This window comes from Stegodyphus dumicola, chromosome 8 (assembly GCF_044657685.1).
Source record: "Stegodyphus dumicola isolate Sdum_Otavi_A_Nest chromosome 8, ASM4465768v1".
In the NCBI taxonomy this organism is placed as follows: Eukaryota; Metazoa; Arthropoda; class Arachnida; order Araneae; family Eresidae; genus Stegodyphus; species Stegodyphus dumicola.
In genome coordinates this window covers 32,504,129-32,648,307 of record NC_140775.1, presented here as the reverse complement: position 1 = coordinate 32,648,307, position 144,179 = coordinate 32,504,129, and the positions used below count along the sequence as shown (strand labels likewise).

At 33.5% G+C, this 144,179-nt stretch overlaps 5 protein-coding genes and 1 long non-coding RNA gene across 7 annotated transcripts; 3 read left to right on the top strand and 3 right to left on the bottom strand.

The window, feature by feature from the left end:
- The first annotated feature begins 23,919 nt into the window (after nt 1–23,919).
- Nucleotides 23,920–25,524, top strand: LOC146995702 (uncharacterized). Its single transcript, XM_085822922.1, has 4 exons — nt 23,920–24,302; nt 24,410–24,736; nt 24,834–25,130; nt 25,223–25,524. Exons 1-4 carry the CDS (start codon nt 24,069–24,071, stop codon nt 25,469–25,471), a joined length of 1,107 nt encoding a protein of 368 aa, XP_085679048.1. The 5' UTR covers nt 23,920–24,068; the 3' UTR covers nt 25,472–25,524.
- Nucleotides 25,461–26,491, top strand: LOC146995701 (uncharacterized). The gene is made up of 3 exons (XM_085822924.1): nt 25,461–25,634; nt 25,741–26,032; nt 26,134–26,491. Exons 1-3 carry the CDS (start codon nt 25,554–25,556, stop codon nt 26,421–26,423), a joined length of 663 nt encoding a protein of 220 aa, XP_085679050.1. The 5' UTR covers nt 25,461–25,553; the 3' UTR covers nt 26,424–26,491.
- Nucleotides 26,492–33,218: 6,727 nt separating this feature from the next.
- LOC146995700 (uncharacterized) lies at nt 33,219–39,155 on the bottom strand. 2 transcript variants are annotated; one of them, XM_085821719.1, is made up of 3 exons: nt 34,447–39,155; nt 34,198–34,326; nt 33,219–34,090 (listed from the first exon to the last, which is right to left on the bottom strand). In XM_085821719.1, the coding sequence occupies exons 2-3, from the start codon at nt 34,297–34,299 to the stop codon at nt 33,272–33,274; spliced, it is 921 nt and encodes a 306-aa protein (XP_085677845.1). In that variant the 5' UTR covers nt 34,300–34,326; nt 34,447–39,155; the 3' UTR covers nt 33,219–33,271. The 2 variants fall into 2 exon arrangements, with proteins under 2 accessions (XP_085677845.1, XP_085677844.1); XM_085821718.1 differs by having other exon boundaries at nt 34,198–39,155.
- A 440-nt stretch (nt 39,156–39,595) lies between these two features.
- LOC118180204 (uncharacterized) lies at nt 39,596–102,930 on the bottom strand. The gene is made up of 10 exons (XM_085821717.1): nt 102,567–102,930; nt 82,865–82,956; nt 82,337–82,505; nt 69,494–69,605; nt 68,171–68,313; nt 64,272–64,410; nt 52,256–52,397; nt 49,836–49,941; nt 47,285–47,383; nt 39,596–42,916 (listed from the first exon to the last, which is right to left on the bottom strand). The coding sequence occupies exons 1-10, from the start codon at nt 102,751–102,753 to the stop codon at nt 39,750–39,752; spliced, it is 4,356 nt and encodes a 1,451-aa protein (XP_085677843.1). The 5' UTR covers nt 102,754–102,930; the 3' UTR covers nt 39,596–39,749.
- A 13,140-nt stretch (nt 102,931–116,070) lies between these two features.
- LOC118196628 (uncharacterized) lies at nt 116,071–143,552 on the top strand. The gene is made up of 2 exons (XM_085821716.1): nt 116,071–116,222; nt 131,074–143,552. Exons 1-2 carry the CDS (start codon nt 116,190–116,192, stop codon nt 131,584–131,586), a joined length of 546 nt encoding a protein of 181 aa, XP_085677842.1. The 5' UTR covers nt 116,071–116,189; the 3' UTR covers nt 131,587–143,552.
- LOC146995699 (uncharacterized) lies at nt 117,398–123,873 on the bottom strand. The gene is made up of 3 exons (XR_015042529.1): nt 123,776–123,873; nt 123,042–123,088; nt 117,398–117,689 (listed from the first exon to the last, which is right to left on the bottom strand). It is a non-coding gene; the product is annotated as an uncharacterized LOC146995699 (long non-coding RNA).
- Nucleotides 143,553–144,179: the final 627 nt, after the last annotated feature.

Here is a 144,179-nt window from a genome sequence, read left to right as displayed (position 1 = left end):
GTTTCCCTACATTTTGCACTTTCTTTCACGGGTTTCCCCTAATTTAGGGATTTGGCAGAGTGCCAAATTCTGTTTTCTCGAATATCTGCGGAACGGCACTGAGTTGGATTTCGAAACGCATATCCCCGTATTCGAAAAAAATCAACGAATCCATCGATACCGGTCCCATCTTCGTACGACAATTATCGGCGGAGTTATTAATTAAAAACTGCCAAAACGTTATTTCATTTTTCGGAGTGGCAACTGTTTCGGAATTAGCTGAGATAAAATTGCTTTTTCCAAAGCGCCGGGGGGGGGGGGAACAGCTGGATTTTCTTCGAGCGTAGTGTTGGCGGAAAGTCACGTGCTAATTTCTTTTTTTTTTCAAATATCTATGGAACGGCGCTGAGTTGGAATTCGAGACAGGTATTGCGGGATTGCAAAAAATTCTCTTAATCCATTGATACCATTTTCATCTTCGTAGGACTTTAATCAGCTGAGATATTAATTAAAAACTGTAAAAACGCTGATTTTCCTGCTCATTTTTGCGATTGCAACAGTTTCTTCAATCACCGGAGGTAAAAATCAAGGTTATATTTTGACGTTGAATAAAGCACGCGATTGCATGTTATCACACTGTACTTTGAAAATATTTCGTTAATGTAGGCATTTTTTAATAAACAGCTGCTTTGTGATGATTTTTTTTTTATTTCAGGTTAGGGTAATTGCCACGATATGTTATTGCCACGTTAATTCTTTTATTGATATTTAGTAAAGGTTGCTATATTACATTAAATTTAAATGATGACGTTATTGAAGTTGTACAACTTTAATCAGCTGAGATATTAAAAAATTTGAAAACGCTATTTTTTTAAAATGTGTTGTTATTTTTTTGAATAATAAATTTGATTTTTTGGAATATTATACTTTTTCATGGTTTTACGTACGTGCACTTAATTTAAATATGATTTTTGAATTTAAATGATATTTTTCGCAGCAATAATAATTTAATTCACTTTAATAGCTTTAAATTAAATTTCTGTTCCTTTGAAATGGTATACGAGAAGTTTTCTTATTATAAATAATTATTAATTATTAATTGTATTAATATATATATATTGATGCAATTTTGTGTGTGATCATATTAAAGTTTATAAAATAAAAATAGTTTTAGTAACGAATCTACTGTTTGAATAATAAATGCGAAAATTTTCGCGTTTACACTTTCTACAACGGCCTATTTAGCGGCTGAGCGGTAAAGTCACTGAACACTGGTAGTTAGGTCAAGTTTCGAATCCCGGCGAACGGGCTGGCTGCATGGGTGTTTTCGTGATTTTCTGGTGGTGTATAGTGTATGCAGCATCTTCTGGATGCACATATGAATAAAGCGGGCGCAGCCCGAGCAAAACAGTTGAACTCTGGTAGTTTGCTCTAACTTTCTAATACAGGCGAACGGCTTGGCAGCATGAGTATTTTCGTGATTTTCTGCATGTGTAACGTGTATGCAGTATCTTATGAATGCATATGTTAATAAGGCGGGCGCAGCCCAGGTAAAACAGTTGAACACTGGTAGTTTGGTCTAACTTTCTAATACAGGCGAACGGCTTGGCAGCATGAGTATTTTCGTGATTTTCTGCATGTGCAACGTGTATGCAGTATCTTATGAATGCATATGTTACTAAGGCGGGCGGAGCCCAGATCTCCTGTATGCATAAGAGAATAAAGCGGGCGCGGCCCGCGCAAAACCGCTGAACACTGGTAGTTCGGTCCAATTTTCGAATCCAGACGAACAGGCCGGCACCATGGGTGTTCACGTTATTTTACGCATTTGAAATGTGTATGCAGTATCTTATGGATTCATTTATGAATAAGACAGACGCAGCCCGCACAAAACCGTTGAACACTGGTAGTTTGGTCAAACTTTCGAATACCAGCGAATGGGCTGCCTGCATGAATATTTTCGTGATTTTCCACATGTGTAACTTTTATGAAATATCTTGTGGATGCATACGTGAATAAAGCGGGCGGAGAACACTGGTAGTTCGGACCAAATTTCGAATCCAATCGTACGGGCTGCCTCCATGGGTTTTTTTCGTGATTTTCCGCATGTATATAGTATATTCAGTATCTTCTGGATGCATACATGAATAAAGAGGGCGCAGCCCGCTAAAAACCGCTGAACACTGGTAGTTCGGTCCAACTTTCGAATCCCAGCGAGCAGGCAGGTTACACGGGTGTTTTTGTGGTTTTACACATCTGTATCGTGTATGCAGTGTCTTCTAGATACATAAATGAATAAAGCGGGCGCAGCCCGCCCAAGAAAGCTGAACACTGGTAGTTCGCTCCAGCTTACGAGTCCCGGAGAGCAGGCTGTTGCGTGGGTGTTTTCATGATTTTCCGCATGTGTATCGTGTATGCAGTGTCTTCTGGATACATATGTGCATAAAGCGGGCGCTTCCCGCCCAAAATCGATGAACACTGGTAGTTCGGTCCAACTTTCGAATCCCGGCGAGCAGGCAGGCTACACGGGTGTTTTTGTGATTTTACGCATGTGTATCGTGTATGCAATGTCTTCTGTATGCATAAGTGAATAAAGCGGGCGCAGCCCGAGCAAGAAAACTAAACACTGGTAGTTCGGTCCAACTTACGAGTTCCGGCGAGCAGGCTGGCTGCATGAGTGGTAACCGCTGGACACTGTTAGTTCGTTCCAACTTTCGAATCCCGAAAATTTGCGGGCTGGCTGCATGGGTGGTTTCGTGATTTTACGCATGTGTATCGTGTATGCAGTATATTCTCAATGCAAACTTTAATAAAGCGGGTGAAGACAGCGCGAAACCGCTGGACACTGGTAGTTCGTTTCAAATTTCCAATACCCGCTAAATTACATTAGAAACTCTTATACACAGGAACAATAAATAGCGGGCTTCAGCCCGCTCAGCTGGCGGGCTTGCCCGCTAGTTATTATTATTTTATGCAGCGCATCAGATGCTGTTTCTCCCTCCTGCGTCGTCTAAATGTGCTGAAATACTAATCATTTGCATATCCCAACTTCTTCCTTTCATGTGATTTTTGACGTTCGTCAGATCAATCCTTCCTGGTGTAGCAATTTAATGGCCAGCAGTGTATATTTAGATTATTTTTAGGGTGTTTTTATAAATTGAACAACAAAACACGTAGCAAATGTTGATAAATATCATAACTTAAATGAAACTCATTTTTTATATTCATGAATCAACGTTAAATACTTAACAGCTAAATTAACGATTCACTACATCCCTTCCCGAAACTATGAAATTCCCCTCTCCTCAGACAGAGAACCCCTGGCTTAAATCACAGAAACAGTGTTTAAATTAGTAAACATTTTTTAATGAGATTACTTAATAAGTAAATATCGAATAATATTTGAAACAACAGTAATCAGGTTCCAAGGGGAAAAAAAGATGATAGATAATAATAGAGATTATTAACTAAGTAGCAGAAAAATATTTAATGAATTTACTTCAAATTCTACTAAAAATGTTATTTTTGAAGGGACTGATATTTTTCCAAACTAACAGGTGTTTGAAGCTAGAGTACCCTGATCAAATGGATTGAAATTCAGAATGTGTAATTATTCTACAACCAAATGTTACTTTTACAGAAAAATAAAAGACACACCTTATTTTTTTCGTAAAGACTTGCGTACATAATATGACTTCGATAACCTATACAAAGACATACACTCAGTACTGTATTTTACATTTTCTGCATTATTACATATTTATTATTCTGTATGTTGCTTTTTTCACGCACATATTTTTTACTAAAATGCATAAAAATAATTACAAATTCATTACTAATAGACAATTTTTCATTTCAATATCTGATTCTTTTTTTTTTTCATTGGAAGACTAAAAAACCTGCATTATGAGAATACACTGTACACTGGTACAAAAAAAAAAAAAAAAGTCTTATATCTCCCGTTCTTACTGCCGACAATTGACGAAATTCAAATTGCGTTTTTAACATCTAGAAAGTGTGACGTAGGATATATACAGTGAAACCTCGAGATATGAGCAGCTCTACATACGAGAAATTCGAGATATGAGGAAAACACGAGCAAAAAATTCTTCTCTAAATACAAGCCTTGATTCGAGCAACGAGCCAGGCTGTTGGTATGCGTGCAGCGTTTTCCAATCTGGCTCGACTCGGGGAATCCCCTTGTCAGATCACTCAGTGTTCTTTAATCTACATGTTTTTGCACTTGAGAGTTAATTGTTTTTTACTTTTAATGTGAAAATAATTATTTCACAATGCCTCCCAAGACGATTGTTGCCTCAGACAGTACTGCAAAAAAAAGGAAGGAAGCCATGACCATTGAAATTAAGAAAGAAACCATACATAACCATAAGCGTGGTATAAGACTGACGGAATTGGCGAAGACTAATGACCGTTCGACATTGACAAGCTGTACTATTCTGAAGAAGGAGGAAGAAATTAAGAAACTTGATGTGGCCAAAGGAGTTACCGTTACATCCAAAAGTTCTAGAAGATATTAAGAAGCTGTTGTTGGTGTGGATTAACGAGAAGCTGATCAAAGGCACTTCGGTGTTGGAAGCTATCATTTGCGCTGTACTTGAACCTTCTCCGAAAATCACCAGGTATGTCGATTGAAGGTGAGATGGCAATGAGATTTTTTGTGGTTGCGGAATGGATTAACAGAATTTCCATTATTTTCAATCGGGAAATTTGTTTCTAGATACGAAACATTCGCTATACGAGCTCAATACTGGAACAATTCAAACTCGCATCTCGAGGTTCCACTAGATTTATATATAGCAGTGTTCTAACATAGGTATTTTGACATAAAATCGGCCTTTTTCTGAAATAGCATACCAATATTTTTCCATATTTTGATTCTACAACTGAAATTATGCCTAGATATTAAATATTATAATTTTTAGTGAGAAATTTAAAAATTTATCTTGCCGCATTTTTTTCAGTTTGCCTAAAGAATAATTCACAAGGCGAACTTCTTAATTTATGGCAACTTATTTTCCTGTCTTTTTTTTTTTTTTTTTTTTTTTTTTTTTTTTTTTCATTGTACACGAGCGGAAAAAAAATCATCGTTCATTCTTTCAAATTATTTTAACAAAGTGCATAAACCACATTTGGCAATATTATTCCTTTTCGTCCGCAATTTTTTGTTTTAACTTTGTTAACTGCGTTTTCAATGTACGTTTTTTTCGCTAATACCTCCTTTAGTGACATTTTAATTAGCAAAAGTCAATAAACAAATAAAGAGCTTCAAAAAGGTACAATGAGCTTCAAAAAGGAGGAGGGTACTTACCCTTTTGTTTCTACAGAAATTCAATCTCGAAGTATCCTATATAATTCTTCATTTTACAAACCGAAAGTAATATGACAGTCTCAAAACTTCATTAGCTGTTCCGGCTCTGATCGGCCACAAAACTTGTATTAACGTATTCTATTTCCTGTCGATAGCTGTATATCATAATAAAATAACTCCGCACACATTACACAGTTTAAATACCTTTATTTTCCATAGCGACACTCAGGCGATAGGTTCCATCTTACAGCGTAACATATGAATCGCAACTTCCAATGCACCACAAAATCAAGTTTCTCACAGACTACATTTCAGTGCCAATTCCGGCGGCGCATGCCATTAGCCAACATTCCGCTCTGGCGCCAAGCATTTCTCAGCTAATATAAAACACTATGCAAAGCATATTTTGCTTCCTTTAAATAAAACGAAGACGAACCTAAATCAAATTCATGCTTTGTTCCGTAAATTAAAATAAAAAAAAGCTAACACTGTAGCCTTTACATTTAAAACCATTTGAGGGAAAGAAAACAAGCATAATGCTAACTCAGAACACACACATTCGCCGATACCGGAGTACATATATACATACTCGGCCAACCCGCCGATCTTGACGTCATCGGCCAATCAGCGGCAACTACGTTAGCTTACCGCCGATTAACCTCCGATCAAAATTTGCATAAGGAAAACTAAAGTCAACAAACCACCCTGTTTTCCTCATGCAAAAAACAAAAACGAAACTTACACAGAATTACAGAAGCTCATAATTCAATTCTATTATACGAAAGCACTTATTGTCTTTAAACACTGAAAACATCTAAACAAAACTTCCTTAAATTAACAGCAGTCGCCGCTTTTGTAAATAAGTCCGCAATATTTAATTTACTGGTGATAAATTCAAAGTCAAAACCAGGGCCGGCGAAAGCGGGCCTGCAAGGCCTTTTTTGCAGGCGGGCGCCGACCAGCCGACCGACACTGAGCTATATTTTTAATGCAAAAGAATTTGCACTTACCAGGGAAGAAAAATAAATGTACCTTAAATGCTACACAGAACAGGGACTATGGGCGCTTGCGTCCCCCACCTTTCTTTTTTACAGAAATATTTGCAGGGGCATTGTTATTTGGTTAACTTTCGCCATGAGCTGGTATCTGTTTTGTTTTCGGTGCTATTGTGCACAAATGGGTTGAAGTAAGACTTGGCTGGTGTTTGGGAAGAGAGAAGTTTCCGGGTCATTGTACACGAAGTACTTGGCAAGCATCTAAGTTTGACCCATCACAGGTCAAACTTTTCCTTGCCCTTTGTTAGAAAGATGCTAATTCTTCACCAACTGCTCGAAAACGTTATCATAAAGGTTATTGTTTTAGTTTCTTATTAGCTTCATTTTTGTTTTACTTTTTATCTTTGTTTAACAGATGTTATGATTTATTTTAAAAGAAAGATTTTTAGATATTTAATAATTAGAATTGAATTAATTTTAAGTGTTTTCTCACCGTGCTTTCTATTACCTCCTTTTTCTTTTTTTTTTTTTTTTTTTTTTTTTTTTTTTTTTTTTTTTTCTTACCGTGCAGTTGAGGTTTAGCTATGCACCGGAGGATTAAATCACACCACATGAGTTTCCCCTCGGGTCTCATCACATAAGACTGAAAAACTTCTCACTAAATTTTCCATTTTTTTTTTTTTTTTTTTTTTTTCCTTTTTTTTTCAAAACCAGTACTTTAAAGTCCAGGATTGGCGACGCTGCTTCATTATCCTTTATACATTGACTTGCAATTATAAACTCCTGCTGAAAATTGATTTAATATCTTTATTTAACAGATGTTATGATTTATTTTAAAAGAAAGATTAGATATTTAATATTATAATTGAATTTTAAAATTTAAATTTCAATGTGAAATTTTGATTATATGGAAACATAGAAGAAATCATCCGATGCGCAAAATCCTAAATGCAAGGCTGAAAATAATGCTCTCTTCAGAAGCAGGCAGACGCATTGCATCATTTCATAAAGGAGACGAAGACTACTGCGGACGTAAATGATGTTCATATTTAATCAGAAGGAGAATCGTCTACAAAAGAATACACATCATTCAGCCAAAGAACATCAACTACATTGGATGAAGTTATTGAAAGGACTGATGAAACTCTAATGGAAGAGAATGATGATCCAAGTATGGAATTAAATGAATATTTAAAGATTATCCAGATAATTCGATGGAAGAGGCTGGCATAAATGAAAATTCCTTGCTTTATATTGATTTTGATGATCCTGTAAAGTGGCCAACTCTTAGCAATAAAGAGAGAATGATTTGTCTGAAATGGGGCCTATTCAAAGGAAAGGTTTAATGTATCCGAAAAGTAATAATGGACGTAAATTTAGTGATACATATTACAACAGAAAAATGGAAAACGGAGAATTAGTTCCCCTTACATGGCTACTATATTCCATAAATATAAATTCTGTTTTTTGCTTCTGTTGCAAGATATTTGCATCGATTGACAGTAGTATCCTCCTAAAAGGCTACAATGATTGAATAAATGTATCTAAAGCCCAGAAAAGGCATGAGACTAGTTGAGCACATATGAAAAATTTCTTAAAAGGGAAAGAGCTTGAGAAAAATTAAAAAACTAAAGCAGCAATTGATTCCCAAATACAAGAGATGTACGAAAATGAAAGAAAAAAAGGGGGTGGAATTTAGTTAAATGTATTAGGAAGCTTATCTGATGTGCTGTACCAAAAAGACAACGGAAACTTGTTAAAATTAGTGGATTTGTTTGCAAAGTTCGATCTAGTTATGGAACTTCACGTAGATAGAGTATTATGACCTAAAGGTAGCAACAGTTCATTATCTAAGCAAAGATAGTCAAAATGAAATGCTGCAAATTATTGACAATAGTCTAAGAGAAAATCTTACTATCTCTTCGAAAAGCGAAGGATTAATCTACAATTTTAGATTGTACTCCCGATATTAGTAAAACTGAACAGATGAGTCTTGTCATACATTTTTCTACTGCAGTGATGGAGTGGTAGAAATCAAGGAGTATTCTTAGGCTTTCTTAAAGTTGATGATTCAGTAGGTAACGGCCTATGTGAGACAGTAATATAAATGTTGAAAATGTGGAACATTTTCCTTGATGCTGTGGGAGGCCAGGAATATGACTACTGAGCAAATAATGAAAGAGAAGAAAATAGGTCTTTAAAACAACAGCTTAAAAATAAATCTTAATGCTTTTTATGTTTCTGGTGCCGCTCATAGCTTAAATTTAATGATTAACGATGCAGCAAAGGTTGCAGATACAGATAGTTTGTAGAGTTCCTCACTTTGTAATTCTAAGTTACAGTTGGAAGTGAAGAATATTAAAAACTGATAAGCGAATAATCGCTTGAATTCGTGAGACAGGAAACAAGAAGATAGAAGGGTAAAGTAACCCTTTATTATTCTAACTAAAGTTTAACAAAACTCCGTCTTGGAGTGTACAATAAAGCCGACACTTGGGCTTGAACTTATTAAACTAAGAATTAAACTAAACTAATCTTAACTAAAGAGATATAGCCGAAGCTATCAAGATTCTAACAGAGTTGGCCCCTTAACGTTAATAGACTGCGAAGCTATTAAGGGCCTTAAGTACGGCCGAGCGTGATAATAGCTTACGAGAGAGTAGCTTAAAAAGGCGGACGCGTGCAGAAAGAATGACTGGTATCTCTCTCTCTAAGACCTAACAACTTCGCGGTTAAATACCGCTCTTCCTCATTATGTATTCAGACGTGATTCTAAAACTACGTTCTGGCCGGAAGTAGTAAGTTGAAGTTAAGAATCGATAGGAAAAGAACTTTAACTGTTAATAAAATTAACATAATCCTTACAAGTTTTTTTCGACAATTTAAGAATTATGCAATTTATTTTTTTCTTCTGGCGATGGGCAGTTCTTTCTTTTAAAAAAACATTTTCTGTTTAACCTCAAAGCCCCTCTCAAACACTCGATGGGAAAGCAAAATTGAAGCCATTCTATCTTTAAGATATCAACTAGGAGAAATCTATGACGCTCATTTAGAAATATCTGAAGGTGAATGGTTTTCAAAAGAAGTGCAACATGCAGCACAAAGTCTGTGTCCCAAAATCAAGGATTATAAATTTATTTGCTCCTTGATACTTTGCCACGATTTGCGTAACAGAATTAATCCTGGCAGCAAACAATTGCAAGCAAAGGATTTGAATGTTACTCTAGCCTTAAAGATAGTGAGATAAAAGCATTCATTGAAGAATATAGTAGTGACATCAATTACAAAAGTATTCTCGCGAAAGCCAAAGAACTTAGTGAAGAAGCGGATGGCGAGCAATAGTTTAAAACTGTTGAAGAAGTCGGACGAAAGAAAAAGAAATGTCACTTCGATTACGAACATTCTGATGAAAACCCTTAATCTCCATAGAAGAGAAGTTTAGGGAAAATGTCTTTTTTAGAATTTTGGATATTGTTTGGGTATCATTAAATGAAAGGTTTTATGCAATGGAAAAATCACTGAGATAATTTTAGTTTCCTGGGTAATTTATCAGAAATTGATAATGCAAATTTGAAAATAAAATGCAGTAAATTAGAAAACTTGTTACAGTGTGGTGACAATAAAGATATTAACACAGACCTTTATGACGAAATAGTAGCTTTGAAAGATATTTTTACAACCAGTACGAATGACACATTCGATATTCTGAACTTAATTGTGTCAAATAATTTGTGCTTCCCGAACTTGAAGATCATACTGAGAATACTACTTAGCATTCCTGTTAGTGTTCCTAGTAGCAAAAGATCATTCTCCAAATTAAAATTGATCAAGACATGTTTATGGTGAAAAATATCGCAAGAAAGACTCATAAATTTAGCTTGATTGCCACTGAAAATGAAATCTGTTAAGAGATAAGATGCAAAAGAAATTATAGAAAAGTTTGTAAATATGATAAGCAGAAAAATAAATTATTCTCGTTAAATTGTTAAACAAATTTCAACAAATGCTTTCTTCAAAACATCCTTCTCCTATAGAGAAATTTAAAAAAAAGTCGGGGGCGAGGACTTCAGCTATTTTGCAGGCGGGCGCCGGATAACCTTGCGCCGGCGCTGGTCAAAACACTCCATCATTTACTAATCTTCTAATAAAGTGGTATTTTATGTCTATGTGCTTAGTTCGGCGATTTTCTATTGGCGATCTAGAAAAATCAATGGCAGATTTGTTACCGAAAAATAGTTCACATTCTCTTAAATTAAACTTTAAAATTTCATCTTGTAAGGCATTTTTCGTCCACATTAATTCCTTCGCTGCCTCCGATAAGGCAATATACTCCGCTTCCATGGTTTATAAACTTACACATTTTTGTTTAACAGTTTTCCAGATTACCGGTGCTTCATCTAAATATAATATAAATCCTCCCATGGACACGCGGTCATCTCTATTACTTGCATAATCAGCATCTGAATAATAATATAAATTTAGATGTTTAAACCTCGATAAGTTTAACTTACATAATTTAGTACTATTGAAATAACCAAGCAATTTCAACAATGCTTCCCAATGCCTAATTCCAGAATTTTCCTGAAATTGTGATAAGATATTCACTGCATATGTAATATCAGGCCTTGTCCTGTTAGCTACAAAAACTAAACATCCCAACAGATTTCTAAAAGGTAATGTACGCATTTCCGCACTTGCAGATGGACAATCTAATTTTGCAAGAATAATGCCTTTGGCTATGGGAAGTGAAATTAATGGTACCTGGAAATGTTTAAATTTTTCAAAAATTTCTTTGATATATTTTTGCTGATGTATAAAAACCCCATTCTCGTTCTCTAAGAATTCAATTCCAAGTTACGTTTTAGTTTTGCCTGATAATTTAAGATAAAAAAAACTTACTCAGCTGTGAAATTACCTTATCTATACTATATTCATCTTTACTAAAAATCACAATATCATCTACATATAACAAGAGAATTACATTTGAACTCTTATAAACACAATTACACCATTGTATTTTCTTAAAATGTAGATTTTCCAAAGTACTTTCAAAATCACAAAACCATTCACGGCCGCTTTGATGTAGACCGTAAATGGCCTTGTGTAATAAACACATTTTATTTTCCTCTTCAATAAATTCCTCTGGTTGGGTCATATATATTTTCTCATTTAGGTTTGCATGTAAACATGCATTGTTTACATCTAACTGATAATTAGTCCATCCATATAAACATACCAGTATAGTGAAAAATATTATGTTTGAATAATTTACTGCAGGACTGTAAACGTCATCAAAATCTTCACCTCTTTTCTGCCTGAATCCCTGTGCTACTAAACGTGCTTTGCATCTAACCACTTCATTCTTTTCATTTCTTTTTAGAGTATAGACCCATTTGTTTCTTAACATAATTTTATTTTCTGGCTTTTCGACTAATTCCCAAATCTTTCTTTTCTTCGTTGTGTCAATTTCTTCTTTCATTGCTTATCCAATTCTTCGGCATTTACTGATTTTCGTGCTTCTTTAAAATTTTGTGGGATATCAATTTCTACGGAATTTGCCTCTTCAGACACGGAGCTAGTCTCCTGTTCTACAAAATTAACTTTCCCCGAGGATTCGTTTTTCTACTAAAATCAAACTTATCTTTTTCAAATTTACTATTTCTTGCCGCACAATACTTTTCAATATCATTATAGGATTTAAAACGGGTGTCTGTTCCCTCTACATAATAATATAATATATGTCTCGTCTTTTAACTTCTTTTCTTTGCCAGTTTAAGTCTGATACTTCTTTTCGGGGTAGATATGTCATCTGACAACTTTATTTCTTCTCTAGAAGTTTCCTGTTCTTCATCTGATTCTGCTAATAGCTGATTCCTCTAGTCTTTTAAACTTAGTTTTTGATTTCTGGTCCAGGATGCCACTTGCTGCGTTCAGTTTTTCATCAAACTTCACATTACAGGTTTCTATTAATCTGCATTCTTCTGGTAGCCATATCCTATAACCCCTAGTTTCCTTTACATATCCTACCATGATTCCTTCTTTGCACCTCATTTGTAATGTATTTCTAATCTGTTTTGGCACGCCAACATAGACTTTACAACCAAATACTTTAAAATAAACAGCACTGGGTTTTCTATTAGGAACATTTCATAAGGGGTTTGGTTGTTTATATGACATACTCTGTTCCACGTATGTACGAAACAGCCAAGAGCTTCTGCCCACCATTCTTTTCCCATCATTAAGCATAGCTTTAACTGCGTTCGGTTAAAACGTTCACACACACCGTTCTCTTCTGGGGTGTACGCGTTTTTGCGTTCAACATTAATTCCATTTTCGGATAAGTACCCTTTGAATTGCCTGTTACAGAATTCCCCACCGTTATCGGTGCGCATACTTATTAATTTTCTATTCGTCAGTCTTTCCATTTGCCTTTGATAATTCTTAAAGTTGTAAAACGATTCATTTTTATTTTTCATACAATACACTGTTACTAACCTATTATAGTCATCCACAATAGCAAGTAAATATTTACTCCTACCCTTAGATGGAACTGGGAGTGGGCCACAAACGTCTAAATAAACCAAGTGCAATGGTTTATCCGATCTCTTCGGAACAGTTTTAAAAGTTATTCTACTAGATTTAGCAATAATATATGGTTCACACTTCTCCATTGGTTTTTCAATTTCTGGTAACCGTTTCATGCTTTGATTCTTACTAGTATTCTTAATATAATCAAAATTTACATGGCAAAATCTCCGATGCCATAGAGTCGCATCGTCTACTTTATTTAACTTTCCAATTTCTGTACCGTAACCAGCTTCCTTTTTATGTTACATATCTAAATGGTTTTACGTAATAAAGTCCGTCATATCGTTTAGCGTAGCATAATCTATCCCAATTATTAAAGTATATCCACATCTTCCCTTTTGAAATCACAAAATGAGCACCTGCCTTTTCTAATCTATCTCCGGGTAGTAAATTTCTCCTTATATTTGGATTATTATAACACATTATCTAACTCAATCCAATTTACTCGATTGCCTACTTTTACTGCAAATTTGAAGGTACACTTTACTTTCACAATTTCCTACAGCTAAAGACATGCGTATATCATTCATTTCTTCAAAATTTATCATTAAATTTCTATTCTTACAGAAATGAGTTGTAGCTGCAGTATCTACAACCCAATTAAATTTACCTGCGTTACCTCCTTTATCTGTAGTTGTTACATAGTTTTCTACTAATGTTAATTCTTTATCTTTAAACTGTCCATTTTTATCATTTATTTTAAACTTCTGATTTTAACTTACATTTTCTTTACATTGAGCGATTACGTGTCCAAATTTATGACGTCTGAAACAAGGTCCTAAGTAGTAAGCGCAGGTAACCGGGCGGCGGAAGTGACGTCACAGAAAAGGGGCGTGGCCTCAGCCATTTTGAATTTCTCCGGAAGTGACGACACCAGCGCCATCTTGTATCACGTGATGGAATGACGTAATCATGTTGAGTTTCGTTTTGATTCTGTGGCAACGATCTTTTCAACGTTTATTTTTTGTGGCAACGACACTATTTTTTATGTTTGTGGCAATGGTCGCTTAAACCACGTGACGTCAACTTTATTATTTTCATTATTTACCAATTTTTTTCTTTATTATTTTAGTTATTTAATCTTTTTTATTCATTATTTTTTAATTATGTTTCATTATTTATTATGAATCATCCTTTTTAATTATTTAATCCGTCATTATTTTTAATTAGTTTTAATTGACTCCATAATATTTTCATCCATTTTTAATGAATTTTAAAATAAAGCCTGTTTTGACATTCATATTTCAAAAATTTGAATGGCAAACTTCTTGTTGATGTGAATTAATGATGTTTAACTTAATAATTAATATCTTATAACGTAATGATTTGCTGGATTTTTCATTGCTTAATACTGCATGCATCTTTTACTATTTGTCTATTATTAAATAAATTTACAGTGTATATTTAATCAGATGTTCTTTCATAAGAATTTTTTATAGCATGATATGGTGCTCATTGGGGTAGATTGCATAGTTATGATCTCACTTTATTTTCAGGGAATTTTATAATATATTTTTGGATATGCTACAAGATTTCTCGACTAATCTTTGGAATATGGTAACAGGTAGTTTGGCGACATTTTGGTAAGGCGATAAAGGTTACTAGCTAGGACTTTAGCAGTGTACGTGGATAAAGTCAAGAGTGTGCGCCATGCCATTTTTGTGCAATTCTGGGATGTTTTTTTAAGTGAAAATAGGCCGATGTGTACATGGATACCGTGCATGTGCAATTCTTAAAAACGCGGCAAGCAGTGTGCGATTCTGCACTTTCTCCCAATTTCGCACCTAATCTTCGTCATGATTAAGCACTTTTGTTCCATAAAAGTTCAAATATAAGCGTAATTAAATGTTGAGTAAAAAAAAATGGCATCCAAAACAAAACTAGTAGGTTGCTGTAGCGGGGTTGGTCGCCAAAGTTTCGCCAAGTTACCATAATCCAAAGATTAACCGATTTCTCGTATAATGTTCATGCTTTAAAACATCTTTAAAATAAAACTTTTTTTCTCATATACAGTCAAAAGTCATTAATCCGGACTCGTCGGGACTTCGGCGATTCCGGATTATCGATTTTTCCGGATTATAGATCATCAGTTTAAATCTCAAAAGATGGCATGCAGGAATTCTAAAATTAAAAATATGAAACCTTAATTTTTGAAATAAAGAACAATTATAATCTAAAGGGTATCAAAATTTACAAAAAAAAAAAGCTTTATATTTATTTGTTTACTTTATTAAACATTTCTTTCAATGTTTCAAGTTGTTTTAAGTTGCTTCGTTTTATGTGATAATACTTTCTCTTTACTTCTATAAACAGACACAATTTCTTGTTCAGTTACAAAGTTCCGCTGTTCAAGTCCCGTTAATTGTTGTGTCGAGAATACCGACTAACTTGCCAATCGAAATTTTTTCGTTTTCACTAACCTCTCTGTCACATTCTTCATGTCTTTATCCATTTTTTGCAGCAATTTCACTTTTTGTTTGATGGACATCGAAACATACTTTCGTTTTGTACGATTCTTTGGGAGCTCCAGAATCGGAAATTCTATTTGACATAATCGAAAGTTCAAGTTTACTTTTATAAAATTGCTCTTACAGTCTGCAAAAAATAATAATCCGGATCCAATTCGAAGATTAAGGAACAACGCAATCATCAACATTAACTGAAATAGATAATTAGATAATTTTAGATTATGCCGTCCGTTATACATAAAACGTGCACGCAAAAACATATGCACGCTTGCGCACACGCATATGCACATTGGTAAAAGGTCTTACGCGCACGCGTAAACGCCTATGCGCATGTGTCAACGTGGCGCATGCTCAGAAAGTTTTTAGCTTTGAGGTCCGGATTATAGATCATTCTGGATTATGGGTGTCCAAATTAACGACTTTTGACTGTATTTCCCAAAATGTTCACTTGTACGTTTATAATTAAAAAGTACCGGTACTTACGTATTATCGCAACCAGGTCAAAATTCGCATAAATTGCGAAATTTGGCAACCCTACTTACGGCAACCCTACATGTTATACGTAGTTTTGTAAAAAGAGCATGTGGAGATTCACAAAATTTTCCTGCATTTTCGTGCAAATTTTTGTAATTTATGAGAAAATAGCAGTGTACATGGATAAAGTGAAGAGTGTGCGTAATGCCATTTTTGTGCAATTTTGGGATGTTTTTTTAAGTAAAAATAATCAGTGTTAATCAGTGCTAAAATCAAGTTTTAGTTAAAAAAGTTTTAATCAGTGCTAAAAGCAATAGCCAAAAGATTTCCGCCGAAAAAATAATTCTGCAACTTATTCAAATTCGAAACCGGAAGGGTTTAATTGCTACTTTATATTTTAAAAGAAAATAATATAAAAAATAGATGATATATTGTAATATCAGTGAGTCGTAGAAACTTATTCAAGTTTGAAGTTTATTTTTGTGGACCTCACATCAGAGTCTACAATAATAATGTTCCATTATTAATATTTAAAAAATTCAAATGACAACTTATTGCAGATGTGAAATGATAATTTCAACTGGCTAATCAGTATCTTATACTATCGTAATGACTCTCAGGATTTTTCATTGCTTAATATTGTGATTTTTAATGAGATGTATTAAGAGTGTATTTTTAATCAGATTTTCTTTCATACAAATTTTTTGGAGCATGATATGATGCTCATTGGGATTGATTGCATAGTTATGATCTTGCTTTTTTAAGAGAATTTGAAATATATTTTTGAATATTCTGTGTAATGTTTTTGCTATAAAACATCTTTAGAATGAACCTTTTTTTCAATATGTAAACTAAACTTCAGATATACTTTTAATATATTAATGTATTAATAAGATTTATGTATTTCACTTAATGTCCACATGTGTATTTATTATTAAAAAGCATCTTAGGATCTCTGATTGAATCTTGAAAAATCTTTATGGGAATGAAGAAAAGAGAGTTCATTTTGCTTCAATATCATTGCACCGAAAAATAATTATAAAGCAATATTTTATTATATTAGAATTAATGAATTGATATTAAATTTATTATGAAATACTATATATGTTTGTTTAGTATTCAAGCAGTATAAATCAGTCTTCATAATTTAAGCAATATAAAATCATCTCAGAGCCTTAACATATTTTTTCTTTTTATTACAAAATGAAAACATCTCATGTTTAGTTCATTACATATGTTATATTTTCATTGATATTAACATACCGTATAATTTTTATAAATAATTTTGTGTCCATTTTATTTCTGTATAAAAGTTCAGATATGTTTCAGTTTATTTAAATCAGCTCTGCTATATTTACAATATCACTCGAATCTTATTTTTATTTTCTGTTTGATAAATCTGTAGAACAGTATTTAGTATTTAAATATTCATCATTACGATGTAACATAGTACGTAATTATTCCTAAAATTCGAAATATTAGTTGTAAAAATTAATTTAACTTGACTTGAGTTTGAAATAAAACGCTGCGTACTACATAAATGAATCAGTCGGCTGCGTCTACCGAGGAACGATCGCCTTCGATTGTGACGTCACAAATCGGTGGAGCAGGCCTGTAGATATCTAGTTGGCCTTGGTTGCAGCCTGTCGAAACCGCTTCACGCTTTCTACATCCGCCGTTGCGAACGTATACAATCTTCACAGCCAATCAGCATTCCGCTAACAATATCTATCTTATTTCAGCCAATCAGCGTATTGCTTTCTTATACATCGTCTATATATTCGCTCGCTTTGATGATTGCAATCACTCTGATTCTTGCTGAGTGAACGTCATTTTGACTCTGCCATTTTCCTGCGCCATTTCGTTTTCGTTTTCTTGTACACGATGTCTGCCAAGCGAGTTTATTCTGCATCTAATGTAAGTATTTTTCGCCTGTGTCTGATTTTTTAAATTACTATATTTTCAAAACGAATTTTTATTAATGTGTTATTTATTCTAATTTTTTAATTGTTAGGTGTTATATGAGGATTCCGATTGTCCTTTCCACGATTCGGATGACGATGTAACAGGGTTGCCACGCTACCGGGAAAAGTCAGGGAATTCGAAAATTGACCAAAATATTCAGGGAAAAGTCAGGGAATTTAAGTATTTTTGTCAAAATCTGGAAAAGTCAGGGAAGTTCATACAACGATCCTGCCAAAAAAAGCGATTTTTGCGCCGACGTCGGAAGAGATAACTTTTTTGGCGAATTACGTATAACGTGAGCGTCATTCGGGTAGCTGGCATAGAGCCAATTTTCGCAGCTCCAATTTGATTGTCTTTTAGGAAGGCAAAGCAACTTTCCCGCAACTTTTGGTTTCCAATATTCCCGAGAATCGCATGTGCAGTGCATGAACTAAAGAAAGTACCTGTTCTCGTATAAAACAAAATGGGTTTAATCCTAGTATACGGTACCATGGAGGTTAGAATCAAATAATATGTATTGTAAAGAAGGAAAACCTCACTGCAACAGACGTGGCTCCGTTCCATCATAGAGGGAAACAGCTGTGCATGTCTGATATATCTGTTGCCAAAGCTCGAAACCGGTGTCGAAGTTCAAAGGTCACGTTATCAAGAGTTCATAAAATGAATATCGTTTAAAATTTCTTTAACGACTTGCGCTAAAAAGACGTGCCATGCACGTCGAGATGCTTTTGTCTCAAACCGTGAGCGATGTGAACACCACGTCGATAAGCATTTATCGCAAAAATGAAAATAACGTGGTGCACACGTCGCCTAACAACGAGATTGTTTATTTCTCGAGTTACAGCTCTGGATTGCACTCGCAGATGCGGAGCGGCGTAAATGAGACACTTTACCGCTTGTTATATTGTAGCGCACGGCACCGCAACCGTGAAGTTTAGTCTTAGCGCAAGTGGTTAAACTCTAAAGGAAAAGAAAATATTTTTTGGCGCAAGTAAATTAATTCATGGATTAGTTATTTTCAGAGGGGAAAAACTACGAAAATCCGTTTTTAAAATTATTGCGTGGATTTTTCTCAATAATTTAAAAAACGGATTTTCGTAGTTTTCTTTTTGTCAAAAAGCGTTTCTTCTTAACACGTGTTTCTCAATTTCCTGTACACATCGCGGAGAGGGAAATTCTGGCCGCCAGGTTCCGTCGCCAAATCCCTTGGCAAATTTTTCCTCCGCATTCTAACGGCGTAATAGCATTTTACTTGTATGGAACCTTTTCTTCTTTACATAGACGTTCTTTGGTTAGAATAATAATGAGATTTGGCGACATCATGATGAGCAGTAAACGAGTCATTCATTTTGTTCTTGGCGACAATTTTCAAAATCATGGCCGTGGCCGTATCATATACTAGGATTTTATCACAAAATCTCTCTCTTTTTCTTTTTTAATAAATACCTTGTCATTTTGCAGTAAAATAAAAAAATAGTAATCAATCATCTAGGATAACCATGTAATACAAATATATTCGCTAAAATATCGTCGATTATTCTAATTCAATTTTTAAGTAATTATTTTTATGTTATTCATATAATTTAATGTTGCTTCTTCCCTCTAAATTTATTTATTAGTAGTAAATAATATTTCCAAATTTCAGGAAATTTTCTCTGGCATAATCCAGAAATTAATTATAGCAGTATGATGACATACCATCACGAAATTTAATGCACATATTTTTTCATTATGTATTTTGCGTAATAAATATAAAATACCTCAATTTATTAAAATAGATTTCTTTCTTCCGTTTAGCTGCAGAATGTCTGAAAAAAAAAAAAAAAAAAAAAAAGCCTTATTTTGTTCCAGATTGGGAAGATTCTAATCTCAATCTTCAGTGGAGAAAACAACAACTATTATAATTATATTTGTGTTTTCAAGTGTTAAGGTGCCTTTTAAGAACATACCTCACGCAAATTAAATTTACCTAAAATCTAACCTAACTATTTAGCATTGCGTTGTTATTTATAAGGACCGGATTAGCCTCGTGTTGAACTGCTGATGATCATGAGTAATAATTAAATAAAACATACATTTGTTATCCAATGTATATATCTTAAATTTTATTAAGTGGAAAACTAAACAAAATTATCAAACAAAGTATACCAAGAATAATTAAGAATAAATGTCCTCTGGGATTTATTGAATAATTAAGTGAATTTGCTACACAATACAAGTAATACCATAATTAATTTACCTCTTAGCACAGCCAACGTACATTACGCGGATAGACTGGAATTTTCTTGAAACACACCTGGAAAACTTGGAAAAGTCAGGGAATTTCATTCTCCTGTTTGAGTGGCAACCCTGATGTAAGTTTAAATTATTTTACACGTATTTCCTGAATGTATTTTTCTACGTAATATTTTATTTTGAACGTATTCACTTTTCTTTTGCTAGTTAATAGATGAAGTGGATCAAATCTTTATGGAAAATCCTATGGATCTACCCTTGTATTATCAAGTGGGTTCCGGATTTGAGGTAAATTTTAGTTTCGTTATGATTTGATTAGAATATTTTTTCTAGTACTAGAAATGAATGTATTTATTTTTATTTTATTTATTTTTAGACTTCTTCCTCGTCAACTCGTGGGCCTGTATACATGGCTGGTTCCGATGAACGTTCGGTGTGTATTTTTCTTTTATCATAATGTCTTTTTGAAAATGTTTGATTATTACCGAGACCTTAATTTTTATTTTTACTTTTCAGCTCGATGAGGCGATAGTGCTTACTGAAAAGTCTCGTCGACGCAACCATAAATATCAAGCCGAGGAAATTACTTTCAGAGCCAGTGTGGACATTGAACGGTTGCCTCTGAATGTGCAAGGAGTCCCGATGGTTCGAATTCCTGACACCTTCCGGGAGTTGTTCGAGCAGCTGATTCGCCGGACAACAGCTGATCTAAGCCCATCAGACATCATCCGGTTCTGCATTCAAGCTGAAGGGTTGGATAAGCCTATCAGCACTTCCTTAATGGCAGTTTCGACTCTCACAGTGGAAAAGATTTTGGCTGCTGTCATGAAAGTGCTACAATCCAAAGACAAAATCGAGCTAGACACAGGATTTGCAGTTGATGTGATCACCATCAGACGACCTGTGGGCGCCGGTGGTAATAGGAAAGTGATCAATATCTCCCTGGACAGACTGAGAAAACAGTCAATTTTGTCCATACCCTACGATGAGGAAGGATTGTGTTGCGCTAAAGCAATTGTGTATGCTTTGGCACATCTGAATGAGGACAAAGCTGCTATTAAGGCCATGAAAGATCGTCGTCGACCAGCCCTCGTGAAGCGAGCAAGAGAGCTCCATATGGCTGCGAATGTTCCTTTAGGCCCCTGCACGTTTGCGGAGACAGCCATATTTGAAGATCACCTGCACGTCCAAATTGCCGTCTTTTCTTCGGAAAACTTGAACAGAGTAAGTCATTATTTTTATCTCAAGATATTTCTGTTTTTTAAATGTTCATACCTACAAATATTTTTTCTATATGTTTTCATATCGTAACTTGATTTTAGTTCTTTTATAATTTGTGGCTATATGATAAAAATTTATTTGGGTACATGAATAATTTTAAAAAAAAATACTTTTTAAAATTACTTTTAAAAAATATCTGTTTTCAACGCACTGAAAAATTAAATTACTAGCAGAGTTTATGATCATTTCGCTGTTTCCATAGAGAAAAGTTTTCGTTTAGAAGTTAAAAAAAAATTATAGACAAAATTAATAAATTTTTATTTTTAGATTACTTTAAATTGTTAGATTAACTTAATTATGTAAGCAATTCGTTTCCACGTTAAAAAAAGTTAACTTGAAATACTGAATACATAGTAAATTTTCTAGATTGTGTTACATTTTTTAGATTATTTTTATGTATGAAATTTATTTAGATGCTAAAAACATAACTTGAAAAATTTTTAGATTAATTTTACATTTAACATAAAATTTATATTTTATGCATGCATTTCTTTAGACGCTAAAAATATGTCTTATAAAAAATGCATGGTGAATTTTTATAAAAAATGCATGGTGAATTTTTGAATTACTCTAAATTTTAAGATTATATTTTATGCGTATTCACGCATAGAATCCATGAATGTATGCAGTTCGCTTCGATGTTAAAAAAAAACCTTGTAAAAATTAATTAGATTTTAGTTTACTTAAAATTGTTAGATTAATTTCTTATTTTATGTATGCAATTCGTTAAAACTTTCACTTTTAAAAGTTTTTATTTTTAGAATACTTTAACTTTTTAGATTTTATTTACATGTATGCACAAAGGCAATTTGTTTCTATGTTAAAAATATAATTTGCAAAATGTTAACATTTAGGCATATATTTCTGATCATTTAAATGTTAAAACTTTAACTTGTAAAACTGAATGCATGGCGAATTTTTTAGATTGCGTTAAATTTTATGTATAAATGCATGCATGTATGCGTTTCGCTTCGATGTTAAAAATATGATTTGTAAAAAAAAAAAAAAAATGCATGAAGAATTTTTTATTTTTAGATTCATTTTATGCATGCACACAATTCATTAAGATGTTAAAACTTTAAACTATAAAAAATGAATTCACGATGAAATTTCTTTGTTTTACTTTAACATATATGCATGTAATTACTTTCGATGTTAAATGCATTAGGAATTTTTAGATCGCTTTATGTATGCAATTAAATGTTAAAAGCTGGTTTTACTTTAATTTTTTGGAATTCAAGAGTTTTTTTTTTTTTTTTTTTTTTTTTTGTCTTGCTGTATCTTAGGTGGTCTACAAAGGAAGAGAGAGGGCACAACGGATCAATTTGTGGCTTCACGATGGACATTATGATGTATTAAGTCCCTGAAAGGGTTTTTCGATAGCAACCATTATTGCACAGCATGTGGAAAGCCGTATGATCATCCGGAAAGCCATAGATGTGCCAATGCGTGCCCTATATGCCTAAGGACTGATTGCTTTCCAGGCGTATCCCAACGATGCCAGGATTGTGACCGTCTCTGCCGATCCGATGCCTGTTATGCAGCACACAAAGCCCTCACTGGAAACCAAGAGTTTTCACTTTGCGATAGAGTAAGTGTTTTGAAAATATATCTTAATGACCAAAGTTATTTATCATATAATTTTCTCAAAATTGTTATGTTAAAAACATTATTGTCGTTACAGGCATACCAGTGCAGGGACTGCTGCCAAGTGATCCGGAGGCTGCATTGCTGTAAAGAGTTGCATAAGTGCGGTACCACCAAATGTCCGTCTTGCGGCCAGTTTGTCGTGGCTGCTGAGCACCGTTGTTATTTGCGACGTGTTGCTCCGAAGAAGTCTGATGACAAGTTCATCTTTTTTGACTTTGAAACGGACCAATCTTCGGGGGAGCATCTCGTAAATTTTGCGGTGGCTCAGTATGCCGACGGCACTGAAAAGGTGTTCCCGGGTTACGAGCATGCCAAGATTTCTGCGCCTGGCTGTTCACCCCACAACACAAGGGCTTCACCGCCGTGGCACACAACATGAAAGGGTAAGTTAAAAATACCATAGTTTGCATGCTTTAATTATGACTATGCTTTCAATATTATTCATGATATTTTTTTACTTACAGGTTCGATGGGCAGTTCCTGGCCTGGCTCCTGGAGCAAGGCACAGCGCCGGAGGTGATCCCAAACGGGTCTATGATCATGAGTGTAAGACACCCCAGTCTCAACATTCGGGTCATAGACTCGTTAAACCTTTTACCGATGGCGTTGGCCAAGCTACCGGGATGCTTCGGTCTCACCGAATTAAAGAAAGGATACTTCCCTCATCTCTTTAACTCGAGGGAAAACCAGAGTTATGTCGGATCGCTGCCTGAAGCCCGGTACTACAGCCCGGATACCATGAGCACTTCAGCCCGACAAGCATTTCTGTCTTGGCATGAGGAACACAAGGGGTATGTGTTCAATTTTCAAGACAAGATGCTGGCATATTGCAGGTATGTTTTTTCCTTTTTTCTTGCTTTAATTTTATATTTTATGTTTCGTATATTTAACATTTTCTTTTTATATTCATAGATCGGACGTGGATATTCTTCACCGCTGTTGTCTGGAGTTTCGAGCCCAGTTTTTGGATGTGGCGGGTGTGGATCCATTCCAGTAAGTTATTTTCTCATTCTGTTCTAATCATGTTTACAATTATGTTATGTTTAGTGTCTCATACCATCCTTTTAATTTCTTTTCAGATATGTGACCATTGCGTCAGCCTGTATGGCAACGTATCGGAGTGGCCACATTCAGCCCAACACGATTGCCATGGTGCCCACACACGGCTACGTCAACTCAACGAATTACAGCCCTGATTCGATCCGGTGGTTAGACTTTGTTGCTGCTTCGGAAGGCATTGCCATTCAACACGCTTTGAACGGAGCCGGAGAGCACAGAATCGCCGGAGTCTCGGTAGACGGTTTCTGCCAAGCAACACAAACCGTCTATCAGTTTCAGGTATGTAAAAAGTAAATTATTTTTCTATATGATTCTTTTTAATGATTTTACACTTCTAATGTTTAATTTACATGTTGAATACTAATAAAGTATTCGTGTTTTTTTAGGGCTGTTTCTTCCATGGGTGTAGTTCGTGCTATGACGGGGATACCATCCACCCCTTAAAAGGAGTTTCCATGGCAACGTTGCGAGAGAAAACGGAAGAGACCACACGAAAGCTTCGCACCCAGGGTTTCCACGTCATAGAAATGTGGGAGCATGAGTTTCAGAGAGAAAAAGAGGAAAATCCGGATCTCCAAGCTTTCCTGGAGCAACACCATCTGAGGGACCGGCTTAATCCTCGAGAGTCATTTTTCGGAGGACGGACCAATGCCCTCAAATTGTTCCACGAGGGAGACGCTAAATATGTGGATTTCACATCCCTCTATCCATGGGTTCGTACTTTTTTTATTATTTTAAAACCTTTTCATGGATGATGTGTTTTTTCTGATTTTTATGTATGTTTTTTTGACTTTTTGTTTTATTTCACAGGTGAACAAATATTGCGTCTATCCTGTAGGACATCCAACAATCATTACGGAAAGCTTTGGGGATATAGAAAATTACTTTGGACTTATCCAGTGCCGTGTGATTCCTCCTCGGAACCTCTATCTCCCGGTACTGCCCTATCGGTGTAGGAAGAAGCTCATGTTCCCCCTGTGTCGGACTTGTGCCTTTCTACAGTCTCAGTCTTCCTGTACCCACACAGACGATGAAAGAGCTCTTGTCGGAACGTGGGTATCGGAAGAAGTCAAGCTGGCGATAAAGAAAGGTTACCGCGTCACACATGTAAGTATTCAAAGATTATTTAAATTATTTGTCATAACCCAAATTTATTTAAAATCTTTTGTCATAACTGAAATTTATTCTTTATTTTCTAGATTTACGAAGTCTATCATTTCAAAGAATCGTCTACTTCCCTGTTTCGTTCCTACATTGATCTCTTTCTGAAGATCAAACAGGAAAGTAGCGGTTGGCCTTCGGAGTGTGTGACGTCTGAAGACAAATTAAAGTATATTCGCCAGTATGAAGAAAGAGAGGGCGTCAAGTTGGACGCTGGAAAGATTTCCATGAACCCTGGGCGTCGACAAGTTGCCAAGTTGGCCCTAAACAGTTTCTGGGGCAGGTAAGATGATTTCTTTTGGACTTAAATTTTTTGTAAACATTTTTAATTCTTTGTGATTTATGTTGAATTTTTGTTTCAGATAGGGCATGAACGTCAACAAAGCGCAACTGACCTACGTACATACGGTGCCAGACTTTAACAAGATGTTGGCGGATCCCACTAAAAAAGTAAGTTTTCTTATCGATTTTATCCATCTATAAGCTTAGTGTGTTTCAAACTGTTAACTCATAACTATTTTGAACTGTTAACTTATGATTCTTCTTTTATTTTCAGATCAAGGATGTCTTTCTTCCCACGCTTGAGGTGGCTGCCATTTGCTGGGGATCTTCAAAGGAGTTTGTACCGCAGGATGCCTCGACCAACATTTTTCTAGCAACTTTTACGACAGCTTGGGCTCGTCTCAAGCTGTATAGTGAAATGGAGAAGTTGGGTCGAGATGTCCTGTATCACGACACAGATTCCATCATCTATGCCTCGAATGGTTGCAACGATCCCCCCTTAGGAAACTTCTTAGGAGAATTTACCGACGAACTGGATGGAGATGTTATCAAAACCTTCGTGTCAGGTAAATACCTTTAAAAAGTTCCTTATTTAATATGTACCAAAAAAAATGTTTAATGTTTTTTCTATTATCTCTTTTTGTCTCATGATGTTTTATTTTTTCAGGAGGACCGAAAAACTACGCATACCAGACGGCCACTGGGAAAACCTGCTGCAAAGTCCGAGGATTTTCATTGAACTTTCGGAATTCCCAGTTGCTGAATTTTGAAGCCATTAAAAGTCTGGTCTGCAGCCTCGACCGAAGTGAGATCATCTCTCTCCACAACCCCTGCAAAATCACCCGAGAAGCGAAGAGAAGAAAGGTGGTGAATAAACCGGAAACAAAACTGTACAGAATTGTGTTGGATAAAAGGGTGATCCAACAGGACTTGACCACCTTACCATTTGGCTTTTGAAAATAACTTAAAAATATATGGTATGTACAAAAAATGTTTGTATGTAAAAAGATGTTATGCACAGTATTTGCGTGTAAAGACTTATTTAGATAAAAAAAAATAAACAGAAGTTTGAAAATTATGGTGTTTTTCTTTTTTTCAAAGAATGGCATGAAAGGTAAGTTTTTATTATTTTAAGAAAATTGTTATATTTTTTCAAAAATTATTATTATATGTTAGTTTAATTAGAAAGAAATACATAACACAAATAATCAGAAATTAACTTTTATTCATATCTCAAAGTATTACACATGTCATTACAATTTTAGCCACAGCTGCGAAGAGGATTTTCTTTTAGGTCTAGCATACATAGTTTTTACATTCATTAAATGTTTGTTTTTGACAAAGTCTTGAGGAAAGTTGTTAACATTCAGTACATTTTTAAACTGTTCAAAGGCAAAAGGTTTTTGAGTTCTATTTCTCAACAGAAAGTTTATCAACTGAACAATGTCAGAGCCAGAAAACACATGATCATCCAGAATGAGTTCTTTATTCTGTGTCCAGGAAATCTGATGCTATTATTTTCTGTGCCGTTCTTTTCTGCTTCACAGAAACTGTTTGCATAATTTCTTTTTCTATATCTTTCTCAGAACGTTGTTCAGGCGGTTGTTCTTCGGAAGTGTTCACATGAGGAAATGTAACATACTTTTCCAGAACTTGGATGTACAATTTAGACTTTTCTTCATCGTCCATTTTCTTTTTTAAGATGTTTTGAATTTGTGTGTCTAAATCACTCAAATGTTTATCTTCAAATTGCTGCATACGATCCAGGGGTACCAGCGCAAATTTCTTACTGTGTTCCATGGATAAGGGAGGATAAGACACTGACTGCTGCAGGAATCAGGAAAGATAGGAAACCGTCACCTTTTTGAACCAAAAGACGTCTTTTCTGAAAAAGAGGTACTTTTTTGTCCGCTAGTTTTCTTAAAGTTTTTTTAAAAGGGGCGAGTCGATTTTTGACCGTTTGGTGATGGGTACGTTTCCTTTTAGAAGATTTAAAACACACTCACAAACTGATTTAATGAGATGATTCGGACACTTTTTCATACAGCTGCTTTTATTCGACTTTTTCCTAATAGTTTTAGATAATCCACATCCTTCAGATGAGACATGCTGATGACAAATGAGCTCTTTTTCTTGCACACTTTCTTTTATATAGGTAGCAAATGCAGCCGCTTTGGTTAAAGCACAGCAATTAAATCCTTTTGCATGAATCGAACATGTTAAAGAACTTTTCTTTTTTAAATTCTGTATCTTAGGACAGTCTAGATTTATGATGTCTCTACATAATAAATTTTCTAAAAATAATTTCTTTTCTAATCCTTTCACGTATATGACAGAATAAATAGATGACAAATATTGCAAAATAATACGAAGGTGAGTATAAGTTAATACACCCTAACTCCAATTCATGTGATGACGGTTTCTTGTGACCCAAGCAAAACACTTTTGCTGAGATCGTGATAATGTTTTCCAAGGCTGAGGAGGTAAAAATGACCAGCAACTGTGATATCCTTCATGCACGGTGTAAAAAGCTAATTCTTTAACAATGTAACAATGAGACATCCACTGAAAACCTTCGAAATCGATCACGATGGGAGAAGACATGTTAGCCATTCGACGTCTCAAACTGAAATGAACTATCGGGGCTGGTAGACATAGTATTTATCCCCAGGAAAGATGCCTGTACGAAGGCGAAGCGTTTCACTTGTTTCAGGTCGTAAATCAATCAACAAGTAGCTAAATGGAGTTGAAGTAGCAGCCTGAAAAATTTCTTGAAAGGCCTTTACTTTTCCGGGGAACATTTGTCTAGCTAAATGCATAACTTCACTTTTATCTCTAGGATTTTTGTATAGGACAAGGTAATGGGAATTTAAATGAATATTTCTCATCTCCCTGCCTTGGTGAAAAAGATTTTGTGTTATAAAAACGACTGAAAGGTTTCGGTGATGACTTCCTTTTGTAAAAAGTTTGCTTAAGCGAGTATCACTTGCTAATTCAGACATTAAATCGTCTATGATAATTAAAGCATTTTGAAGAGTCTGCAGGTTAGATGGTAATCTTTCTTCAAAATTAACATTTTTCATGGAATTAAAAAGAGGTTGATAACTTCCGTAGCAATAAGTAATATTGGTCGGCATGGGATGGAACATTTTATGATCTATCAATTTCTTCACAAAAACCGTTTTACCCGAACCGGTAGGTCCACTCAGAAGACAAGTAGAAGGATGTACGAACTTGGGCAGTTCCATTTTTGGAAATGACAGTATGTTAAGAAAACACTCACTTTTATACTTTACCGAAAATCATTTTGCATAAGACATTTATTCATTTTGTTTAAAAAAGTGTAGAAACAAGAAACACAAGAGACATTTTTACAAATTAAAACAACTTTATTTTTTAAAAATCATGTTTACACCATATCTTTTTTTGACAAATTGAAATATTTGGAAATCATGATTCTTTCCATCTAAGGGTGATACAATGAGTTCCATACAGAATCCTTGACAGCGTTTAATAATAAAATAAATACAATAATGTCCACATACATTATAAGTTAAACTCTGAAGCGAAATCTTGTTCCAGCAAACATGACGATACTTCTTGACAAAGGATGTGATATCTTTTCCATATACTTCAGGCGGGAGTCCATAAGAGTCAAAAAATTCCAGAGTCTGTTTGTCTGCAATGTAGACAGCTAGCCAATGAGTTCCTTTTTCATCATGTTTATCAGTATTGAGCACCAGTGCACAGGGAAAACTTTGAATCGCAGGTATTTTATCACAAGGAAAAACACCCGCATAATATCTCAAAGAAATAGGATCTTGAGATAAGATTTGATGAATCTGTGATGAATTCATCAGTTTCCAAAATCGTACAGAATATTTCGAGCTTTATTGATTTCTATCAAATTTTCAAATTCAGCGTACACTAATAACGAAACAGTTTGTTGTAAGGAAGTCCCAAATTTTATTTCTAATCTTAAGTTGCTGTGTCGAACTAGATTTAAATGAGAGCCATCACAAGGGTCAGGTGACAGGTCGAAGCGAAATAAGGAATATCCTTTTGAAAATTCTGATCTTGAAAGGTAAAGTCCTCTGTCGTCTGCATTCATAAATAAATTCTGATAAGCTCGTATGAAATGATTTTTGTCAAAATTAGGCTGAAGAGGATTATGAGGTACCGGTTGTCCGTCCACATAAACGCCGATAAAGTTCATATTATAATGCTTGAATTCAAAAGGAGACTTTTTATAGTTTCCGTTAAAGGCATCATTATCGACACATGCCACCACAATACGATTAGGCATTTGACCTATGAAAATATTGTCTTAAATAAAACTCATATTTCCCGTTGGGATGGAATAGGCTTTGCAGAGCACTCTTTGAATGGGATATTTGGCTGTTGATTTTTCTAGGCTTTTGGCATGTCCTAACACAACACCTGGACTGACTCTCACTTTGCGTACAAACAATGAAGCTTGTTCGAGTAAAACTTTAAATTCACCTTCGCCCAATAAACAAAATTCAGGTTTGCTGCGTATGAGTTTAATTTTCATATCCACCATATTCAGCAAAAGTCTTTCCTGATGAAACATATCCAAGTGTAATCGGCCAATCATATCGACCGGAGCACTCAGTTTAAACAATTCTGCTCGTTGGTTGAATCCTTCATTCGGCTGAGTGTCTTGAATATCAAAAACGTTCAGACGTCCTGCTGTATCTTTGAAAAACAATTCTGATGACAGTTGAGACGTTTTCGTATCAAAACCATGATTCGATAATTTTTTTATCATGGCTCTGTAAGGATACGTGTTATTACTGGTGGAAACGAGTCTTTCATTTAAGCTAATATCCACTTGAGAAAACATAGAATGTAAAAAGAGATTGACAGGTCCCACTTTACTTTCAGCCGTGATTGGCTTGCCATCATTTTGTAAAATTTTTACTTTGACGTAGAGTTGTGTCTGTGATAAGTCTAGGTAGTCGTCTCCGCTTCCAGAAACATTGAATTAAACAGGACTTCCTTCCGACACATTGGCTAATGGATGAAATTCAACCCACTGACCTTTTTCGATAACTGTTTGTGTGGGAGGTAACGAAAATAAATCCAATTCGGATTTTGCGCATTCTGGAGAATCTTTTAACAGAAAAGCCATTACGAGTCAAAAGTATCACGTCGTTGCACCTTCCTGGCTTTAGACGAAATGAAGCGTTTGGGGGTTTTGCGCTTCCTTTTAAACCTTCCGTGACCAATCATCTCGTCTGCTTTCTGAACTGCTTTCCTCGCTAATTTTTTGCAGCTTCTTTAGATCTGGTTTTGAGGAAGACTTTAAAATTTTCTCCCGACAATACGTCATTTGCAATCTGTGTTCCAGTCCGTAAAGCTTCTTTTCCAACTGTTTTGGCCCCCGTCATCAAAAAAGGCATAGCACTGCGAAACAGCTTTGCAAAAAATCCACCAATACCATAACCTTTCTGTAAAATGGTTCCTTGATAGTAAGGTAATCCATTTCCAGTTTGAGCTAAATAATAATCTTCAAATTTTTTCGTGCAACACGTATAAGGCACCCGCATGTTTGATGCTTCTAATCTTGCATACACAATCCAAATGAAATCATATTGCAGATGAAGGCTTCTTTTATAGAATTTGTCTCAGATGAAAATGCAACACAAGAAATACTTTGCCTCTTTCGAATGGTACTAAATCTCCAGAGTGAAGTCTTATGTCAATATGTATAGTCTGAAAATGTTGACGGATAACTGGCAAGTAAAAGGGCCGGGGATAATGAGCGTTTATGATATCCCCATCATTTCCTTCCACCGTGACAATTTTTAACAACGGAGCTTGTACATCTCCAATGATTTGAGGCTCTACGAGATCGCAATACACATACATGACAGGAAAAGATACTTTTGGATCGGCTACAAAAGGACTTTGCTCCAATCCTTTGTAGACACCCGGCTCGAACCCTAGAAGCTCAGCTAATCCTTCGTGAAGAATGACTTTGCAGTTTTCGTCGGTCTTAATGGTCACTTTTTCGTGACAGGATGATAACTGAATTCAATCTTATTTTTATGGGAAGGTATTTTCATGGCTTTTAATAAATCTGGTATCGTTTCATAACATCCTGGAGGCACTCTTCGACCTTCCAATTTTCCATCACCCAAATCAAATCCAAATAAATTATTGTCTATTCGGACGTTATACCACGTGTGAGGGTAAATAAAGTCCACAAGAGATAATTCCCACTGATTATTTAAATCCATCGGAGTAGGAAGCTGAGTGGTAAATCGTGATATTTTGTTGTCTGGGAAAAAGCGCATGGAGCTGTCACTGATCAGTGTAATAAAGAAAGACATGTTTCGTTCAAATGACAGATAAGCAGAATGTACGGGCCCTTTATACCCTTCTCACATCATCCACCCAAGCATTGAAGCTTTCGGGGTACCCCTGAAATTTCACAAAATATTCTATTTTCCCGCGACGTTTCCTCTTTTTTAAAACTTTTTCTACGGGATAATAACCAGAGTCCGAAACCTTTTGAAGTTCTTGTTTGTAAAAGGTTCCTCGTATAACTTCTCCTGCTAGATCTTTCAGTTTATAGACAACAGGAATCCGTCGAATAATTTTATAGATTGTAAAAATTTTTCTTGTCCAGTTTTGTTCGTAGCATTTCTCAAAGAGCATTTCTTCTCGGCTGATGCGTACCGTATCTCCAATCTTTAAATCTGAAGAAATAGGGTTTTGTACTGGTTGCTGTCCGTACAATGTTTTCCAAATTCTTTCTTGATTTTGTAATGTAACGGATACAGGTTCTGTCTTAATACTACGATGCCATGTATGGTTATAACTGGATATCAATTTATCAATCACATCAATATACCTTCGTATATTCATTTCGGTAAAGTATTTCCACATTTTTGTTTTCAGAGTTCGATTAAATCGTTCTACGACAGAAGCTTTGGTTGTATTATGTGTCGTGAAAAAACGAACGTTTCTCTTTTTCAAAAAATTTTGAACTTGTTTATTGGTAAACTCTTTCCCTGCATCTGTTTGTAATGATTCGGGTGTACGTTCCGAAAATATCTTTTCGAAAGCGGATTGGATGGACACAGATGTTTTATCTTTGAGAGGGATAGCCCAAGCGTATTTGGAAAGGATATCTATACAGGTCAGCAAATATTTGTATCCATCATTAAAAGAGGCCAGGGATTGCATATCCACTAAATCAGATTGAAATTGCTCGTTTAAGCCTCCTACGATGACTCTGTTCCTGGGAAACGTGTGCCTCAAAGGCTTGTGCAAAGTATAAGAATCCTTGGTTTGCAACCATTTCTGGATCTCTTTTGTTTTTACGCGACCTTTTAAAGCACGATGCAAAGCAGCAACATCCCCGAAACTTGCGGGGACCTGTGGATCCCGATAGGTCTGAGACAGAGCTGCGTTCATTGCAACAGTTGTTATGATCTAAACGTACACTGATATTCATTTATATATGTTTAACTAGAACAGAAAAAAATACCCTAGTTTCACGTATATTAAGATTCTAGAAATAGGTCTAAAAAACAAGAGAGAAAAATGAATGTTACTTAACATCTCAAAGGCTGAATAATGAATGAAACATGTTTAAGAATAACAACACTATTTATACTCTATAAAAGTCAACAGGTATTTTGAAAATAATTTATGTGAGTAATCATTACAGATTAATTCTTTTAAATAATGTCTGAAAGAATGAGGCCATTGTAAAATAAAAATAACATTTTTTATTGAACATCATAATTAATTTACAGATATTCATAGTATTAAATACCTAAGACACCATTGGTAGTACAAAATGTGTTTTTTACTTCGTCGAGTACATGGTTTAAACACACAGATTTTAAAAAGTCCTTGGTAATGTAGTGAGCAGGTTTCACTAACATTAAATAGGATTCTTCACCCCAAATATTTCCGTAAAATTGTCTGGCGATGTCAACAGCATTGAATCTCAGAGCAATGGCATTCACAGTTTCTGTCTTATGAACAAGTTCTTCACAGTCTTTCAGCTGGGGATATTTTAGTTCTTCTTGTTGGTTAAGAAGCTCTTCAAGCGACATCTTTAGAATGGTTTCGAGGCGTGCTCTTCCCATGGAAAGATCGAAGGATTCTGGAAGATTTTCCTCGTTAATAGGTTCGTCAGATACGCTTTCATAGGCTTCACAAAAGTTCATGTTTTGATAAACGAGGTTGGTGACAATGTCACTGATACGGCTAAAATGTGTCATCAGTTCTTCCCACTGCGCAGTCGTAATGCTGAGGCTACATTTTGCCTCTCCTGTCGAAGAGAGTTGCTTCAAAGTGAAATGGGAATCTTTATACGTGACCACAAAATTCTTGGGCAATTCCAGATTCAGTGTCAGCAGGTCTGGTTCCTCCACTGTCATGTTGGTTGCAAGAACATTCAAACACCATGGCTCAAAGTTCAATCCACGTCTTGTCGGATAGTACGATTTACCATATTTAGCATACTCTTGGATGTGCACAGTCACTTTTCCCTTGTAAATGCTGGGTCCCACAAAGACATTGTTTTCCATGTGAGTAAGCTCCTCTGGAATAGTGTCTTCAGTGAAAAGTCCTTTGCGCTGAAAGAAAAAAATTGTCAGTCATTTGGTAGACAAAAAACATACACAAAAATGAGGTCACATACAATATCAACTTTAACATATGAACCTTTTTTACAATTACGTACTTTTTTCTCGAAATGGCTTGTTTCTTCTGCCTTCTTTTTGGTGCAAGGGATATCTCGCGTTCGAAAAAGATTGCAGTCCTCCACTTTATCATTCAAAGGCATGGATTCTTTCTCAGGCAGGTTTTCCGTCTGAAAAGTAAAGGCAAATTAAGCACACATTGCAAATTCAAAAATAAACTTTCCTATAGATTGAAACTCTAAAAACAATATGTTTTGAAGAAAAAAAAAAAAAAAAAAAACTTAATTTACCTCTGCAGCGATGTGGTTTCATAGCTGTCCAGGATTCATGTTCAAAACGATGAAGAAACAAAAATCTGATGAAATTAACAATGATAGTCCAAGCAAAATATGTGCGTACACTCAAGGCGACAGCAGGAAAGAAATGCGGAAAGTTGCTCGGGATAGCCTTATATCGGGCAGGAACTCTTTATTTCATCTGAACGGTGATTGGTTAAGAAACGGTGAGGTCATATTTCAAAGAATCTGATTGGTTCACAGAAAAGTATCCTTACACCTGAGCGGAGGCATACAAAGGTGTGATACGGCAGACGCCATTTTGTAAAGCAACATGTCGCAACAAGAAATAGATGATGTCATTCCAAACACGTGGTTCAAGAGTTCGTTGCCACAAACATAAGAAATAGTGTCGTTGCCACAAAAAATAAAAAACTTTGAAAAGATCGTTGCCACAGAATCAAAACGAAACTCAACATGATTACGTCATTCAATCACGTGATACAAGATGGCGCTGGTGTCGTCACTTCCGGAGGAATTCAAAATGGCGGAGGCCACGCCCCTTTTCTGTGACGTCACTTCCGCCGCCCGGTTACCTGCGCTTACTACTGTCCTATTATCATATTCCCCATTTTTTTCTTAGATTTAGTTTTATTTTCAACTCTATCTTTCCCTGCATTTGAAATAATAGTATTAAACACGCTTACCTTACTGTCTTCTAAATCGGCATTTACCTGGCGAAGTCGGCTTTCTTCCCTTACCAGTTCTTCAGCAATTTTTTCCAGCGTAAAATCTTTGTCCTTCCACCTATAGATCAACTGTACAATGCAGGAGTATTCCTGGGGTAATCTCCTTATTGCCTGAAATCCTCTAAAATGATCTGCCAAGTTGTGTCCAGCTTCAGCCACCTTCTTTTCAGTCATTCTTATTCTCGCGATGAATAACCCTATTTCTTCATTTAAGTGTATATCCAATGCTAAAAAATTCATCCAGTAACTGAATTCACTTGTTTTGAGTTCGAACTGCTTCTGTAGAACTTCCCATGCTTCTTTACCACTTGAGCATTCTTGTATCACCAGCCTGAACTCAGTTTTAATTCCATAATATAATGTAGTGAAGGCTCTATTCTCTCTCAATGTGAAATCCTGCTTTTCACGCCTTGTTGCACTTTTATCTATTCTTCTTTGTCCTCTACGAAGCTCCAACAATTTCTATCCAGTAACAGCATTTTCATATCGACTTTCCATCAATTCCAGTTGTCATGGTTGAACAGCTCAAAACCTTCAGGTAGTAATGACATCTGCAATTAAGTGTGAGCGCAACAACTTGAACAAACTTCTAAGACATCTCAGCTTCTTTTCGTGGATAATGGCCCTCTTCACCTACATTCCTTCAATGCTGAGTTGAACTGGTAACAGGCTAGCTGTTGGCGCTGGGACCATAACCCTATTGGCAGTGAGGATCTACGCAAAGCATATTTTGCCCTTAAATAAAACTAAGACTAACCTAAATAAAATTCATGCTTTAATCCGTAAATTAAAATAGTAATTAAAAAAAGCTAACACTGTAGCCTTTACATTTAAAACCATTTAAGGGAAAGAAAACTAGCATAATGCTAACTCAGAACACACACATTCGCCGATACCAGCGTACATATATACATACTTGGCCAACCCGCCGAACTTGATGTCATGGGCCAAACAGCGGCAACCACGTTAGCTTACCGCCAATTGACCTCCAATCAAAATTTGCACAAGGAAAACTAAAGTCAACATTTTGAACATTTACTGTGAATACTGTATTGCTACAAAGAAGCACTTTTCGTTGATTTTGTACATAAACACATTTTCTTTTCGTGTCGTTTTTTTTTGTGTTCCTGCCTTAACCCGTCACTTTAGACCCTACATTCCTATAAAAAAAGGCATGTTTTAGTACGCTCAACCACAAAATTTTACGATAATGCCATTCAAAAACATGGTTCTGCAAGTATTAATATACAGAGTACTCTCAATTATCAGGGCCAATGGAAGGGAAGTAGGACCTGGATAACCCGAACTATTACTGTTCATGCATATTGTACGAGGGGTGATAAAAAAAAGGTTTACAAGGCAAATGAAAAAGTATTTATTAACAATAGAAACAAGATACAAATGGGAATCAAAAGACACATCTGGCCTTCACGTTTCCAAATAGTCGCCAAACCTGTTTAGGCATTTGTCAGAACATTCGACCAACTTGTTTATCCCGTCTTGGTAGTAATCAGGGCCCTGCTCATTGAGCCATTTCTCGGCAGCTGTTTTCACTGCATCGTCTTAGGTGAACCGTGTTCCGGATAAATATCGCTTCAACGTCGGAAAAATGAAATAGTCACTTGCCAAATCGATATGTCTCAATAGTCTCTTGCCAAATCGCTGTATGGGGGTGATTCCAGACCTCCCACTTGAACCTTTGGGAGCAATTCCTGAGTCTGGCGAGCTGTATGGGGCCTGGCATTGTCATGCAGAAGAATGATGCCTTTGCTCAGTAATCCAGGCCGTTTTGCATCGGATGGCTTTACGCAATTTCGTTAAGGTGGCACAATAATGATCGGCCTTAATGGTATGGCCACGCTCCAAATACTCAATTAGGATAACACCAGTCGTATCCCAGAAAAGGGTTGGCATCACTTTACTGGCAGAGGGTGTGACTTTAAACTTCTTCCTTGTCGATGATCCAGCAAGTTTCCACTCCATCGTGGGTCTTTTGGATGTGGGGATGAAGTGATGAAGCCATGTTTAATCACCGGTAACGATGCGATCAATGAAGTGTTGGCTGTCTGAATGGTATCGCTGAAGAAATGTGAAGCTGCACATCATTCGAGTGGCCTTATGCAGCGGGCACAAACTTTGGAATATCGCAACTCATTGGTTACGATACGCTGAACGTTACCATAACTCAGGTCCAACTCTGAGGCAATCTCATGCACGGTTACTCGTCGATCCCTTTGGATGATTTTTTCAACACGTGCCGTGTTGATATCCGTCCTTGAAGAACTTGGACGGATGCTCTCTTCCATATTGCGGTTTTCCACGTGCTCCCTGCCCGCTTGATAAGAACACTATTTCGCTACCTGTTGTCTACTCATTGCTTTGTCCCCGTATAACTCAACAATTTGTCTGAGAGTTTCGGATGCGGCCACATTCTTGTCGCATAAGAATTAAATTATGGCTTGCGCCTCTATGCGAGACCACTTTTCTAGACGTCGTGCCATTACTGTCGCTCTTAAGTGTCTGCGTACTGACGCTACTTACTCGTAGAACCGCTGTAGGACAACTAGCGCCATCTGCCAACCACCCTGGGTGGAAATATTCGCTCCACAATTATTACGTTTCAAATGCTTCTGCTTGTAAACTTTTTATTTTTTTTACCAAAAATACTCTCTCAAGATACAAAATCTTCAGCTTAATGCACTACAAATTAATTTGTATTCTGGTGAATAATACAGAAAGAAGACGTTAAAGGAAATGTCCCAGATTATAAATACAATGAAGCACCATTTATATGTTTTTTACATTTATAGATCGTTTCATCTTGATCGTGATTCAGTTCTATTTATTTTGATAGTAATATATTTCTTTTATGCCCAGCCCAACTACGGTTATACATCACTTTTGCTCGACTTATTGCATTGGTTTTACATTTCGCTGTCCCACCTTTCAAGTATTTTCCTCAGAAATGAAAACATGAGAAGGAAGCAAAGGCATGAGACATTACAGTCTGTTACAGAAGTTGAAAACCAGTTCATGAATAGAGAGGATACTTGGAAGGAAAAATAGGTATGGTTTTTTTTTCTTCTGAACAGGGTGCTGTGTTAAGTAAACTAAATAAGAGTATTTTTAACTGATGTCATGAAAGCAAATGGCACTCTTGTTAAAAGATAAAATTCAAATCTCAAAAGAATTTGATGATAATACTTGTTTGACGAAAGTTGAGTTGGCAAAGAAAGTGGATATTCCTCTGACAACATTAAAAATGGTTGTTTATGGTAGAAAATGTTGAAGAAAGAGCAGATATTTGTGGGCAATACATATTTCAAAGATAGAATGTTTTCCGAGGACAAAGCCATTTTGCACAAATTTTTTATTCAGTATCAAATATTCCAGGGAACAGATCCATGTTAACTGAGAAGTCAAAAGAAATAACAGTTTAGATGAATGTGAAAGAAGCCTGCTTTTCAACTGGATGGCTACATAAATTTAAATCGCAGCAATGAATCTCTTATCATATAATAAATGGAGAATCAAATAGGATTCCTGCTGAGTTGTTTAAAGAGGGGTTCACACATTTATCAACCAAAATAGATGGATACGATTTAAAAGACATTCTTAATGTTGATGAAACTGCTCTTTCCTTTAAACTTAGGTTTCAAAGTAGACCACTGTCATGCAACTAAGCAAGCTAAAGAATGTTTCACTGTTTTACTTTGTACAAATGTTGATGGTATGGAAAAAATTACTCCTTTAGTTATAGGAAACATTGTTGTTCCAGAAGAGATGAAAACAAGAGATGTAGGAAGGAAACTCGGTACTACTGTCCAGATTGTGATGTTGGCCTTTGCATCTCATGCTTTGAAATTTATCACACAAGAAAAAATTACTAATCTTTGTTTATATTATGTGTAAGTTAAATAAAATTCTCTTTTAATGTTTAAAACACATATTTCTTAAATTTTCCTGGCTTACTGGAAAACTAACATTCAATCACAATAACCCTAAATGTTGGCTTTTCCTAAAAAGAGATTTTTTTTTAAATTTCAAGCTGAAAAAAATCTGAAAATATAAAAATGAATATATATATTGTATTGTACATAGCACTTATTTTTATACAATTTTTTCAATAAAAAATAGGCACTTTTATAACAGTTTTATTGAAAATTATCTGATTGTTAAGGTGTTAATATTAGTTTACATAAATAAAAATTAATTTTGAAGCTTTATTTCAAATGAAAAAATAGAAGTGGCCAGTTCATTTAAAAGTGTATTTTTTTTTTATTTTATTGCATGAAAATATAATTTTTTTAAATTATTCTATACAATATTTGCTGAAACAGAAAAATACGCATAAAAATTCTTTCACTTGCATTACAGTATGTATACATTTGAAATATACTGAATACTGTACAAAATTGATTTCAAAATTTTTTATTTATCAAAATTATTTTACTATCAACTTTATCAAAATAATAATAAAGCCAAGTGCAGATAAATTATTGGCAACATTGACATATAATAAGTATTATCACTATTAAAGAAAGAATACTTAATCCAAAGAAAAGAAATCTATTTGTGAAAAATGATGGTATTTTTTAAACACAGCCACTGGTTTATGAATAATTTGTACCATTCACAACACATCTGAGACTGGCAAGATGTATCAGTATATATAGGATGACAATGATGCTGTGAAGGCTTCAAACACTTACTTCGCACATTTAGACTTCGATGAAAATCATAACCATGATTTGCATGCCTACTATTTTTACAAACTGAATTTGTTTGTTTACAAAAATGGCTATTCCGGCAACAATTACATGTATTGTGAAACACATTATTTTGAGTAAATTCTCTGTAATCATGACCATGTTCTAAATGCTTAAAATTTCTGATTCTACCATGAGAGCAAGCTGGGTGATCTGTTCTGCGAGGGGTATAAGTAGAAGGTTCACAATAAAGATCATGCTTAGTGGAATTATTAGCATTATGATGACTCGTCTTCGAGCAATTCTTGAAAATCTCACAACGATGTTTTGATTTTCGACTCATGGAATGATTCATATGCCTTTTACTTTCTGAATTTTTCTTATACAACTCAAAATCATTTGAAGTAGGTCTAACAGAATGATTAATAAAGTTCTGAACCTTCGGATAATTTTTAGCAATGCCATGTTTTGGCTTTTTATCTGAAGAATTTCTCTGCACAAAACCCTTTTTATAATTTTTATGAAAAGAAACATCATCATCATCAGTTTCTGAACTAATTACTTCTTTTGGAACTTTGCGATTTTCATGATAATATACATTATGATCTGAAGCAGAACTGGCACTTTTACGAAAAGCATACTCCAGCATTTTTTTATTCATTTCAAAATTCAAAACCTTCGGTTGCACATAATCAGAAAATTTTTCAGAACGCGACTGAATCAATTCCATATAATCCTGATGAACTGTTCCATCGAATTCATGAACATCTTCAATTATTGGAATATTTTCTGACTTATGCTCTGAGTTCTCTGCAATAAAAGGCAGATCACGTTCGCTTTCTCGCATATTTGGTATATCATTTAAAATGTCATTCTCATCAGCAGCTTCTGATGATTTTTTAGGAGACAGTTGAATTTCTTCCATATTGTTACGATTAACTGCTTCTGAAAAGTTATAAAAGTCTTCAATTGTAGGAAGACTTTCTAATCCATGTTCTGTAGCAAAAAGGTCCTCAACAAGACCTTTAGGCAAATTTTGTATGTCAGCATTTAATGTTTCATCCTCACTAGTAGCTTCTGATGAAGCTTCATCTTCAGAAGCTGACAGGACTACATCCGTACGATGCTGATTCAATGCTTCTGCAAATTTATAAAAATCTACCATTTTAGGTAGGCTTTCTGATCCATTCTCTGAATTCTTTATGAAAGAAAGGTTCTCAACTTCACCTTCAGGCATAGTGAGTACATTAGCATTTACCATTTCATCTTCATTAATAGCCTCTGATGACCGATGTGTTTTCATATGATCCTGATAAACTGTTTCTGTAAATTTATGAAAAATTTCAATTTTAGGAAGACCTTCTGATTCATGTTCTGAATTGCCTGCAGAAAAACACTGTTCAACTTCACCTTTAGGCATGTTTGATATTGCATCATTTACTATGTCATCCTCTTCAGTAGCTCCTGACGAAGATTCTGATGATGTTTCTTCAGAAGATAACTCAGTTACTTCCATAGAACCATAATAAAGCGCTTCTGCAAATTTATAAAAGTTTTCAATTCTAGGAAGACCTTCTGATTCAGGCTCTGCACTGCCCGACGAAAGCAGCTCAGCTTCAGCATTTACTATGTTGTTCTCATTAACAGCTTCTGATGAACATTTTTCAGACCTGGCATCACAAAATAAATTTCTCACATTATCTGAATTCAAAACCTGCTGTGTCTTACTTTCATGTGCATCTATCTGGAATGCTTCACAATAACCATCAGTTACTTCATCTTCTTTTAAAATCTGATGTACTTTTTCTTTTAATGGATTTGAATCAAACTCAAGATTTTCAAAGTAATCTTGATATTCTTTAAATAATTCATAATAATGTTTTAACATACTTTTTTTCCTATTTTTAATATCTTCGGGACTAACAAATCTACTTGCCTGTTCAGGTGAAGCAAGTTCATTCTGAAAACGTTGTAGACATTCTTCATCAGGATAAAAATTACTGTTTACAGAGAGAGTTTCTGCATTTAGCAATTCTTGGTTTTCATACTTACATACAAAATTTATTACAAATTCTTTTATTTCATCCAGTGACTTAAAATTTAAATTTTCCGTTTTTTGACTCATACCATCAACAGATTTGGTATTTGGTAATGAATGTATCTGAACTTCTTTCTGCTTATCTGAAAAATATTTACTCTCTGATGCACTTTGTTGATTTTCTAAAACTGACATGGGACCTTCTATAACACTTTCTTCTAAATTAAAATTATTTCTTCTTTCTTTAGGTTCCAAAACTTGTCCACTGCAAGAGTTTGTTAGTTGTTGCTTTGCATATTCATTTTCACAATAAGATTGTGTATGATTTAAATCTGATGCTTTATCACAAGTCAAAGATGCTGGGACAGTTCTTTCATCAAATAATATGTATTCGTCAGTAACTGTTTCATTTTCTATAACATTTCTTTCACTGTCATTTGGTTTAGAAGCTTCACATTCAAATAATTCAGAAATCTTACTTTCTGACTGAATAAATTTAAACGAATCTATTGCCTGTTCTGGAACTGCTTTAACCTTATCACAGTTGCCTTCATGTAACTCAGAATCACAGGTTCCATTACTCTGGTACTGAGATTTTTGTAGTTTCATTTTTACATTCACAGAAACACATTTAATGTTAGAATCATGACATTCAATCTTCTCTCTCTGATTTGATATATTATCTTCAAATTTTAATGAATCAGAATTTTCATTCAATAACTGAATATCTTGGTCTGCAATTACATCAATTCCATTTGTATTGTTGTTACTTTTATCACTCACGCTACTTGCATCTGAATGACAGTCCAAAAAATTTCTTTTCTGAAAATAATCAACTACTGCACTTTCATCTTCTGGTTTACTGTTTCCCCTTTCACCTGCACCATAAAACATTTTCAGAGGATTACTTAGTTTTTTATCATTACATCCAAAGACAGCTGCATTATTAACTTCTGGTCTTTTAGTAATCAAGTCTGAAGGGACAGGATCTATTAAAAAGAGAAAAAAGAATATGCTGAAATGAAGAAAGGAAAAACATACAGTAAAATTCCGATAATCATCGACTGCTTAATCTGTGAATGAAATAAATGTAAACAAACAAAATTCGATTTCCAGAAAAATCCAAGATAAAGTTAGCCTCCCTTTTTTCTTGTAAGTATATGATAACAAGCTTTTTAGAAAAATATTCTATATTTATGATATATTATTATCTAAGAAGCGAATTTATTTATCACCGAAATTTTTTGCTATTTTCTGCGTGCACATTAATATCGCCTTTTGAGCAAATACAGATAAAAAGAATCTCGGCAAATTCATTTTAAATGAATCCTCGCTTTTAGGTATATTTTTTGTGTCTATATGGTGAACAAAATGAGAAAAGAATTTATTACTGCTTATTAACTTTCCAAATGTTGTTCCAACTTAAATACACCTTGCAGATAATTTGCTTATGTTCTGTGCAACTTTGTGACATCAACTGCAGACATGGAAAGAACCTTAAAATGAACACTTGTAAAGATTTTCCTCACACTAAGTATGGAAAGTATGGTACTGAATAGGAGGTTATAAAAACCAATAAATTTTTAACCTGTGAATCCAAAATTTCAATTGCACTTTATGTTAACTGCTTTACTGCTTTGTGTTATCACAAATGCAAGGAATTAGCAGAAGCAGCATAAGAATTCAATTTAGAGAAAAGGTTTTTCTGTTGAGGATTTTGTACATGGTATTTATTCTACTCTCACTTTAACAGCATAAAAAGTAATTTTGTTGATGTATATAATTTCTTTTACATAAAATTCTTATATACACTTTTTAACAAAAAGTCCTATGCTTCTTCAAAAAAGTTTATGTCACCTATTTCTTTTCCATTCCACTATTTTTTCTTCTGCACTAGCATTATTTTCTCTGTATACAACTGTATTTATAAAATAATTTTTTTTTGTAATGAGTAAATCTTGATTAATAATATTAATTGATTTAATTTGATATTAAATAATCAGAAAGAGGAAAATGTAAATGAAGCTCAGAAAGGCATGAACATTAAAATACAAAATTCTCTACTCAACATAACCCCTGGTCTCAATATGTGCAAATTATCAGAATTCTACTGTATTATCATTAAAGCATAAAAGAAATATTAAATTGCAAACATTTAATCACATATATTTCTGCGATTAGATCACCATAACCTTTTAAATAAAATATAATCTACTTCTCTGTTATGAAAGTTTGCAATCTTCACATATGTTCAAATTTGCAAAACTGAAATTTGGCACAGATAGCATTAGCATATTTTCTATTTATAAAAATATATGATATCATCCAAAAGCAAAATTCATATTATAGTGTAAATGGATTTAAAGCAGCATCTTTCAACCATTCAAACATGTCAGATTTTGGGCAAAGAACCTTGAGTTTGATCAGAGAACATATCCCGGTTATGCCACAACCAGCTTATTAGATTTATTATGCTCTGATCTCACTGTTCTTTATCAAGAAGACTCTTAAGTTAATTTTCTCAGAAAATTCAAGACATCCAATATTACATGCCAGCCAGTATATGACAGACACCAAGAAAGGCATTTTATCAGTGCTTCCAGAAATGTCAGGAGCACTGAAGCAATTCTGCATATCTACATGAATTTTACTAGGGAAATTTAAAAAGTAACACACAGTAACAAAAACTCTCAGTGTAATAATCCTCCTATTATTCAAATTTTCTCTCTGGCGAAAAGCAATCAACAACATTCAAATGGTACTAGTAGACAAGAGGTACATCAACACAGCAAAATATCTGTTTAAGATGGCTATGCTAATGGAAACGCAGTCAAATGTTGAAGTGGGAAATGTGACAAAGTTTCTGCATTTAAAGGAACCTGATCAGCAGAGATTGTTTTTTGCCAATATTTCAAGTGAATGGTGCTAATGTTCTGTTATGTATGTATAGTTTTGGATACACTGTTTTCCAATAAAGGCAGCACAAACATGCAAGATGAACAATGATCTGTCAGCAAAATAAGTCCACTGCACATGCTAATGCTTGTCTCATTAATGTTCTGTTTCAAAATGATTATCATATATGACTTAGAGCTATTGCAAAGAAACTCAGCTTTTGAAAAAGCAATATGCACAATATCATTCATGAGCAACTAGACTGCTAAAAGACATATTGATGTTGGGTACCTAAGCAGCTCACAGATGATCACAAAGCCACGAGGATGTGACGTGTATCATGCCCTCTTAATATAGTTGGCACCCAGAGACTTTCATCAAGTCATCACACTATGACTTAACTGAATTGGCAGGATTTCTTCCATCGGTTATCAGCATAATATATATATTTTTTAATATTCAACAATAATAATGCTTTCATTGGAATATCCAAACCCACTAAGCAAACCACTGTTTCATCATCAACAGCACTGCTCCAAGTACATCGTAGTGATTGACTTATAAAACATCCATAAGGAGGGACACACAGCACTAAACATCACTCTATTCTTCAGAATTCAAATCTTGGTCTAGGAGTAGGATAACCGGTTTCACCAACCATGACTTCTAACGGCCACCAAGGGCTTTGGTATATCGTTGGAATAAATATTTGGCCAAGCATTGTGACTATGCTGAAAAATAATATTTATCAGTGCCTTGTTACAGTATGTCTGTCTGTGGAAGAAAGTTTATCTCTGAGAGAGTGTGTTACTTTACTTTTTGAATTCCCCCTTTATTAAGTAATGTGATAACTTTTCACATTTTAAACATATCTGCTCCATAAACATATTCCACAAACTTTTTTTAAACAGAGAAGTATATATATATATAAAAAACATGTTTTTCAACTTTTGAAAATTAATATTACATATCATTAATATTTTTGTATTATTGTCAAACTATCCATTTGTAGATATAGAATAGAGAAAAGCAATGCATTTGCAGCTCTTCAAAATCATAAACATCCTAAATAAATTAATTTCAGCCTATTAAACATCATCAATGCACTTCAGATGAAGAACTCTAGGCTCGGGTATTTTTCCACCAATGGCCAAATACTTACTTAGGTTCAAGTACAGAAAATTATAGCTTTAAATTATTTTTACTTCAGTTTGCAAGAAAGCTTATTAAAACATTTTCAATAGAATATCACACACAAAAAAAAATGAAATTTACTGTTTATATATTTTTCCTAATGCAAGTCTTATGACATATTTTCCAAATAAATAAATAATGTCATTTTTGGAATGCTTGAAAACAGAAAATCACAGTTTATAAATACCTCTATGCAATCATTTGACAATTTCATAAGATGGAATGACAGTTCTGCCTAATAAAAAGATGTCATTAAAAATTTTACATACATCACCAACGACCTGTCTCTTTTTTTTCCACGCAAATATTGAAACTGCAAGAAAGTTAACTAAACAGAGATGTTTATGAATGGGTACTAATTGTTCCTGTTAATTGGAAAACTTTTCAATAAATTACAATTTTGATAGCATATATAAAATATATAAAGTTCATCTACAGCATTTGAGGATCAAGTCATAAAAAGCTGACATGTTAAGATCTGCAAGAAACAGTTTTATTAATGTTTAGCTTTCTAAATGCATTTCTTCTGATCTTACTCATCTCCTGGGCATACTCATAACTTGTATGCTCAGTTACATCATACTTTGGAATTTTTGGAATAATTTCTAATGCAATATCCATGGTTTTTAATTTTTTTTTTTTTTTTTTTAAAATTCTGAAGTGCTTTTTGTAATAGTGCTTTTTAAGATGAGATTTCATTTTAGGGTACATGCAATCTACACATTCACATCTGGAGCAGTTCCAATTTTGTTCACAATAAGCTGCTTGACAGTAGATGCCAAAGTGTGTAGAGAAACTTGCTTGCTCGTTCCTAATTTAGTCATTATGGCAGATTTCAATTGCATAAAATCAAATAGAGAATTCTATTAAATTTATTTTTTAAGCAGGTAATATTTTAAAGGAAGCTGATATGTGTTATTAAAATATTCATATTAGTTATCAATTGGCAACTACAGTAGGAGTGACAGACAACTTAATCCTAAAACTCTAACTATACTACTCTAAGCTCGCATATGCATATGATAGGGATTATGAAACATATGATAATTGCAATAAGTTTTCAATCAAATTTTGTGAAAACATACACAAACATATGCAAAAATTTCACTACATTATCATGATTTTCAACTAAGCAACAAGCAGTATTAACACAGTCTGATAATAATAATAATAATAATAATAATAATAATAATAATAATAATAATAAAAAGTAGTCTAAATCTAAAAAGGATCACACAGTCTCTGTAAAACCATTATTGTATAATTACCAGAAAGTAAATAGACTTTAAATGATCCAGCAGTTGCAATTTTTTCAAAATATGACAGCTGATTTTGACTCAAGAATGTCACAGCAATGCCTTGTGAACCTGAAAACACAATTTGTTACACATAGTCCCCAGGAAAGGGTGAAATATTACTATATTTTTCAATAAATAAATCATTTATAAGCAAGCAGATACTTTATAAGATATGCTTTTGCTAATAATAAATAAATGCAATATTAATAACTCAAGTACTTAACAAATTAAAAATCCTTATTTTCTTATTATGCTCCATATACTAAAAAACGACTCAAAATACTTTTAAATTAACTACTGTTAGATTTAAAAAAAAAAAAAAAACTAACCATACTTGAAAATGGAATGAGCTCTATTTTTTAATTTTACTATGAATATCATTCAAACAGAATACTGAAAATTTGGTATTTATGTATTATTGCAACCACCTTAATAGAAATTGATAAAGCTTCAGAATACATCAAATTCAGCTAACCATGTGCATGACAAATATTCAAACAACTATTGCATGAAAAATATTCAGTTTCCAACATCACCATCTTCATACATGTTCTTTTTGTTCTATTCTATTATAGGAAAATTATGGTTATTTTTTGTCTTAAACTCTAAGCTTGTAGAATTTTCTTATAAAAGAAGAAAGAGAGGTAAAATTTCTGCAAGAATATGTCATTTTATCATAAAACTGCTAAGGAACAATGCTTTATCAAAGCGATTGCTACAAAATTTCCACCACAACAAAAACAAAACCCCGTTTGTACTGAGGTTCGTTGACTGTCTTTTGGAATAAATGAAACTTAGAATATTGTATGTAATACAGTACAAAGTCCGAAATCCGGTCTGTTCCGGACTTCGGCGATTCCGGATTTGGGATTTTTCCGGATAATAGATCATCAATTTAAATCTGGTAAGATGGCATGCAGAAATCATACAATTAAAAATATGAAATCATAGTTTATAAAATAAAGAACAATTATGATCTAAAGGGTATCAAAATTTACACAAAAAAGCTTAATATTTACTTGTTTACTTTATTAAACATTTCTTTCAATGTAAGTTGCTTCCACAAAAAATTAAAAAAGTTCTTTGTTCTTTCTTCTTGTGTCACAAACAGTAGACTTTCCAATGCCATACTCCTCGCATAATTTTGAGACGGATAAGCCTTCATCTATTTTTTGCAGCAATTCCACTTTTTGTTTAATAGACATCGAAATATGGTTTCGTTTTGTAGATCCTTTGGAAACTCCAGAATTGGAAACTCTTTTTGACATAATCAAAAGTTCAAGCTTAGTTTTTATAAAATTGCCGTAATAATAACAGTCAGCAAAAAATAATAAGCTGGATCAAATTAGAAGATCTGGGAGCAGCTGCTATATTAATTGAAATGCCTTATAATCAGTAAAGATAATTTTAGCCTAGCTTAATAGCGTCCGTTATACATTATTCACTCTGTATCACAAGATTGGCGACGAAAGCCAAGTTGTTTCGTTAAATTTCGTCTTGCTAATATTGCAAATTAAATTAAGCCTGAATTGTAATAGTTTAGTTATTTTACTATACCTACGTTTATTTCTTGCACATGCTTAAAACTAATCCAAGTCCTGAATAAATAAACTCCTACTTAAGGCTTTGTCTAGGGCCTGCGCTCGATACCACCTGGTACAATCTCTACGGGTCCTAAATTCTGCTACAAAGTGCTTTCCTAAGTTCTATATTTTCACTGTGCGTAAACTTTGGATCCCAGTACTTTCCCTAAATCATAAAAATTTCTCATCCCTTAATTTTGCCACTTAGTGCTTCCCCAAATTCCAAAAATTTCATCTTTCCTAAATTCTGCCGTCTGGTGCCGACATATTCTACCGCCGCTGCTGGGTTTATGGTGAATAACATATCAATTATTCTTAATTAAAATAGCGTTAAATGTAATCTTTTGGCCTATGAGTTTCATTAACAAAATCTATTTTTAGCACATGAAAAGAAATTTTTGTTGAATTTTTCCTTGCCAATATTTCTTAGAGCATTTTAAAATCTATAATCATCGCCAAACATAATGATAGCATAAAAGGTTGCCATACTCTTGTTATTCAGTTACTGATATAAAAAAAAAAAAAAGTTTACACATCACAGCATGAGTTATTACTGAAGTTGTCATGTATTGATAAACATGTGGTGATGAAAACAAAATATAATAAATAATGACTCGCCAGGTCGGTGTCAGGGATATAAAATAGGAGAATTTTTCTGTTTGAGATGTATCCCAAGTGGATACTCAGCTATGGAGCCAGATCTCACAAATTTATGATTGTTTTTTCATAACGAGGTATTTTATTTAGTGCCTAAGTGAAATTAAGAATCGGAATTTTTAAGTGAAAATCACCACATGTTTTATTATGGAAGGAAAAATCTAATGTGCATGCATAAAGCATTGATTAAAAAAAAAAAAAAAATGCTTGTGGCTTTGAGGTCTGGATTTTAAATCATTCCAGATTTCGGACTTAAATCTAAAAAATATACATAGTCATACCATATCTTCCAGCTCGGCCAACACGATGCAAGTATGTCTCTGTATTCAATGGGCAATCAAAATTTATAATAATATCTACATTTTCTGCATCAATACCTCGTGCAGTCTAAAAAAAGAGAAAAATCAATTACATATAAGAAAAGGCATAACTGTATAATTTCTCAATAAATAGTTATAAAATTAACTATGCTAAACTCAATGTTGCAACAGCTCTAGCGGGCCATGGCCTGCAGTACCCCGATATCTGCTTTTTTGACCATGCAGTCCGCTGTGCATGAGCATATGCCCTGGACAAGTCGTCAAGTTGTCACTAGACTCCTGGTGTTTAGTTCCCAAGCGAACTTGATAATCATTTTAGCGAAAGGCTTAAGGAAAGAAAGGCTGAGTGAATCTTGCCCAGCCCGGGGAAAGAACCTCGGACCTGTGGTGCTGCAGCACTACGCGCTAGGCCATTGCGCCACGGGGGCCTAGTTAAAAAATTAAGTCCCACTAAACTATAAATTCACATTACTTATAAAGAAATAATTACTTTTTATAAACTGATTAAATCAGAAAATATGTTAATTTAACCATTCTTAGAAATACTGTACATGCCTCAACAACATATTTTACATGATCAATTACTATGAGCATATTCTACCTCTCATGCCTGGAGTACATAGTCAGTGAAATGAATGTGTTACATGCAAACTTTGCATAAGTGGAATGTCAGCAAGTTGCCAGTCCAGCAACTATGACTGTCACCAAAAAAGTTAAAAAAAAAAAAAAAAAAAAAAAAAAAAAAAAAAAAGGTAAGACATTTTGGAAATAGCAAACTATCCAAGCTGTTGTGGTAATGTGTGTTTAAGGTGCGTTTTATACATGGAAGCATCTTATAAACAGAGAAATACAGTAATTAGTATTTTGCAAGAAGTTTGTAGAATACAACTGAGATTTCCAGCCAACCAAGATTACCCCCCGACATTAACCTAATAAACATATATAGGACCACTTTGACATATTTTAATGACTGAATCCATCAATCCGCAACCAAATAGTTACTATCTAATGCACTGCAAGCTGTATGCCTCCAAATAAATGAAAGCATACAAAAAATTTGGCAATATAACTTGAGCAACTATCCAGCATTTTAACAAATCACTCTCACAACTGGTTGCTATCTGTACTGCCACAGATAATTACTCTCAGTATTAGTAAGTGGTCTTAAAAATGTGACTTAACTGCATATATATTTGAATATTAAACTCAGAATAAAACTAAAATATCTTAAAATTATATTCAAAGGTTATATAATTTTTTTTTCTATTTTACATTTCCTATAACAATATAATTTAAATATTTCAAAATTACATGATTAATTAATATACTATGACTAAGTCAATTAAATAAATTACATACAAAACAATCGATTATAAAATTTTCAAAATTAACACATATCAATCACTATAATTGCATTAAATTATTACTATTTAGTAAGCGTCAGTCATAGTTCCATATTTCCTCTATTTTACTTTCAATATTTTTATTATTTATGTCCTGCAAAAATCTACACAAGCTTATTCTACTTTTTTAGGAGCTTCAGTTTTGAAACTGAATTTTAAATGTTTGAAGATTAAAAATTAGTTATTTCAAAAATTTTCAGAAACATAATTCTAATTATTGAAAGTAGCTAGGATAGAAGCATAACGCCATAAAAAGTAAAACTAAATAATTGAGGTAAATTAGAATTTAAAAGCGCCATATTTATTATTATTATTTTTAATTATTCAGTTACAATTAAACTTCATACATTACAGAGGGAAAAATTCTAAAATAGCATGCATGCCTTTATGATTATGAACATAATCATAGCATTCTGGCAGTTCAATCTCTTTGTTGCTGCTTTTCATATACTTCATAGTTTACGGTTTCTCACGCCCTACTTTGATTTACTATTTTGAAATAAATATGACCAGTTTCCTGAATATACTAAGAAAATGTAATAATATGTTGATTTTGTACATAAAAAATTACAAGACATATGGATTATTTATTTTTGGAAACACAAAAGAATTTCAATATCACAGACTAATCAGAATTAACACAAAGTTCTGATGTGCAGCAAACTGGATATGCTTTTATTTAATTCAGAGGACAAATAATGATTGGAAATGAGACAAGAGATTCTCATACAGAAATTCCACTGCTTTGAACAATTTGACAATTCTCATTCAATGCTAACATTATCTAAGAAATGAAGAACAAATGACAATTCTATTCAATATCAACTTTAAGTGCAAAAGCAGCATCATATGAAAGACATCCTTTAGTAAGTAGAAAACAGTAAGCGTTAATTAAAAATTTAATAAAAATTTTACAATAATTAAAAATTAGAATATTTTTTTCTTTTCTTCTTTAATAATAATATAAAAGGTGCTTACAACGTCGCTAGAAACCAGAACCTTGCATTTAAACTGTTTCAAACGTTCTATAGCTTTGAGACGGTCAAGTTGATCCTTGGCACTTGATATATGGGTTACAGAAAATCCCCATTTCTGAATGTCATAACACAGGCCTTCCACTCTAGAACAAAAGGAGGAGAAAAAAATAAATATCAACCTAAAATGCAAAGACAAATCTGATGCCGCAAAATAACAAATACGTTAAAAGGTAAAACATGATAAATCAAACTAACTCTAATGGATAATGGACATAAATCCATTAAGTTAAGAACTGAAAGAGGTTTATGGCCCCAGTATCAATGTAATATTGAATTCATAATATTATGTATAGATGCATCTGTTGAAATACCACACAGTCTTGTATTCCAGACATAAATTTGATTAGCTTTTTTAATTAGGTTGTCATTCACCAGCTGGATTCATACACAGTAATCTAAAATAAACCTAAAGTTATAATCAAGCCAAATATTTACAAGTCTGACAATTGCCAAGGTTATAAGCTTTGGCCTATGCTTATAAATATTTCATTAAATTGGCCGCAGAGCACTGTATGACAAATCATTCCATCTTGCTAGAAGAAACAGAGCTAACTGTGCACAGAATTGTTAAAGTCCCCCCTTCTAAGGAAATCTGACACACAATCCATGCCATTTACAGGGTTCGTACACATTTCTGCACAGGGAAATTAAGTACTTTTAAGGACCATTAATGAAAAAAAATTAAGGACCTATGAGCAAATGACAAATTAATAAATTCAATTAAAAATATTATCTATGCCTGAATTTGACTCATGTAATACCATCCAAAAATAAAATAGACCCGTAATTAGGATGCATTCTTATTAAACATAACTTAATTAACATAATAGGTTTGAAGATACACTATACTTTACGAAATTTATCAAATAGCATTAAATATTTTACACTTATGACAGTTTGGCATATTTGAAAGAAGATAAGTGAAATTTTATTTACGTTTTAATAATAGTTAGTTTCATGTTGATTTTTTTTATGTCTCATTACTTGCTCAATCTAGAGGTTTCGTAAATGGTAGGTAGATTTTATGTCAAGCGTCATAGGTTAAAATAAGAAGTAAAATCATAATTAGAATGATTTATAACAAAAGACTGGCTGTTGTCACCGCTGCTCCTTGCCTAGAGAGAGACCTGCTGATCAGAACAAAACTGAAAGGCCTGATGTGAGCCCGGTTGCCAAGTTTTGAAAGTTAGTTGGACTCTGTCTGTTGGAGTTAGTGTCATAGCTCCGTGTAGAGTTCCAGGGGTTGTAACCCAGTTAATATACTTTAAGGTTCCAATAAGCCACTAAAAACTAGAGGTGACACTTAAATTGTTTTGTATTATTTTAGGTCTCATTAGATACGAAGAATTAGTTTTACATGAATTTTTACATTTTTTTGTTTTATCTTGTACCACGCTAAGGATTAATGAAAGGCAATAACTCACTTTAATATGCAGAGATAATTTTTAAGGGTAAGCAGTTAATTATAAATAAATAAATTAGGTAGTTAGATAACCTTAGTCATTATGGATTGTCTCAATCTCGCTAGTTTCTGCGTGCTTTATCTCCTAAGTTGTCAACCTCTCCACAATGTGCCTATGTCTATGTATGAAGGTTTACTTGATCTGGTAAGAGTTAAGTAGCCCAAATACCCCCGACAACATGAAGCAAGTTGTCGCTATGTCTCAAAGTAACTACAAAGTCAGACAGAGGTTTAAATAAGCCTCTTTTATTTTAAAAGAACTTAAAGGCATGTTCTTATGCTAACCAAATCAATTGCAGTTTGTGGTGATATAATTAAACAAGAACAGTCAAATTCAAATAAAAAAATGCAGACTAGTGGTCAAAGACTATACAATTTAATTTTAATTTAAGCTGGCTCAGTAACTCTCTTGTCATAACAAATTCAAATGTCAGCAGTGATAATGCGAACACAAAAAGTTTCAAATTATCAGAGCTGGCAGGAACTAATGCAACGAGCAAGCGGAGATTAAAAACACATTTTGTCTTACACACCAAAAACGTCAGTCTAAAAACTGTCTACGTGATTTGCATTCTGGGGAGGAAATAGAAACGGGAAATTATAGTAAAGGCTGAAATTATAAACAACTGCATACCTGCCAACCTCTAAAGATAAAAATTCAGAAGAACACAAAGAATTAATATCATGCTTTGATATTAAAAAAATAACAATTTATACAAATAGAAAAAAGAAAATTGTACTTACATTAGTAAATCTCAATTAAGTAGTAACTAAAAAATTTATTAGGAAACATAAAACAAGAAATTAATGTTGCACAAAAAATTATTGCAATGAATTTAGAGTGCATTTTTTGGCTTTAGCCAAAAATTCTTTGGAAAATTTCCTGTCATAACAATTAGTTTCCTCGTAACATTTAGCAATTAAAATGTTTTCTAGAGTTTTTGGTGAAATTGAAGAACAAAACATAGCTTTGTTTTTCTTCACAACACTGAAGACTCTCTCGCACTGTGGGGAATTACGAGATAGCACATAAAACTCTTGCTAGTCTATCATATTTTGGTGTTCCATCAGCTCTTTTTATTCTTTTTAAGGTACCAACGAGGACATCAAGTCTATCTTCTCCAGAACTGGCAAAGTCTTCAAACTGTGCAGCAGAAAATTGGTTCTGTAGTTCATCTAAAGTAACATTATGGCATTCATTTTCTTTAATTTTTAACAAAAATGGAAATTTATCAATAAAAAAAAAACGAATCGTTTCAAAAGATGAATTTTCAATTTGTTTCAAATTTGCCACTTCAGCATTTAAAAGAACTTCATTTTGCAAAGGAAACTTCCTTACAATGTAATCACAGGCTGAAGAAAAGTACTTTCTAACACATTGAAAAAATTCTTTTTTCTCATGATCTTTCAAAGAATTTACAAGTTCCCTGGTTTGATTTCCAATTATAAGATCATTGTCATCCTTTTGATTTGCCAAACTATTACAGGCAACACGAATCAACACACTGTTTTTCACAACGGACGGTTTTACGAACTTAGTATAAAGTTCTTTCAAAAGATCATTAAGAATTTGGATAAGCAGAGGAGATTTTGGCGAAGCTGATTGTAGAAGGGTATTTACACTTTCAAAAATCTTAATGGTACTTAACACAAAACTACAATATGCTTTGTTCAAATCCGAAGAAAGAAGATAGAAAATGCTTTCCTCCTGGCTAATAGAAGACTGTTTCTTCTTCCCTTCAACTTCTTTAACAAAGTTGACCTTTGAGGAGTCTTCTAAGCATTTTCTTTTTAAAGGGTTTGATTCTGTGTGTTGGCTTTTCCCTTTTAAAGCATTTTAATTAGAAGCAAAGTTGGTTTTCGGAATCTTATATGCCGACAAATTTGATGGGATCTGTGGTTTTGTTTTGGTCTCTTCGTGGAAATATTTTAGCAATGCATCCCACTGTTCAATAAACCTTCCTAGCGCTCTGCCTAAGGATAACCATCTCGTGCATACATGTTTCAGAATTTTTCTTGTTTCACCAGAGCACAGTTCTTGGAAATTCTTTAGGGTTTCTTTCCTTTTTACACTTTTTTCCAGATAGAAAAACATATCAATCAGAAGCTGGTCAATATTTAATGGTAAAGCAGCTGCAGCTTTTTCTGCTGCCAAATTAATTAAGTGGCATGGGCATCCATTAACAATTAATTCATTTTGTTCTTTTTTGAGGAAAGAGGCTACACTCTTTTTGTCACCCATCATGACATGAGGATTATCTGCACCAAATGAAATGCAGTTTGATATTGGGATGTTGTTTCAACTCATTAATTACCAAGGAGGCAATATTTTCCCCGTAGCGTCTCCATTCAACAATGGAAGACGCAAAAGATGAGTTTTCATTTCATTAGAAACGTCACAGAAATATGTGACAACGATGGGGTAAAGCTTCCAATTGCTGTTGTTGCTGCCATCGATTGACACCAAAAATGCTGAATTCCGGAGTGCAGCTATCGTTTTACTTTGTGCATTGCAAGCAATTTCGTTCACAATAGAAGATGTTTTCGTGCGAGCACAAGCATATTTCTGAGCAATCTTGGAGTCGGGAAACATCCGTCTGAAAAGTTGACTGGCGTGATCGGCAGTGCTTAGCGGCACGTTGTGTTCAATGAGGAATGCAGTAAACAAACACTCTGCCTAAATGACATCGGCATCCGAATTCGTAGCTGAATTTGAAAAAAAAATCATCCACTTTCTTTGACTCTGTCGAAGCCGAAACATTAACTTCATGCTTTTTAGACTTAACATGCTTCACAATGTCACTTCTTCCACCGTGACTTATTATGAAGTCACACACGCACACGTTGCAAAATGCATAGTTATTTCCTTTGAAGGATTCTTTAATTGCTGGAAATTCGGCTTTATAGGCAGGCCGAAAATATTGAGAATACGGTTTTTTTAAACTCATTTTGTAACGACGACGTATTAAGAAAATTCGTAGCATGTGCAAACAAAAAAAAAAAAAAAAAAAAAAACAGAATGCAACAATCCACGCTTGCTGAGTCCGAGCTGAGTAATTCCCGTGCTGCTGAAGCGAATGCGAAAAAAATAATCTGGCGCCCACAAAGAAAAGAGTGGGAGAAACAAGTTCAGTGCATTGGATTGGCTGGTTAAGCGGCAAGTTGGGAGAAACCGCAGGTTACTGGATTCGAAGTATCAGTAGTTGGTGGTAAAACACAATGCAATTGGCGAAAATCGCTGAATTGGGAAAAAATTCTAAAATTTCGATAAAAATCACTAAAAACACTTGAAAAAGGAAAAAAATCGTAAAAAATGGATTACGATCGTAAAATCGTAAAGACAAACGCATTTTCGTAAAAATTACGAAAAATTCATAAAAGTTGCCAGGTATGCAACTGGGTAATTTACATAATAATACCCGTATATATATTTGAAGAATAATTTTCTTTTTCTGTATGTATTCGGTTTCTTTCTTCAACACGCTTCCTTTTCATTTTAGAATTTTTGGATTTAATTAAAGATTTCTGTTATTCTAAAAAACTAAGAAATTATGTATAGAAAGAATGTATAGAAAAAGCTGCTAATTTTATTTCTTTGGTAATATGAACAATCACAAGAAATATGAAATATATATGGTAAGGGACAGTTGCAGAGCTGGTGTGACAGAATTTTTAGAATTTATTGACTCACCGAGCAACAAAACCTAGAAATGGCAAAACTTAAAATTTAGAGAGGCACTGGAAGCAGAATTTAGCAAAATTTAGAATCTACAGATATAAGTTTAATATTCCATGTGATTGCACCAGGTGGGAAAATGCCTAACGTCAGACCTGTGTATGATGCATTAAGACATATTAGTTGAATCTTTTAAATTGCCAGTTTTCAATTTCTCTATTAATCAAAAAATTCCAATTTATAATACCTGTTACTGTGATAAGATTAGAAGCCTTTTTAATATTTTCCATGCTTGTGTCTAGTACACAGTATAAAATAAAGGGAAGATAAACATGTTAAGAAAAAGATTCTAGTATCAGAAGTAAAGCATTCAAGTATTATGTTTTCCATTGTTCTTCCAGATGTTCTCCAAAAAGTACATTGCAAACTTTCTGCAAAATACATCCATTACGTGTTAATACCATAGAGACATTTTTCATTTTGTCACATTTTTCTAGAATCTGCTGGAAACGTGGGTCTATAAATCTTGCCTTCAAATCCTTCTAAATTTTCCAAGTTGCAATGTCTAATGTCCCGAAGGAAAATTACCCCTACCAATTTTGTAACAGCTAACAGCCAGAAATATTTTTTGGGGGGGAAAAAAAAAAAAAAAAACACACAGACGGAAAAAGCGTAAAATTAAATTTATAGAGAAGACTGATACATACTCTGAGACAATTACATGAGAAAACTCTTATCATGAAAAAATTTAAATGAAGATATTTTTATTTAATATGTTATTTTTTAAATATAATTTCAATATATTACCATTATTTTAATCAAATTTATCAATGTTACAATGTTTAAAAAAATCGTCGAAAAATTCCCAAATCTTGGAATTAAAAATTTTCTATAGAAACTGATCTCAAAAATAGCCAAAATGTTAATAAGTCGCCAAATTTATAGCCTTTAAATAAAAGAAATCACATCCCCAAAAGCGAATAGTTGTTTAAGAGCTCTTCATTAGAAAAAGTGAAATAATGTCGAAATACTTGTTTCACTTCTTGCTCAAAATCTCACCATTTATATTAGAAATAGGAACAAATCATAGTCCATTCAAATAACCATATTTATCAGTGAGTCGCCAAAAATATACCTCCAATTTGCTAATTCACACTCAAAATGACAGTCATATAAACAGACAGAAATTTCACTGATTCAAATTAAGGACTTTCTGCCGATTTTGGTCAAAATTAAGGACTTTTAAGGACCAAAAATCGATTTAAAAAACTTAAGGACTCTTAAGGTTCGTACGAACCCTGCATTTATTTCTTTAGTTTATGGGCCATTCAGATTCACAACACACTGTTTCAAATCAGATTACATTAAGGCTCTGGATGAATGTCATGTATTATTAGTGAACAAACTTGTCTCATGGCAAAAAGTTTCTGGCAAAAAGAATGAAATGGCCATATACAAATGTAATCAGTGAATATTCCCGCTCTAAAACTAGACCTCCTCCCCCCAAAAAAACTAAAATTCTAAACAAAAACATTATTAACATCTAATTTCATTTTCCATAACCTGAACTCTTTGGATATAACATTCTAATATAAAAATATAAGAACATTTCTTAAAGCTTTATATTATATATTGCATTAATATTATACAAATCAACAACTCTGAAAACACACATACTATCAGCATATTCTGCTGAAATCATTTTCAGGGAGGGGGAATTCACTAAAGGGCATAACAGACTGCCTGACAATATGAAATGTAACAAAACTGAATATTTACAAAAGTGTCTTTTGCCAATGACTAAGATGAACATATTCCATAAGACATTTGCAGCCAGTTACCAATTTTTAAAAAAGTCGTCCTCCCCTTCCTGGATTTAATGTGAACAAAATGATAAGGAAGACTCCTCCTCAGCATCAGCACTTGAGCAATGCCTAATGCCGATTCTGATAATTGTATGGACGAAAGTGTCACTACAAAGTTTGAACCTAATAATTCAGCTGTTAATAGATGGTTGATACTGCTGAGAAAACTGAATATAATACTTATGAATATATTATACAATGTATACAAAAATTGGATTTACAAATAGAAAGTACCATGATCTATCTCATGGCCTTTCAATAGAAACCTTTTATTGCTGAAGAAGATAAAGCTACTGAGACTGCAGTTAACTTCTCCAGGACTAAACCAAGAGGTCAATAAACTCGGAGGTAAGTGTAATTTGACTAGCACTACAGGCATTGTTCTATCTAAACTTAAAACTGGTGTTCATAAGACTAGATGTAAAAGTGCTACTGTTGAAAATATTAACATTGATAGTGATGATTTTGAATTAGCCACCAAAACTGCTAAACAGATTAAAATTGGTACTATACCGAAGTCTATAAAGTAGTAACTAATTTCATGTCTTGAACAATGAAAATAATAATGATAAAACCCCAGCAGTTCAGGTTGTACAGCAGCAGCAAAACAACGGCCTGCTCCTGCCTATCATGATTAACCCTGGCAGTCTACCACATGAGGAATTTTTTAAAAAATTGGCACTTTTTAAATGATGAAAATATAGTTTTTGATAATGAATTCAAATAGTAACTAATTCTTAAATGCAAGCAACACAAAAATACCTTACACATAAAAAACATTTTTATTACTAGCATCGTTTAAAAAAAAAAAACACTTTAATCAGTTTTTGTACAAATGTTATAAACAGTGGCAGATTTTGCTTTCTTTAAGAAAGAAATTTCATAATTTTGTTCATAGCAATTGTCATGTAGGCCTGCTTTCACTAAAAAAAGTTTTTCTAATTTGTCATCACTAATATTAGATCTAAATTTAGTCCTCGTTTACCCAACAACACTGAAAATCCTCTCACACTCTGCATTACTATGGGGAACTGTCAAGATGGCCAACATAATTCTAGACAGTTCACTATATTTTAAAATTCCATCAGCATCTTTCAGTTTTCCAATTAAAATCCACTGGGTGTCAATACTAGCTGATTTTATAACTTCATCCAAGTTTTCTAATTGTAAATTGCTGTTATGCAGCTGTTGGAACTGTTTCAATTTTTTCTTCCTTTTAGAACTCCTTTCAAGATAATAAATATCAACATTTATTGGTAAAGTTCATCCACATTTATTGGTAAAGAAGCTGCCCCCTTTTCAGCTGCTAAATTTAAGAGGTGACAAGTGCACCTCATAATCTGCAAATCTGAATTTTCCTTTCTCAAGATGCCTGCAACTCCAGTCTTCAAGCTTACCAATACTGGTGCATTACCAGCACCAAGTGCTAAGCAATTATCCAGAGGGACTGCATTTTCTTTTAAAGTTTGAATAATTAGCTGTGCTATATTAAAGCCTGTCAAATGTCCGTCTAAAGTGGGGACAGAAAGTAAACTGCATTCAATTTCTGAAGACTCTGGATTAAAAAAGAAACAACAATTGGATACAGTTTTGAATCGGTATTATTGCTTCCATCCGTTGAGAGGCAGACAGGAGCTGTTTTAATGCAATCAATAACTGAAGATTTATTTTTCAAATCCATTTCTTTAACAATTGCTCCTGTTTTGGTTCTTGCACTTGAGTATTTCTTAGCGATTTCACTATCGGGAAACATTTTTCTAAATAAAGCTGCAGTGTGATCCAATGCATTCAGTGCCACGTTGTTCTCCAGTAAAAAGGCAGAGAACAGACATTCTGCATTAATAACTTTTTGGTCCTTTGTTTCCGAAGAAAAATTTAATTTTTAATTTTTTTCAAAACAACTCATGTTATCCTTGTGTTTTTGTGTACGCACATGTTTTAGAACATCCGCCCTTCCACCATGCGAAATCGAAAAATCGCAACGACAGGCGGTACACATCACAAATTTATCATATTTCCTTGAGGAAATAATGGAAGGAAAGTCAACCGTGTACAATTTTTTGAAACGTACACGAGTATTTCACCTTTCTCGCAGACATAACAAAAGATGATAATTTCTAAAACTATTTCCCAAAGGCACGTGTACTCACACAACTCCGGACAAAAATGACCGAAATAACTAAAGAACATCCAAATAAGAGCTTGCTTTGTCCTCATTGGCTAATATGTGCCAGATGACACGCAGTGGAGCACGATGCCCATTAGAGAACTTGAGAACGACGTTTCTGGATACGTATACACTCTCACTCACAAAGCAGAAGTTATCTAATTCGCAAGGTTTTGTTTTAGATATAATCCAGAAAAAATTAAATTGCTTTCAGACATCCAAAATCACTTTTTTTTTTGTTCATATAACAAAGTATTAAGCCAAGTTCCACAAAAATTGTGAGAAATTTTAAGAATAAGAAAAAGTTGGGAGAAATATATTGTAAATCAGGTTGGCGAGAGAGCGGTCGAAAATAGTCTCCCGCCTGAATTGGGAGAGTTGGCAACAATTCTAATAATAACAACATTAAATTATTTAAAAATTTATCCATACCAGTGATATAAATGGTAAAAATCAAATTTCTGAATTTCTGACATTCTTTAAATACATTAATGATATAAATGAAATTTTTGGAAAAGACAGGATTAAAGTTACAAATAAAACATTAAAAAATTATATGCCTACACTAAAAGCAGCTAGTGATCCTGATGATAAAATGTATATTTTTCTTGAAATAACTAATGAAATTAAGAATTATGACTCAGAAGTGTTGCATTTACAATAGTTACATTTCTGTTTTTTTTTTAATTTTACAGTTTACTTTTTGGATAGCTTAATCAAAAGTACTTAATTCCTATATTAGCTCTGCCCCTTTCTAATGCTTGTTTTGCTTGTTAAAACATTCTAGCCTACTATGAACTTGTTTACCAAACTTGAATGATTGTCATGCCTCCCTGGCTACTGCTTACACTAACATTTCAAGATTATCCTTTTCATGACAATGGACTTTCCCATATGTTTTTCTCTATTTTTTGTTTTACCTACACATCATATGATTTGCTACTTTAGCTCCACTAACTTCAATCTGGAGGCATATCTTCGTCTGGATGATTTCATGGCTTGAGAAATGGCTATTGCCTTTCCCTTTCTTCCACACCATCCTGTTAGGCATATTTCAATGTTATGTTCCCATCTCAATGCAGTTCTACACAGGATAGGGCAATGAACTTGTGACTGAGCTCACGTAAGTGATTCTTTTAGGAAATTAACCACAAAGCAGTCATCTATAGGCATAGTTACACACTTTAGATCACAGTGTTTAATATGTACGAGAAAAATCAAACACATTTTTTAATTAGTAACATTGTAATTATATAATATCTTTAATGTATAATGACAGGAGAAAAAATCCGAATACCAAGAAAAAATTATTGTAGAACAATGAAATTTCAGAAATACATTTGTCTATGTAACATATTTAATTGATTAAATTATCAGGTTCATGGGTTAATTCAAATGTGCGAAAAGCAATTTAAAACGTGAAATGCTCATACATTAAAAACCAGTATAACCATCAGAATTTTAAATGCAAGCATGCATGCATAATATAGTACGGTTGCTGAATGTCAGTTTGTGGGATGAAGCTCCATGCCTCTTGCATTTCGTCGATCAACACAGGGATGGTTAATGCTAGTTGTGAATAATGTTGGAGTTGTCCAATACGTGCTCTATTGGAGAAAGATCTGGTGATATAGAAGGCTACGGCAACATGTTGACACTCTACAGAACATGCTGGGTTACAACAGCAGTATGAGGGCGAGTTTTATCTTGTTGCAAAACATCCCACTGAATGCTGTTCATGAATGGCAGCAAAACAGGGTGAATCACCAGACTGATATACAAATTTGCATACAGAGTGCATAGGATGACCACAAGAGTGCTTCTGCTGTCATACGAAATTGCTCCATAGACCATAACTCCTAGTGTAGGTTCAGTGTGTCTAGGCCGCAGACAGGTTGGTTGCAGATGCTCACCTGGCTTCCTTGTAACCAACACACACCCATTACTAGCACCAAAGCAAAACTGGCTTTCATCAGGGAAAAAAAAAAAAAAAAAAAAACAGAGTTCCTCTCTGTCCTCTAATGAGCTTTAGCTTGACACCACACGTCGCGAACAGCAGTAGTTTGGAATCAGTGGAATGCACACTATAAGACATCTGGCTCAAAGCTGTCCTTCAAGTAACCGATTTGTAACAGGTCACTGTAGTGCCAACTACAGCTCGAATTTCTGCTGCAGACACAGTATGACACGCCACAGCTATACAATGAACATATCGATCTTCTCTCTTACTAGTGTCATGTGGCCGCCTGGAAGCTGGTCTTTTTGAGTCAATACTTTTCTTTGACCAATGCTGCCAACCAATAATACACAGTGGATACATTCCTGCTGTCTTTCTGCAATATCGTGGAAAGAAAATCCACCTTCTAATAGCCCTATTACACAACCTAGTTCAAACTCACTGAGCTGTTGACAGCGACTTCTTCGTCTTCTTAAAGGCACTGTTGACTAACATTAACTCACTATGTCAGATCTCAATGATAAATAATGCTCACGAACTTTATAACGAGTATTTAAAGTAAACCTGACCTTGCATTCTCGTATTGGCACACTTATGCCTTAAGTACGAAATCTGAATAGATGTCATCTTTCATAAGTATAAACATGCTTACCAAATTTCATTTATCTAGCACAATTCCTTCTTGGTGTTAGGATTTTTTACCCTTCAATGTATATAAAGCAAAGGAAAAATATGCTGACTGGTTAACATTCAAAGATGATAATGATTGATTAACCAGAAGTGACATATATACTAAAATATAAAAATCAACAAAAGATAATAAAATATACCTCGAAACAAGGTTACAATATACTATGCACTGTGAGAATTTCACAGCACATAATAATTTCTTCAGAGCTTCAAGTTTCAGTTTGTAAGCCAAAACAGGCATTTTGCATTCATCAACTAGACAGGCATAGTGAACAGTACCTAAAAAATAACTGCATATCACAAAAACACCTATACTAAACCACTGTCTTAACTACAATGAAAATTATGAAAACTACAGTTTAATGAAAGTATAATGGCAGGAAAAAAATGATTTCATATTACAATAAAGTTTTGTTTGGCAGTGGAGCTATACTATTGCAAATTTATTTATATCAAGCCAGTTCCTGTTGCTAATTTCTGCTTTATTGAGCATTCAATCATCTAAAGCATTCTTTTACAATAATTAAAAATACCCATGGATCAGGATTGCCACTCAAACAAAAGAATGAAATTCCCTGACTTTTCCAAGTTTATTTTAAGAAAATTACTGTAGTGGCTGTGCTGAGAGGTAAACTAATTACGGTACCAATTGAAACACAAAAATTTGCCAATTACATATAACTATATATATACAAGAAGTGTTTTTTAAGTAAGGGCCGTTTCAAAATAAAAACTAAAAGAAAGAAAATTTTCAAAAACCAAATTTATTTTCAGATTTTACATACGTTTCTCTATTTTTTAACACAGTTGCCAAGTTCTTTTAAACCCTTATCATACCTTAGAACTAGATTTTGAACATCCTCTTCGTAGAAACATGCTAAATGCTCCGATAACCAAGAGGTCATGGCCGTTTTCAAGTTTTTGTTATTGTTGTAGTGGTTGCTCCCGAGATGATGTTTGAGATAGCAGAAAAGATTAAAATTGCTCGGCACAAGGTCTGATCTATAGGGTGGGGGGACCAAAACAGTCTAATAAAGCTTGGGTCTGAGCTGTGGTGTGAGGCCTAGCATTGTCATGGAGTAGCAAAATTTCCTCTGTCGGCATGCAGCGTCTTTTGTTTAGAATCGCTCAGCATAACTTTCACCATAGGCTACCACATTTATGATGGTTCCATTTTAAATTAAGCTGACCAACAAAACATCATGCCTATCCCAAAACAAAGACGCTACAATCTTGCACTGGGACAGAGTCTGGCCTTGCCCCTTACAGGAGAGTGTGCGTGTCTTCACTTCCTGCTCTGTTATTTCTATTTGGAGTGACACATAAAACCCACATTTTGTCTCTCGTTACGATCCTACTCATCATGGTGTCACCTTCTTCGTTATAACGATTAAAAAAATTCAGCGAACATTCAAATCTTTTGTATCTGTGGTTCGCCGTTAGGAGTTTAGGGACCCAATGGGAGCACAGTTTCTTAACTTTTCAGAGCCATAATTTTTCAGTGCTGTACAGAAACAATCTTGTACAGCACTGACCTAGACACTTCAGGAAATTTGTTTGAAAGAGTGTTTATGGTGAAGCATCTGTTCTAAAGAATTTTTGCTTCAACTGAAGCCACTATACCATCTGCAATCACAGATGGGAAACCAAAGTGGGACTTATCATGAACTCTGTTACATACAGCTTTGAAGTCTGACCCACTTACGCACTTTCCCTTCACTCATGGCAGTAGCTCCATTAACTTCACAAATCTGCTGGTGAATGCAACAGGCAAAAAAAAAAAAAAAAGCTACGTAGCTACGTACATAATCCCCAAAGCATTACTATTATAATAGGAGTTGTTTTCTCCACAAAAGATGAGATTAGAATCTTCCCAATCTGAATTACGAAATGTCCTTTTTTTTTTTTTTTTTTTTTTTTGGCAGCTAAACAAAAGAAATCTATTTAATGATATTTTTAAATAAATTCAGGTATTTTATATTTAGCAGCACACATAAGCAAAAAATATGTGCATAAAATTTCATGACAGTATGCCATCATACTGCTAGAATTACCATATATACTCGCATATAAGTCGAACCCCTACTTCGACATAAAAAATTCGTAGAAAATAAGAAACCCGCGTATAAGTCGATCCCCCACTTTCCGAAATCGATCGAGAAACTTTGAAAATTTTTTTTAAGTACTACATTTATTCAAAATCATCTGAAAAAAAAGTAAATATACGATAGAAAAACCTTGGTAAATAAACAAAATCAAAATCCTTCAACGTCTGATTCATGGTCAGATTCGCCAAACATTTCATAGAACTCTTCTGTCGTTATTGGCTCGTCATCATACATATTTTCAGTCTCGAACTCTGTACTGTTACAATCACTACTACAGCCTTCGTCGTCATTTTCACTTTCAAAAACAGCATCATCTTCCGTGCCATCTAGTTCGTTGCTAATACAACATTTTTTAAATGATTTTATAATCATTCAGAGGGTATTTCACAGGCATTCGCATTTTTCAGGGGCAAAAACATAAAAATTTCCAAAAGTGTCCACAATTTTGGCCACCACTGTAGTTTGTCACATAATTTAAGTCATGAAATTACTTCAAGTAAGTGACTTATTTCATAAGTTGTCCAATTCGAGTGCGGGAAGAAAACAACTGCATTATACAAAGAAATTTTTGAACTTCCGATTCTTTTAATTTTTTATGGCCCCGCGTATAAGTCGACCCCCCCCCCCACTTTGAAGTCTTTTTTTTTTTGCCCAAAATATCTCGACTTATACGCGGGTATATACGGTAGTTTCAGGAGTATGCCAGAGAAAATTGTATGAAATTTCAAAGTGTGTGTGTATTGAGAATACTGCAAAGCACACTAGAGATATCTGCCTAAGGGAAGGGATGCCTTCGTGGAGGACTTTCTAAGGGAAACTGGCTTGTATACACATTACACATGGGGAAAACCACAAAAACGCCAATGCAGCCAGCCCGTTCATGGGATTCAAACCTCGGACCGAACTACCAGTGTTCAGCGATTTTACCACTCGGCCGCTGGTGGGCTGAAATTTCAAAGTATTATTAACTAATAATAAATAAATTTAGAAGGAAGAAGCCACATTAAATGATATGAATAATATTAAAATAAAGTTCATTACTTAAAGATTAAAAATTGAATTTCAATAATCAACAATATTTTGGCGAATATATTGGGTTGTTCAGAAAGAAATTTCATTTTTCCCCAACAGAGGGGTTAATTGCACTTTTTTACAGCCAACTTCACGCTACTATATATTTTGTGTGCATAACTATTATATATTTTGACAGCTGATATAGCAAGGCTTGCTTGTGAAAAAAATTTGATTAATTCTACATGGTAGTTTTTGGTTGGTATCCTTTTAAATATGAAAAGTGAAAAAAGCAGCATTTTCAGCATATTTTCCTTTTTTACAATAAAAAAGATAAAAATGCTCTTCAAGCAAGAAAAAAATTATCCGATGTGTATGGAGAAGATATACTGACAGAATACCAGTGACAAAACTGGTTTGCAAAATTTCGATCCGGCAGTTCTGATGCACCATGTTCTGGAAAGCCAGTTGAAGCAAGCTATATCTGAAAAATATGAGAAGCTACAACATGAGAAACCCATATGTCGAGCTTTGAGATTAAACCTAGGTGTTTCAAATGATCATGAATGGTCGAATTCGATAAGTTTCATCTCTCAGCTTTCTCATGAGTCGTTATTTTCTGGTTTGTATCAATTAATGCCTTTATTGTGTCTTCTTCAGCTTCAACTCGCTTTCCAGAATGTGGTGCATCTTCAAGATCAAAACTGCCCGTGAAAGCAATGAAAATCTCATGCAACCTCATTAAATTATGATAAACTATTTCAGACAGCTAAAATTCTAGATAAATTTAGTTATTTCAATGGCTCCCACACAGTTTTAATGAAAGTTGACTATACAACATAATATCGCTATTATAAAATCTTTAATAGTTCAAATTTAATGGAGCACAGAACAAATTGCATTCGCACAGAAATACTTACCTAATAGAGATAATTCATCAATATTCAAACGAATAACATAGGGTTGCCTGAAATATTTATTAATAATTGCTTCGAGTTCTTTTGGATAAGTAGCACTAGCTGCTATTACTTGCTTATCTTCTGGAAGTGTCTGAAATATCCAACTAGAAAAATAACAACATAAGCATAATTAATACATTCATTTCTTAAAAATCCCATTTACATATTTAAAATGATTTATTTTAGTACTTTAAAAGCAGAACAAAATTACAATAGTAAAGAAAAATCTTCATTATGTTTTTGTAAAAATTTTTAACATGCATATCTGAAAACATATTGATATATCCTGACAGTACCAACAAGTGGATGACACAAAGCCAAAAATATAATAAACTTTGCTATGTGAAGCTTTTTCTGATACATGGCAGTAATTATTCAACTTTACAGTTACAAGTTTTAAAAGCTACTTCAAACTAGTTTCAATTTGGGTTTCATACATTATTTCAATCTTTAGTGCAATGTATTTTATAATGTTTGCAACAACTGCATTGATTCGGTTACATCAAAATAAGTAGAACTAACTTATTTTGATGATTTTGATACTGACTTATTTATGAAAAAGATTTATATGCTTTTGAATGAATTATTCTACAGTAAGGGCAATAACTTTCTATTAAATAAATACAATATGACTAAGTGAGAACTACAAAATTTACTCATTGTAACATATATTATGAAATTTGTGTGTATGTAAATAATTTTAGGTAAATTATATGTGAAATTACATTATCTTTTCTATAATATAGCATGAAAAGCCTGAAGAAAGCAAAGCTTTGCCAGAAAAATAAGATTACAAAGGCAAGTAGTATATGGCTATCTTGCTAAATTGGAGAGATATCAATCACCAAGTTGGCAATTAATTTTTGTTGTTGCTGATCTTTTTAGCAACATTTCGTACAGGTTCCTGCATAACTGTAATTGATCCCTACATGTAAGTGTAACCATATCTGGCTTTCATATGTAACTTTAGCTGATATGCATGCCTTTCAGTAATTTCGAGAGACGAAAGGTACTAGAGATTTCTCGGCAGCCAAGAGAAAACTTTACTGAACCATGCATAAAAATTAATTTTTTTCATACATTCTTTCACGATCTCATCTCACTCAGTGCATTGAGACTACTTCATACTATTCTGCTTCTTAAAATATTTACAACTGTAAATATTGACCTAGCATCAATCAATATTTATGCAAGCAGTCTAGAGTCCTTTTTTTTTTTAACACATGGCATTCTGAATTATGCTATCAAGATTTGATTAAAAACAAAAGAATTTATGTGACTCACTCAATATCTCCAGTACATGTTGCTCTGAGAAGTTCATCTGCTTCATCAAGGACAAATAAGCGAACTGCATTTGTTCGCAAGTATCCTATATCTATAAGCTGTTTTATCCTACCTATAAATAAATAAAAAACATTGGTGTCAATTTTGAAAAACAGATGCGGTCTCAAAAACTCAAATGAATTGAGGGCCAAATGCACAATCTGATAACAGCTGTCGGGCCATTTTTTCAAAAAATTTAAAAACATTATTTAAAAAAACTCAGTTTTAAATTCCACTTCTAGATATTTATTAAAGCATACATAAACAATAATAGTAAAAATGTAAAGGGGAAAAAACTCAAATTTATATCTATATTCTACCAGAAGTTTAAACATCAGTACCTGCAAGAACTTTCTATTGGTTATAACTTTGTAATTCAAACTTACTTACAGCTAAATATTAAATTTTAGACCGACTTTTTTCAGGTAATTTCAATATGTTGATGAATCACTAAATAACTTACTTTTAATTTATGCCAGAAACCTAGAAACACCAGAATACCGAAGTGCCACTAGACTGGCAAACTAAATTTACTGATTGTACCAATGCGGCAATTGTAAAATTGTTAAGAACTGTAACTGCAAGATATACATAATTAAAATGCATTCGTGGGTGGCATAAAATTGCTTCCTGGGCTGCAGGTTTGAGTTCACTGAAATACAGTACCAAAAAAATACAGTGTAATGCAAGAAATATTAAAAGTAAGTTCTCTCACATATTATGAATGCAGATTTTCTATTATACACAACTTTAAAGGATTATAGATCAACAAAAATCAAGCTTTTAAAATAGAATGGGTGCAAACTGTATTTATATATATATAACTGTATAACATAGATATTTTTCTCAAAATCAGACTTTTTCTGATATGACATGTTTATTTTTAGTCGCACTTGCTTATGTAAAGAAATTTGGTATTACTTTTGGTTTTGATATTAACATTAAATCTGTATTAATATTTTAAAAATATTAATTGTAAAAAATTGTTTTAAATATTAATTTTAAATTTGTTTGAACATAGTTAACATTATAAATAAACTGAAAATACAATAATAATACTGTGTAATATCAGTAATAGGCTAGTACAGTCAAAAGTCGTTAATTCGGACACCCATAATTCGGAATGATCTATAATCCGGACATCAAAACTAAAAACTTTCTGCGCATGCGCCACGTTGACACATGCGCAGAGGCGTTCACGCGTGCGCGTAACACCTTTTACGACTGCGCATATGAGTGTGCGCAAGTGCAGAATACGTTTTCACGTGCGCATTTTATGTATAATGGACGTATAAGCTAAAATTATCTAATTATCTATTTCAGTTAATGTTGATGATTGCGTTGTTCCTTAATTTTCGAATTGCATCCGGCTTATTACTTTTTCCAGACTGTAAGAGCAATTTTATAAAAGTAAGCTTAAACTTTCGATTATATCAAATAGAATTTCCGATATATATATATTTGTTAATATGTAAAGGATCTAAAGCGAAAGTATGTTTTGAAATCCGAAATCTGTTTATCAATTTCACGCTGCTCGGCGGCGGGCGCCTAATGAATTGGAAGTTGATTTATCAGCACTATCCTTATCTTCAGCACAGATGTTTTAATTTTATTTGGCTTATAATTCCTTACCAAATGTAGTATTTCATCTCGATATGCTCCGTCTTTGATATGATTTAAAACAAGTTCCTCGTCATTATAATTCGCTTCCGATAGCGAAGAAAAGTGACAGAGGTTATTGAAAACAAAAAAATTTCGATTGACAAATTAGTCGGTGTTCTTGACACAGCAATTATAGGACTTGAACGGCAGAACTTTGTAACTGAACAAGAAATTATGTCTGTTTAATAGAATTAAAGAGAAAGTATTATCACATGAAACGAAGCAAAACTTAAACAACTTACATTGAAAGAAATGTTTAATAAAGTAAACAAATAAATATTAAGCTTTTACTTTTTGCAAATTTTGATACCCTTTAGATCATAATTGTTCTTTATTTCATAAATTACGGTTTCATATTTTTAATTTTAGAATTTCTGCATGCCATCTTACAAGATTTAAACTGATGATCTATAATCCGGAAAAATCGATAATCTGGAATCATCGAAGTCCCGACGAGTCCGGATTAACGACTTTTGACTGTATTTGGTTTTGAGGGCCGTAAAAAATCGCCAAACTATTGTTGATGTCAATACTGCCAAAAATAATTGTGGCAACCCTAATGCAAGAAAGGAAGTATAATAGTAAATAACTATCTAAATATAAAATTTAAAATTTGAGCACTTGCAAACTGTTTCCTTTCGATGATCTTAGAGGGACGACTGCATAATCTCTGCTTTATCTAGATATTTAGACTTCCAGAATGGCTAGATAATCTAAATATCGGAAGATTAAAGCTGTTATCTTATTCTTGAACCGGAATGATAACCCCTCATATAATACTGCAGCGGCTGCTCTATTGTCCTAGAAAACTGGATGACACCCCCCTTTCCCTGTTTAGTCTTGCCAGCGACTGCTGCTATCCTTAAAGCTCAACTCCATTGCTGAGCTACTCAGTGGCGTAAAGGGGGTGTATGATGCGCCGGTCGCAGAGGGGCGCCAAATGTTCTCCAAACAAGATTGTCATCATATCACTGTGTTTTTTTTTTCGGGAAGGGGGGCGCCAATTATGCTCGCCACTCCACTGGAGCTACTCAGATCTTTTGTTTGCAACACTACAGAAGACACTGCCTCCGACGAGAAGGCATGAAAGTCCGCAAAGCGATCAAAACACCATGAGATTGTTTCGTAGTGATATCAGTGTTATAGCTAGAGATGGGCGAGGGTGGACAACTGTTCCTGGGCGTAGTGTCACGGAAATGCCAAACTGACGAAGTTTTAGAATGAAACAGTTTCCATACTTAGAAAACAGAAGGGTGTACGGTGGTGTGTTGAGTTAAGGCAAAGCACACGAGGGCTATCTGCCTAAAGGGAGGGATGCCTTCGTGGAGGACTTTCTAAGGGAAACTGGCTCGTATACACGTTACACACGGGGAAAACCACGAAAACGCCCATGCAGCCAGCCCGTTCGCGGGATTTGAACCTCGGACCGAACTACCAGTGTTCAGCGACTTTACCGCTCGGTCGCTGGTGGGCCCAGAAGGGTGTACGAAATCTGCAGTTGTCTTTAGGCGCTGAAAACTATAGCCAAGTCTTTAGCCATATTGGATGTCCAGTAATAGATTGCATGCATCTTAGGATGTCACCCACTGTCACCACCACCAGATGATGGGAGTCATTAGCATAGATATCGCATCATCTAAAGACGGCTCTCCAGTGGCCGAGCGGTAAAGCTGATAAACTCGGGCCGGGGCTCGAATCCCGGCGAGCAGATTGGCTGCTAACTAAGCGTTTTTATGGTTTCCATATGTGTAACCTATATACAGTCCAATTTCCCTTAGAAAGTCTTTCACGAAGCCATCCCTTCCCTTAGACAGGGTAGCCCTCTAATGTTTCGCCATAACTAAATAAACTGAACCCAACTCATCATCTGTAAGAGAAGATATCAGTTCTTCATATCCTGGCGTGGTTGTTTGTGGAAAACCACTACCAGAGTTGGATTAGCCATTAAGGAAAGTAAGCACGTGATGCTTAGGGCTTCAGGTAAAGGCGGCGTTACAAAAAGGTGCTTAAAGATTCAAAGAAAGAGTGCAAAGGCTCCACAAAAATAAAATTCTCACTGCAGATTTTAGAAGGGAATCCTAGTGCAGTTAATCCAAGCCCGAGAAAGAGGGAATGATGAGAAAGAGGCGTTATACTATAGATGTATGTGGAGGCAGCAAAATCTTTGAAGTGCTACGGGCATATAAAAGTCTAATTTGGCAATGAGCATTACTAAACATTCAGATAGCTGCTCCCTTTGTTCGAAATGTAATCCAAACTACTGACATGATGTGTATAGTCGCACTTTGGCCTTCTTTCAAACTTCCAGACAAAGTCGTCCAAATATTGTCTATAGAACTCTCACGCTGAGACTACAAATCGATGTTGTTAAAACCGAATGTACCGTGCAGTAGCTTCCGTTCATGTTTTGAGCATACACCATGCTTTATACCCTCTCCTACACCCCATAGATGTCATGCTACGTATATGTGCATGCTGTACAATACCGGACCCTAAGTGATCTTCTAATTGATCTTTTTGTTGCATCTTCTTGTTTGTACTAACGTTACATTAATTTCTCAATTTCATTCTTAATTTTTATTATTTATATAATTGCAGAACTGATCAGCTATCGTGGATGACTTCTTAAATCGCAATATTTTACAGGAGCAGAAGCACGCTGTCCACTAGGAAGGTTGGGATTTATGCTACTGACCGGGAAATTCGCTTAGCTACATATAGGAACTGTGTGCAGCCAAAATAAAATAAGATACTAAATCACTAATTTTCTCTTTCCTTACTGCTTGGCTTCGTGTTCTAATTAGAAGCACGTTCGGCTGGCAATAGGGAAGTCCAGAATGCAAATCCTGGGGCGGTTATTCGCTGATATTTTCTATTTCAAATAAATACCTAAAGGCTCAACCAACTAACCAAGTGGTTCCCAAACTAAAATGTGGTAGACGATAATTCTTCACCACCAGCAGGTGGCGATTAGGTTACCACCTCCCCAACTGCCTTTTAAATGGGGAAGAATGTACGGAATTTTCTTTTTTCTCAACGCATGCTTTCATGATGTAATTAGAAACACTTCTGGATGGCAGTCTTTAAGCCCAGATTTCGAATCCAGGATAGGTCATTTCTAATTTTTTTTTTTTTTTTTTGCTCCTAAATAAACCTAATATTATATATCACCATTCTATGGTGCTCTAAACTCATCTACAGTAGCACAATCGCAAATAGAGCTACCAGTGCTTTAATATCGAGATTAGTGTATATAGTGACTCTGAAATTGCAGTTTCAATGGTAATGGTTCAGAGGCACATGTGCTACTGTAGTGTGGATTAGGTTAACACGTCTTTCTGGAGCTGTTTCAAAGCAGAAGGGTGCTGATCATTCTACAGATTTAAGGCGAATGATAAGGCCTTTACCGAAGCTTATAAGTTGGGTAAATCAATGTCTACATGATATTTTTTCTGATTACATACTTTTTGTTTTGTGTCATATGGGGACAAACTGTATACTAGTTTTTATGCCTGAATCTTTGAATCAGACACTAATTTTTATTTGCAGCACCACTATAGGGTTTGCAGTCATACCCTGCTACATGACACTTGAACCATTAGCATCTATAATTAAGACACAATAACACGCCGAATAAATACTGATTCAGAAGTCAAACAACAAAAATCAGCGTTAATTCACAAAATTTTCACAGGACTAGTTTCGATGGTTTTACCGAACCATCATCTTCAGCTGCAAAACTTCCGTGCTCTTCAAGTTTGCTCCTCCAAACTAGCCCTTGATGAAGAACTAAATTATTTAAAAGCAATAGCTATTGACAGGGGCTTTTCACCCAACATTATTAATCAAGCAGTTAAAAAATTCTCATCTCAACACACTAAAAGCCACACTCTTATTTTAGGAGATTATAAAAATTCTGTTGTCATTCCCTTCTTTCCATCAATTAGCTATAAAGTTGCACATATTTTGCAGAAATTTAACTTTCGGGTTGTTTACTCTCCCATCAATAAAATTCCAACTTCTATACTCAAGGACCCCATTCCGGATATGAATTCCTGGGGTATTTATAGGATTCCTTGCCAGTGCGGTTTAATTTACATTGGCCAAACTAAGAGAGCCTTAAAATTTCGCGTCAAAGAACATGAGGCATATGTTAGAAAAAAGGAAACACAAAAGTCTTCTGTTGCTCAACATTGTTGGTCCGAAAATCACACTTTCAATTTTTCTGCTGCCAAAATTATTCAAAAAACATCTTCCATTGGAGAACTGGATTTTCTAGAGGCATTTCACATTCATAAAAATCTTTCTGTTCTAGTTAACGATCCTAATTCCAATCCAAATTTGCCTTCGGCTTTTAGAGAAATTATGTTTTAGTTCTGGTTTTGCCAACAGATGGCGCCACTTGCTTATTCTTGTCCAGGCTTTCTTATCTTATCTAAACATTATTTCCTATCTTGTTCATTTGCGGTTTTGCAGCTGAAGATGATGGTTCGGTAAAACCATCGAAACTAGTCCTGTGAAAATTTTGTGAATTAACGCTGATTTTTGTTGTTTGATTTCTGAATCAGCATTAGCATCTATGTTCACATATTGCTCAATTGATTTATTAGTTATAGCTTATGTGTATACATTTCTTTGTCATATGTGTATGTATTTTAATATGAATCTTTTGTAAAAAATAAATTAGACTTGCATATATGCATAGGCAAGCTAGTTTGCTATACGAAAAGAAAATAAAATTAAAAACCCTGTTCTTTAGACCATATCAACTGGCTGTTTACCCAAGTCACATATATTGCTATAGCAACAGATGTTAAATTTAAATCGACCACTTCATTTGAAAGTTATAAAATGGACATTTGTATACTATGTTATCTTTTAGTACATGCTCAGCTGTTGAATTTTTATGGCAAAGGTCCTGAGGGCTATCTGCTTAAAAGATGAGATGCCCTTCTTTGAGCACTTTTTGAATGAAACTGACTTGTATTCGTATTAAACACAGGGGAAACTGTAAAAACAGAGATGTAGCTAACCCATTTGATAGAATTCAAACCTAAATTGTATCACCAGTATTCTGTGGTCTTATCTATTTGAGAACCGAAACCGGTGGAATTCTTCTAAAGCAAGATTTTGGTTTGTGTTTGCATATAGATACAGTCAAAAGTCGTTAATTCGGACACCCATAATTCGGAATGATCTATAATCCGGACATCAAAACTAAAAACTTTCTGCGCATGCGCCACGTTGACACATGCGCAGAGGCGTTCACGCGTGCGCGTAACACCTTTTACGACTGCGCATATGAGTGTGCGCAAGTGCAGAATACGTTTTCACGTGCGCATTTTATGTATAATGGACGTATAAGCTAAAATTATCTAATTATCTATTTCAGTTAATGTTGATGATTGCGTTGTTCCTTAATTTTCGAATTGCATCCGGCTTATTACTTTTTCCAGACTGTAAGAGCAATTTTATAAAAGTAAGCTTAAACTTTCGATTATATCAAATAGAATTTCCGATATATATATATTTGTTAATATGTAAAGGATCTAAAGCGAAAGTATGTTTTGAAATCCGAAATCTGTTTATCAATTTCACGCTGCTCGGCGGCGGGCGCCTAATGAATTGGAAGTTGATTTATCAGCACTATCCTTATCTTCAGCACAGATGTTTTAATTTTATTTGGCTTATAATTCCTTACCAAATGTAGTATTTCATCTCGATATGCTCCGTCTTTGATATGATTTAAAACAAGTTCCTCGTCATTATAATTCGCTTCCGATAGCGAAGAAAAGTGACAGAGGTTATTGAAAACAAAAAAATTTCGATTGACAAATTAGTCGGTGTTCTTGACACAGCAATTATAGGACTTGAACGGCGGAACTTTGTAACTGAACAAGAAATTATGTCTGTTTAATAGAATTAAAGAGAAAGTATTATCACATGAAACGAAGCAAAACTTAAACAACTTACATTGAAAGAAATGTTTAATAAAGTAAACAAATAAATATTAAGCTTTTTCTTTTTGCAAATTTTGATACCCTTTAGATCATATTTGTTCTTTATTTCATAAATTACGGTTTCATATTTTTAATTTTAGAATTTCTGCATGCCATCTTACGAGATTTAAACTGATGATCTATAATCCGGAAAAATCGATAATCCGGAATCGCCGAAGTCCCGACGAGTCCGGATTAACGACTTTTGACTGTAGTATCAAAATAGTACAGCTAATATATATGTTTCACACTGTGAATTAAAACTTCGGTTTACATGTCTTTCTCATTTATAGAGAGTTGCCATTTAATCAGGAGAATAAAATTCCGACTTTCCAGGTGTGCTTTAAGAAAATTTCAGTCTATCTACGTAGTAGTATGTGTTGGCTGTGCTAAAAGATGAATAATCTCCAAAGCATTACTATTATAACTATAATAGGAGTTGCTTTCTCCACTGAAGATTGAAATTAGTATCTGCCCAATCTGGATTCAAAAATGTCTTTTTCTGCAGCTAAATGAAAGAAAGAAATATATTTAATGATATTGTTACGAAATGCACAGGCGCGATGTGATAGCTTCCCTGCAAAGCAGGTTTAGGGTTGCTAGAAAATGGCAAAAGAAGGCAGGGTTGCCACATTTGGCGAAAAATCGTCCATTTGGCGATATGCCATGGACAGATGGAGAACCTTCTGGAATGAATTCTTACCGGTTTAGTCCAGAATGTTGTTGAACACAAACCAAAAGATATATATATATATATACCCTGCTGGTACGAGGAGAGTTAGTTAGCGTGCCTCGTATAGCGAACTGATAGTCGTTGCGCGAGTGTCTCTAAGTCTAGTGCCGAGGTCATTGAGTCTTTTAATGCATTGTTGAGTTTTGTCTTAGAGTGTGCTAAGTCGAGATCTGTACTCTTGTGTATCGTCGAGTGCATCATGAGTTGTAGCGTGGAGAGTCTTAAGAGTAGGTGGAGTTCCGAGAACAACCGAGCATTGTCGGGAGCTGTACTCTGGTGCTTCACAGTAAAGCTGTCTCGACCGTTATAGTCCGATAGTATGAAGGCTGTGTCGCTGCTTGTGTCAGCGTGTTTATAGTAGTTCTTCGACGACTGTAAAACATGAATTTGGAGCTGTTTTGATTAATATTGAAAGTGAGTTTTGATATTTCATTAAGTGTCGTCGTTATTCACTCAAAATCTACGAACTCCGTATGAACTCGCGTTTAACGAAAGCGAGTTCATACGGGCTTCGGGAAGAAAATAACTTAACAACTGGTGTCAGGAGTGGAGTTTGCGAGTGAATGCCAATGACTTGCCTGCAGAGGAAATGATGACTTTGATGGACTTCTTGGCTGAGATGAAAGCCGGACAGGAAGAGCTGAGAGCTGAACTGAAAGAAATGAAAGCAGGATAGGAGGAGATAAAGGCTGAGATCAAGAGCGAAATAAAAGCCATAGAAGAAAAGATGCAAGAGAAATTCGAACAGATGGAAGTGGAACAAGAAAAGATTAAAAGCGAGATCATGGAGCTTAGAGAGGATACTGGAGCAAAAATAACAGCTGTGGAAGAACAATTGAGAAAATTAAAGAAAGAAATAGATGTTTTGAAAAAAAACCGGACTGAGCCCAAGAACGAAGCTGCAGATTTCAAACTTCAACGCCCTCTCGAATGTGCTGGAAATGAGATTTGGTGAAAAGTGAGCAAAGGACTGTAGCCGCCAACAGTCGAAAACTCGCCAGCAGAAAATCACGGAAAGCCTTCAAGAACTGCCAACTGACATTGAGAGGTTGGCGCATCAAGCATATCTGGACTGTCCACCTGATGTCCGAGAAAATCTGGCTCTGATGCATTTCGTCGATGCAGAAATTCAGAAAGCTCTCAGATTAGCGGATCTGAAAGACTTAAAATCTGCCTTGGTCTACGCTATGAAGTTCAAGTCGGCTCAACAAGCGACTCGAAGAGATTCCCATCCTATTAGAACGGCTCAAATAGAAGATCCAAATTTTGATGTCTCGAAACTGAGAAAAGAAATAAGAGAGATTCAAGAGGCATTAAGAAGACCTAATAAAAACAATACTGGCAAGAAAATTGTCAAGTGCTGAAAAACATTGGCTCAGTTTGTCATTAATTTTTTTTCAATTAACTTTAATTTTATTTCAAATTCAAACTGTCCAACAAAAACTGGAGTCGGAGTCGAGTGTTTTTAAAGACTCCAATTCCAACTCGTTTTACTCAAAAATCTACCCAACTCTGATTCCGACTCCACAGACCTGCTATTATGGGCACACTGTGAAAGGCTTAAGGGGAAAGAGTCATGTAAAGAGGCTTTTTTCCAAATTTACTTATAAAACTTGAAAAGGTTTATTACATTTTGGTAAAGAATATGATAATATTGACAATAAATGCTACAAGAAAAACAAATTAGGATGGAGGTGAAAATTATAGAAGGAACAAAAAAACTTTTGGGGCTAAGCATGCATGAAAAGGAACAAATAGCATGGGAATGATTTTCTTAAAGAAGGGGAGCATGGCATTTTAATTATCCAAAATCTAAAAAATTTTCATTAACACTAGAACAGCCGAATTTCAGACTAACCGAAAACCGCCATTGGGGGTCAATTTGACCCTCATAAGAAATGTAAGTAGAAACACAGTAAATGATTCAAATGATGCTGAAATGACCACGTAAAAGAGTTTTTAGAGGTTTTTATTTATTTTTTATACTTCAGAATTTTTTTTTCGTGCAATTAGCGCAAATTAGCACATATCTTTCAATGTAAGATTACAAAAACAAAAACAAAATCTTTGAAAAACAAAACAAAAGATACAAATGCAAAAAGAGAAAAATAGAACATATGCAAAAAATTACAAAAAATATAAATTGGGAATAAACACACAATGTTTTCCAAAGTTTGTTATACATTACCTCAGGTGATACGATATGAACGCTTGACAGTGACAGCAACACATTTACCACAAATTGGTTTCTGGCATCCCTCACAGCTGAAAACAGTCTGGTTTTGTCCCTTGAAACTTTAAAATGCACATTTCTTTCCTTTAATTGTCTGTATTTGAGCAATTGGGAGGCATCTGTTGCGTAGTTCCAACTCATAGTTCTTCCACGAGTGCAAGAATAAATTCTCGACAGGAAATAGAGGTGCCCAAGGATTCTTTGAATATAATCCAAGCATTGACAAGGACGTTGTAAAAAACATATACAGGCCATCTGCGACTTCCACTACTTGTACTATATTTCCTCAGCATCTGATCTGCGATATCGATGCCACATTTTGTACTGTTTTAGTAAGTGACAGTGTTTCTTTATGCTGTCGTCAACAAACACGTTGCTGTGCATCGTGCTCAGAATCACGACATTCGTTTTGCTCTTGCACCTATATATTGTGAGTGTTTTGTCTCCATTTTTCAGTGCAAAAGATGAATATTGTGCCGAAGAAGTGTCACGAGCAATGGGGGTAATTCTCGCTTATTCAGAAATATCGTCCCCACAATTGTGGTTTATTTCGCAGAAAGTTCATCTGCAAGTTTCACAGAAGTAAAAAAAATGTCCGTTGTGACACTGAGTCTGGAGTTTAGATGTGGTTGCAGTAATTTGAGAACTACACTTTCCCCAAGTTGTAAATTAGTTGGTCGTTTTTCATCCTTGCCCAGATAAGGATAACCATTCAAAACATATTTGGATTTTACATCAGTTGCTAGCCAGAATTTGATGCCAAACCTGTCCGTAGATATACTGAATAAATCTACATCTTGATTTACAAGGCAACAATTGTTCATCAACGGTTATTTCTGGTCCAGGATTATAGCATAAATAACAGTTTTCCATTAGCTTGTACCAGGTTACAGAAGCGAGAGCAAATTTGTTAGTGGCGAGATGATCAGCTCTGGTGCTTCGGACATCGAATTTGAGATACCGCATTTTTTCACGGAACTGATTGCATGACATTGTTTCTTTGAACACAGGTGGTCCTCAATTCTTGTTCCACAAATCATCTGCACAAAGTTTTGAATGGCCTAGTTTTTTTCTTATGAGAGTCAAAATGACCCCAGTTGGTTGTTTTAGGTATATCTGCGATTATTTGTTTAAATAATTAACGTAGAAATATGAAAAATTGGCATAGTATACTTGGAAACATTTTAGAAAAAGTAAAAAAATATCAGCATCAAAGCTCAGCTGTATGTTAAAAAAAAAAGCGTAAAATTGGAAAAAAAGGTCAAAATGACCCCAACGGAGCTTCTAGTGTTAAAATAAAATCTTGCACAGATCTTGAACCTAAACTTAAGAAAAAAATAAAAAATTCAGTACACTATTCAAAAAATTCCCATTTTTTTTCAACTTCTTGTGAATAATCATAAATTTTTTAATGACGTTAAAGTTCAAGAATATCTATGTGAAATTTGAAGTCAATTGATTTCTTAATTATTAAACTAGGTTGCACACCTGAAGAATGTCTTAAGGAAACCAAATTTAGAGTTTTCAAAAAGTAGCATTTAAATAATAATTAAGTACATATACTGCTATATAAGTTTAATTTATAATGCCTTTGTACTCTGCAAAACCATCTATCTTGGCTGTTAATTCTTTCTTCCGAGCTGTCTTTTTGGAATGCATCACTTTGATGATTCCATGGGGGGTTTTTAGGGCTCCAGGTTGGGTTTATACCATTAAAAATACATTCTTCAGATATTAAATGAATTTTACAATCACTAAAAATGTCAAAAAATCCAATTCTACATTTCTCCCCTCTTAAGATAACTTTATATGACAAGCCTAATATACTTACATTATTCTTTAAGGAAAAGGTAAAAAATTGGTACATAACAGAGATGTTTAAGCTGAGCCTGTTGCACTGAAGTTGTTTTTGTAAGACAGAACTTTCCTGCTAAGCCTGTTACACTAAAGTCATCCCCCCTTGGTAAGAAAGATTATTAAATGGTCTAAACATAATAACCTGGAGTTAAAAACTATGTAAATGTTCTTTGTCTAATTGCAAAAGTTATGAAATAAGTGATAAAATATGTCGACATGATTTTTTTAAACATTAGGTCATATATGTAAGATCAGAGCAAATTGTCAGATTTGAATAAATTACTTATCTTACAAACAGACAAATATATGACACTACTTACCTGGAGTTCCTACAGCTATTTGACAATGAAGAGATTTTGCTTTATCTTCTTCAAGTGGCAATCCACCGATGAAAGAAGCACATCTTAATTTTGTAAATGAAGATCCAACAGTTTTTATGACATCACAAATCTGAGTGGCAATTTCCCGCGTTGGTGCCATTATTAATACCTATCAACAGAAGAATGGGGAAGTAATTCTTACACACCTTATTATCAAAGTTTTTTAAAATATTAATATTAATTAAATATTTCAAATATTAATTTTAAATTTGTTTGAACATAGTTAATATTTTAAATAAATGAGTAGAAATACAATTACTGCTGTTGTATAGTACAAAAGAATGATCGCTGACATTGAAATTCATATATGTCTGCACAAATTAAGTTAAAAATTGTTTTGAAGATTCCACAAAAAAAAAAAAAAAAAAAAAAAAAATTGTGTACAAAATTCAAATAGATTACTATAGTTCAGAATTCAAATGCAAAACATTTTTGCAAATTCAACAAAAATATATCATTTGTACTTACTTGCAAAGTCTTAATATCAATAAGCATTTCTAGAGCTATGACAGTAAAAACTAATGTTTTCCCTGTACCAGATTTAGCTTGAATCACCAAATCTGAAAGATAAAAGTACAGCATAAGAAAAATGTGTGATACAATATATGAAATAATAGTTTGTTTTCTAAATATTGCAATTAACTGCATTTCTGTCTATAACCATGCCTCCCTCTTGGATGATGAAGCCCGTTTTTATAATCATATCAAAATTATGCAATATTTATTACTCTATCCAACAACCGTAATACACATTTGGGATTTAGATATTATGATCTGGGCTGTGGACTCAGAGACTGGCAGATTTTGGGATAAAAGGAGTCGGAGTTGGAGTTACTAAAAACAGGTCGACTCAAACTCCAGTTTTTGATGGACAGTTTGAATTTGAAATGAAATTAAAATGAATTTAATGACAAGTTAAGTTATTATTTTTATTTATGAACTGTATACATTAATAAATAGTTATTTTCTATTTTATTGACATATTAATAAATAAATATAAGGATGGATGTGATGCGAACACAAAAAGTTTCAAATTATCAGAGCTGGCAGGAACTAATGCAACGAGCAAGCGGAGATTAAAAACACATTTTGTCTTACACACCAAAAACGTCAGTTTAAAAACTGCCTAAGCGATTTACATTCTGGGGAGGAAATAGAAACAGGAAATTATAGTAAAGGCTGAAATTATAAACAACTGGGTAATTTACATAATAATACCTATATATATATATTTGAAGAATACTTTTCTTTCTCTGTATGTACTCAGTTTCTTTCTTCAACACGCTTCCTTCTCATTTTAGAAATTTTGGATTTAATTAAAAATTTCTATTATCTAAAAATAAATAAATAAATAAATGCATTTAGAATGTATAGAAAAAGCTGCTAATTTTATTTCTTTAGTAATATGAACATTCAGGAGAAAAAGGAAATATATATGGTAAGGGTCAGTTACAGAGCTAGTGTGGCAGAATTTTTAGAATTTAGTGACACACCGAGCAACAAAATGTAGAAATGGCAAAACTTTTAGAATTTAGAGCAGGCACTGGAAGCAGAATTTAGAAAGGCACTAGTCAGCAAAATTTAGGATCTACAGAGATAAGTTTAATATTCCACATGATTGCACCAGGTGTGAAAATGCCTAGCATCAGACCTGTGTATGATGCATTAAGACATATTAGATGAATCTTTTAAATTGCCAGTTTTCAATTTCTTTATTAATAAAAAAATTCCTTTCTATAATGCCTGTCCATGTGATAAGATTAGAAGCATTTTTTAATATTTTTCATACTTGTGTCTAATGAAAAGTAGAGAAAATAAAGGGAAGATAAGCATGTTAAGAAAAAGATTCTAGTATCAGAAGTAAAGCATTCAAATATTATGTTTTCCATTGTTCTTCCAGATGTTCTCCAAAAAGTACATTGCAAACTTTCTGCAAAATACATCCATTACGTGTTAATACCATAGAGACATTTTTCATTTTGTCACAATTTTCTAAAATTTTCTGGAATGGTGGGTCTATAAATCTTGCTTTCAAATCCTTCTAAACTTGTTGCAATGTCTAATGTCCAGTTGCAATGTCTGGTTGCAATGTCTAATGTCCGGAAGAAAAATTACGCCTACCAATTTTGTAACAGGAAACAGCCAGAAATATTTTTTAAAAAAACAGATGGAAAAAATGTGAAATTAATTTTATAGAGAAAACTGATGCATATTCTGAGAATTCTGAACACTCTGAGACAATTACATGAGAAAACTCTTATCATGAAAAAATTTAAAAGAAGATATTTTTAATTAATATGTTATTTTTTAAATATAATTTCAATATATTACCATTATTTTAATGATATTTATCAATGTTAGAATGCTTAAAAAAATCGTCGAAAAATTCCCAAATAATGGAAATTAAAATTTTCTATAGAAATTGATCTTAAAAATCGCCAAAATGTTGATAAGTCGCCAAATTTATAGCTGTTCAATAAAAGAATTCACACCCCCAAAAGCGAAAAGTTGTTTAAGAGCTCTTCATTAGAAAAAGTGAAATAATTTTTTCACTTCTTGCTCAGAAACTCGAGTATCCCACCATTTATATTAGAAATAAGAACAAATCATAACCCATAAAATTAAGGACCTTCTGCCGATTTTGGCCAAAATTAAGGACTTTTAAGGACCAAAAATCGATTCCAAAAAACTTAAGGACTTTTAAGGACTCTTAAGGACCATACGAACCCTGTCCTAATGTTGCCCTAACAGAGAGACTGTGAAATGATCTAGCAGAATTGGAAACTCTTCTTTCTACATCGTATATAGCCACAAAAAAGCTGCAATCTGAAGAATTGACAGGAGGCGAGAATGGAAGAATGGGGTGTTTGTTCTTTCTGAAATGGAGGGTTTATTGCAGAAGGGATAATTTTTTCAATAAACGAAAGAGAAATTAGTTTGCTAGACAATGAGATCTTGTTGGGTTCAATACATGTAGATCCGAAACACCGAATTTTCTTGGATGACAACAAATTAAAAAGGCACAGAAAGTCATTCTCAGAACAAATGAATCAGGACAGTCAAAAAGCAGACATTGTAATTGAGTCTCTATCATTCTCTTCTAGTGATGAATTAGATTTTAAGAAATATTTTTGGATAATAGTAAGAAGGCTAAGGCAAAGTGAAGGAAAATAAAGAACCAAGAGTTATAAAAATGAAAAAATACAAACAAGATTTCTACATGGCCTTTGAAGAAATAGAGAAATGTGATTGCACTTGTAAGACACCTCTTTTAGAACTTAAAAATCTATCCTGAAAAGTTCTAACAGTAACAGCTCTTCCTCTATTCAAGTTAGTGTGGAAAGACTCTTCTCAGCTCTGAAGTTCATCAAATTGGATCCATGGGCCTCCAACAAAGATGTTGCCGAAGCTATACTGTTTCTTAGAAATAACTAATGCCAGTTTTTCTATTTCATAATAAATGCTAATTAATATAAATAATTTGCCATGCCATTAATTTTTTTTTTTTTTTTTTTTTTTTTTTTTTTTTTTTTTTTTTTTCTGTAGCATCTATTACTTCTTAAAAGAAGTTAAAATAAAATATTATTATTCAAAAAATAAGCTGTAATGCATGCATATATGTTTACATATACATATATGATATGTTTACATATACATATATGATATGATTACATATATATATAGAGGGAGTCTGAGTCAGAGTTGGTCATTTTCCCTATCAACTCCACAGCCTTGATTATGATGGCTGGAATATTACCATATGACTGAAGCAATTAATATACATTGTTTAAACTTTATACATACAATATAAATACTGTGAAGAGTATTGTAGTTTAAAAAGTATTACAGTGCAAAGACCAAAATTTGGAAGTCCAATATTCGGGATGATCAAATAGACTAACCAATAAATAAAATAATGTAACAAATTCTCCCCTACACACACACTTATCAGCTCTAGGAATGGTTAACACAACACTGAATAAAAGGAAGCAGGTGTGCTGTATATTCTCCAGACTGAGATTCTTGCATGTCACTTTCAAACGCTCCTGTCTAGGGAGTGTAATGTCTTCAGCTATTTTCTAAGGATCACCCGCAATGCCAGAAGGGTTGAATGTGACTTTTATCATGTATATTCACTATTCTTTGTTTCACTTCATGGCAATTTGAAGGTAAATACTGTTTCATTCCTCAGAAAAATAAGGGCAAGGGATTCTCATCCCTTGCTCAGAATTTCCACGTATATAGTCGTATGTGTGTTGTTACGGATCAAATGCCTGTCACAAACAGTGCCCGAATCACATTCTAAACCAGAGCATGGGAGTTCTTCTGAAAAAGTTCTAAAGCCTGTTGTGTAGTGGCGATTTTTGGAGCAAAAAGCACTGCTACACAAAGCCAAAATAACAAGTCAAAGACTTGCACGAACTCGGTGTCCATGTACCGCCAAAAATCATCAAGGGACACTCATAAATATATTTTTATCTTGTATTTTACTGTACGATCTAAAATGTTTGGAATTTTTAAAATGCCATATCTTGAGAAAGGTAAAAAACAAGATCTCATAAATCTGTCAGTGGGATTAGGTATAGAGGTTTCCCCCAATGAAATGTTTTTTGTTAGTGTTTTTCATGTTGAGCTCATTTTTATAATTATCTAGAAACTTATCTAGGCTTTTCAGTGTTATCTTCCAGGCCTATGGTTTCACAGCGAGACACATTATCATGGGCCCACCACCGGCCGAGCGGTAACATCGCTGAACACTGGTAATTTGGTCCGAGGTTCGAATCCCACAAACAGGCTGGCTGCATCGGTGTTATTGTGGTTTTCCCCATGTGTAACATGTATACGAGCCTGTTTCCCTTAAAATGTCCTCCATGAAGGCATCCCTCCCTTAAGGCAGATAGCCCTCAAGTGCTTTGCCGTAATCTAATAACCCAAACCATTATCATGGATAACAGAAAAGTATCTGCCTGCAATCCAAATGGGACATAATTTTCATTAGATGAAATTCATAATCCTGCAAGTCACTTACTGATAAGCTTAGTTAATGAAATTTAACAAATGGAAAATATGACAATGTTGTTTTCTGAAGCTGATGTAAGGTATTAATTATGTGGCATAACTTATCTCAAAATACCTTTGAGAAGTAATACATTGCCAACAAATGTGTTCATAACTCGAAACCATTTTTCATCAGAGGTGTTCTTGACCCAAGTTTCCACAGTGTCTTTTCAGGCCTCCCTGTAAAACGGTGTTTGCGACACCACGGTGCCTGGGCCAGAGGCCCTACCCCTGTAGAATAAATTGAAAAATTCTAATGTTGACAAAAAGATAACCAGGTTATGATCTTGAATAGGGTTAACTAACTGATCATAAAAATATGACAAACCTATCGTTGAAAATAAACTAGTAATGGAAAAGCTGAAGAAGACACAGATTTAAGATGATCAAATAAAAAGTAACTTCAGATCAGTGAAGAACCACTGAGCTGGCGAACAATAAGAAAAAACTGGTGAAAATTAAATAATTCTTGAGGGAAAAGTAAAAATTACACTTACTCAGAACAGTGCTCAATTTTCATCTTCAGCAATTCTCATTAAATACATTGCAGTTTTGAAACCTGCGGAAAGTTTATCAGCGACTGTCCTGTCTTGTCGGATTTTATCAATATGCATAATAATGTTGTTCGAGAATTCTTGCACTTTGTTGTCGAATAACCAGTTAGTTACAGCACTTGCTTCCTTCGGGATTTGGAGTCTCTGACCTTTTTGCTGTACTTGGGTTTGGCAGCTGTGTTAACTTCTTCGCTAGCATTGTTTTCATCAAAGTCTTTCAGGTTTGGGAATTCTTCTTTAGTCCAACTTGGTGGGGGGGATTGATTCTTGACCTTTCTTTCAAACTTTTCTTGGTAGGCTTTACACCGACTATAACTACTCACGTGTCCCTATCCACAGAAAGAGCAGGTGGGAGTATCCTCAAACTTTTTAGAGCAAATCTTGGTACTGTGATTTTCTCCACACTTGCAGCATCGCTCCTGATTTTTACAGAGGTGGTGCGTATGGCCATAATCCTGCCATCTGTAGCATTGCATCGGATGCTTCCTGGGGGCAATCTTCTCCACTTTCACATTAAAACTGAACATGTTTTTAAGGTTGAAAATAGCATTTCCAGGTTCATTTCTTGGTAGCTCCACGAAGAAGAGGGGTAATTTTCAGTAACTCTGCGTTGGGTTCTAGTAAATTGCCGGACTTTAATAATCGGGAACTTTCTGCACTTTAAGTCGTTAAAAATCACCTCTTCAGTGACGGTTTCAGGAATGTTTTTCATGATCACTTTAACATTCTTTTCGTTTGGCAGTTGATAATTATGAAATGGGATACTTTTTTCATTTAGTTTGCAGGTCATTTTCTTAAAGTCATCCATATTTTTAACATAAACACTGTTCATTTTCAGGTTAGCCTCGTATTCATCTGTACAGTGGTTTTGAAAAATTTCGTCTAACTTAAGCCATTCCATGGAGTTTTGCCAAAACACAATGGGTGGGGGTGTTTCCTTCAGGGTAGTTCCTCCTCCTTCATTAATATTTGCCCTTTCAAGGTGTTTGAAGTGATTTTCGTGCGAAAAATTTGTAGTTTCCACTTTCTCAGGTGATTTAGCAGGGTTTTTAGGTTTTATCCATCCTTTATCAGGTATTTCAGGGTTTTTATCAATATCCATCTGGTTTTCAGGTTCAGCCAGGGGATTATCAGTAGATTTCAGCTTCTTGGATTGTTGAATGCTAGGAGTATCCATCATCATCGTTCGGGGTTTATGACAAACTTTTTCCATTAATTCATCAATTCCATATTCTCGTATGCGAGTCATCAGAGATGCCATACCATCCTTATCCAAAGCTTTCATCAGGTTAGTAGCCTCATCAGTTCTGGGTGGGTCTTTTTTCTTCTTTCTCTTCTTGACAAAATCCTCTTTTCACCATTTTGCGAGTTGGGACCTCGTGGATCTTGAATAGCATTCAGAATTTAAATCATTGTCATCAGTGAACTCATCTGCAGTCCTAAAAAACGACATTTTTGTCACCCGAAGGTAACAAAAACTTCAGTAGAAATTGCGATCATTAACCGCCTATGGAACTGGGTTAGTATCAGATCAAAATAAGAGCGTCACCAAAGTACGTACTACACGTTCAACGTCTCAGCTCGGAATCCCACAATGTATTTTCTGCCACTCTTGACGAAACTGAACAAATTATCATTGTACATTTACATATATAAAATATCACTGAATAATTTATAAAAAAATTACCAAAATATTTTATTAAGAAATTTTCCCTATATAATACAAAATTTCAAAATACTATTCCTCTTTTTTTTTTTTTTAATTTATGTACATCACTATCCTACGACTGTCAAAATCACAGTAAGAATCTTATTTCTGTTTTCAACATCACACTTGTATAAGTAACACTTTCTACAAAATGGAGAAATTTAAGCACAGAAATATACTGATGAATAATTTGCATTAGTTTAAAAATACGGTTAAGTCTTCACAAGCTATGGAAAAAAAAAAAAAAAACTGAAATGTTTCAGATTTTAAATTACGTCCAAAGGGGCGTTTTTTAACATTTTGTGTGTTACTTTTCTTTATTAAATATCATGTTCCTCGCACTTAAACCATAAGATCCAGTGCAACAGCAATATCGCAAAATAGTTTTAAAACGAGCATATCTTTAGAATTTCCGATACAGAGACTCGCGCGCTGGAGATAAAAATGTTTTTTCTGCACAATGTTGCCATTGCTCGCTTTGAAATCCTTGAGTTTGTTAATCAAAAATTCGTCAAAGTTTTAAAAAATAGGAAATCGATCGTAAAACAAATTTCAAATTTGGTCTTCCACATGCTCATATTCGTTGGAGGATTACGTTATTCAAAATTCGATGACTCTATGTACCGTTGTTTTATCACAATACGAGAAATATACATACATTTATGCAGATTTTTCATTATTTAATTTCTTCAAATATAATGCAAGACTCTAACATTTTGTGGCAACAGTTTGAAAAGTGAACCGACATTTATGAGTCCGACGCAAAATGCCAAAACGAAATGAATAGTCCTTCGGGATTCAAATCCCTTTGGACTAAAAAAACAATGCACAAGTACCACATTAGTTAAATGTATGCAAATATTATGTTCATAACAATACTCAAATTTAAAATCTGTACTGCAAGATAAATATTTCAGTTCATATGTTATCAAACAAAAAAAGGATGAAAAATCGCAACTTTTACTGCATACCTGAGCTGCTGCAGAGTTCAATTGTGATGTGCCTTATTTATGAAGCTCCGAACTGTGCTTTTCTCATCCTCTCAATTTTTACACAGTGTTCTTCCAATTATCTGGGTTAAGCGCTGAGGAAGCACGTCACAGATAATTCTAACTATCAATATTTATGCATGCTCCATATGTTCATTTCTTAAAAAACAATAAAAAATTTTTAAACATTTAAATATTTGTTCAATTTCACTGCATATATTTTAAGTGCCATTTTATAATTGCACTCGAATCCCTTTTGGTCAACAAAGTCCTACTTATTGTCTCAGGACTAATGTACGATCAGTTAGCTTCTCCGCTTGTATTTTCAGTATCACTCCCTGCCTCTCCTGTTTTTGTGGCATTTGATATGTTTTTTTTATTATTATGATTATTATGAAAACCAACTTTATCAAGTGTAGTACTTGTAGCACATCCTTAATTCATTTTTTTAGTTTTTAAATCAATTTTTAAAAGAATATTATTTCGTCACTCTTTTAAGAGAATTTGTAACGTTTCTATTTCGCTTTGAAGCCAAATAGCATGCTGTTTCTGGCATCATGGTCAGTGCCTCTATTCGTAATACAGTACAAAGTCCGAAATCCGGATGTCCATTATCCGGAATGATCTAAAATCTGGACCTCAAAGCCACAAACATGTTTTTTTTTTTTTTTTTTTTTTTTTTTTTTTTAAATTAATGCTTTACGCATGCGCATTTGATTTTTTCTTCCATAACAAAACATGGAGATTTTCACTTAAAAATTCCGGAACTACTCTGATATGCGCCCTCAAGTCGCCAAATATTTTTGACGAGAAACTTCACGCTGCCATATTACTATCTAAATTTTTTGTCTACATTTTGAACTTTTAGCCTAAAATGTCTCCAAAAATGCGGTTTTCGCACATGCAAAAAACTACGTTTTGAACACACAATTTAGCTAAAAATCCGAAACAAAAACAAAAAATTTAGATAGCAAAAACGTAAAGTTTCTAACCAAAAATATTTGACAAAAATCCATGTACACAGCGACATGTTTTAACTTAAAATAACATCTACGAATTGGACAATGTAGGCAACGAACGAATCTACAAACTACGCACACCTCGCTTTAATAAATTAACATAATAATAATAAATTTCAAAGAATACCATGTACACAGCATCCTGTTTAAACTTAAAAAAAATTCTACGAATTGCACAATTTAGGCAAGGAAGGAATCTACGATCTACGCACTCCTTGCTTTAATAAAATAGCATAACAACAACAAATTTCAAATAATACCATGTACACAGCGTTCTGTTTTAACTTAAAAAAAATTCTACGAATTGCACAATTTAGGGAAGGAAGGAATCTATGATCTACGTACTCCTCGCGTTAATAAAATAACATAACAACAATAAATTTCAAATAATACCATGTACACAGCGTTCTGTTTCAACTCTGAAAAACATCTACGAATTGTACAGTTTAGACACTAAACAACAAAATAAACTAAAATAAATTTCAAACAATTTAAAAAAACAACAATAACGACAGAAATTCATACTAAAGAACCAATGAACATAACATTATACAAAATAAGAACAAGGATAACATAAAATGCACTTACCATGAATTAATGAGTTTTCGAATAGTAGAAATATAAATTTCATACCGCCACGTAATCACTATTGTATTTACACGACAGCCAGACACACTATCCAGAAAATTTATACTATGGTTCACAAATAAATAAAATCACAAATCCCTACTTCTATCATGCACTGCCATTAAAAATAATCTCCCAGACCCTCTTTCCACACTTCGAAATACCCACTACCCCTCAACAGGATAGCCACAATCATATTTCCTTTTGCCGAACTTCAATTCAACAACTACCATTTTATCTTTCCCTCCCATCTTCTCAGACACAGATGCGAACCAACGAACTCCAGTGAAAGATTTTTCAATGTCAACAGGGTTGCCATAGAACATGCAATTGCACCAAAAACCAGCGCAGAATACATATCGCCACATTTGGTGAAATTAGGGAGTATATTAGAGTTGTACCAAAATTCCAATTCTTAATTTCACTTAGGCACTAAATAAAATACCTTATTACAAAAAAACAATCATGTAAGCATAAATTTGTGAGATTAATAATTTGGCTTTGTAGCTGAGTATCTACTTGGTATACATCTCAATCCGAAACATTCACCTATTTTATTTCCCTGACGCTGTGCCGACACAGTGAGTCATTATTTATTATATTTTGCTTTCATCACCGCATGTCTATCAATACATGACAGCTTCAGTAATAACTCATGCCTAAACTCAATGTCAAAACTTTTCTATATATTAGTAATTGAATAACAAGAGTATGGCAACCTTTTATGCCAACATTATGCTTTGTGATGATTATAGATTTTAAAATGCTTAAGCAATGTTGACGATTAAAAATTCATCAAAAATTTCTTTTCATATGCTAAAAATAGATTTTGTTAATGAAACTCATAGGCCAAAAGATTACATTTAGTACTATTTTAATTAAGAATAACTGATATGTTATTCACCATGAACCCAGAAGCGGCGGCAGAATATGTCGGCATCGGACGGCAGAATTTAGGGAAGATGAAATTTTGGGAAGCACCAAGCGGCAAACTTACGAGATGAAAAGTATTTATGATTTATTAAAAGCACTGGGATCCAAAGTTTAGGCACGGTGAAAATTTAGAACTTAAGAAAGTGCTTTGTAGCAGAATTTAGGACCCATAGAGACTGCACCAGGTGGTATAGAGCGCCGGCCTTAGATAAAGCCTTAAGTATATGTGAGAGTTTATTTATTCAGGACTCTGATTAGTTTGAAGCATGTGCAAGAAATGAACATAGGTATAGTAAATAACTAAACTAATACAATTCAGTATGCAATAGGAGCAAGACAAAATTTAGCGAAACAACTTGGCTTTCATTGCCAATCTTGCGATACACCAATAATGTTGCTGCTATTAAGTTAGGCTAAAATTATCTTTACCGATTCTAGGGCATTTAAATTAATGTAGCAGACTGCGCTCCGTGATCTTCTAATTTGATCCAGATTATTATTTTTTGCAGACTGTTATGTCAATTATGTCGAAAAGAGTTTCCAATTCTGGAGTTGCCAAAGGATCTACAAAGCAAAACCATGTTTCGATGTCCATTAAACAAAAAGTGGAATTGCTGCAAAAAATGGATAAAGGCATATCCATGTCAAAATTATGCCAGTAGTATGGCATAGGAAAGTCCACTGCATATCACGCAAGAAAAAAGAACTTTTTGAATTTTTCGTAGAAGCATCTTAAACAACGTACATTGAAAGAAATGTTTAATAAAGTAAACTAATAAATATTAAGCTTTCTTTTTTAAATTTTTATACCATTTAGATCATAATTCTTCTTTATTTCATAAATTACAATTTCATATCTTTAATTGTATAATTTCTGCATGCCATCTTACCAGATTTAAACTGATGATCTATTATCCAGAAAAATCCCAAATCCGGAATCGCCGAAGTCCCGATTTTGGAATTTGTACTGTATTGTATATCCAATTCCTATTGTTTAATTCTGGCAGAGACAGAATGAATTGTTGGTATTTGGAGTCCCTTAAAAGCATAATCTTTTCCAACTTTCATATCGTTAATATTGAACCAAGCAAATGTTACAAGAAACAAAAATTAACACACTTACCATAGGTCAAGATGCAGCAAATCTCCATTGCGAAAAATAAAAAAGAAAAGGCAGAGCACAAAAATCCCCGACTCGAAAATTGTACTTTTATGTTACTACCCTTTCAGTGCCACAGGCATTTCTTGCTAGCCTCTTTCTCTTTTGTTCACCATCATTTTTCGCATTGTGATAAAACAACGGTACCTAGAGCCATCAAATTTTGAATGACATAATCCTATTGCAAATATGGGCATCTGGAAGCTCAAATTTAAAATTTGTTTTATTACTGATCGTACAGGAAAAAAAAAAAAAAAAAATCTCCAGAGTGTGAGACTGTGTATCAAAAATTCTAAAGATATGCACAATTTAAAATTATTTGATTATTCAGTTCAGGAGCGATATTGCTCTTGAACTGAATTTTATGGTCAAGTGCGAAGAAGATGATATTTAATAAATAAAGGTAGCACACAAAATGTTAGAAAAACGTCCCCTTTGTACGTAATTTAACCTGCGAGAACTTGCACTGGGTATGACATGCCCGATCGATTTTCATTCAACGTTTTTGTTCTAATTACAACGTTTTGTTCTAAGTGGTATCTCCTTATTGGATTAGGCCAGAATTTTGTGTAGCTGTATTCAAGGTCACATTATTTCAGCATGGGGGGGGAATAGTTCAAATCTAAACATAGACTTTGAGAAACAGGTGTCTGGATATGTCATAACCGTGCTAGTCCTCGCCTCAGTCACATCTTTCCTTTTTTCTCTCAGTTTTGTGAATTATGACGAAGAAAACGAATATTTTCGAGACTGTTTCTACTGATGATAGTGTTGCCTCTGAGGATGAAGAATACTGTAGCACTCACGATCCTTCTACTGAAATTGAGACAGAAACAGAAGATGAAAGTTCACTGTCAACAATTGAATTTTATATTGGTAAAGATAAAGTTACAGAATGGCAGAAGGAAAAATACCGACCGTCAAAATGTTAGGAAGCGTTCAAGGAATATAATTAGCAAGCTCCCAGGTAATGAAGTTTATTCAAGAGATGTCGCTTCTCCCATAGATGCATTGAATGTTCTATTGGCAACATGCTAAATATGATGGTGTAGTGCACAAACATTTATATCGAATCAATTCAAGAACGTTTTACTCGAGAGAGAGATGCAAAAAAGACAGATGAAATCGAAATTAAAGCATTTCTTGGATTGTTATACTTATGTGGATGTGGAACTCATAAATCATCCCACACTAATTTGGAGGATTTGTATGCCACGGATGGAACCGGGATTGAAATACTTCCTAAAACCACGAGTAGCACTCGATTTCTCTTTTTGATGAGATGTCTACGCTTTGACAATATCAATGATCATCAAAGTAGAAGAGCAATAGATAAATTGCCTCTTATCAGAGATTTTTTTTGAAACATTTGTTATAAATTGTAAAAATGCATATACTGTTGGAGAATTTGTCACAATTGGTGAAAAACTGGAACCATTTCGGGGGCAGTGCGGATTCAGGCAGTATATGCCCAAAATGACTGTTGAGTACAGCATCAAGGTATTTGCACTAGTAGATTCTAGAGTATTTTATACCTGGAATATGGAGATTTATGCCGGTCAATAACCAGATGGACCATTCAAAATAGACTATAGTTTGAAAGCCACTGTGATGAGGTTGATGACACAGCTTTTTAATTCTGGACGCAACTTGACAACTGACAATTGGTATACAGGAAATGAGCTAGCATAAGAACTTTAAAAAAAAAAAAAAAAAATACAATGTTTGGAACATTTAGACAAAATAAAAGAGAAATACCGCCTGAATTTTTGGTGAAAAAAAAGTTGTACTCTTCAGGCTTCGGATTTCAAAAAGAAACAACATTTGTTTCTTATTCTGCAAAAAAGAACAAGAATGTACGAGGGCCATCCAGGAAGTAGATTACATTTCCGTCTGTGTCCGCTAGGGGCGGGGCTAGCGCGGCCATCTTGGGGTCAGAGCGTTGCGCAGCTCAGTCTCCATCTAGCCGTGCTAGTGAGAGGTTCGTGCTGTGCTCCGTTCAGATACTGTGACGGTTTGAAATGTCTGCGTTAATTGAAAATCCCGCGAGCTGCGAGGTGCGCTCAGTAATAAGGTTTCTGACTGCAAAAAACTGTAAACCGATAGAAATCTATCGGCAGCTTCGTGAAGTGTATGGGGACAACATTATCACTGAAGGTGGAGTGCGTCAGTGGGTCATAAGATTTCAAAATGGCCGAACCAATGTTCACGGCGAAGATCGAAGTGGGAGACCCAGCATAGTGACCGCCGAACTTCTCGAAAAAGTCGATGCTAAAGTCCGTGAAAATCGAAATTTCACAATAACGGAACTTTCTTTGAGTTTTCCACAAATTTCGCGAAGTTTGTTGCACAAAATCATCAGCGAAAAGCTTGGTTACCACAAGTTTTGTGCAAGATGGAAGGCAAGAAGAGGTAACGAAGTGGTTGAAGGCGCAGGCGGCCGAATTTTTCGACGAAGGAATTTCCAAGCTCGTACATCGCTACGATAAATGCCTTAATTTGTATGGTGACTATGTACAAAAGTAGTATTTGAGTGTGGCTTTCATCTGTATATAATAAAATTTGTTTCCTATACTTTGTTTATTTTTTTATTCCAAAACGTAATCTACTTTCTGGATAGCCCTCGTAGTTATGTTATACACAATACATAATTATGATAAAATAGACGAAACAACCATGGAATTGGAAAAAAAAAAAAAACAGATGTCATCGCGTTTTATAATCTTACGAAAAGAGCTTGGACGTTGTCGACGAAATGGCTACAGCATATACTATAGCAAGGATATCAAATCGCTGGCAAATGATTATTTTATTTTCCACTCGTTCTTCCACAGCAACACAGAAAACTTAAGCCTGAAAGTAAAAGCAACTTATCATAGCAGTTCTAGGTAACTGGAAATCGTTAATAGTGAACAGCCTGTAAAAAACATTCGAAGCAAATTATAAACGATGCGCATTTTGTCCATGTAATAAGGACAGAAAATCAAGGTTTATGTGCCAAAAATATCTCTGTGTTGAACATCAGTATGTAGTTTGTCAAAATTGTCTTTAAACACGTAAATATGCATAATTTAATTCACTAAAATTCTTTAACGTATTATTTTTTAATATTTAATTATGTTCAGTTTGCTTATAAACGTTGTTAATTGATATTTAAATAGCAGAAATGTACTAGAGTATGAGATACCTGGCGCGAGTTCTCGTGTTTAAAAATGAGTGCGTGTTCTCACGGGTTAAAATCCAAAACCTTTCAGATTTTCTTTTCATGGTTTTTTTTACCTGAATTTTCTTTACTCAGCTATTATTCTCTAACCACCCAAGATAACTATGGCATCAAAAAAGCCAATAACATTAACCTTTTTTAAAAAGATATTAAAAACCAAGTCTTCTAGCACCCACAGTAATGTTTCATTCAAATTCGATCAGCTCTTCCATTTTATCCATTTTCACACTAACTGTGGTGATAACTATTTTTTCTTGAAAAGAGAATGCTTTATATATAATGAAATTCTGGCTGTTACATCACTAAATCACTGGCAGACTGATCCATGTTTAAAAATGGAGGTCTGATATTTTGGTCTATATTTAAAAAATCCCAAAATAAAAATCTTGTGCAAAGCAATTAATCACAAACCAGAGGCAGTGAAAAAGTTTTTTTTTCCTTTACACCTTGTGCTAAGTGTTTAGCAATGGAAAAAAAAATTATCAAAATTCTTTTAAAATATACAGTGAACTCTTGATTAACCAGGACTATAAGAGATGAAAAGTTAAGTTTTATTCTGCACACTGATGGAAAAATCATTACAAACCATTCACATAAAACAAAAATATCTGCAATAAATATAGTATATAAAGAAAAGTAAAAAAAAAAAAAAATGCATAGGGAAATAGCAAATGATGGCACAATTTTGAGCACTCGTGCTTATTACCAATAATAAGTAATTAACTAATTCTGTGGAATCAGAATATTAACAAAGTTTTTTATGCAAATCATAACTCGGTTGATCTTTACAATATGGTAACTGGTAGTTTGGCGACATTTTGGAGGCGATAAAGGTTACTACCTGGGACTTTGGTAATAATGTGAGCAGTACTCAGTTCCGATTACGCATTATTTTGCGTGAGGGAAATGAGAGATCATGGGATATGTCATGTGATATTAATGGACGAATTACGGTTCTTTAATCGGAAAAGGGGGGAAATCGGGAAAAAATCTGGAAATTTTGTATTTAGCTTTATTCTGTGTTGTGTGAAACAGTGTTTGTTAATTTTTGGATCCCATGGCCCTAACTAAAGTGAATTCGAAATGGGTATTTAGGCATTATGATAAAGAGAAGTTTGCTTTTTATTTAGCGGAGGTAGTATGGAGGAAAAATTCGCAGAAAAATTCTTTCAATAATTTTATTGAATGAATTAGAAAAGTGTATCCGCCACGTAATCAAGATTCTGAAGAAGATTAGGTAAGTTAGTATTTTTAATTATTTGAGGATATTATTTTTATGCATTGTTCTAAATGTAAGGTGGAAAGGAATTTGGTATTATTGGGAAAATTGTTATTAGCAATGATTTAGTTTAAAGTAATTAGGATTGTAAGGTAATTTTTATTAATTTAATGTATGTGCTCATTTATATTTTAAGTAGTATTTTTGAACTTAATTATATTTTAATGAAATGATAGTTATTTTGTGAATTTTATGTTTGTAGGAATTTGGTATACGTTTAAGTTGAAGTAAATGTGCATGGAAATAATTTAAATATTTGATACTAAGTATTTGTAATGCTTGCGGTATGAATTCGTTGGTGACGTGTATAATGTAATAGATGATTTAGAGGTAAAAGTTTTTGGATATTTTATTTATTTTATATGTGGAAATGTTCATATTTGGAAAGGGTAAATACTTTTTCGCGATCAGGTAATTTCATATATGTTCTTTTTACCGGGTTTAAAGATTGAGAAAATTGTCATGTATTTTCGTGAAATTTTTCTAATTTATGAGAAAAAAGCAGTGTACATGGATATAGTGAAAAGTGTGCGCAATGCCATTTTTGTGCAATTCTGGGATGTTTTTTTAAGTAAAAATAAGTCGGCGTGTACATGGTTTATGTGTATGTGTTATTTTGAAAAACGCGTAAGGAGTATGGTATTGTGCACTTTTTCCCAATTTTGCAGTGAATATTTGTCATGATTAAGCAGTTTTGTTTGATAAAATTTCTAGCATGAGTGTAATTCGGCTACTAGATTGTTGGAAGAAGTGTTCAGTAGATAAAAAGAAAAGAAACATGTCTTTACTTCGTGAAGACAAAATGGCGGCGGGGAAAAAAAATAGAGGGTTGCTGTAAGAGAGGGTTTTGCCAAATTTTCGCCAAAAAATCGCCAAGTTACCATAATGTAAAGATCAACCCATAACTCAATGAACATTACTCAAATCTACTTGTAAATGTTGTTCTTTAATGGAATTTAACTCATTCTCATTTTTAATGAAATTTATCCTCCCATTAAGTATATTCTGCTTTTAATGTCGATTTCAATTTAAGTGAACAAATGAAATTACTCTCTAGATTAAACTGCCTGAAAACATAGTTAAATCATTAATAACATTTTCCCATTAATTATAAAATTAAGTATTCTGAGCATTTTTAATTGCCCTCTCATTAAATATGAGGTTGATCTTTACACTATGGTAACTTGGCGTTTTTTTGGCGAAAATTTGGCGACCAACTCTCCTACAGCAACCCTCTATTTTTTTTCCCCGCCGCCATTTTGTCTTCACAAAGTAAAGACATGTTTCTTTTCTTTTTATCTACTGAACACTTCTTCCAACAATCTACTAGCCGAATTACACTTATGCTAGAAATTTTATATAACAAAACTGCTTAATCATGACAAATATTCACTGCAAAATTGGGAAAAAGTGCACAATACCATACTCCTTACGCGTTTTTCAAAATAACACATACACATAAACCATGTACACGCCGACTTATTTTTACTTAAAAAAACATCCCAGAATTGCACAAAAATGGCATTGCGCACACACTTCACTATATCCATGTACACTGCTTTTTTTCTCATAAATTAGAAAAATTTCAAGAAAATACATGACAATTTTCTCAATCTTTAAACCCGGTATAAAGAATATATATGAAATTACCTGATCGTGAAAAAGTATTTATCCTTTCCAAATATGAACATTTCCACATATAAAATAAATAAATATCCAAAAACTTTTACCTCTAAATCATCTATTACATTATACACGTCACCAACGAATTCATACCGCAAGCATTACAACTACTTAGTATCAAATATTTAAATTATTTCCATTCACGTTTACTTCAACTTAAACGTGTAACAAATTCCTACAAACATAAAATTCACAAAATAACTATGATTTAATTAAAATATCACTAAACCATGTACACGTCAACTTATTTTTACTTAAAAAAACATCCCAGAATTGCACAAAAATGGCATTGCGCACACTCTTCACTATATCCATGTACACTGCTTTTTTCTCATAAATTAGAAAAATTTCACGAAAATACATGACAATTTTCTCAATCTTTAAACCCGGTAAAAAGAACATATATAAAATTACCTGATCGCGAAAAAGTATTTACCCTTTCCAAATATGAACATTTCCACATATAAAATAAATAAAATATCCAAAAACTTTTACCTCTAAATCATCTATTACATTATACAAGTCACCAATGAATTCATACCGCAAGCATTACAAATACTTAGTATCAAATATTTAAATTATTTCCATGCATGTTTACTTCAACTAAAACATATACCAAATTCCTACAAACATAAAATTCACAAAATAACTATCATTTAATTAAAATATAATTAAATTCAAAAACACTACTTAAAATATAAATGAGCACATACATTAAATTAATACATACATAAATACCCATTTCGAATTCACTTTAGTTACGGCCATGAGATCCAAAAATTCAGGAACACTGTTTCACACAACACAGAATAAAGCCAAATACAAAATTTCCAGATTTTTTCCCGATATCCCCCCTTTTCTGATTCAAGAACCGTAATTCGTCCATTACTATCACATGACATATCCCATGATCTCTCATTTGCCTCACACAAAATAATGCATAATCAGAACTGAGTACTGCACACATTATTACCAAAGTGCCAGGTAGTAACCTTTATCGCCTCCAAAATGTCGCCAAACTACCAGTTACCATATTGTAACGATCAACCAAATATGATTTTAACTTAATTGCGGATATCATCTCCTGTATTATCCTAATTAATCAGGAGTTGTCTGCAGGAATCAAAGCAGATGTATTATCAACTGTCTTCTATGGGTAAACTGTACAAACTTTTAGAAGTGCTAAGTGTTTATAGAAATTAACTGCATGTTGACACTTTCTGATAAAAGATAACCCACACACAATTTCAGTTAAAACAAGGCAAAAAATTAAGAGCAAATAACTTATTAATGATGATTAATAGACAGACTGCAATTACAGTAGCAAGCAGAGTTGAAATTTTGAGAATTTAGGCTTCTTTGCTGCTTAAAATATAAAAGTTTAAATATATGGGTCAAAAGTAACCTATCAATTTATAGACATGCGTTTCCTTCAAACTTTTAATACTGTGCCGAATAAAGTTTCTATTAAATATTTTAATTCTGGAAAACATATTTCACCATTTAATTATTCAAAACTCAACATTTAGCTATGGTGTAAGGAGCAGCATACTCACACACAATGGATTAACTAGTATGAGAATGTAACTGATAGGGAAGAGTGGTTTGGACAAAACAATAAAATTTAAGTATATAAACACATAAATATAGACTTCGGATCAAAAACATATGTATCTTTTATTTACGCTGATATTAACCTATGGTAACTTCTAAACCAAAAATAATTAATACAAAACACTGCGGTTTATCTGGCTGAAGAATGTAATGTCTCATGGAACGCTTCACATGAAAAACTGGTTCATACTTAAAACAATATTACAAACAATAAGGTTCCCTTATACAAAAAATGATATATGACTATTTGAAAACGGCTTCTTTTTAAAAAAGCCGCTACACCTTATTTTATAAATTATGCTGTATTAAAAAAAAATTCTTTACCTGTACCACAACGACCGGCTGGGATAGCTTCTAACTGAATAGGCGATGGATGCTGGAACCTCGCTTTTGCGAGACCACGCAAAACTTTCTCAGACAATAACAAGGAAGAGAAATCAGCTTTCTCTTCAAGCATTACATCTCTAGATCTCCATTTAGCGTCTAAAACATGGGCTTTGCACTTCATCATTTTGAAAAGGTAAACAAATACAATTCCAGGAACTTTTGCAGAATGGATAATTAATGTCTTCAATTTCTAGTCTCGCTACTATACAATACGAAACAAAACATTTCAAAGGCTGTGTCTACCCGTACGACGTCGGACGTTTAGCTGAAACATGGTAAAAATGCTAAACGTACGAGTAGTTGCGCAGAGACACTTTCGTGATTTCTGCGCATTCCGACCAGTCGTAAAGAGATGTTTGTTTACATTTGTGTGAATTGCTTTTCCGTGTAGTACTAGAATGTCAAGAAAAAGTTATTTTTTATTTCGTTTGATGACTAATTACTATCATTCTTTGATAGATATCTAAAACATTATATAAAATAAAGAACTTTGAATATATCTGAATATTATTCTTGTTTTAAATTGCTAATGTTTGATCATTTTATACTGATGCGGAGTTTACACAAATAATCAAAATTTCTTCGAAATTCTTATCAACAGATTTAAATAAATCATGCATGCAAGCAGTAAAATCACATTCTTACGAAACAAAATTGAAAAATCGTCTTAAAACCTTGTGTAATTTTTCTGTCATGTGTAGCTAAATATTTCTATAAAATTGCATACAGAAGCATTCATATACATAAAGAGTGTGTTCAGGAGATTAATTCAGAAATGTATGTGCATATGATTGTATGTACCGATGTAGGTGTTCATGTAGCATATGTATTTGTGTGTGTGTGCACAGATATACATGCATACATACATTTTTTAGTCTGGTCTCGAAAAATGTCTTGCTGAAAAAGAATGTAAACAAACCACCCAGCTCCTTAAAAAAAAAAAAAAAAAAAAGTTTAGAAATTTTTTATCATAATTTTGGTTTCTACAGCAAACTTTTGTGTGTGGGTTTGTTTTAAACTCTTAGAAGAACTCAAATTTTAATATAAAGATGTGAAAATTTTTTACCTTTTGATAGTGTACCTGATGATTTATTAAAAACACAATTGACTCTCTTATATTTAATATTGAAAAGAAGGAGGGGGATATATAATGAATATAGAAAATAATCGTTTACAAATGACTTATGCAGTATTTGTTTTATTATCATATCCTGCCCTCATAAGCTCAAAAATAAAACTTTATACAGGAAAGTCATTTTACCTCCAAATATATTTTATGGTATTGAAGTATGATAACAGATGATTATTTTTGTTAGAAAAATTATAATGTTATGAATATTTTCCTGAAGATAATTATACATTATATTCAAGCATATTTATATATTAATATATATATATATATTATATTCGAGTAATAGATGACATATTTATATATTCTATTTAAAAATAAATGGCAGCACTATGTCTTGTCATTAACTTTATCAAAAGAACTTATAGGTTTAAAGCACCTAATTTCTAGTATAAGAACTGTACTTCAAATGTCCCTTTTTTTTTTTTTTTTTTTTTTTTTTCTATAAGAGTTTTGCTTTATATTATTTACAGATGTGACATCTAAAAATGCTTGGCCTTTTCTATCCAAATATCTAAATATGGAAGTCTGAAATAATGCAATATATTTGTATGTATATAGAGTAAAATATTAGTAAATTCTACATAAGTACATTATTATTCTAAGATAATGTATTTAAAAATATTTAGTTTAATGCAAATATGTGAATCAATTTATACATATAAATTTTAAGTGTATGACTTCTGTTGGATGTTTTAAGTAAACAATCAAAAAAATTAACCTTTTTATCAACTTATCTTGCACATGTATACATTATTACTTTTTTTTCCCTATAAGAATAAACTTAATCTAATATAATAATCTAAAAATAAATAATACACAACATCTATTAAGGCAGACCATTTTTAGTACAGTAACAAATAATACAAGCAATATAATTTAATACTTTCAGTTGTCAGAGAATGAAGTGAGTTTTGTGAAGCTATTTAATGAAAAAATCTGAAAACAATTTTTGATGGTTCTAAAAGAATTAAAATATGTACATGAGATAAATGCCGCTCTTTTTGTTTTAACCCCTTTGAATAAATTTTAACCAATTTGATACTTTTTTTACTTCTTTTCAAAACCTTGAAATACATGAGAAACTGATTTCATGGCTAACACATTTCAAGAAATATTGCTAACTGCAATGAATCAGCACACATGTATGACTTCATCAGAACCATCAGAATGTCTTGTATTACCTTTATTTATTTATTTAAACTTACTAATGGATTTATATGTAGAAGAGCTGAGATTTCTAATACAGTTACCACACTGACATTTTTAATGATCTTTTCATTAATGATTTAAAATCTCTCTATATTTTTTTATTATTATTCAAATGAAAAGTTTTTGTTCATTTGTTTCCAAAATAACAGCTACTTCCTTAGTTCAATTATTATTTTTCTTAACTGGTTTGTCTGGTGAACTCCTGTGATTTTTTTTTTTTTTTTAATACATTAATTCTGTAATTTGTTGTTTTCAGTTTTTAATTTCTCTTTTGAAAAGTTTTCTGCATTTTAACTTAATAGCCTTGAAACTTATGATCAACATTCAAAATCTAACTTCCATTTTAAATTTCAATGTTTACCTGGATTCATAACAAGTGTATTATTTTTAAATTATTCAGACAACTTAAGAGCTCTGTGTCTTACATCTTCATAATGGTAGAAAATTTCATTGTACAGCCTATGTACATTTTAGTTTTGTCATGTCATGCCATTTGTGAAATATTCCTTCTCTCTGCTTAATTTTATTCCATATATAGAGATATTCAGTAAGTTTAAGCATAATAAATTTGTAGAAGATAAATGCCTAAAATTCCATTTTCAGTTTCCTATGTAGACTTAAATGCATTTAGTACAGCAATCAATTACGCATTGAGTTCCAATATAAAAATATTTTTATCGCAGCCTTCAGATCATTCCTGAACATCATGCAAATCATCATCAGACTGCAGTATGAAATATACAAATACTTCTTCTGTTTTTGAAGCAAAAAAGAAATCATTTGATGACAAGGTCTAGTGAACATTGTGCATAGGGTATAAGCTGAAATAATCATTCCTGGAACAGCAATCTAGCAAATTTTAGTCTTGTGTGCTGCAGCGTTTTTATGCATAGCGGAATTTTACTGCTGAGTTTGCTACACAGTTTTATAGTTAATAGGAATTGTATTGGATTATTACGTCAAAAAAATGTGAGAACTATCTGTCTAAGAGAAGATATGCCTTTTCAAAGGAACAATATAAAGAAAACTGGCTCTGATTCACTTTATACATGAGGAAAACAGCAAAATCTCCTCTGGAGCCAGCCTATTCGTCAAGATAAAACTCTGAGCGAATTACTAGCATTCAGCGGATTTACCTCTCGGCTGCTGGAGGGCCTAGTACAAGTTGAGTCAACAGGTTAGCGTAATAAACACCTTTTATCATGATATTATGTGACCTATAATCTATAAGCAATGCTCTTCATAAAAAATTTTAATTCTGTTTGCTTTCTGGATTCTGAACTTAGCTCTTGTTTATCTATTCTCTTGTTTTGAGATCTGCTCATCAAAACAGAGCAGCAGGTCAATTAAAGAAGGATATGCATGCAGTGCAATCATCTTCAGTACGATCTCAAGTCATAGTCACGTCTTTAATCCACCTAAAATCCACTTCCAGTACGTTTTACTCTTTGAGCAAAAGTATAATTCCTGTTGGAGTCTAAATTAAGATAAGCTTCGGTATTTCAATTTTCTACTGAACTATTTTCATTAATTAAATTGAATTATCTAATTTTATTTATTAATTTACATTTTATTTTTATTTTTTTCTTTATTTTTATCTTTGGTGACGAGCTTTCATAGTCCTTCTTCTTTTAGAAATTAAGTACTGACCACAACGCATTGAGGCATAAAATTGAACAGGCACTCGTATAATCCTATGGCAAACATTCCTCACTTGCTAGATAATGTGTTTCACATTGAGGACATTGAAGCACTGAGCCTACGCAGGCCAGATAGAGCTTAAGTCACATTATTTTGATCACTGCAAAACACGCAAGGGCTTTCTGCCTAAGAACAGGGATGCTTTTGTGGAGCACTTTTTAAAGGTTCGATTTGGTTTGTTTGATTTTAGAAAAGCAGTTGAGGGCTATTTGTCTAAAGAAGAGCAAAGATTCTTGATGGCTTCATGATGGACTTTTCGAAGAAAACTAGCTGGCATTCACACTGCGCAAGAGAAAACATCAAAAACTCCCATGCGACCAGTCCGTTCGCTGGAATTTCAAACCAGTCGAACTAACAGTATTCACCAAATTTACTGGTAGGTTTATACTCAACAAGGGACATATTTTTGGAGCAGGTAGGTTGTGTAAGTGTCAGTAAATGACGTAGCCAGTCTTGGGCAGTAAGCTATGAGTGGCGTTCATTATCCTACTGAAATATCGTGCTTGGATTCTTTGTCAGGTATTGGTGTATATTGGTTGAGACAGATAGATTTTCGCATGTTATGTATCATGTGCAAGCAGTAATTAGAATAGTGCAAAGCATAGTATAACATCGTCAACGTATTAAACAGTGAGAAGTGTGACAACACTGACTAAGAAAGGAATGCAAAGGATACAAAAGCAGATTCGAAATACATCTGTATTCTACTCAAATCAGAAGGTGAATGCCCATATGATAAGGGTAACACAAACGCAATTATCACTAAGGGATATAAACCTACTTAATTGTGATGCAGTCTCTCTACTGTATATTCATGCTCTGTACGAGATCGTCCACGAATTTCTGAGAAATTATGTTCAATTCTTCTTGCAGGGCTGATTACAGCTATGAAAGCATTGAAAGGCACTAGCGACGGGCTGTCAAAAGTCCCCAGACCATACACCATATATTAAGTTGGAGCATACGACAGCCTTCAGAATGCCTACGCTAAGACAGGTGCTATATCTTCACTCCTTAACAAGCTAACGACAGTTGGTATACCATGAAGTGTAGCACTATTGTTCGCGAAGAATCTTGGAAAAGATGCACGTGAGGACAAGAACATTAGCACAACTACAGTCAGTAGTGAATTAATCTTCTTCAGATGTATGGAGCTTCATATAGCGACCAAGCATTTCACTACCACAAACGAAAATTTGAGCACTTGCAAACTGTTTCCTTTCGATGATCTTAGAGGGACGACTGCATAATCTCTGCTTTATCTAGATATTTAGACTTCCAGAATGGCTAGATAATCTAAATATCGGAAGACTAAAGCTGTTATCTTATTCTTGAACCGGAATGATAACCCCTCATATAATACTGCAGCGGCTGCTCTATTGTCCTAGAAAACTGGATGACACCCCCCTTTCCCTGTTTAGTCTTGCCAGCGACTGCTGCTATCCTTAAAGCTCAACTCCATTGCTGAGCTACTCAGTGGCGTAAAGGGGGTGTATGATGCGCCGGTCGCAGAGGGGCGCCAAATGTTCTCCAAACAAGATTGTCATCATATCACTGTGTTTTTTTTTTCGGGAAGGGGGGCGCCAAAAAGGTATTTTGCCCCGGGCGCCAATTATGCTCGCCACTCCACTGGAGCTACTCAGATCTTTTGTTTGCAACACTACAGAAGACACTGCCTCCGACGAGAAGGCATGAAAGTCCGCAAAGCGATCAAAACACCATGAGATTGTTTCGTAGTGATATCAGTGTTATAGCTAGAGACGGGCGAGGGTGGACAACTGTTCCTGGGCGTAGTGTCACGGAAATGCCAAACTGACGAAGTTTTAGAATGAAACAGTTTCCATACTTAGAAAACAGAAGGGTGTACGGTGGTGTGTTGAGTTAAGGCAAAGCACACGAGGGCTATCTGCCTAAAGGGAGGGATGCCTTCGTGGAGGACTTTCTAAGGGAAACTGGCTCGTATACACGTTACACACGGGGAAAACCACGAAAACGCCCATGCAGCCAGCCCGTTCGCGGGATTTGAACCTCGGACCGAACTACCAGTGTTCAGCGACTTTACCGCTCGGTCGCTGGTGGGCCCAGAAGGGTGTACGAAATCTGCAGTTGTCTTTAGGCGCTGAAAACTATAGCCAAGTCTTTAGCCATATTGGATGTCCAGTAATAGATTGCATGCATCTTAGGATGTCACCCACTGTCACCACCACCAGATGATGGGAGTCATTAGCATAGATATCGCATCATCTAAAGACGGCTCTCCAGTGGCCGAGCGGTAAAGCTGATAAACTCGGGCCGGGGCTCGAATCCCGGCGAGCAGATTGGCTGCTAACTAAGCGTTTTTATGGTTTCCATATGTGTAACCTATATACAGTCCAATTTCCCTTAGAAAGTCTTTCACGAAGCCATCCCTTCCCTTAGACAGGGTAGCCCTCTAATGTTTCGCCATAACTAAATAAACTGAACCCAACTCATCATCTGTAAGAGAAGATATCAGTTCTTCATATCCTGGCGTGGTTGTTTGTGGAAAACCACTACCAGAGTTGGATTAGCCATTAAGGAAAGTAAGCACGTGATGCTTAGGGCTTCAGGTAAAGGCGGCGTTACAAAAAGGTGCTTAAAGATTCAAAGAAAGAGTGCAAAGGCTCCACAAAAATAAAATTCTCACTGCAGATTTTAGAAGGGAATCCTAGTGCAGTTAATCCAAGCCCGAGAAAGAGGGAATGATGAGAAAGAGGCGTTATACTATAGATGTATGTGGAGGCAGCAAAATCTTTGAAGTGCTACGGGCATATAAAAGTCTAATTTGGCAATGAGCATTACTAAACATTCAGATAGCTGCTCCCTTTGTTCGAAATGTAATCCAAACTACTGACATGATGTGTATAGTCGCACTTTGGCCTTCTTTCAAACTTCCAGACAAAGTCGTCCAAATATTGTCTATAGAACTCTCACGCTGAGACTACAAATCGATGTTTTTAAAACCGAATGTACCGTGCAGTAGCTTCCGTTCATGTTTTGAGCATACACCATGCTTTATACCCTCTCCTACACCCCATAGATGTCATGCTACGTATATGTGCATGCTGTACAATACCGGACCCTAAGTGATCTTCTAATTGATCTTTTTGTTGCATCTTCTTGTTTGTACTAACGTTACATTAATTTCTCAATTTCATTCTTAATTTTTATTATTTATATAATTGCAGAACTGATCAGCTATCGTGGATGACTTCTTAAATCGCAATATTTTACAGGAGCAGAAGCACGCTGTCCACTAGGAAGGTTGGGATTTATGCTACTGACCGGGAAATTCGCTTAGCTACATATAGGAACTGTGTGCAGCCAAAATAAAATAAGATACTAAATCACTAATTTTCTCTTTCCTTACCGCTTGGCTTCGTGTTCTAATTAGAAGCACGTTCGGCTGGCAATAGGGAAGTCCAGAATGCAAATCCTGGGGCGGTTATTCGCTGATATTTTCTATTTCAAATAAATACCTAAAGGCTCAACCAACTAACCAAGTGGTTCCCAAACTAAAATGTGGTAGACGATAATTCTTCACCACCAGCAGGTGGCGATTAGGTTACCACCTCCCCAACTGCCTTTTAAATGGGGAAGAATGTACGGAATTTTCTTTTTTCTCAACGCATGCTTTCATGATGTAATTAGAAACACTTCTGGATGGCAGTCTTTAAGCCCAGATTTCGAATCCAGGATAGGTCATTTCTAATTTTTTTTTTTTTTTTTTTTTTTTTTCTCCTAAATAAACCTAATATTATATATCACCATTCTATGGTGCTCTAAACTCATCTACAGTAGCACAATCGCAAATAGAGTTACCAGTGCTTTAATATCGAGATTAGTGTACATAGTGACTCTGAAATTGCAGTTTCAATGGTAATGGTTCAGAGGCACATGTGCTACTGTAGTGTGGATTAGGTTAACACGTCTTTCTGGAGCTGTTTCAAAGCAGAAGGGTGCTGATCATTCTACAGATTTAAGGCGAATGATAAGGCCTTTACCGAAGCTTATAAGTTGGGTAAATCAATGTCTACATGATATTTTTTCTGATTACATACTTTTTGTTTTGTGTCATATGGGGACAAACTGTATACTAGTTTTTATGCCTGAATCTTTGAATCAGACACTAATTTTTATTTGCAGCACCACTATAGGGTTTGCAGTCATACCCTGCTACATGACACTTGAACCATTAGCATCTATAATTAAGACACAATAACACGCCGAATAAATACTGATTCAGAAGTCAAACAACAAAAATCAGCGTTAATTCACAAAATTTTCACAGGACTAGTTTCGATGGTTTTACCGAACCATCATCTTCAGCTGCAAAACTTCCGTGCTCTTCAAGTTTGCTCCTCCAAACTAGCCCTTGATGAAGAACTAAATTATTTAAAAGCAATAGCTATTGACAGGGGCTTTTCACCCAACATTATTAATCAAGCAGTTAAAAAATTTTCATCTCAACACACTAAAAGCCACACTCTTATTTTAGGAGATTATAAAAATTCTGTTGTCATTCCCTTCTTTCCATCAATTAGCTATAAAGTTGCACATATTTTGCAGAAATTTAACTTTCGGGTTGTTTACTCTCCCATCAATAAAATTCCAACTTCTATACTCAAGGACCCCATTCCGGATATGAATTCCTGGGGTATTTATAGGATTCCTTGCCAGTGCGGTTTAATTTACATTGGCCAAACTAAGAGAGCCTTAAAATTTCGCGTCAAAGAACATGAGGCATATGTTAGAAAAAAGGAAACACAGAAGTCTTCTGTTGCTCAACATTGTTGGTCCGAAAATCACACTTTCAATTTTTCTGCTGCCAAAATTATTCAAAAAACATCTTCCATTGGAGAACTGGATTTTCTAGAGGCATTTCACATTCATAAAAATCTTTCTGTTCTAGTTAACGATCCTAATTCCAATCCAAATTTGCCTTCGGCTTTTAGAGAAATTATGTTTTAGTTCTGGTTTTGCCAACAGATGGCGCCACTTGCTTATTCTTGTCCAGGCTTTCTTATCTTATCTAAACATTATTTCCTATCTTGTTCATTTGCAGTTTTGCAGCTGAAGATGATGGTTCGGTAAAACCATCGAAACTAGTCCTGTGAAAATTTTGTGAATTAACGCTGATTTTTGTTGTTTGATTTCTGAATCAGCATTAGCATCTATGTTCACATATTGCTCAATTGATTTCTTAGTTATAGCTTATGTGTATACATTTCTTTGTCATATGTGTATGTATTTTAATATGAATCTTTTGTAAAAAATAAATTAGACTTGCATATATGCATAGGCAAGCTAGTTTGCTATACGAAAAGAAAATAAAATTAAAAACCCTGTTCCTTAGACCATATCAACTGGCTGTTTACCCAAGTCACGTATATTGCTATAGCAACAGATGTTAAATTTAAATCGACCACTTCATTTGAAAGTTATAAAATGGACATTTGTATACTATGTTATCTTTTAGTACATGCTCAGCTGTTGAATTTTTATGGCAAAGGTCCTGAGGGCTATCTGCTTAAAAGATGAGATGCCCTTCTTTGAGCACTTTTTGAATGAAACTGACTTGTATTCGTATTAAACACAGGGGAAACTGTAAAAACAGAGATGTAGCTAACCCATTTGATAGAATTCAAACCTAAATTGTATCACCAGTATTCTGTGGTCTTATCTATTTGAGAACCGAAACCGGTGGAATTCTTCTAAAGCAAGATTTTGGTTTGTGTTTGCATATAGATACAGTCAAAAGTCGTTAATTCGGACACCCATAATTCGGAATGATCTATAATCCGGACATCAAAACTAAAAACTTTCTGCGCATGCGCCACGTTGACACATGCGCAGAGGCGTTCACGCGTGCGCGTAACACCTTTTACGACTGCGCATATGAGTGTGCGCAAGTGCAGAATACGTTTTCGCGTGCGCATTTTATGTATAATGGACGTATAAGCTAAAATTATCTAATTATCTATTTCAGTTAATGTTGATGATTGCGTTGTTCCTTAATTTTCGAATTGCATCCGGCTTATTACTTTTTCCAGACTGTAAGAGCAATTTTATAAAAGTAAGCTTAAACTTTCGATTATATCAAATAGAATTTCCGATATATATATATTTGTTAATATGTAAAGGATCTAAAGCGAAAGTATGTTTTGAAATCCGAAATCTGTTTATCAATTTCACGCTGCTCGGCGGCGGGCGCCTAATGAATTGGAAGTTGATTTATCAGCACTATCCTTATCTTCAGCGCAGATGTTTTAATTTTATTTGGCTTATAATTCCTTACCAAATGTAGTATTTCATCTCGATATGCTCCGTCTTTGATATGATTTAAAACAAGTTCCTCGTCATTATAATTCGCTTCCGATAGCGAAGAAAAGTGACAGAGGTTATTGAAAACAAAAAAATTTCGATTGACAAATTAGTCGGTGTTCTTGACACAGCTATTATAGGACTTGAACGGCGGAACTTTGTAACTGAACAAGAAATTATGTCTGTTTAATAGAATTAAAGAGAAAGTATTATCACATGAAACGAAGCAAAACTTAAACAACTTACATTGAAAGAAATGTTTAATAAAGTAAACAAATAAATATTAAGCTTTTTCTTTTTGCAAATTTTGATACCCTTTAGATCATAATTGTTCTTTATTTCATAAATTACGGTTTCATATTTTTAATTTTAGAATTTCTGCATGCCATCTTACGAGATTTAAACTGATGATCTATAATCCGGAAAAATCGATAATCCGGAATCGCCGAAGTCCCGACGAGTCCGGATTAACGACTTTTGACTGTATTACTTATGCAGTAGATCATTATCAGACATATAAAAATAGTGATATCAGTGAATGAAATTTAAAAAAAATAATAATTCCATTTTGCTACAAACTTCATACACAGAAAACAAGAGAAATAATGCTTTGAATTTTGCTCATCAGAAGAAGCATTAAATAATACAGCACTTTTGATGAGCACAGTTAATTGGTGAGTATATGTATTTTAATCAGTGAGCTGTTCTAAAAGATTTTTCATGGAATGGTCAGACTTTCTTAATTTCTCAACCAGACTAGCAGCATTGTTCATCTGACATGAGACAAACTTAAATTAAGATATACATAATTTTTAAAACAGGGCACTAGCCATTATATAGAAAACTGGCTAAATAAACAGAAAATCTAAAAAATACAGCCTCCTATTCCACAAACAAAAAAAAAAAAAAAAAGGACAAATAATCTTAAAATGAACTCAATGATTGCAGACTATAGTAATAACAATTTATTCAAAATGAATGTAGATGCAATATTTTACTTTTAAATATGTCAAGAAACTTGTAGTGATCATCCAGCTAATTCAGTTTGCTTTTAAAAAAGTGTGCATTGAAATAAAAAAAAAAAAAAAAAAAAAAAAAAAAAAAAAAAACAAGAATTTAAAGAAAAAAGAACAAGAGCTTTTCATTATTAAAAACTGTTATGACCTAGAAGAAATATAATCATATCCTTTCACATTACCATCCATGCACACCAATCACATAATCACCCAGCTAGTTGGAGAAAAATGGTTTTAGGTAATGAATGTATTTTGCTTTTTTAATTCCCCTGATATGAAACTCAGCCAGATCAGATTCATGAATTTAATTGTAAAATACGGGTATTGAGAAGCAACTGTCATTGGCGAAGGGCTTGGGCATATTGTAGATGACAGTAGGAATCTGCCCCATAGTTATCCCTATGGGACGGACGGATAGAGGACTAATGTCAATTTCAAAAATATGTCTCTGCAATAATATTTTATTAAATTAATTATGTGAGGTTTGTTTGGTGCATTATGAAAAATGAGCACTATTTATGAACAACTTAAGATACTTAACAGTAAATTATCATCACATACATCACAAAAAAGAAATGTATCTCTTTGAGTGCGCATATAGTGAGCTTGGACCCCAGAAATATAACAACAGGTTTGCAAATCTCTATGCCTTACCGAAATTTCATAAGTCTCCAATTAAATTCAGGTTCATAGCTAATAGTACTAAAAGTTATCTCAAAGAAATAGATTATCTCTTTACGCAAAAACTTCGTATGATTCGTGAACTAATCAATAACTATGATTTTAAAGGTTTGCATTGCAACTGGATGATCTCTAGTAATGAACAAGTTATTAAAACTCTGAATTCCCTTCAAATAGAACATATCCAATGCTACGACTTTGAAAACCTTTATACATCTCTACCACTCGAAGAAATTTTTACAAGTTTACTTGCTCTTCCAGATTTATTTCCACAAATTTCTACATTCTCAGCAACGAAAAATGGCAGCTATTCCTTACCAGCGTTCTCTTCAATAATTTTATTCAGTTTGACAATTACATCTATAAACAAGTACAGGGAATACCTATGGGCGGGAATTTTTCAACTTCAGTTTGTGAATTATTCCTGTTCACTAAAGAACTAACCTATGTACGTTCACTCAGAACGGAAGAAAATCTCTTTTTCCAACACATCTATAGATATATTGATGATGTCATAGCATTTAATAACTACAACAAAATAGAAAACGCTAATATCTACCCTGCTTGCTTAAAACTTAATAAAACCAATACAGAACAGCATGATATAGTCTACCTTGATTTACATATTATTGATTACTGTTTTATTAAAGTTTACGATAAAAGAAGAGAATTTAATTTTTGCACACTTAAACTCACTAACTGGAATTCAAATATTTCCAAAAGAGTAATAATCAACACAATTTATTCACAGCTACTTAGAATGAAAAGAATTTGCAATACTGCGGATCACTTACAAAAAGAAATACTATACTTCGTAACTATTTTAAAAAGTAACCAAATACCACATAAAATAATTAAAAATTCCCTGACCAAAGCTGGCATTAACCTTACCTAATTATAGATTTTTTGAGTTAGATAATGATTTTTTATACCTAAAGCTACGGACGGTTTAAGAAGGATGACTAATTCAGAGAATCTATTGTAAAAATGTACAGATAATTCTTGTTTATTCATTCTCTTTCCTCCAAAAAAATTTTGGCACTTTAATCTTAAATACTATTATGTACATATTTTTAAATTTAAATTTCTTTAGTGGCCAATTTTACTGCTTTTATTAACAAATCGGGCTTTTTTCATTTTTCATAGTAGCTTGATCGCCCGCTAGCTTGAAGAATTACGACTTTTTTAACATATTACTGTTTTTTCCTTTTTCTCATGCTTTAATGGCCAAGTTTTTATAGTTTTAGCTGAATTTGCCATTTTCACTTCGAAAAATTTTTTTCCATCCTTCTACAAGCCAAGCGCCATTTTTTGAGCTCTTCACACGATTCACGAGGTTTCCGGCCCCCTCCGATAATAGGAGACGAGTTACAGATAACGAAAATCACTTCGCATTGGCTAAACGCCCACAACTCTTCGCTCCCCCCTACCTACGTCATCCAAAAATAAGACGCTTAAAGTTAGCAGCCATTTTACTACATGTTTTCAGAGGGACAGCTTTACATCGCCAAGGTCAGTTTTTTGTTTCTTTTGTTACAACTTTTTCTTGGTCTTAGCAAGACCCACTGAGTTGTTCTTTTCTCAATTTTTTTTTTAAAATTTTATATTGATTATTAACTACAGGTTTTTTTACAGTTTTATAAAATCTACAATTTAAAAATTAAATTGTTAATCTTTAAGCTTGCAGGCCCAGCCCGAATGTATTTGTATTTTTAGGACTAATAGCTCATCGCTATTTATTTTCGTTTTGATTTTAATTTTAGACTAGATTTAGAAAGTTTGATTTTGATTTACATATTTTAACACCTTAATGTGTCTTTCTAAGCGGACGCGTCGGGAAATTGGAACAGAGAATTGAGACTTAAAATTTCCAAGACACTTTGTCAAAAAATTTTTTAGCGTAAAAGTTTCAATTGTCTGTTTCGGCGAAACGCGTAATGGGGTTAGCTTGATTCAACGTTCAAACAATGAAATTTCCCTTGAAAAGCCTGTTTGGATATCGAATTGGGCTAATTTACCATTTTCCGCTTACTTTTTAACTTTTTCTGTTATTTAATTTTATTGTATTTATGTTTTACATGTCTAATGATTTGCTTTTCATGTGTATTGATTTTTGAAAACGTCTTTAACCTTTTGGAGCGGCAGCTCTTGGTAACTTTTAGGCGAGCTTTCTACAATTTATATATATATATATAAGTATATTTTATTTAGTATTATAATATATTATTCTTTTTCATATTTTTATGTTAAATGATAATTCTTAAATAGATAAGAATGAATGAATTTATAAAAACATCTCAACCTTTATAATCATCTCAACCTTTATAATAAATGACACCTAAAGGTTTTCTCAAAATTTAATACAGTTATTCCCATACATGTTGATTTGGCATCCATAGTTGTTATGGCCAAACTATTATAAAGCAAATAACAGAAGAAAAAAATACAAAATGCATTTTAAATGAGAACAGGCCACGTCATGCCAAAATAATTTGTACTAAAATTCCAATCATAAGCAAAAATATACAAGTATAAAATAAAAAAAATATTGTTCTGACATCAAATACAATACTGCTTACTTTGCTTATAGTACTTAACATTTTATTCAGGGTTAAATTAAAACATCAAAATTCTCAACATTAGAGATACAGAAAATATATTAAAAATGTATATGATATAGTATACAATCTCAGCATGCACAATTTATCAATTAAATTTGACTTCCTTTATACATATTTTTCAAATCATGAGAAACAGTTTTTGACTGATTTTTGTGATGAAACATTAGAAGATATTTTCCAAGAAGGGATGCTTTAAGGCAAACTGGCTTGCATTCATATTACACGTGGAAAAATCATGACGACGCTTATGCAGGCAGTCCATTCACCAGGATTCAAGCTATTTGTGTTCAGCTTCTCACCAGCTTGTCCACTGGCACACAACAGCCTCTTGTAATACATTATCTGCAGACATGAAATCCTTCTGTATTTATATGAAAAGAAAAAGTTATACATTCAATATTAATTACAAAACCCATTTTCATACATGCCTACTGACAAATTATAAGTAATCCTCAACTCATGATGAGTATTGTTCTAATAGTTCCATCATAAGTTCATACTGATGTAACTCAGGGTCTTAATAAAATTATACCTTGGTATGTTTGATTATATTGTTATGAATAAGGCTTCTGTTTCACATGAAAATGGTTTAAGGAGGTATAAACTTATGTGATATTTATAAACAATTTATTTGCATACATTCACATGAATTTTATAAAATTAATACATATACATCCCTTTCATTAGTTGATAAGAACAAAATTTATACAAAATTCTTTTAATGAAAATAATGGATAAGTAACTGTTACTTATTTGAAAGAATTATTGTAAAATACAACTTAGTGAAAAATTATTATTCAGGTATGATCAGAATCCTATAAAAACAATGCATGTATGCATAAGCTGTTTATATTTTTCTGTAAAATAAACATTTGATCTGGACAACTGCATACTTTTATTTCAAGATGCTTTTTTAGTTAGGACTACCTAATATACACTAATGTTTGTGAAAATCACAACCATGAAGGAATTATGCACTTTGAACCAAACTTACATGAAATGTAAAGTGAGTTAAGACATACAAATGATTAGAATTACAAAGGGATTATGCATGCATGAAATGAGAACTGGCAGTCGTAAAGGACTGTAAAGTTGTGCTGAAATCTGTTTAACATCCTCCGTCTGCAGTGAACATTTAATTTGTGCTCAGTATGCCTCGTTAACAGCGGAGGATGCCATATCAACAAGTTTGAATGAGGCCACATTGTCTGTATGCAAGAGGGTGGACTTTCATATCAAACAATCACAGCCCGCATGCAGCACAATGCCACAACAGTGATGCATGTTTGGAAGAAATGGACAGCGAGAACCAAACAAGGTGAAATCCTGGCAATGGGGCACACAACAGCACAGAACGACAAACACCTCATTTGCATGGCTGTGATGGATTGTAGAGCATCCTCTCGTATGTTAGTACAATATTGCAGCACGGTTACAAGTGTTCGTCGCTGTCTGCTGCAACATGAACTGCGTGCAAAGGTTCCTCTACGCAGGATTGCCCTGTCGCTGAGTAACATATGCCTCCGACTTCAGTGAGCACTGCAACTCAGTGCATGGCGTGCTCTGTGGCAACAAGTTGCTTTCTCCAACAAATCTTGCTACAATCTGGAGTATAATGATGACAGACTATGCATTATTTGATGCATTCCAGGCACTATATTTTAGGGAAAAAAAAATGCATGTGCACAAGCCTTCTTTAAGGTACAACAGGTTTTACTTCTTCCCCAGATATGTGGCTCAATCAGCATGCCTAGGATTTCATCGGTCAGCGACTCGCATGTACAGCTAGTGGGGCACACACTGAAACTGAACTTTCACATCAAGTCAAAGCCATTCCCCAGGATTACATTCAGAATCTATACGATTCAATGCCACGATGTGTACAGGCTCTCGCTCAGCATTACAGAAACCCAAAGTACTGATTTTCCAACTTTCGTTTTTTTTTTTTTTTGTTTGTTTGTAAATGTGATCATTTACTTGTATCACTACCGGTAATATGCGGAATAAATTTCATTCATTTCCGACAATTCCTTCATGGTGTTGCATTTTTCACAAACATTAGTGTGTCTACAGCTTCCAGTGCCTGCTCAGCATCCTCTTGTATGTTACTGAAGATAAATGACTAACTGAAGACAATTTTTAATCTCTATTGAAATGCCCGTAATGATTCATTGCTAAGCACAGAATCTTAAATAACACTTGTCACTCCTAGCAATGCCTCATTCTGCCTCTAGTCCATCATCAGAAAACTCCATCAACCTGCTGTGGAGGAAGCTCCACGTATATAAAATCATTGCCATCATCTTCAAAGGCAGAATTACAGAGGTTCTGGGAATCCCATATTATCTTTAAATTCTTTCAAAGCTTTTCTCAAGCCTTTTCTTGTACAATGCAATCATAAAATGCTTGTTGAAATTCTACTCAGTATCAACTGTAATCTCCAAATGCGGCTTTATGAATTTGTGTCCATCATCTATACAAATTACACTGACCAAAAAAAAAAAAAAGCATTATCTAATTTTTTAAATTACATTATCTTTCGGCTATGCCGAACTGGATGACGAAAGGGGCAATTCTCAGAACCCGCACATTTCCAGGAAACCCATGTAGCTAGGTTACCATTTTCACTTATTACAAAGACAACGGCAAACAATAATCGATTATCACTCAGATTGGGACCACGTGATCCTTCAGAAGCAGAACTTTCATCTGATTGGTTCATTTCTACCCGGGACAGTTTCAGCTGAGACGTTTTTGGCGAGGTCTGAAGAAATATCACATAGCCACTACATTGTTTCTGTAGCTAGGTGGGATTCTTTTTTTTCTAAGAATCCTCCCATTTAAACCAGTGCTACCAAAAATTTGTTTCTCAGGAAAGTCCCGTCTAGCAGGGACTGTTGCTAGAAGTAAATAACCGCTTTAATCAACACTCACTAATAATATAGTAAAATCACAATGACCAAAATTAGCCTCAATCCACTATGTCTAATCCGTTTTCAAAACACATGTTTCGCTTTTGTGATAAGAGGAGAGTGGAATGTGGAAATGAACATGAGCTCAGCATAAGAGCGTATAGGTAGCAATCACTTTAGGTTTTCTACAAATGACATTCAGTGGATGAGTTGAATGTTGCCATTTTTTCCCTCCGAGATAGCTAGATTGTGTTACTAGGTGGCTTAAAGTACAGTCAAAAGTCTTTAATCCGGACCTCAAAGCTACAAACTTTCTGCACATGCTTAAACGCATGCGCATATGCGTTTAATGTATAATGGACGGTATAAGCTAAGCTAAAATTATCTATTTCAGTTAATGTTGCAGATCGCATTGTTCCTTATTCTTCTAATTGGATCCGGCTTATTATTTTTTGCAGACTGTTAGAGCAATTTTATAAAAAGTAAGCTTGAACTTTCGATTATGTCAAAAAACAGTTTCCGATTCTGGAGATATCAAAGGATTTACAAGCGAAAGCATGTTTTGATGTCCATCAAACAAAAAGTGGAATTGCTGCAAAAAAATGGTTAAAGGCATGAAGAAAGTGACAGAGAGGTGATTTGTTTCTCTAACCATTCCGAAATCTGTTTATCAATTTCGCGCTGCTCTGCGGGAGAGGGGGGGCGTACGTTGCAGTGCACAATGAACTGGAAGTTGATCTGTCAGCACTATCCTTATCTTCAAGGCAGATGTTTTTATTTTATTCGGCTTATAATTCCTCACTAAATGCAGTATTTCATCTCAATGTACTCCGTCTTTGATATGATTTAAATCAAATTCATCATTATAAATATCATGAATACACATGAAATAGTTTTCTGCTTACAATTTTCTAATTTCAACTATGCGTAATGTATGCTTTACACATGCGCACGTTGAAAGAAAAGTTTAATAAAGTAAACAAATAAATATTAAACTTTTTTTTTGTAAATTTTGATACCCTTTAGATCATAATTGCTCTTTATTTCATATTTTTAATTTTATAATTTCTGCATGCCACCTTAAAAGATTTAAACTGATGAGCTATAATAAAAAAAAAAAAAAAAAAAAACGATAATCCGAAATCGCCGAAGAGTCCAAATTAAAGACTTTTGACTGTTTATGATAACCAAATGAGCACCACAGCATTTAATGGGTTAATATACGACATAATTACACAGATTGGAATTTGCTAGCAAGTTTGCCCTTGAAACAGAAAAGAAAATAAAAATCCTGCTCCAGAGGACATTCCAGCTGGCAACTTTATGAAATTTATATACTACTGTTACGAAATAATTTGATCCAGTTTTGTGAAATTTACAAAATATATGGCATTAATGAACTATACAATCATCTGATGCATATTTTAACTTTGAATGTCAAAACAGAATAGGGATTTTTTTTTTGCACTGTAGCTGATTCTTACCTTTAGTCATAAAGATTATTATTATGATGCATGTTGCTTTATCGAAGACCTGCCAATGATGGATTACTATATTCCCCCTCCCACTTTACAGTGCTGTAATTAATAAAAATATTTCCCTCATTTTCCACTTTTTCAATACATTATTAGAACGAGCTTTCCTATAGTTTAAAATGTATTTGTTGATGTTGTAATCATTGTCTTACAAAGACAAAATCCCATAAATACATACAAAGGTTACATTGAACCTTTCTTCTTGTAATTTTTTACCTTAATGCCAACTTAACACAAGAACTGTTGAAACACAGTGAAGCAAACACAAACTGACATTCATTCTATGATTTCAGCTGCATACTCAACTTCTCGCCTACGACTCTGCAGTTGTGCAATTCTAAGATGTTTCTTCAAGTAAAAAATTGGTCGATGTGTGCATGGATACCGATGATGCGTAATTCTTAAAAATGCGCCAAGCAGTGGGTGATTCTTCATTGTTTTTCTTGAAGTCCTGTTATAGATATTTTTGCATGTTTACAGAATTAATTCAAATTTGTAACCAGCGATATGATGAGTTAGCGATTTTCTAAAACACGCCAATCTGGACAGTAATATGTAGTTTTACCATATTGCTGTTGTGAAAAGACATGTTTGAAGATGAGTACAAGTTTAACAATTTAAAAATACTGTAATCCTAAAAACAAATCATATGGACCATGGCAGACAAAAAAATAAGAAAGGCACTGCAAAAGCATATGGTTAGACATGGCCAGAATCTCAAAAATAGCACACATTAGCTTCTTGGCAAAACATACTTTGGGTCAACTTCGATGTTAATGTTTCTGGTTAAGTAGAAGCAACATTAAAACTGATTTGCAGTAAATGCTGCCAAATGAACACATAACTGAAATATTTGCTGATATTAAGAAAAATATTAATTTGTTCAGCTAGACATTTAGCACCAATGCTCATCCAATAACAACAACAAAATTATAAATTTGTTCACAGAATGTAATAAGAAATTTGTGTAAATAAGTACATAAGCAACAAAAAAAAAAAAAAAAAAAAAAAAAAAAAAAGGCACATCAATATCACTGCCACACCATACAATTACGTTTGAATAAGAAAATAGAGTTATGCACACAGCATTGAAAGAATACCTTTGAAGTACACCATATTCATTTCTTACCCTGAATCGAGCAGAACCATGTAATTATTTAATCTGCAACTACATTCTGAAATTTAATAATACATACAAATTATATACATTTCACACACATTTTGTACCGAAATTAAATAATTACAAATATAGTTTTTACTAACCTATACATGCAGAAATTCAGGGAAAAAAGATCGCAATCACCAGTTTGCTTTAAAAAAAATGAATTAACATAAATAATTACAATTGAAAGCTATTCATTTAAGCAAATAATGAATTATAAATTTTACCTTACAATCAAGAATGAGAATAGCCATATCATACCCACACCACGCTGCATACAGGCAAGAGAACATTAACTGGGCTTAATAACAAAACAACCATCACGGCAAAAGCTACTGCTTCTTGCCGCTGCAATTTTTAATTTCGCTACAAATAACAGAATAATACTAGAATTGCTTACAATAAATGTACATAGAATGTTAGGCTTTTGGTATTAATATTACACGCTCTAGCTCGGCTGAAGTTAATATGTTAATGTTTCTGGCTAAGCATGTTCAACTAGATGCATTATTAAAGCTGATTTCCAATATCGTCTGGAAAGTTGAGCGCAGATAACCAAAATATTTGCTCAGCCAGATATTTAACATTACTATTAATACGATATCAAAGAGAACATGAAAAAATGAGTATATTTCTTCAAAAGAACACAGAAATACAAGAATATATTACATTTCGCAGTATTTAATAAGAAAAATGGGTGAATAAGTACATAAATGACACGAATTTTTTTTCTTCCTTTTAACTGCACACACAAACCAATAAACTATATACAATTCATAAATAATTTTGTATTCAAAGTTAATTAAATATTTACAAACTCAAAAATAATTCTTACCTATACATTCAGCAGAAAACGAATTATGCCTATAATTGCGGTCTGTGCAAGAAAAAAAATAATGATTAAAATTAATCAAAAAGACAATTAAATTAAAAAAAGACTTCATTTAAGTGGAAAAAGCACTAGAATTTTAATTTATTTGAATTTCAACTTAAAATTTGGAACAATAGATATCACTCGTATACTTACCACTACACCATCCCACCCAACGACTTCATATAACAGGTAGACGGCTCACCCACAGAGAATTCGTCTGCTAGGGTGTCTCCAACATATACCACGTGACTAATGCTCTTGGGGAGTGATAGCTTAGGCTGTTCATCGCCAGTTTGGCCCGCTTTTGATATGGCAGATAGTACATTTTATATCCGTCTGCTAGCTGTCAGCAGACAACGGCCTCAAATTAGGTTGTTCGATTTTTTACAATTATATTTAGATATAACTGAACCCCTTTTTTCCTGAATATTTTATCTATATTTTTAACAATTGATTTTCACCATTGTTTAAGATGTTTAGGTTAAATAATTTTAGGAAGAAAATCTAAAATAAATAATAAAAAAATTGAGATGGAAACTTTAATTTTGAATAACGTTAAAAAATTAATTGCATTACTGTTATAATATTTGTGAAGGTAAAAAAAAATCTCGTTTAATTTTAATGCATTGCATCCTAAAGAGAAAAAGAAAATCACATTGTATTATATGTATTTATGCCATTGATTGCCTTTCTTTTCTTGAGATTATATTACTGGAACAAAATAATGCAATCTTAATTACTGATTTCTACACTCATGTGTATGTCATGGGGGGATCAATACATCTTATTAACTATAAAAATTATTTTATATTGAATATGTATCAAACGGTAACAAACTTCAACTCAGTATTTATTATTAGGATCAAAACGATATTACAGTTAAAAATTCTCTCACTCTCCTTTTTTTTTTAAATACTATTTAAAATATGGTAAGTTTTTCACATCACATTTTTTCAATTACAATAAATTTCTAACAGCATCGTAGATGAGACAGAATTATAATCCAGATTATTTTTATTTTAATTGATTTTATAGAAAATAATGATAAAGCATTGAGCTTTATAAAAGTAATCTGATTTTTAAAATAATGCTGTTTAACTATTTATGTTCAATGTTGCATGAATCAAGATCTTTAGCTTTTTTTTTAACAAAGAAAACATATCGCACAATCTTTTCTCAATAATTTAATGCTAATAATAGCGTTTTTCTTTTTTTATCGCAGGCAGTAATTGTTTATGAAATCAAAACGCGTACGACTTGGCAAAAAAAGGTTAACGCCAATTGGCGCAGCTTTCTATTTCAACGGAATACACGGAAAAAACATATAAAATTCAATTATTTGTAAAGGGTGATTCCAGTAAATAGTGTCACAGTATTTAACACATTTTGATGCTAATAATACATGCTGAAAATGTCATATACGGCGGCAATTTTCTTATACAATATGGCTGAAACTTTCCAACCAATTCAACAGAGATAGTAAAATGACAAAAATATTGAAAATAAAATAATAAATTATGCAGTTTTAACTTACCTATGAAAGGTTACAAGTCCTCCTTTCACGAAACTTTCTTTACATCCGTAGGCGCTGCAGCGAATAACCATTTTTACTTAAAGCAGAGCAGCAGTCTTTCGTCCCATAGAAAGCAATGTAAAGTATTTCCGCACTTTCGGAATTCGCGCAGCAGTCACGTGACACTAATGTTGGAACCGGTTGCAGGTTGCAATACGCTCTCTACCAGTATATTATCTCGTTGATCCCACCACGTTCGAGAACAAAATGGCGCTCGATTCGCATGGCACATTGGAGGCATGTTCATGCGCAGATGGTCTCTGCGCAACCAGTCGTACGTTTAGCATTTTTACCATGTTTCAGGTAAACGTTCGACGTCGTACGGATCCATTTCAAACTGCGAACCGCTTTTCGATTACGATTTTCAGTATCAAACATAGCATGCGCCTCTCATTGCTCAACCGGCCTCGACTTTCTATCCCAGAGTTCCATGGTCGAGTGTCAAAAAGCCTACACCACGCAGTATAAAGAGGGGAAACTGGTATTACAACTTTTCCCAAAAATGGTCCACTTTTGTCGCATTATTTATAGAGCGCGCTGCAATCGTTAGCTTTTCTACTTTTCGTAGGATTTGACATAGGCAGCAATACAGAAAATATTGATTTGATATCAATTTCCATTATGAGTAATTCTTGTAATGCAACCTGCTTCGCCCTGGATGCAACAGTGGTTATACATCTGTTAGGCAGAAGAATAAAAGCTTGGGAATTAAGAATCCAAGTATATTTAGAGCTCCAAAGGTGAGCAACATTTATATCATGCCTGATCACAGTCAGACGAATTTATATAACTTTACAGAACGTCTGGATTGCTAGTAAATAAGAGGGTATTTAAAAAGTAATAGACTGGAAATTAGTTAAATATTTCACAGAACATTAAATTGGAAATTAGTTAAATATTTCACATAACTTATGTGCATTAGCATTTCGTGCATGAAAGCAGGCAATCCTGAGATTTTAAAGTTAAACAAATTTTTGGAATTATGCAAGAATGATGGAATATTTGCCTCTTTATTTCATTTACAGAAAAGAAGATTAACTCATTTCCCCTTCTTTTCCGTTTGAAGTAGGTTTTTATAATAAATGGAAATGAACATTGTGCTGCTTAAAATTAACTTCACTTGCATGGTTGAGTGAAAACATAACAGCAGATAAGTGTAATGAAAAATTGGAGTAGAGCTGGAGCAAACCACATGTATTCGTTACCGAGTAACGGGTACATCGGTTGATTCGAAGTACCGATTCGGTACTCACAAATTCATTTCGTTACTCGCACCTGTTCGTTACTCGCATCTGTCGTACAATGCGGTTCGAGTACGAATGATGCGGTTGCTATTCGAATACGTATGATGCGATTGCTATGCGAATACGAATGATGCGGTTTCTATGCGAATATGAATGATGCGGTTGCTGTTCGAATACGAATGATACATTTGCTAACAATACCCGAGTGCCACATTTTTCATTGATAATTTCGAATTTTTTTGGTTAACTCATCGGGCAAACTCTTGTTTACATTATGTGTTTTAGTTGAAATATTGTTTAGTTGTTGATATTTAAGAAAATAATCAATTTTGATAGCGTAAAGCGTTATTTTGTATTTGCTTTTACATTTAGATTTATAGCGCATATTATGTCTGTAATTTGAAAATTTAGATGATTATTGATTTTTTTCTTGAGCGTGCCATAGGGAGATTTTATTGATTTGAAATATTTACATACTGCACTTAGGTATTGTTTAAATAAGAATATGTAGGTTAATATAAGTTCTTTACTTCCTTGTACGAAATAAAAAGAAAGTAATTATTGTAATCGAGAAAAAATTTTGGGTATCATATTTCAACGGAAATATCCATTTTTGACGATTACAGAATCCATGTGAATTATTTTTTGGGTGACATCTGTACGTATAAACAATTTTTTTTTTCCAGAAACGGATTTTAAAATGTAATCCCATTTACTCTAAGCTGATACTTATGACTAATGATTATGACTTCAAGTTGATACTTGAAAGGGATTTTTTTTGTGATGTGTAAGTACGTATATATGCATTTCACATAACTCAAAAACGATTAGTTCTAGAACGTTGAAATTTTGTATATGGGCCCGTTATAACATCTAGATGTGCTCCTCCCTTTTTATTGCAATCGGTAATACTACAAAACGTAAATATGTATATTTCAAATAAATTATAATTAAATGTAAAGTACAGATATATATATCCTTATAATTAAATGTAAAGCACACACACACACACACACACATATATATATATATATAATAAAAGCCTTGGTTTTTATTTTATTTATTTATCACTAAGTAAGTTACTTGACTTTTATTTTCGCAATCGTTGGTTGTAGTCAGGTCTTAATTTTTAAAATTATAAGTGCTGGAGCTCTATGTAAGGCCATCAGGAAAGATGAATAAATAAATAAAAATAAAAAATAAATAAAATAACTAATGCAATAATAAAATAATTAACAACTAGAATATTAAATGATTATTATTATAATTCAATAAAAATGTAAAGACAAATGAAAATTTAATTAATTCTAAAATTAATGATGAACAACTAAGTAATGAAATAAAATACCAGACGTCGTCTGGTTTGGGGGCTGTGGCTGAAATTGCAATTTAAGAACCAAGCCAAGCATTATCTAAATTTAGGCCCTTGATGAGCAAATAATGTACTGTTTACCAGAGTATAGATAGAAATTTGGTTATGTAGCCTATTCTTCTAAAACGATGTTTCGTCGCTGCCTTCCCCCACCAATTCCCTTTTTTTTCGGTTTCGGATTATTTGGTTACGACAATGCACACTAGAGCTATTGCCTAAGGGAAGGGATGCTTTCGTGGAGAACTTTTCTAAGGAAACTGGCTCATATGCAAGTTACACATGGGGAAAACCACGAAAACGCCCTTGCAGCCAGCCGTTAGCCGGGAATTGAACCCTGGACCGAACTATTAGTCTTCAGCGACTTTACCGCTCGAGCGCTGGTGGGCTCTTCGCTGTTTGAAAAATATGTGTTCACTTTACGATAAAGCAAGCACCTGTTTTCTTCAATTAAAACAGGTTAGACGACATGACTCTTACTCTTCATTCTCACTTAGCTTTTGATTTCTAATATTGATTCGATATTTTCTGTAGGCATTCTGATTAGAATAATGGATTTCAAACATGCGCAAAAGGTGTGTGTCTGAATATAATAATAAAGGTTTTTATAACATAGAGGCCATTTTATGAATTTCTAAAGCAATAGAACCACATTATCGCTGTTTTGAAAGAAAGCAAAAATGTGACAAATGTATAATGAACATCAATATACATGCTTTACTAGAAATTCACCCTTTCGTCATTAGCGATTCTGATGAAAGGAATGGGGAGAAGCAGCAAACGAAATAACGAATAATGGACAAATAACGAAATCTAATCTTTAATGCGGTCTCCCAGTTTCTTTAGCCCCCCAGCAGCCGAGCGGTAACGTCGTTGAACACTGGTAGTTCGGTCTGAGGTTCGAATCCTGCAAACGGGATGGCTGCATGGGTGTTTTCGTGGTTTTCGCCATGTGTAACGTTTATACGAGCCATTTCCCTTAGAAAGCCCTCCACGAAGGCATCCCTCCCTTTAGGCAGATAGCCCTAGTGTGCTTTGCCATAATTAAATACACCAACACCAACCCAGTTTCTTTATTTGTATTTGGGAAAGTTTTATTGTCATTATGAAAAGTGAAATTTGATATGGATACCGCATAACTTTTTAAATTATGCTTATTTTTGCTGCACTTCATTTAAATTTATTTACTCGAATTATTCTAACTTAATTAAGCGATACCCGAAGGCAAGTTACAAATGGCATCAAACACTGCAAATTTTGAAATTAAATTTTCCGGTCAATCTCTGTCTATGGGACTTAAACTTCTTGTATTTTTATTTTTTCATAACGAGTATAAAACTTTGCCAGCTATAAATATAGGAACCAGAAGACAACATTAAAAGTTAGATTTCATAATTTGTCCAAAATTAATTCTTTTTAAAATTTGACATTGACAAAATATGAATATTTTCGTCATTTAAAATACTTCTGTATTTTTGTTGAACCGTATTTAAACTTGCTTCTTCGAGTTATTGACATTAAATTACATTAATTCCGTTATCTATTAGAAAATAATTATAGCAAATCATCTAATTACGACATCTCTAAGAGGTCACTTTCTAAGAGATCTGTATTTTTGAGAACATAGACAAACATTGGTAGTGAACATCACCTTTTTAAGACCACGAAACGTAAAATACTCTAAAAAGCATGAATGGTTGCATTTAAAGAGGACCCATTACTTTTAATAAAGAATGTAACATTAATGTTAATTATACATGTTTTTGGTGTGTGTGTGCCAAAATAGTGATACCGTGGTTCTGCTGCTTTAAAAATGTGTGAAATTAAAAAAATGGATACTATATAACAAAAATGTTATTATATTCAGATACAACACCTTCTGAACACGTCTGAAATTCATTCTTCTGCTCAGCATAATTAGTCTGCATAAAATAATAAATAGTATTAGAAATCAAAAGCAAAGTCGAAGTAGAAACAGTCGTCTCTTCTAAACCATTTTAATTGAAGTAAACAGACGTTCGTCTTATCGTAAAGCAAACACCTATTTTTCAAACAGCGGATAAAACGGAAAAGAGGGAATTGGCGGGGGAAGGCAGCGAACGAAAGGACACTTTTTGGAGCTGGGATGAAATGAGAAAGGACGAAAAGGTACTAAGCCAATAAGACAAGGTCTGGTATTTTACTTAATAGTTTAACTATTCATCATAAATTTAAGAATTATTTAAATCTTTATTTGTCTTTACATTTTTGTTAAATTTTACAAGTATTTTATGTTTCAGTTGCTAATTATTATGTTACTTTAATTACTCATTATTTTAATCACTATTTTTTATTATTTTAATTATTAAGTTTTTTAATATGTAATTTTTTATTATTTTAATTACTAATTCATGTTATTATTGTAATATTTATTTTATTTCGTTATTTATTTTTTATTTTATTTTTTCCTATTTTCCTGATGGCCTTCCATAGGCGCTTCTGACTTCTGAGACACCACAAAAGGAGGTGAATTATTTGTATCCAAAAATACGACGCAAAACTCCCTGTCGCATAGGGCCTTATACCGATCCCTAGGGCCTTATACCGATAAAATAGGCTCAGGATACGAATACCGATCGATTTTACCCAAAGTAACGAGTAACGATACGATAGTAACGAGTACTGGTTCACCGAGTAACGAATACATACGGGTACACAATTTCTCGTTACTTCTACAGCACTATCCATGAGATAAATTCAGCATATTAAATAAGTTATGAATATTATAAAATCATGCCACCTAATCACATAATTGAATGGCTGTTAAAAATTAAAATTGAAATCTTGATACACTGCACAGTGAGAACCGTTATGCACAAGGATTTTAAATTTGAATGTGTAAAACTATTCAAGCAAAATAGTGCTGCATTTAAATTTTAATTTGCCATTACTATTTTCAAATTAAATTTTAATCATTAAATATTAAATTTGCATCAAAGTCACGTTAAAAAAATTGCATACAACAAGAGTATTTTAATTCTGTATGTAACTGAATTCTGATATTTATACCTACTTGTTGAAATATATTTTACAGGATCCTGTGCTGCTAGACAAATGGAGACATGCAATTCCTCTGGCCGACCGAATACTTTCAGAGAAGGACGTTGTATGCGAGCATCATTTTGCAGAAAGTGATATAAAACGATTTTACGAGATGAAGTTGTCCGATGGGACAATATTCAAGTTGGAAATGGGCCGCCCTAGACTCCAAGAAGGAGCAATACCCTCAATCTTTCCAAATCTGCCTTCATATTTATCCAAACCGTCACGTAAAAGAAAAGCACCTGCTGCAAGAAATGTGCCTGTGAATAAAAAGAATGCTCCATTGGTTGCACATAATGTTGCCGCTACTAAAAAGGATTTTACATTTCCACTGTTGACTGAAAGTCTGCAGAAGATTTCCAAACCGCATTGTTTGTGGACTATAAATTCTGTAGTTGAATTCATTGTATGTCCTCGATGGGCAACTAATTATATGTGTGAAAAAAGGGTTATAATTGATAAAGATATGACTGTAAAGGTTAGTTTTGTTTTGACATTTTTATAATTTCAGTATTGCGCGTCAAACTGCACTTGGTACTATTGTGCTACACATTCATTGTTTTTTTTTTTCATGTGTAATTTATTCTTCACTTATTTATTGTTATTTTTTCAGATTTCTACGTTATATTTTCTGAATTTTTGAGCTATGAATAGATGGATTTTTTTTTAAATTAAGGAAATTGTCAGAGATGATACTTGTCTGTAGTGTCTTAGAAGGATTATTTTTCAATCAGAAACATGTTCTGAGAGACATAACATGAAATTATGTCTCAATAGAAATGAATTAGGCATATTTCATTGTCATTGGTTTCAGGCCTTAGGAAAGAAACCAACAAGTGTCTGGTTAAGAAGCACATGGCAGAGGAACCAACTATTATGACTGACGAATGGCAGGCATATTCCATAGGCAGGCATGGGTATTATGTGCATAAGACTGTTAATTATCTCGCAAATTTTGTTAAGTTGCAACTGATGCACTTAGTCTATAAAATCCTGCTGCCTCTGAAATTATGAGTACAAATTGTGGTCTTGAAAAGTAGAATTAGCTAATCACCTACTGAATACCTGTTTCAACATAAAGTTAAGTGTAACGGCCAAGATCCATTGATTAAAACGCTATTAAAAATTTTCTCCTCATAGGGTAATATGCATCTGTCAATTTTCTCGTAGGGTAATATTCACTGTGATCCAATAAAATATTGATCTTGCATTTCTAATTCATTGGTCAGTGTGGGTAATACCTTATAAGCAATGATATTAATTGTATGTTATTTTATAGATAATATTTCTTGCTTTCTCATTGTTTTGATTTAATAATGGTATTTTGTTCCCATGTCTAAATAATTGGGTGCTAACTCGTCCAATTTTAATTTTTCAGCCAGTGTATATTGTTTGTCTTGCTCTTCTGTTTGTTTTTATCCAAACGTGATGTGTTAATATGTACTAAAGATGCAATAGCTGAATTTAATAATTTTTATGTACCTTTAATTAATGTGGCTAATGTTATGCAAATGCTAATTGTTATACTATATCATTAGATTGCAATGCTTGTTTGAAACACAAATTCACTTTAGATCCAGGTGAATCAGCAATCTTGCTCAGCAAATTTCTGATTCATGTACTTCAGAAATTACCAACATTTTGAAAAATCCTGTCTTGCTTAATTCAGCAAAAGTACATAATTTCTTCATAAATGATTCAATAAGCTTATTATGTTTGTTTTGAATAAATGAAATAATGCTGAATTAGTTGTTGTCCTACTAGCACTGAAATCCTGTGAAAATGAGAAATTTCTCATATATCCCATCTTGAAGTTCAGAAAACGTACAAAATCTTATTGAAAGATTCTTTTGGAAGGGTACGTATAATGACACAAAGAATTTTGATCTCCCGTATCATTTACGTAACAAATACAAATCTTTCATTCCTAAACAGGCTCCATTTAAAGCTATCAGAATACCTAAATATCCAAATGACTTTTTTCCGTGTATATTGGTTGTCCTGTACGAAATTGTGGACATGACCTCATTATTCTAGATCATTTTTCTAAACATCTTGTTTTATTACCTCTCAAAAATCTCACTGCTGAAACTATTACAGCACATTTATTACAATATATGTACCTGGAAAAGCAGAAATGATCTTGATTTAGGCACACAATACCCTTCACTGGTGTTTGAATCGATTACCAAATGCTTGGATATTAAATTATCTCACTGTATTCCTCAGAGACCTGAGTATAATGAACAAAATGAACATGTTAATACCTGCATCAAGAGCTCTTTGCTTATGCTTCATGAAAAAGGTATTCCATTTGAAAATGCATTGCTTATCCATCAAAATATTTACAATGGTACTGTTCATCCTTCAACTGGTTAATCTCCTAATATTCTGCTAATATTCTCCTAATATTCTATTCATTATACTCCGTAGCCTACACAAAAGCTTACCATTACTGCTACGGTCTGCTCTCATTGGATGAAACATCTGCTTGGCGGTCATATTTGGAATGGAGAATTATCGCCTTGTAGGGGCGGTAATTGTGCCAATCAAACCTTGTTGGGTGCAAGGAGGGAGGGTTCGCAGTTTCCTCCACTATCGGAGAATGAAACTCCACGGAACAAGCGGCGTCCATGTTTGTAACTTCAAAATATTGCCATACGCTAGTGAAACGTACGTGTTTCGAAGCTGTTCCATGCAAGGATTTTCCAGTAAAAATATCTTAAATTTATAATGAAATGCTTCGCTATTGTTAGTTTTTTGTTTTAAAGTTATAAAGATGATATCCGTAATTTACTAAATACAGAAAATTATTAAAAAATAGTTCGAAATCTAAATGCATGTGCATAACATTAAAGCCTTTAAAAATGATGTTTCTGCATAATTTCAAGAATTTGTATAGGTTTTATTAGCAACTTGTTGGGTATACTTTCCAATTGTTTCTTTAAGAAGTGATATTTTTGATTTATTCGCAATATTATTACAATTTATTAAAGAATCATTTTTACCTGAAATTAATAGCAGATAATTATCTAAAAAAATGGTAACATGTTGCTTTTTTAAATGAAAGTTTTAAATAGATTCTTTTCACAACCAACAACCTTATAACAACAGGAAAATAAATATTAATAAAATAAAACAGATTTATGTGAATTTAATGATTTCAGTTTATGCGCGTTTCATGTTTATTAATCTCAAAGAAATTACCTTGAATTAAGCTACATTACAGAAATATACCTATATAAATTTTTGGATATATCTTTTCAGATGTTCAATTGTGTAAATATTTTACTTACGTTTATCGTTATGCTGCCTAGAAATTTGTAAGCCTAAGCAAAAACATTTTAACCCCCCGAGCGTTACGGGTTTTTTCAGGAAACGACGTTAAAATAATCGTGTTTTCTTACCAGGTCTGTCGCAAAAGCGGCAAGCATTTTTACTCAAACTGCTTCAAAAGCGGGCCCCCCCTTACCATGTGGATATAATTAAGCTAATTCTCCCCTCCGTTGAATTTAGCGAGTGAAATTAGTTTTTCTCCCTATGGTATCTTCGTCACGAGACTGGTTGCTAAAATAGTATTTCATCTCCTATTTGGCTACTTTATAATTTGCACACTAACACATATACTATATATTACTCGTACCTTAAATCAAGATATGTGCCGAATACAAAAAGTTAATCAATATACATCAGTAAGAGAAACTCGTAAAATGCTTTAAATTTCCAGTTTCTTTAAGGCTTCGATAATGGTGAAAAATAAATCTTGCATTTTTTTATCCTTATTTTCTGAGGAAATACTTTTTAATATACAAAGGGAATTTGTGAGAATTTTTTTCTCTCGTGTTCCAATTTTTCGAATACAAATTATTCGCAACTTATTTTAGTATTATGTTTATATTTAATTTTCAAATATTATAAGTTTATTCCAGTTTAAAGTGTTAGATTTAAATAATTCTTTAGATTGCATCATAAATTTATTAGTAGTTAGTTATTTATGACACCGTTTTGACTTGTGAGAAATAAATAAAGTATCGTAATTGCGAAACATTTCGATTTTCATATTTCAAAGGAAATTTCCATCATGACGTTTACACGTACGTATGTCCCATAACTTAACATAAAATTTTGAAATTTTATATTTGGGACTTATGGCTAGTTTTAGCGCGACGTATGTCCGTACGTATGTATGCATGTATATCGCATAACTCAACAGCAGAATAGATGAAGTGGCTGATGAATGAGATCAGGCAGTTCGGCTTTTATAGAGTAAAATCACTTTGGGGGTAGAAAACAAGTAAACAGCTTGGACAAAGGAGCTTCTTGAGAAAATAAATGTATTTTCGAGTTACAATGCAATTTCCTTGTAATTAGCTATATATGAGTTACAATGCAAGTATTTATATACTACGTGCATTATCGAGATGTTAATAGAAACCAAAAAAAAAAAAAAAAAAAAATTCTTTGTAGCAAAATTGTTAACGATATTATTTCTCCAAGACATTTACGCAGGTGTGTATTCTTTTCATGAATGATGAAAAATAAGTTAACAGTTTTTCGAGCAGATGCTCCAAATTATACAGCTTTGAAGATTAAGTAATGAAAACATAAACTCTTATTTCTGGTTATGTGCTGAAAAAGATATTACCCTTTTCAAAGAAAACACCTAATAGCGGAATCTCCAAGTTGACTTCAACGTATATATACCTCCAGGGGGTACTGAACTAAAGCTTACCACCTTTGTACATTTTCTACTTTGTATGGGAGACCATACCTTTGTGCAAGGACAAAAAAGCATCCGCTATCTATCTTTCTCAGTTCTTTCATTTTGTTAACTATGACGAGAAATGGAGCTGAAGTAAATTCTAAATTTATTGCTTCTTCCAAAGACTCTGATTTCAAGTTGTGTATTTGCCGTCTGTTAGTAATTTAAACTACCCTGGCTTTAAATTCAGAAACATCCTTTCATCAGTAATTACAGTACATATAAAGTGTAATATCACTATTTAAATTCAGCCTTTAAAAACTTCATTTATGTTAAACTATGGAAAGCGCAATATATATATATATAAATTTAAGCAGTTTATTTCGTGAAAATTTATCACATTTTTCGTAGGAATTATTAAAACTGTTTTGCGTGTAAACTATATATATATATATGTAACCACACATACAAAACACTGTGTATATATATGGTGATGTATGTTTGTGAGCATGTGTGCGCGTGTATGTTATATTTTCCTATTATATATCATATCAGTATTTTATTGAAAGTAGTTGTAGACAACAATAATAAATAATAAAAAAAAACTGAAAAGTATAGTAAATCTCAAAATGATAGTGCAATTATGAAACTGAATATTACATGAAATCGAAAATTTATGTGAAGCAACTATGGAATGAAAATAAATTCTAGTTAGGTTTCACAGCATACAAAATAACACTTTAATCTAACCACTTGAGTAAAACGAATGCCAAGAAAATATCCTGAAAATGTATTTCGGGAAAAAAAAATCTCCGGAAAAGGCCTCACGGAAAATATGCACCTGGTTAAAAATATCGCTACAATAATAAACAATGTAAATATTTTTATCAGGTACATATACACATGCACCTTGAAAAATATTTGTAATTTTTATACTTTGTAGAGATATATAGAGGATTCTTTAGTATTAAATATATTTTTCATTTATTTATTACAAAATATTCTTTCTTACTAAAAATATGCTTAATGATTACATCGTTTATATATCGTAATTAATTATGAATATTTTTTTAGTTTTTTGTTATTTGTGTTTCGTTTCTGAGAATTATTAAAATTCAAGCAATCTGAATTTTACACAAAAATAAATTCTTTCCTTAGTGACAAGTATAACTTTTGCATTAGAAATTATTCATGATAAATGCAATCTTGCTTTTTCGCCAACAGAATGTTTTGGCTTATTTGACTACATCAAAGCATACTAGAGCTGTCTGCCTAAGAGGAGGGTCGCTTCGTGGAGGACTTTTTAAAGGTTAGGTTATTTAATTACGGCAAAGCCTCGAGGGCTATCTGCCTAAGGGGAGGGATGGCTTCGTGGAGGACTTTCTAAGGGAAACTGGCTCGTATACACGTTACACATGGTGAAAACCACGAAAACACCCATGCAGCCAGCCCGTTCGCGGGATTCGAACCTCTGACCGAACTACCAGTGTTCAGCGACTTTACCACTCAGCCGCTGGTGGGCCCCAGGACTTTTTAAAGAAACTGCTCGTATATATGTTACATATGCGGAAAACTATGAAAACGCCCATGCAGCCAGCCCGTTCTCTTAGAATCGAACTTAAGTCAGAACTCGGTATTCTGCGACTATTCAGCGATTTTACTGCTCGGCTGACAGTGACAGAATGTGTGCTACCTATACATTAATCTACTACATAGGTAGATTTGTTTCTGAGAAAGAGATGCGAAACAGAAAAGATATGCGAATCATATCCATCTCACTGAGATGAATATGATCATTTTCAATGTGCCATTTGGTAGTGCTCTATTTAAATGGTCAACGTGTAAGTTAAGTGGGTGGCCAAATACCAGACAAGACATTTTTTAAAACATAAAGATAATTAAATGTATTTTAAAAATTGAGTTTGTAATCAAGCTTCGCTATCTAGGAATAAGATATAGCTTGCAGTTAAATTATATTCTTTCTTAAAAGAAATATTTCTTTTGTTCACCTATTAAAAATAACAATCAGCAGCGTGTGTTTTTGAAAATATCCCTAAATGCAACATAAATACAAGGCAGATTTCTTTAGGGAATCCTTTACGAAGACATTTTACCACTTAGGTGGAAAACGTTTTGCTAAATTAAACTCTAAATTTACAAAGGCGATTTTATGAGAAAACAGAAGGAGGACTCTACATTGGACTAATTATTAGCAAGTTGCTCATCAGTGAAACATGATGGCAATCTTGTATAAAATGAAAATCAGAACGATATTATTGCAAATTCTTCAATAAAGCATCTAACGTATTGCAAATTAAAAATTTAAAAAAGCGTTCTTTATTTTGTGAGTTTATTTGTGAAACTTTTTGAGAAATAACCTCATTTTATCTTGTAATATTGGAAAATATTTTCACCTGTCATTATCTATCACAAATTAAATACTTTGAAAGTAGATTCATTTTAAGCTGTTTAAAATATTATTTGTATTCGTGCTTAGGGTGAAGAAATGTTTGTGTGCTGTGTTCATTCATAAGTATATGTATTTTGCCAGGATTTTGATTTTGCACTTCCCGGTATTTATCAAATAACATAAAATTAGCATTTCATGGGGAAAAAAACAACATTTTTTGTTTATCTTTAATTTAAACAACAAAGGGATTAGAATTTTTGTTACTTTGCAAAAAGTACTTAGTAAAAAGATGGATTTCGAATTTGAAATGTTTTTGCTATTTGGTTAGTAAATTAATTAATATAATGTAGTATACTACTTAGTTAACTATGTTTTTATTGGGAACCATTTAAGGACATATTATAACGGTGAAAATTACTTTTGTTCTTTTTGAAGTTCCTCTATACATTATAAAATTAACCAATTGATCAAAATTTACATTATACAATAAAATAAGTACTATAACACAACAACAACGATAAATAGCATTCTTATATAACAGCCCCAATTAAAATTACTAACTAAAAACAACGAACATGGAGACATTTCTTTTATGTAGTAAAGTAAGCTTTAAAATATTTTGGAAGAACTGGTCAGAAATTATGTGAAAGAAAGTGAATCCAATTTTCATTTTAAAAAATTTTCTTATAATGTGTGAGCTTATTTTAAGACATTTTACCTAGTAATAACAACTTGATATTGTTTCAGATTAAAAATAATGAATGTAATATCATCCATATTTCGAAATGGGCTTATTTAGTTATGCTGTTATAACTACTAATAACTGTTGATGAAACATTTCCACAGCAACATAATTTTGATCTGCTATGCAAGTTTATTTATGTGTTTAGTTTTTAAACAAATATTGAATCGTCGTATGTAAAAAAAAAAAAAAAAAAAAAAAAAGCATTAATAAAATCTTTAAATGCCCGTCTTTGAATTTGAGTTCGAATACAGCATATTTAAAACAAGAGACTATTACAAGATTTTGCTAGGATCCTGCTAGCCGCCCAAGACGCTTTGTTAGAAGGAAACAAGTGATTGAAAGCATGAGTTCAAATTATCACATGTGTCATTTATCTGTCGAAGAAAAGGTAGGACTTTTGTATGAGTATGTTTCAAAGCTTGTTTTTCCGTTCCGTAAGTACGCCAATCCCCAGGGGTGTAATTAGTCTTTTACGACAAATCTGAACTACTGCAGTTCTTCTTAAACGTGAAGAGAATATACTTACGATGACAATACTGAATGATCTCAAAGCCATCTGCTATTCTGAACTATTTTGTACTTTCTTTAAAAATACAGAAGTTTATAAGTACAGTTTTTTTGCACATCTACAGTTATTGTTTTCTAATTACTGTCATGTCACATAATTTCAAAAGCATTTAATATTTATTTAGTCTTTCGCATAATATGTCAAAACAAATTTCTCTTAAGTCATCTGTTTATGGCTGAAGTTGCTATGTGTATTTCTTTAATTTATGCTATGGAAGTTAAAAATACAGCGATCAATAAAAAATATAAAAATTCTACACAAAATAAAATTATGGTAAAATGCTTGAACACCATCTCCAAAACAAGAGACTAAATTAAAAAAAAAAAAAATCATGTTTGAGCTAAAATATTAATGTCTTGCAAAATCTTTCTAACATACGTGACAATTTTCGATAGAGGGACAAGCTTTTTTTACTGCTTAGACCTAGAGTACTTTTTTTTTTTTTTACTTCTTATTAAACAATCATAGATCCTTTCCCAGATTTTACTAATCAGGTCTTGCTGGCCTAAGATGTAATACTTTAATAAAGAAATTCTAAAAAGTTTAGCTTTTTTTATTTCAGTAATTCTGAATACTTATAAAAATTCGGACTACTACAAATTTTAGTAAAACTCATCCTATGATTCAAAAAGGTGCTTCAGACTGCTGACGAAGTTTTTAAATTAAAAAGAAACTGTATTTGATATGGTAATGAAGTTAAAATATCATTGCACCTGCTTAGACAATATTCAATCTAAGAATGCTACTATTTTAGAGAATTATATGCATTTCAAATAAAAAATACCACAAATAATTATTATATATTCAAATTATACTCGACTACTGCGTCATTCGCAAACAACATACATTCAAAAAACAATAAAAATGTTTTTAAAAAAGTCTTACAGGTTTCAGATTTTAAATTACGTCCAAAAGGACATTTCTTTAACGTTTTGTGTGGTACCTTTATTTATTAAATATCATGTTCTTTGCAATTACACCATAAAATTCAGTTCAATAGCAATGTCGATAATTAATTTTAAAATGAGCATATATTTAGAATTTCCGGTACACAATTCCGCGCGCTGGAGATAAAAAGGTTTCCACCCCCGTAGAGTGTTGCTATTGCTTGCTTTGAAATCGTTGAGTTTGTTACTCAAAAATTCGTTAAGTTTCACAAAATATGAAATCGATAATATCAAATTTGATCTTCCACATGCCCATATTCGTAGGAGGATTACGTCATTCAAACTTGGATGGCCTTTTTTCAAACCTTTTTTTTTATCACAATGCCAGAAATATACACACATTTACGCAGATTTTCATTACTTACTTACTTCAAATGTAATGCGGGACATTTGGTGGCAACAGTCTGAAAAGTGATTCGCCGTTTATAGTGATTCAACGCAAAAACGAAAACAGTATTAGTATTTAAAACAATAGTCTCTCAAGGACTATTGTTTTAAATACTAATACGCCCCTTTGGAATAATAAATAAAAATATGAAAGGTTTCAGATTTTAAACTACGTCCAAAGGAGCGTTTTTAACGTTTTGTGTGTTACCTCATTAAATATCATGTTCTACGTACTCAAACCACAAAGTTCAGTTCAACAGCAATATCTCAAAATTATTTTAAAATGAGCGTATCTTAGAGTCTCTTGCGCTGGAGATAAAAATGGGATTTTTTTCGTACGGTGTTGACATTACTCGCTTTGAAATCGTTTAATTTTTTAATCAAAAATTCTTTGAAGTGTTATAAAATATGAAATCGATAATAAAACAAGTTTCAAATTCAAATTAGGGCTTCCATTTTTGAAATTTTGATAGCTCTAGGTACCGTTGTTTTATTACAATGCGAGAAACATACGTATTCATGCAGATTCTTCATTATTTAATTTCTTTAAGTATAATACAGAGCGATAAAATTTAGTGGCAACAATTTGAAAAGGGATCCGCCGTTTATAGTTTTCAATGAAAAATGCCAAAGCGAAATTAAAAGTCCTTCAGGGCAAATTGCCCCTTTGGACTAAAAATAAAGTAAGCAAACATAAAAAAGTAAATTTTCGTGCTTCTTTTCTTAATAGTATTTCGTTTTATTTATTTACTGCGGTTTTTTTTTTTAACTGAAATTTGTTACTTTTAGAAAAGTGGTGGGTTATATTTCGGACATTCAGTTGTTAGGCGGTAGGTTGGTTATTTTAATAATTTATATAGCAAAATACAGAAATTTTAACACACATTTGCCTTTCTGCTTGTAGTTATTTTGCGTTGAACAATGTAATTACAATTATGTAAGAAAATCAAACTCATTGAATTTTTTTCTAATAAAAATCGCATTGAAATCAATGTACATATAAAGATTTGGAATATTTGAAATGAATTTGAACAGAACTTCATCAAACCAGTATAAGCGACGAATATTGTTCCAAAATGAATAAATAATTCGCCATTATTATTTTTACTATCAAATTAGATTATGCTTCATAAACCCGTTCAAAATACGCTTATTATAAATTACTGTTGATGGCTAATTTTTATTTGAATTAGTGCTTAATTATGTTATTCTTTACATGTAATTATATAACTCATATTAAATGCAGTAATTGAATGCGCTATTCGTTCGCTCGAATAATTAAAACTTATAACTTGTCGGTTTTAATTATGTATCTATATATCCATAAGTAAATTTGTTTAAATATTTCCTAATTCTATTTTTTAATTGAATTCACGAGCATTTCGCATATTTCTGAACAATCAATTTAAAAACTAAAGGCTATTTTATGAAAATGTTATCTGTTTAAAGAGAGTATTGAAAAAACATGCTTACATGCTACTTTTTTATTTCGCGAAGAATGTCCACGTTTGTTTGTTGTTTATAACATAATTTAATCGCCAAAAAAAACGCTTGAGCATTAGTGGTTGTTTATAAACCACTACATGCTCAAGCGTTTTCTTGGCGATTAAACATAGCGGTCTAAAACGAAAAAGAGCAACCCTCTTTGCCTCCTACTGAGAACTGTCATTTAGAGATCTCCAGGGTTCCAGAAATAAGGGGGGCAGGGACATCTGCACGGCCGCTTTAAGGCGGTCATAACGCTTTCGAGGTCTTCACCACTGACCGCCTAGAACCGTCAGTAACGCTTTCGAACACTTTTCCAGTGACCGCCTAGAAGCGTCCGTAACGCTTTCGAGGTAGGCCGTCTTGACCGCCTAAACCCGGTCATAACGCTCAGAGGGTTAACAACAGAACAGTTTATCTTGATCAAATGCACAAATTATATTCGTAACAGTTCACAAAACTTAAAAATGAATAATAATTAATACATAAAAAGAAAGCTTTGCTTTATTTAACACATTTACAATTCATAAAAATAGTAACAATTGATTTCTTACTTTTCATGAAAATTATAAAACGATTTACCTAAGCGTTCAAATTATACAGTTTAAATGCTAGCATATATCATTGTATGTTAAGGAACGAAGATACCAGCTGTAAGCAAAAACATTAAAATGTATTTAACATGTTTCGATTATTATTAAGTCTTTTATTTTCACATCTGGAAAGAAAACAACATGACATTGTGATATTTTTTAACATATTTATGAAATTACATAAAAAAAGAAAATCAATACTTAGTGAACAGTAATCCCAGGAATATTTTTTGAAAATCTATTTGTGCATCCATATGCAATATAAGCTGACATGCTTCAAAAAGAAAAGGGAAAAAAATGTTACAATTACAGACTTCCTTGCACAAGTCACAGCGATAACAGTAACATGGCCGCCAAGCTTCACCGTTTGAGTTGAACCTTCCCTCCTTCTATTCTAACCTCCTTGGTTGGGTGCTACTTTGGTAGACGGTTGCACGGATTTTGGCGAGCGATAGAACTTGTGGTAAACCAATTGCTAGACAAGTTATTTATGGTAACCGATATTTTGTCATTTTATTTTTTAAATAATGCGTTTTATTATGCATAAATTCCGTGTTTTAAATATTATGTATGACTTCTAAACAATAAAAATGAATTTAATTTTGCATTTTTATTTTAAATAAAAATTTTATTGTTTATGATATTTTATGGAATTTTATGTTGTGAATAATGTAATGAATGACGTCACATTATTTTAAAACACAGCCCACTATATAATGGCCTTGAAGCGCAAAAATCACGTGATTCAGATGGTCGATGTGTTTTTGTGGTAGTATATGATTGCGAATCCGTGGTCGTCAATTTTTTGGATATTTATTATGCCAATAGTGTTGTTGTGTAAGGGGATTATTTTGCTATTCTAAGTGATTTTAAATAACTTAAGCTTTATGCAATGGCAAATAATAGTTTTATCTATATTTCGGTTTAAATCATTTTAATTTTTAGATTTGTTTGGGAAAATTTGTAGCTCTTCTCAAGCCAAGTGTTTTGTTTTAGCATCGAATGCATTTACTCTAGTTTTAATATTTTGGGTAGTGTTAATTGGAATATTTGTTTGGTATACTACATTAGGAATTCTTTATTTTGATTACGTCTTTCTAATAACATATTTGAATACAGAATGCCTCGACACTGCAGTGTATTTAGTTGCAAATCCAATTACGGCAAAAACGAAAATGTCACTACTTACTCTTTACCTAAATCACCTAAAAAAAAAGCTGAATGGTTAAGGAAAATTCCGCGAGATTTAAGTAAATTAAAA

What these genes read in the sequence shown, in the direction of transcription:
- LOC146995702 (XM_085822922.1), top strand. Translation starts at nt 24,069, where the DNA reads ATGGCAACGTATCGGAGTGGCCACATTCAGCCCAACACGATTGCCATG. An exon ending in AAACCGTCTATCAGTTTCAG is followed by an intron (nt 24,303 to 24,409) that starts GTATGTAAAAAG and finishes GTGTTTTTTTAG; the next exon opens with GGCTGTTTCTTCCATGGGTG. An exon ending in TCACATCCCTCTATCCATGG is followed by an intron (nt 24,737 to 24,833) that starts GTTCGTACTTTT and finishes TTTATTTCACAG; the next exon opens with GTGAACAAATATTGCGTCTA.
- LOC146995701 (XM_085822924.1), top strand. Translation starts at nt 25,554, where the DNA reads ATGAACGTCAACAAAGCGCAACTGACCTACGTACATACGGTGCCAGAC. An exon ending in TGGCGGATCCCACTAAAAAA is followed by an intron (nt 25,635 to 25,740) that starts GTAAGTTTTCTT and finishes TTTTATTTTCAG; the next exon opens with ATCAAGGATGTCTTTCTTCC. An exon ending in TATCAAAACCTTCGTGTCAG is followed by an intron (nt 26,033 to 26,133) that starts GTAAATACCTTT and finishes TTATTTTTTCAG; the next exon opens with GAGGACCGAAAAACTACGCA.
- LOC146995700 (XM_085821718.1), bottom strand. Translation starts at nt 34,299, where the DNA reads ATGCCTTTGAATGATAAAGTGGAGGACTGCAATCTTTTTCGAACGCGA. An exon ending in CAAGCCATTTCGAGAAAAAA is followed by an intron (nt 34,091 to 34,197) that starts GTACGTAATTGT and finishes TTTTTCTTTCAG; the next exon opens with CGCAAAGGACTTTTCACTGA.
- LOC118180204 (XM_085821717.1), bottom strand. Translation starts at nt 102,753, where the DNA reads ATGATGAAGTGCAAAGCCCATGTTTTAGACGCTAAATGGAGATCTAGA. An exon ending in TGGCCGAGCTGGAAGATATG is followed by an intron (nt 47,384 to 49,835) that starts GTATGACTATGT and finishes TTGTGTTTTCAG; the next exon opens with GTTCACAAGGCATTGCTGTG. An exon ending in TAAAGTCTATTTACTTTCTG is followed by an intron (nt 42,917 to 47,284) that starts GTAATTATACAA and finishes TCTTTTTAATAG; the next exon opens with ATCCTGTCCCTTCAGACTTG.
- LOC118196628 (XM_085821716.1), top strand. Translation starts at nt 116,190, where the DNA reads ATGTTTTCAGAGGGACAGCTTTACATCGCCAAG. An exon ending in GACAGCTTTACATCGCCAAG is followed by an intron (nt 116,223 to 131,073) that starts GTCAGTTTTTTG and finishes TATATTTTACAG; the next exon opens with GATCCTGTGCTGCTAGACAA.